A 144179-nucleotide genomic window follows, 5' to 3' on the forward strand; every position below is an offset into this window, starting at 1 on the left:
CTCTCACAGAGAATCTTTTGTTGCCTCATGGGGACTGTCTTCAAGTCATGTTGGCATAGCTCAACTTTAAAGTGCTTTCCATTCTGAGCTAAAAAAATAAAGCACAAGTTTTCGTAAAAGGCTAAGAACTTATACCATCTGAAGAGAAAATAGAGTGTTGTGGGGCGTAGGAGAAACCCTTGTTAGAACCTGTACTTCTTGTGGTGTATTCAGCAAGGCTCTGTGCATCCACACTAAAATAGAAGGACCTCTTTCACTGAAGTCCATATCAGAGAAAGAGTTTTCAAAATGATTTGGAGGAGCTACCAACATGCTACATCCTGCCCGTTGTCTAATTGCTTCCTCCACTCATTCTTCAGTGACATTTTTTTCTTTTATACTTCCCAGATGCTCTCTATTTTGTTTCTCCAGTAACAACAGTGTCTCGCCTACTGTGTGATTTCCCTAGCAGTGTCACCGTGTCTCAAAGAAAACCACTGAAAAAAAAATCCAAGCCTCCCTACTTCACTTTATGACTCTGTTCAGGGATCTCTCTGAGGAATTTTAAGCATCATCGTGAGAATAATCCTACAACTGTGTGCTGTAGATGAGAGAATGTGGTTGTGCCTAATGATATGTTGATGTTCGAGACGGAGAATAATGTTAAGTGTTTCACCAAGGTAACAAGGCATATGTTTTCATTGTGCTAGCCCATGTTTCCAACACAACACAGTACAAGACAAACGTTGGCATGTAGATGACTCCAAATATATATATGTGTATGTGCAAAGAATAATGAACCTGTTCTTTCTAAGGCAGCTAACATTCAGGAGGCAGCTGGTTTTATTGGCTTGTTATGTTAAATTACACAGCATTGAAGCTGACTCATATTAAATTATACTCTGTTGTTTTGTAAGCACATTCCACACAGTGTTTGAATGCCCATTACATTTTATTTTTATTTTGGTGAATTCTTTCTCTCTCTCTCTCTCCTGTCTATATGTATGCTTCTCTGTCTATGTCTCCTTCCCTCCATTCTACTTTCTTTTCTTTCCTACCTCATTCTCCTTTTTTTGTATACAAAGTACACTATCTATATGTGTATGTATGTATCAGAAAAAGAGAAAAGTGGGAGAGGAACAGAAAAAACACATACACAGGAGAGGGGGAGAGAGAGGGACTGAGGGAGGAAAGAGGGAAGGAGAGAGGGAGACAGGAAAATGTGTCAGGGAAGGAGAAGGGAGGAGAAATGGAGAAAAGGAGAGAGGGAGACAGGGAGAGGGAGAGGGCGCGCGAGAGAAAGAGGTAGAGATAGACAGAGAGCATAGATATATCAGTCTTTCAAGAAAATAAAGTGAAAATGAGGCATGGGGTATAGAGCCAGGAAAGGTTTTGATTTCTTTATTTTTAAATATTTTTTTAATTTATTCATATTACATCTCAATTGTTATCCCATCCGTTCTATCCTCCCATTCCTCCCTCCCTCCCATTTTCCCCTTACTCTCCTCCCCTATGACTGTGACTGGGGGGGACCTCCTCCCCCTGTATATGCTTATAGGGTATCAAGTCTTTTCTTGGTAGCCTGCTATCCTTCCTCTGAGTGCCACCAGGCCTCCCCATCCAGGGGACGTGGTCAAATATGGGGCACCAGGGTTCATGTGAAAGTCAGGCCCCACTCTCCACTCAACTGTAGAGAATGTCCTGTCCATTGGCTATAACTGGGTAGGGGTTTGCCGTTTATTGCATGTATTGTCCTTGGCCGGTACCATAGTTTGGGCAGGACCCCTGGGCCCAGATCCTCCTGTCATAATGGTCTTCTTGTAGGTTTCTAGGACCCTCTGGATCCTTCTATTTCCCCATTCTCCCATACTTCTCTCACCTAGAGTCCCAGTAGGAGGTCCTCCCCTCTGTCTCACTTTCCTGCTAAGTGAAGACTTTCATAGGACATGCCCCTTGGGCTAGTGGCCAGATATAAGTGAGTATATACCATTTGACTCTTTCTGCTTCTGGCTTAACTCACTCATTATGATCATTTCTAGTTCAATCCATTTGTCGGCAAATTTTGGGAATTCCTTATTTTTAATAGCTCAGTAGTATTCCATAGTGTAAATGTACCACAGTTTCTTTATCCATTCTTCTACTGAGGGACACTTAGACTGTTTCCATGTTCTGGCTATTATGAATAAGGCCACTATGAACATGGATGAGCATATGTCCTTGTTGTGTGGTAGAGCATCTTCTGGGTATATTCCAAGGACTGGAATAGCTGGGTCTTGAGGAAGCCTTATTCCCATTTTTCTGAGATAGCACCAGATAGCTTTCCAAAGTGTCTGTACTAGTTTGCATTCCCACCAGCAATGAAAGTGTGTTCCTCTTTCTTCACATCCTAACCAGCATGTGGTGTCACTTGAATTTTTGATCTTAGCCATTCTGATGCATGTAAGATGGAATCCATGAGTTGTTTTGATTTGCATTTCCCTGATGACTAAGGATGTTGAGCATTTTTTTAAGTGTTTCTCAGCCATTCGATATTCCTATGTTGAGAACTCTCTGTTTAGTTCTGAGTCCCTTTTCTCAGTTGGGTTCCTTAGTTTGGTGGTGTTTAATTTCTTGAGTTCTTTATGTATTTTGGTTATTAGACTTTTGTCAGATGAAGGATTGGTGAAGATCTTTTCCCAGTCTGTAGGCTGTTGTTTTGTTCTCTTGACAGTGTCTCCTGCCTTACAGAAGCTTCTCAGCCTCATGAGGTCCCATTTATTAACTGTTGACCTTAAGGCCTGAGCTGTTGGTGTTCTGTTCAGGAAGTTGTCTCCTGTGCCAATGTGTTCCAGGCTCTTCCCCCACTTTTTCTTCTAACCAATTTAGTGTCTTTGGTTTTATGTTGAAATCTTTGATCCACTTGGGCTTGAGTTTTGTGCATGGTGACAAATGTGGGCCTAATTGCATTTTTCTGCATGTAGACATCCAGTTAGACCAGCACCATTTTTTGAAGATGCTATCCTTTTTCCATTAAATAGATTTGGCTTCTTGTTCAAAAATCAAGTGACCAAATGTGTGTGGATTCATTTCAAGGTCTTCATTTTGATTCCACTGATCAACCAGCTTATTGCTGTGCCAGTACCATGCTGTTTTAATTACTGTTGCTCTTTAGTACAGCTTGAGATCAGGGATGGAGATTCCTCAGGAGGATCTTTTATTGTACAAGATTGTTTAGCTATTCTGGGTTTTCTGTTTTTCCATATGTGTTGAGAATTGAATTTTCAATGTCTTTAAGAAATAGCGTAGGTATTTTAATAGAGATTGCATTGAATCTGTAAGTTGCTTTTGATAAGATGGCCATTTTTACTATGTCAATTTTCTCGATCCATGAGCAAGGAAGATCATTCAATCTTCTCATGTCACCTTCAGTCTCTTTCTTCAGAGTTTTGAAATTTTTTTCAAACAAGTTCTTTACTTGCTTGGTTAGAGTAACTCCTAAATATTTTATATTGCTTGTGCTAACGTGAAGGGTGTAGTTTTTCTAATTTCTTCCTCTGCAAGCCTGTCATTTGTGTATAGGAAGGCTACTGACTTTTTTGAGTTAATTTTGTATCCAGCCAATTTGCTGAAGGTGTTTATCAGCTGTAGGAGTTCTCTAGTGGAATTTTGGGGGTCACTTATGTACACTATCATATCATCTGCAAATAGGGATAATTTGACTTCCTCCTTTCCCATTTGGATACCTTGATCTCCTTTTGTTGTCTTATTTATCTGGCTAGAACTTCCAGTACTACATTGAAAAGAAATGGAGAGAATGGGCAGCCTCGCCTTATTCCTGATTTTAGAGGGATTTCCTTGAGTATCTCTCCATTTAATTTATTTTGGCTATTGGCTTGCTGTCTATAGCCTTTATTATGTTGAGGTATGTGCCTTGTATCCCTGATCTCTCCAAAACTTTAAACATGAATGGGTGTTGGATTTTATCAAATGCTTTCTCTGCATCTAAGGAGATGATCATGTGGTTTTTTATTTTCAGTTTGCTTCTTGTGGATTATATTGATGGATTTCTGTATATTAAATCATCCCTGCATGCCTGGAATGAAGCCTACCTGGTCATGGTGAGTGATATCTTTGGTGTGCTCTTGTATTCATTTTGTGAGTTTTAATTTCTTATTGTAGTTCCTTCCTGTGTATGGGGGAGTGCTGAAACCATGCACCATGGTCAAAGTACAGCCTGCTAGACTTGGATATGTCCTTCTGCCATGTCATTTAAGCATCTCAGTGGCCCTAAAAAGAATATATTATTAACATTTTGTTTTATTTTATTTATGTATTTATGTATCTGTGTATACATGCATGCACATGTGGACAGGTGCCCATAGAGGCCAGAAGAATCTCCATGAAACTGGATCTAGAGGAAGTTTCAAGACTCCTGCCCTGGGTATTCTGAACCAAATTCAATCCCCTGCAAAAGCAGTATGTGCTTTTAACCTCTGGGTCATCTCTCCAGGTCCTGTGGAAATATCATGAATAGTGGCTTGATCATAGGATCTGATTAGTATTTTTCATCAAAAATCCAGCCAAGTGGGAAAATAGGGAAATGGGGGCAGTTTCTGGCAAGGAAATAAACTCGAGATTGAATAAAACAAGTCCCATAAAAGGGCTGCTGAAACTGGTTCTGGCTGCATTCCAGGTGATTTCATGCCACAGGATGAATAAATATTTATCAGCAAATAGTGCAAATGAGAAGGAAGCCCACAGGAAAACAGTAACCTATGCTATGGTTGTTGCTGCTCGGGACATCCTTGGCTTTGTCAGCCAATGGACACAGTGGTGTATACTGACATCGCACTTCTGTGTATGTCCGTCAAAAGGTAATGTTTCCACCCAGTCCACAGCATAGAAGATTGGAAAAGAAAGTGTGCTAAGGGTCATAACTTGGTAAGAGTTATAGAAGAACAACATTTACATAGGTTGAGAAATTGTGAGTTCTAGTTTAGTTCAAATATAACTCTTTCCAGTTGAAGCAGAATAGTTTCAGTCAGAGGAACCATTCGAATACACTAAACAATGCTAAGTAGCAAGTATGGTTTGAAGGTTAATAATCAAGATACAGTTGTAAATGAAATTTGAAAGTTTTAAAAAATATTACATATATATATATATATATATATATATATATATATATATATCACTACTTTTTTATAATGAAAATATGTGTATGTAGAACCAATGTGAACTCCATGCTTATTTATTCAATAAGGAGATATGCACTCTGACCAAAAAAAAAATTTTATAAGGTGAAAAGGCTCCATTTAATACGTTGGATATTCAATTTAAATATGAGTTTTCTAGGTTAATTTTGTTTAGAGAGTTCAATTTTAAGTGTTGATATTCTATAATGGTTCTAAGATGTAGAATGCACTACAAATACTTCCACATTTCATTTATTATGTCTATAATTTTAACTGTTTCTTACATGAAATAGAGAAACAGAATTTAGGCACCTCGTTTTAGTTTTAGAAAATTTTTCAAGGATTCTTTTTAATATGTTAGAGTTCATAAAAGAAGAGAGGGAAAAGGGCTGACAGGTGATAGGGAAGGATGCAGAAATTTATTTCTAACCTTTTTCTTTATGCCAAATGACACCAATCTCTATCAACAAACATACTGCTGATAAAGCGGAACATGTTGTCTTTAAACAAAGACAATGTTATGATTTTGAAATGTGATACTAACGTTTTTCCATTGTGGAGTTTTTCCAGTGTGACAGAGGTAAAAACAAACAAAAAAAAGTGGGTGCAAATACGAATACTTTAAAGCATTAGATGTTGAAAATATAATGGTAGTTCTCGGTTGGTTTTGTTTGTTTGTTCATTTCTTTGTTCCTTTGTTTTCTCCTGAGTTTATATCAGCAGGTTTGAACAAGATAGCTATCCAAGATTCATTTTGCCAATCCGTGGCCTGGGTGAGAAAGAGAACACAAGGCATATGAGGGAAGTCACGTGGTGCTGCACCTCAGTGGCAAGGGATTCCCACAGAGGAGTCAAGGTCAAATTCTTATTTCAGTATCTGTCTGGAATATCAGAATAAGAAGGGATGCAGTGGGGGGCTTCACAGAGAATCAAGCGTTTGAGACTGAATAGAGTTTCAAAAATAGGAGGCAAGAACTTTCAGGCACAGGGGGTAAGAATACAACAAATACAAGGATAGACAAAGTGCTATAGGTGATGTGTTGTTCCAAGAATGGCTATGGCAGATGAGCGCTGATTAAATAAAACTCATATATATGTGAATATATATACATATAAAATATAAACTCTATGTATATTTCATATAAACTCTGATTATATATATAAAATGTTTTTAAAAGTTATCCCTTTATCTCTTGATAGACACCTGAGTTGACTCCATTACTTGGTTACTGTGAAGCATGCCACAATATACATGAATGACCAGATATATATATACTAGACTTAGATTTCCTCAGTTACACCAGCTGTGTTTTAGATGGATCATATAACAGTGCTATTTTTAGTCTCCTGATGAGCCTCATGCTGATATCATTAATGGTCAGACCAGTCTATATTCCCACCAAAAATCTTCTCATAACCCCCTTTGCAGGAATACATGAATTAATAAAGATAATCATATGAGGCAAAGTAAGGAGGGCTCAGAAAGACAAATATCACATCACATCTCTCAGTATTTTATATTTGGAACACTGGCTGAAGCACACGCACAAATGTGCGTGTGCACACACACACACACACACACAAAGAAAACAGAAGACCCATTATTTGAGAAGAGGAAAAAAAAGCAGTGGGGCAGGGGCAAGACAAGCTAATGGGTTAAAGTAAGATACACAATTGAAAAAGAAAGACCTTACAAAACACAATGGATGGGCAACAACAAAAGTGATACAAATAGAAGAAGAACATTTCTCAAAAGACCTTTGCATCATTCCTACTACAGAGCTCCCATTTTAACTAATGGACTGCATTCTGTAACTCACCATCCAAAGAGACTGTGGAATCTGTTCGGTGTGATAAATTAAAATGTTAGGTTAATACAATCAATTCAAATGTAAAAGCTGAATTAATAATTATTTTTTGTTGAGTACAACTTTATTTAGGGTAGCATTTCATTTCACTTTAAATAATAAAAATTTAGCATCATAGGTAAGGAATATGAAGAAGTATTAAAAAAAAAAACCCATGCTGCGTGTTGAGGAATTTTTACTAAATTTCTAAAGTAAAACTTTTTTGACAGGTATATCTCATGTATCCTAGGTTGGCTTCAAAATCTCTATTTAGCCATGGCTCGACTGAGTCCTGATTCTCATAGCAGTGCCTCCCGAGCATTATTGTGGAAAAAAAATGAATTTTCCAACATAGGCATAACATAGTGAGGTCCGGTGAAGTATTGTATACAACATGGAGCTGTCTTAGAGCACAGGAAGGTTTCAAAAGAGGTGGGGAGGGAAAGGAATCAGGAATGGAAAAGTCTATGGAAAGCTGTACATTACAGATTGTTGACCAGTCTACTCTCTGGACATTTTCACTGTTTTGTTATTTCTTTCCTAAGCTATTAGTTCCCCACCCTCAGCCTGCAGCTCCAATAAAGCCATTGAATAGGTTTAACTAAGGCAATCCTAAAATTTCATGCAGAAGATGTAACGTGTAAAAATGTTATGTACATTTCCCCCTTATGGATAAAGTACCATAGCTTCTACTAATTCTAAAAAAAAACAAAAACAAAACAAAACAAAAAAAACTTGGTAGTGTCCCTATACATAAACAGAACTAAAATGACTATTTGTGACTTCATATAAGTTGAAAAGTAATAATTAAAGAGAGAAAAATAACACACAACTTTACAAAAGATGTATATTTATACAACCAAAGAGTAAAGTAAGCTAAATTTCCAAAGGAAAGTTAAAAGTGGAAGTCTTTTGCATTTTTTGTAAGATTTTTAACATTACTTGAAAAGAAACACTTGTATGAGTTTTCATTAGCTGGGATAAGTTCACGTTTGTGTAAATGGTTTCCATGAAGGAATTTTGTTTTTAGATGATGCTTTTGTTTGGCTATCTGAGACACAGTATCTACTAGGGCATCTGTATCTGGGAGTTAGATCTCTATTGGAAATACCATTTCCTGCCCTGCAGCTGGGAAGTGTCTGCTGGAACATCTGCAAGATAATCAGCTACTATTCACCAGCTATCTCCATGGCCCGGTGGCCTGGGATTTGGAGCTGGTCATGTCCAAACAATGCAGACACTGAGCTGTACCCCATGGGCAGCTGAGAATGTAAATGGATTTCAGGTGCAGAGGTAGTATCACTTACCGCCGAAAGCTCAAAACAGGAACAGGCTTCAGATCTGGGAAAATTCAAAATAACGCAACAGATCTGACCATGACAAGCCAAGCCACAGCCTTGGAACAGCAAGCCCAGAAAACATGTGGATCGGTGTAGATAGACACATACAGTCACCAGAAATGTGTTCATTGAATAACTAGTCTAGACCAAAGAGGAGAGAATACAAGATAGTTTTATTTAACATGAATTTTCCCCCAGTATACTTGTTCTATTTCAAGAATCTAAACAAGAGATGGGGGTTATAGCTCAGTGAGAGAATGTTTGCTAGTATAAGTTACATACAGCTGGGACTCAATCCTAACTATAGAAGAAAAAAGAAAGAAAGAAAGAAAGAAAGAAAGAAAGAAAGAAAGAAAGAAAGAAAGAGAAAGAAAGAAAGAAAAGGGAATACAGAAGATGTGCTCTGTTATTGTAATGAATGACAACAGAGTTGTTAAACTATGTTTCAAATTGTGGATGTTCACAGCAAGAACACCTGGTTATGAGAAAGAGAGTGAAAATTAGGAGTATGTCCTACATTCATCAGAGGTGTTCTTCCTCTTACATCTGCTTCTGTCCACTGCAAAGGTGTGAGTGTGTGTGCCGAATTCCATCCCTGTCCCTACCAAGGGAATCGATGCTAAGGTACCCATAAAAACAGAGAATGCAATGCGATGCATAGCTTTGGCCCTTATAACTAGCTTAAAGTAAATCATTGCACGCAAATCAGTTCCAGTCCAAGGATTAGAGATAGCTAAATGTTTTGTCATCAATCATAAAGGAGTTATTTTTATTCTGAACTTGTATCTAAAAATTGAAGTTCTCATTACTTATGCAAATCATATTAAGGAAGAAAAATAAATAAATGTGATCTTTTTGTAAATGCTTTAGCATCAGATAACCAAAAAACTTTAGTACAAATGGTTATTGTTTCCACATGTTCATATTTTATTTTCAAATATGATAGCACACATATACATACAGACACACATACATAAATACCTAAAGTTCACCTCTTGGTATTTGAGACAAGTTTTTTTTCCCTCCAACATGCTGACATTGAGAAATTATTTTATTTATATAATCTACGTCATAAAGTCCACAACTATTAGCAGTTATTATATTTTGTTATTATTCCCATCTACATGAAAAAACTATGCAAAGAAGTGCACTTATTATGTTTCATTTGTGTAGACTGTTTCTTTTATTTAACACATAAGAAAAGTTAAAGATAAGTATGTTATCGAAGGTTACACATCAGGTAATTCAAATAAACAGGGTTTGCACTAAGGCTTCTCTCTCTCTCCTTCCCCTCTCCCTTGCCCTCTCCATCTTAGAGATCCTCTTCAACTGTTGTGTTCACTACTAATTCCTTCAGTCACTGCACATGATCCGAGCTCTGCCTCCAGGGCATGAAGAGAAGGTCCCATCTTGGTCTCGGAATATGACTTTGCATATCTTTGCTGTATTAATTAAGGATTGATTTTGGCCTTGAGAGATATCTACATACATTTGAAACTTCTCACACTTTACATAATCAGAACAAGAAGGAGAGCACTGAAGCATGTCAAAGCCTGCTTAGCACGCGGTGACTAAAGATAGGTCAGCATCTCCTTGAGTCCTTTGTCTATGGGATTTATTTCTATCAACTAACATGGCTTATTATAATTAGATTCATCAGAAGTAATTAAAATCCAGTATATTTAAAAAGCAGGTACTCCTCAATATATAATGAGGTTGTGTCCCTCTACAGTTACCCCAAGTGGAAAATAGTATGAACTAAAATGGGTTTAATATACCAGCTAAGCGAGGGTAACATTAGCAATAGGTAGTGAAGATTGCTTCCTCTGAAGATCCTTGGCTGGCTAGGACGTAAGGCTGTTGTTGCTGCTGCCAACCATCTCAAAAGAATGTGATAAAAACATGCTGTATGAGAAAACGTTTAATAATAAAAAAATCTTGCAAACTCTAAGAAAATAGAACTGTGGTAAATCTTGCTAGCCTGAAGAAGATAAACTCTCAGAACTCAAGAAGCGGCTTTAACAGAAGCATATGGGCATTGCACCATGATGCGCTCGCTGCAGGTTGGTTTAAATTTCATCCCTTCCTTTGCCTTACCCACCCTTCTCATGGTTCCTGCTGCAAGATATGTGTCCTCTCTCAGTAAAGAGTAACGCTATCACCCATGGAATTCTCAAGAGAAACATGTCAGTCTTGATTTTTTTTCTCTTCTTTTTTTGATTTCTGGTTTTGGTTTTTGTTGTTGTTGTTGTTGTTGTTGTTATTGTTGTTGTTTTATTTTATTTTTTTTCCAGACAGGATTTCTCTGTGTAGCTTTGGTTGTCCTGGACTTGTTTTGTAGAGCAGGCTGGCCTCAAACTCACAGCGATCCACACTGTTCCACACAGATGGAGCAAGATGTCAAACATATTGAATGATAATAAAATATAAAAAAAACTCTGAAAGATTAAAAGAAAAAAATCAGATTCCACTTTTAATCATGAGATGAAATACACTAATAAATGTGATAATAATATATATTTTAGCTAACAATTATGACTAATTATTATACTAGGCTAAATGATATAAATATTATTAAAAAGAAATAATAAAAATATTCATATATATTGCTGGTGTGGTAAGTATTAAGTGGGCTACAGTTTCATGGTAGGATTTTTTTTTCTCATTGCAACCAAACTTACCATTCAACAAAAACCCTATCCTGGTCAATCAGTATTTGCACTGTGTGAAAATTTTTATCTTTTCCACCATATGCTAATAGAATTAACTGTAAGTTTCAGTGCCCTCCTAATATTGGTTTAATTGTAAAAATCACAGAAATCACCTGTAATCATCACTTCTTAGATAATTTAATTATTACCTTCCAAGCCATATATTTGACAGAAAATAAAGTAATCAAGAAATGTAAAACAGAACCACAAAATGAAGCATATAAAGTTCATCTCTCTGGAAAATTTTCAGCAAGTAATGGCGAATAAGAAGCTAAGTTCTTTGAGTGTCTATTACACAAGATAGGAACAGTAGTACTCCCAAGCTATAAATGCCTGAAATCTCCAATTTGGTTTTCATCAAGTTTCATCATTCATTATCTGAATTTAAATTAGCAACCAATTATTCTGAAGTTGTTTTCTACTAAATACATGCTTAAGTCAATTCATATGGGAAACATTTCTCTTAGATTTTCCGAACTAAACCTAAAAATTGACAAAATTCCATCAAGTGCAATTCTTTTGGCATTGTATTTTTCTTTCTTTCACAGAAATGCTTTCTTGAATCAATATCCCTTCTAATGGAAATAGCCAACTCTAGCCATAGTATTTTACAAGTATATTTTAATAGGACTTCCATAGGAAATAGAAATAATGGCACATCAATCTATTTTTTCTAGTGCCAATATCCTTCATTTCCTTCACTGCTGAAATCAGCACAATAAAAAGTGATGTAGTTTAAAACCTCAAGTTTAAAAACAATCATAGAAAAAAATCCACTCTTTGAAAATCAAATGTTTCCTCAAACCATCCTACTGTCCAAAAAGCATCCAAAGGTACCATTCAGACAACGTAGCTGATAGAGTTTGAAATGTAACATTCTATCCTGTGAAGTTTTTTCGAGAAGGCTGTCAGGAGAATTAAAATTGACTTTTCTGTCTTGCCCATGGATCAATGTCCTAAGAAGAAGTGGTCATGTCTGCATTTTGTTTCTTTATTTTCTATTGCATGGGTTAGTACAGAGTGTATGGACAGAGCTTGTTCTTTGTACTGCACAAAATGTCTGTCTGTATTTCAAATCATCACCCAGGGAGTGGCTCTGGAGATATTTAGCTATCAGCATCTTCCTTTCCGTGACAAAGTTAACTTGGACCCAATGTACAACTTTAGGAGAGAAATGCACAAAGCCTGGATAAAACGACTCGAAATTTGCTAGAACAAGGACAATGCAGGCTCCCTGCAATTTAAATATCAGTTCAAATTTTACTGTCAGTGCCTTGTGTACTGTATAGAAGCATCACCTCTCAATTAAAAGCTGATGGCCTGCTAGCTGAAGCAGGAAAGAAGAGGTGGGAGTTTAGGGAGAAGGAAGGAGAGATGAACTGTGGAATAGAGTCAGAGACAGGGAGATTCAAAACGACTCGGAGGAAGATGGACATGTGAAACTGCAGAGAAGTAACCAGCCATGTGGCACACATAGAAAAGAGTAAACATTTAAAATAAGTTATGAACTAGTTGGTGAATGTGCCAAAGCTTATGGCCTAGGCATTTATTCATAATCAATAAAGTCTCAGGGTCATTATTTAGGGATCTGGGTCATAGGTATAAAAATCTGCAGTTACATGTCAGCATATCATATGGTTTTGTTCTTTAAGTTTTTGTTCTCTAAATACTCTTGAGTTACCAGTTTATTAGCAAACTATACATAATATATAGCTGCTTCCTCAGCTGTTTAAAGACATTCCTAGATGTAGGAGAAGATTGCAGGAGAGTCAAAAAGATATGAAAACTTCAAACATTCCAAAGACCTCTCCTAGAATTTGAACAGGATGTAACCACTTATGATCAGATTGTTCAGGGAATTTCAGTGATGCAGTCTTGTTGAGTCCTTACCCAGGCTGGACAATGCTTTTAATTGTTGCAGCTCCCCAATAAATTTATTGATCTCAGACCCCATTTGGAAGTAGTCATTTATTTAATTAATTAATATTGTCCTATCTGGTAAATACATATTGTGAGTAGTAAGGGGGTTTGGGTCTATATGAAATTCTTATTCTTAAGAACATGGCTAGTGGAGAAATTCAGTCTTTAGTATCAGCAGAAGTTTCAGGATGCTGGCTGCTCACAAGATTGACTCAAGATAAATATGGCTAGAAATTTTAAATTAAGGACAGGACATTCTCCACAGTTGAGTGGAGAGGGGGGTATGACTTTCACACGTACTCTGGTGCCTCATATTTGACCACATCCCCTGGAGGGCGAGACCTGGTGGCACTCAGAGGAAGGATAGCAGGCTACCAAGAAGAGACTTGATACCCTATGAGCAGATAAAGGGGGAGGAAGTCTCCCTTAGTCACAGTCATAGGGGAGGGGAGTAAGGTGAAAATGGGAGGGAGGGATGAATGGGAGGATACAAGGGATGGGAAAACCATTGAGATGTAACAAGAATAAATTAATAAAAAATACAGAAAAAAAGAAACTTCTTAAAAATCTCTATGAAAACATCCCAATGATCTTGCACACATACCATATGGACATACTAATTGAAGAAAGTTTGTTACAAAAATAAAACTAAGAAATTAATTGCCTTTATAACACACACTACTTCTAGAAAACATAAATAACAGCTCATAGTGTCTGTGAACTAAGAATTATCTATTCCTTATTTCACATTACCTAAACACTAAATCTTAGCTTCAGAAGAAAACTTAAGACGGAAATAGAAATGCATGAGGATAGAAACACAAAATATATCAAAATACACCATCCATTCTGCATGTTCCACAACAGCACACTGTCTGTATGAAGCAAGTGTGAGAGGAACCACTGAAGTAGAACACACAATTTTAGGACTGAACGTTTACTATAGTGAAGTAGTGTTTGTATCCAGAAATGCCTGACATTTTATCACTGGAAAGTCACCAAAAAGTAACTGGGCGTGTTCTTAACTTTATTCAAATTTCTGAAAAAAACATTATCCCCACTGAGTAACTTGGAATATATCTTTACTTAGGGTAAAATTTTGTCTTTAAATGAGTATCTCCTTCTGTTTCTGTCCTGTAACAATAGCACTATTCATTGGGCTAGAAATACTCAAGAAAGAGAACTTATTGATGAAATAAATGAGAATTAATTTATCTGAAATATTTTTTAAAAAACATATAAAGGTTCAGAATTAAGATATAACCATTGGGAGAGAGCAAACCAGCAGAGCGGAGTCCCTCATGGGCCACAACGCACATTAGCTACCACCACAAGAAGGGCAGAGGGACAGCTTTGGGCTTGAATGTCTCTCTACTCACTGTGTAGCAAGCCTGACCCATCTGCACCAGCAGAGGTGAATCAGGTACCAGCCACAACCCACACTGTTCACCATACCAAGTAGGTTTGAAGGGAGCCAGATCAGCTTTGGGCTTAGAGCTCTCTTAGCCTGCTCCTTTCCTGTCTGACTCAACTGTGACACAGACAGCAAACCCAGTAGAGCTGAGCTAGGCAAAGGCATGGACACCCATTGTCCACCATCCTGAGGAGATCTATAAGAAGCCCTAACAAAACAACATTTTATTTGTTGCTTTCTTTGAGTTCTCCCAACCTGCCTTGCCCAGCTGGAACACAAATAACAACCCCATTGGAGGAAGCTCCAGGCCTGCTAACACCAGAGACAACCAGATGGCTAGAAGGACACAAACAACAAAACTCAGAGCCATATGATAGCATTCGAAACCAATGGTTCTACCTCAGCAAGCCCTGAATGAGCACCCACTAACCAACAACCATAAAGCACAAGAAGAAGATTTTAAATATGGAGTGGTGAAAATGATAGAAGCCATGAAGGTAAAAAAATCTGTCAAAGAAATACAGTAAAATGCATTCAAACAGATAAATACATTGAATACATTCTATAAATAATTCAGGCAAAACACAAGTGGGAGAAATAAACGAAAGAAATGAATAAAAATATTCAAGACCTAAAAGGAGAATTAGAAGCAACAAAGGAAACACAATCTGAGGCAATACTGGACTTTGAAAACATAAGGAAGGAAACAAGTGCTTCAGACACAAGCAATATCAACAGAAAACAAGAGATGGAAGAGAGAATCTCAAGTGTAACAGATATTGTTGAAGTTATCAATACATCAGTCAAAGAAACTGTTGAAATTAAAAACTTCTTGACACAAAACATTCAAGAAATCTAAAACACTAAAAGAAGAGCAAACATAAGAAAAACTGGAATAGAAGAAGATGACTTCAAGAGGAATATCAAATGGCTGAGAAACACTTACATAAATGTTCAATGTCCCTAGTCATCAGGGAAATCCAAATCAAAATGACTCTGAGATTCCATCTTACATGTGCCAGAATGGCTAAGATCAAAAATTCAAGTGATAACACACACTGGAAAGAATGTGGAGAAAAGGGAACCACACACCTCCATTACTGGTTGGAGTGCAAATTTGTCAACTACTTTGCAAATGAATCTGATGCTTTCTCGGAAAATATGGAATAATTAGTGCTACCTCAAGACCCAGCTATACCACTCCTGGGCATATACCTGAAAGATACTCTACCATCAAACAAGGACATTTGCTCAACTATGTTCATAGCAGCCTTATTTGTAATAGTCAGAATCTGGAAACATCTACATGTCCTTCAACCAAAGAATGGATAAAGAAACTGTGGTAATTTACACAGTAGAATACTACTCACCTATTTAAAAACAAGGAAATCTTGAAATTTGCAGGCAAATGGAGGGAACTAGAGATGATCATCGTGAGTGATGTACCCAGACCCAGAAAGGCAAGCTTGGTATACACTCACTTATAAGTGGATGTTAGCTGAAAATCACACCACATTAAAACACACGAACTTAAAGAAACTAAATACAACGAGGACCCTAGGGAGAATGCTTAATTCTAATTCAGAAGGAAAAATAGAATAGGCACCAGAAACAGTTGAAGAGAAGGAACAAAAAGGAACCTAACAAAGAAGTCCTCACCCAGCAGGAGATCAAAGCAGATGCTGAGACTCACATCTAGACTTCAAGATGGAGTATAAGGAGTATATGTAAGAATTGTGGATAGAAGGAGCTGGAGGAGAGAGGAGCTCCACAAGAAGACCAGTGGAGCCAACAAATCTTGGTGGAGGGGAGGGGGCTGCTGCTGAGACTGATGCTCCGACCAAGGACCATGCATGGTGAGGGCCTAGGCCCTCTGCTCAGATATAGTAGATAGGTATCACACTCTACTTTTTTGTTCCATAATGTGGGGAATAGAGACTATTTCTGATATGGACTCTGGTGCCCACACATTGATCCCTTCCCTAGTGGGATGACCTTGCCAGGCCACCGAAGAAGTGCATGCAGGCAGTCCAGATGAGACTTGGTAGGCTGAGGTTAAATAATAGGGAAAAAAGTCTCCCTCTCTCTGAGGACTAGTGGAGGGCGGGGGCATTGCGGAGGGAGTGTGGAGATGACTAGGGATGGGGCTACAATCTGGATGTAAAGTGAACAAATTATAATTGTTTTAAATGTACAAAAAAAAAGTTATAACCATTGGTATATTCAGACTAACCTCTATAGGCATACCTAAAAATTCAAGCTGGTATCACCAGAATGCTTTCATATGTAATTCTATTGTCCATTGCTCTTTATTTAATCAATATAAGCCATTTCCAAAAGGAATAAGTTCCTCATGGGTGTATTCTTTTATCCTGAGAAATTTAAATCCTCCTATGTCTAAGATAAGTCAATGATAAATAAGGAACATCAATGCTTTGTTCTTTACCTATGTCATTGTTACCTAAGTTGCTTGTAAGAAGTACCTTTATAAATAATTTTTATTATAATTTATTTAGATTACATCTTGATTGTTATCCCCTCACTTTTATCTTCCTGTTTTCCCCTCCCTCCCTGTTTTGCTCTACTCCCCTCCCCTGGACCTCTGACAGAAAGGGATCTGCTGTGCCACCATATGACCTCAGCCTATCAGGTCTCTTCTGGATAGCCTGTTTCCCCTTCCTCTGTGTGCCCACTGGCCCTCCCCACCAAGCAGAAGTGATCAAATCAGGGGCATCAGAGTTCATATCAGAGACAGTCTCTACTCTTCCCACAACCATGTAGAATAAGCTGTCCATTGGCTACTACCATTTAGAGAGAAAAGATTCAGGAAAGTTTCTTTTACTTGGCCCATAGATATTAATTCAGAGAGATCATATCTTTGCTTCTTGGCTAATAACTACCAAAATAAAAAATAGTGTGTTTAACTATGCTTAGATAATATTTGCTATGATTCTTTGTCATTGATTCTAGGACTATTTAACTGATCATTTATCTTTGTGTGGTTGGTAGACTTTATATTACTGACAGCATAGGAATTATTGGCACCGGAAGAATTAAAAGACATGCAAGTTCGTTATGTTTAGCATGGTCACTAAGAGGACTGCTCATTTGAACTGGACTAGAGGTGTTAGTTGAATATTATAAGAATTGTTGGAAATCTTGTTCTAATTATGTAACAATATCCAAGTTTTAAATGAAGTTAGCTGAAAACAGGCAACAAAATAATCTGTCAGAGCATTTGCCTGGTCTCATAATGTTACTTTACAATGAGAAAAATGGATGGTCATTTGGCATGTCCTGATTGCACTATTTTAATGAGATTCATAAGAACTAATACCAGCAGTTTGGAGGCCTAACCAAGGAAAACAGAAACAGAAAGGGGGGAGCAGGGGGCACGTTATCAGGACTTCTCAGTGATTAGTGTAGAAATACAGGAAGGAAATGGGATAAATTGTTTTGAACTGAAAATACATTGAGCTACTGGATTGAAACACAATGAGGTGAAAGAGTTTAATTTGGTAGACACTAGGAGCTTCAAGAATTGCCCATGGGATAAAGTTTAAACAAAATAAAAAATGATGTAGGAAATGACCTAATTAGAAAAACAAAAACAAAATGCAAGCCTCATTTGAAAGGAAAATGAGCTAACTAAACAGACAAAGCCAGTGAATTCTATCTTGAGTCTTACACTTTCTATAAATAGAACGTTAATAGGAGACAATGGCAGTATACTCCTGTTCTACACAGATGAAAGTAGACTGGCATGACAGAATGTGGCCAGAATGTAATTGTTTTATTTTCACATTTATATACTCTTGAATAATATTGAATTCAGCTTCATATATTGAAAAAAGTAAGAAGACAATTTAAATGTGTGTTTAGATTTTGTCCTGCTATTGCCCTGATAAGATACCATAACCCAAAGCAACTTAGAAAGAAAAAGTTTATTTGGCTTAGTCTTCCACATCACAGGTCATCACTGAAGGCAGTCAGAAGAGCTACTCAAACAAACAGGGCAGGAACCCAGAGGCAGGAGATGATGCAGAGGCCATGGAAGAGTGTTTTTAAACTGGCTTGCTCATGCTTCTTAGAGAACCCAGGACCAATAGCCCAGGGCTGGTACCCTTCTTAATTAAGAAAATGCCTTACAGACTTGCCTGCAGCCAACCTTATGTAGGCATTTTCTCTATTGAGGCTCTCTCTTCTCTAATGACTCTAGCCATTGTCAAGTTGATATTAAATTAGACAGCACATATTTGTATACAAAATGTTAGAACACACCAATTATCATTAAGTGCAATAGTTGTCATGACTATTCACAGTTTTTTTTTTCAAAAACCATAAATGTTTGTATCCTCTAGGCTTAAAGCCATACTTATCAGTGAGTTGAGTAGATAATTTTCAAGTTATATACTGGTGATAGTAATAGTAATGTTCTAGCTAGTGTTAATATTAGAGACTATAATTTATCTAACAAATTCCTTTTAAATTGAATGATATCAGAAAAGTCTTATTGAAGATGCGTTTATATTATGACCAAACTTCTTAGAACTCTTTTGATAGAAGATACTAATGGCACTCCAAACAATATCTATACTATCTAGTATTTAATGTGAACGTAATAAATGTTTGATTAAAAACCTAAATAAATATTTGTAGTATGAATAGTTCCTGAATTAATATTCCTGTCTATAGTCACAAGAGTTACCCTTTTAAAAACGTTTTAATTAAAAACGAGTATGCATGTGAATGTTTGCCTGAAAGCATGTATGTGTGGCATAGATACGCCTGCTATACCTTAGGGCTCAGTAGATAACCTCAGATCCCCTGGAACTGGAATAACAGATGGTTTCTATTATTATACCTGGTATAACAGATGGTGTAATAGATACCATCAGGGTATTCCGACCTAACCCAAGCCCTTTGTGAGAGCAACAAGTACTCTTATTTTCTGAGCCATCTTTCCCATCCCAGAAGTGACCTCTCTGTGAATAAAACAATTTTTTTCTCAAATAATGCCTAATCTTTAGCACATTAAGAAAGGACAGAGATTAGTCATGTCAGGTGTTAATATATACTATTTTCTTCATTTATAATAAGACAAATGGTGGTCATATTTTTCAAAATAATAAAATTACTGACATACTAAAACTAAACTCAGCCAAGTATTCCAACGCAGCCAACGCAAACACTGTAGTTAATTTCCTCACACATGTTTCTTTTCTATTGAGGAAAACTCTCATGCTGCCATCTTCACTCACTCACAGAAATGAGTTTAGTGGTAAAATTTGTGTGATCCATAACCAAAAATTGAAATGCAAGTAAAATGTGTCCTTGGAATAGTCCTACGGACACTTTGATTTCTACTTCCCTAGAAATTGTTCATCTTGAAAGAATTTTTTTCTGAAGTTATTTCTGAAGGATGTTGCCTCAGCCTCTCTGAGCCTGGTGGTTCTGGGGGGCGTGAGGTACCACAGAGGCACAGGCATCCTCCTATAGAATCCCTTATATATCACAAGCACTTGGGCAGCATCACTTTACAGGAACCTGAAACACCAGTACACTTTAAAAACATGGGAGTTCAAGGGAAGAAAAAGCGTTCTTGCATACCTTTTAGGTAGCAAAGGACAGAATTTGTTTAACTTTTTTTACTTCTACTTAGAATTGGAAGAATAAACTATTCTAAAACCAAGGTAATGACTTATTTAGCAATAATCTGTACTCTTCTCAACTGTCCCTTATCTGGAAAATTAAGCCCATTAGAGGAAGGATATTTAACCCAGGGATGTAGAATCTAGTAAAAATAATGCTAAGAGGAAGACAGCAGGAAAGGCAGCCTCAGGAGCTCCCTCTGGGGGTTTCCGAAGTACTTTTCATTCATTGCCTCACTTAATCCTGAAATAAGCCCTATGTGGCTGATGCTACTATTCTTGCCAGTATACAGTCAAGATAATTAAACTAGAGAAAATAAGAAGTCCAGACTCACACTACAAAAACTGGTGTTTGAAACTGCTGTAGAGAGAACAAAACCTGTACTTTTTATTGTTCTGCGGTAACCCAAGGTGGCATTGTTCTGCTCTGTTTATGTATTTATGCTGCTAACTACTGTTGCTCAGTTGTTCAGTTTCTAAAGTCAGAATCAAAGTTTGGTCATAGCAAACACTCCAATGACTTAGAAATCACTTTAGCATTTTCTCAGAAAATTGGGAATAGTGCAGTCTCAAGACCCAGCTATACCATTCCTGGGCATATACCTGAAAGACACTCCACCATACAACAAGGACATTTGTTCAACTGTGTTCAAAGAAGCTTTAGTCATAATAGTCAGAATCTCGAAACAACCCAGATGCCCCTCAACCAAAGAATGGATAAAGATATTAGGGCATATTTACACAATGCAATACTATTCAGCTACCAAAAAGAAGAAAATCTGGAAATTTGCAGGCAAAGTAAAGGGTGGATCAGGGCCCAGGGGTGTCTGTTCAAACTATTGCACTAACCAAGAACAATACAAGTAGTAAATACCGAACCCCTACTCTGATCTAGTCAATGGACAGGACATCCCCCACAGTTATGTGGAAAGCAGGGACTAGCTCTGACATGAGCTCTGGTGCCCCATATTTGATGACCTCCCCTTGGTGGGGAGCCCTGGGTCCACTCAAAGAAAGAATAGGAAGACTACCAAGATGAGACTTGTTAACCTGCGACCTTAAGTTGGGGGAGGAGATCCCCCTCTGACATGGACCTAATAGAGCATAATAGGGTGGGAGTGGGAGGGTAGGAGGAAAGGGAGGACAGTGGTGATGGGAGAACAATTGAGTTGTAATCCGAATAAACTAAATGTTAAAAAAAGAAAAGAAAAGATCATCCTGAGAGAGATAACCCAGACCCAGAAAGACATGCATGGTATACATTCACTTAGAAGTGGATATTAGCCCAACATAGATGTCCTCTGAGAGACTCCACCCAGCAGGAGGTTGGGAGAGATACTGTGACTCACAGTGGGATGCTGGGCAAAGTGCTGGGAGTTGTATGGAAGAGTTGGGGGAATGGGAGGACTGGGATGAGGGAGACTGTCAAGGCTTGTGGATCTGGTCTCAGGGGGGGTCCTGCACAAACTGATGCACCAACCAAGGACAATGCAAACAGAGAACCTAGCCCCCCTGCTTAGATGTAGCTGATGGACAAATCATTCTCCAAGTGGGATGGGAGGGAGCTGGGGACAGAGATTTAGCCACTGCCCTTTGGCAGAGAGTCCCTGTGGAAAAGCTGAGGAAGGGGATGCAGGCTATCCAGATGAGACCTGATAGGCTGTGGTCAGATGGTGAAGTAGGAGAATCCCACCTGTCTGAGGTCTAGGGGAGGAGAATAGGGTGGAAGAGGGAGGGAGGGTGGGAACAAGAAGATAAGTGAGGAAATTGCAATATGGATATAATGCGAATAATATATATATATATATATATATGTGTGTGTGTATATATACACATATATGTACACACACACATACACACACACATAACACACACACATACAAAAGCAAATACTCTACACTATCTATAAATTTTGCCGTCCCGGTGACCAAATATTTGATGCATGAGCCCTTGGGAAACATTTCAAATATAAATAGATAGATTATTAGAGGAAAAACTAATTGGTTTTGGAACCTATTAGTCTGTGATATGTTCAAATAATGATGACTACTCAATGTGGGGTTGCGGATGGGCTACTTGTGAGATATAGATATGAGATTGAAAGAATTTAACTACTAGGTACTAAGAGAACAGAGATAGGAGTAAAAGTCACTTAAAAATGAACCCTGGAAGAAGCGACTGCCGAAGAGAAATGATCCAATACAGTAAGGAATAAGAAATAGACATTGAACGCATCATAATATCATAGCTATTTGGGACCATATAAGTACATATGTGGGGAAGAAATTTGGAATCAAATTTATCTGGCGTTTCAGGAGTGGTGCTGGTAACAGTGAGCAGGGGTACAAATGTGGCTATATATATTTTTTTTCTAGCAAAGACGCACACATATCTGTTAGAAGTTAGAGCCTTTAAACTAGAAACTGTTCTAACAAGTCCAAGACCTACACTGGTAGGTTACCCTGCAACTGCATTAACATTTGACTTTCCTTTTATAGAGCAAGCCCAGGATAGTTTGCTCTTCACAGATCCTCACTTTCTGAAGACAGCTTGTCACAGCAGGCATGCTATGGTGGATTGATAAATGTCTATCAAAAGCTTTAGTCTGTGTGATTTAGTAGGCTGCTTCCTGAAGCATAAGGACAAATACTACTTCTAAATTTAAAAATATTCTACATATGATATTTATGCAAGTGTTCATAGTGCCACATTTCTCCCCATGAATAATGCATATCCTATACAAGCTAAGTCCGAAATAAAAAGCACTAAACATTCTCTAGTCCTAATTTAATATCAGAATAAAGCCAAGCTGCATGAACATATACCCTCAAAATAAAAGAAATTATATGGTAAATTCCACACAGAGAAAAGCAAGATAATTAATTATCTCTTTCCCCCTATATTAAATCTTGCCGTTCTCCTATGTAATTGTGACAGTGTGAAATCCTACCTTAAGACCATAGAGTAGGCTGAAAATGTAGCTCATTGGTCCCAGTAGCTGCCTAATATGTGCAGAACCAACCTTCAGAATCACCACACTTCAATACACTGAAAATATTACAAATCACATAGATAGAGTTAAATATTAAATGAGTGTTTCTAGCCTACGTCATATCGCAGAAAAGTTAAAAACTGTATACTTTTGAGTCATTAAATCCAATTGGTCTACATATGATTAATATTTTCTGACTTCAAGCAATTCTGGTGACCTCACTCTGACCTAAATCACAAGAACATTACCGTATTTAAAATTTAGATTTAAGAGGAAAATCTAATTCTGACTCTAGCAATGACTGATTACCTTAGTGAATTGACTCGTTGTCAATTAAAGGTCATTGGTGAATACCTCGCATTAATTAAGTAATTATTGACCCTATTATTTACAGAAGAGTGAATTCTGCATTACGCTCTCAGAGGAACTTGTGTTTGGGTTTTGGTTCTAGTATACTTCAATTGTGACATTTTGTAAGTGTTAGGAACTTGAAATATCCATATAGTTCCCATAGACAGCTTGTACTGCTGTTATTACACTATGGAGGGGCAGGAGAGGGTCAGAGGCAGAGGCAGGTGCAGGGACAGGGATGGAAGGTGACAAAGAAACGGATGGAGATGGCACATGCTCTAGTCTTTCTTCTGTGCCCTTCCTTGCTTACTTTACTCACTAATCGTTTTCTCTATTATTTTACTTCTTTTTTCCTGATCAAATTTCTTTAACCTCGATGGTTCCTTCTGCCATGCTTTCTTCCCTTCAGTTTTTTCTTCCTTCAGAATCAGTTTTGAAGAGTTGTCTGCCTAGTTATCTCTCTCTCTCTCTCTCTCTCTCTCTCTCTCTCTCTCTCTCTCTCTCTCTCTCTCTCTCTCTCTCTGTGTGTGTGTGTGTGTGTGTGTGTCTGTATGTCTACAGAACTGTTTCTTGACGTTCAGTCTTAATGAGAAGTAATTGTATTATTCTAAGACTTGTTTTTTCTTAGATTTTGGTGTGCCGGGTCTGTGACACACACAAGTATATGGTCTTCTTGGTATCATTAATTTCAGCACTGCCCTTTTCCCAGCCTACTGCAATGAGTATATCCTCACATGTTGATGGCTCTGTACTGTCAATCTTCTTCTCTCTCTCTGTGCTCTGTCACATCCAATTCCTCCTCAGCTATTTGAGGAGAAAAGTTATGTCTTTCCCTGGGCTCTTTGTAAATACTGCTGCCCATTGCTTTTAAATGGCATTTGATCACCTCTTCCTTTATTAAGACAACACAGTGACTCCCTCTTTACTATTTTCCGCTTCCTTAGGAAAGGATCTACACATCCTCAAGTTAAGTTTGACTTTTAAGTTCATTGTTGGTCTGGAGAGAGGTCATCTGTACACTCCTATCCTTTGCCCTCTTTCTCCTGTAAGATTTATATCAAAGGTTTTGAAACACCTGCCCATACACATCCACACAAACCATTATTGCATTTGCCATATCATCTATATACCATTTCCGTATTCAATTCTGCTCCTAAGTAGTCTTTCAGAATGCCACAATTAGAACAGTTAACTGCATCATGAAGACAGGGCAGGGTTTCTCTAACTACGGTACTTTCCACTCACTGGGCCATCACACTGTGGGTCCCATGGAATAATATCAGTTGAGAGTCAACTGAGTATCAAAGACTTTTCGGAGTGATTGACTCCTAGTACATGACAAATTTAAAAGTATGGTGAAAGTATTGTAAAAGCTTAATCATCATTGAAATAGTTTTATTAATAATGAAATTATAATAAAGCAATAACATAGAAAACATAAATACTGTGTAGCTGATTAGCTACAATGGAATTTATGTTTGCATTATATTTTAGGTAAGACAACTTCTTTCTTAATTTATGAATAGCAGTGACACAAAAAACTTCTCTTCCACTTTATTTCTAGGATTTATAGTTACATTATTATATTTACACATAATATATAACATATAAATACAAATTAAATATATTTTAATTTTACAAATATATATATGTAAGCTACACATTTGAAAGCACAAAAATACAATTTTTAGGTAAATCTAAAAATGAAAGTGTATCCTTGGTTAGTAACTGATAATCTAGTGGATATCTTCCACTGATTTTACTGAAAATCTGTTTCTTTAAGTCAGTATTATCACATATAAATAAAAAAGAGCCACAGGTTTAGGACTCCAAAGAAAAGTTAAATTTTTGAATTTTTTGCCAACACATGAGTCATAATTTTATTTTTGTTCTTTTCTTGTTTGGTTCATGATAAAGAACAAGCACAAAGATGATTGGCTACTTCATAAGTTTAAAATATATGACAAAATACATCATTTATTCAATTATTCCAAGCTTCTCCAAGCACCCCTAGAAGCTTATAAATGTTATAGATCTTAGTAAAAGTCCTTTCTTCTAAGAGAGCTATGTAGGCAGCACTCATTTAACTTACCTAGGAACTCCTCATCAGAATTTTAGAGATCACCAAGGCACTACAATGAATATTTATCAGACTATTGCCTCTTCCAATGATTTTTTTCTTCTGAAGCTTTCAAAAATACATATAAAACAAATGTTATGAATAAATAACCCAAGCGGTAGCATTTCTTCTTACTAATCTGAAGCTGAATGGCTTGCAATAACAATATATCAAGTCCCATGAGGGTTGACCTCATAGGGCTTAGTTGTAGATACTTTGACATGTGAAGCCCTACTGGGCTCTGCATTTCAAACTCAACTGTAGCCAGAATATCTAAGTCAACTGTACCCACATCACTCACTCACCTAGCCAAAGTTATTCCAGAACTCAGCCATAATGATCCTGGGTTATATTAAGCTTTTATTTTCTTTATACTTGTTGATATCCTTCAGGGCAAAATCAAATTACAGGATGAAGGTCAAAGTCATTGTAGAAAGGACTACAACGGCAAAGGCCTTGGTATTAGAAAGGCATGTTCTTCTGGTTGAGGGCAGTAACCAGTCTACAGTAACTCACTTTTGAAACTCATGTTGTCTGATCATTTACTAAAAGACAATCTCAGTGTGCTGGTTAATAGATGGTAACCCATTACTCCGAGGGCTGAGATAGGAAGACAACAGGAGTTTGAGGTTGCCCTGGACTACAGAGTAAGAACTTGTCTCAACTCAGCAAGCAATTCTGTCTGAGGTACTACCTCAGTGCAGCCACAGCTCCCCTGCTGTGATGCAGGCTGGGCCAAGTGCTCAGTTTCACCCTAGGCACCAGCTCAGCTCAGCGGCAGTGGGATATGACTTTCTCACGTACTATGGTGCCTCACATTTGACCATGTCCCCTGGAGGGGGAGACCTGGTGGCACTCAGAGGAAGGACAGCAGGTTACCAAGAAGAGACTTGATACCCTATGAGCATATACAGGGGGAGGTAATCCCCCTCAGGAACAGTCAAAGGGGAGGGGAATAAGTTGAAAATGGGAGGGAGGGAAGAATGGGAGGATACAAGGGATGGGATAACCATTGAGATGTAACAAGAATAAATTAATAAATAATAATAATAATAATAATAATAATAATAAATAAAAATGAAAAAAAGAACTTGTCTCAAACAATACTAAAGCGAAGAACAACAGCAAAAAATGAAGATCTGACTCTGCATCATCTTTGATAGAAATACAGCTTTGAACAGGAAAACTTGGAAACAGAGATCTTTCATAAATAAGAGACTTATCTTACAACTTAATATTATAAATTATAAACCTTTTTTTTTATTAGCAGGGCATTTATTTTTCCTGAAGGTCCTAAAGCATAATGTGATGTTGTATGTCCTTGAAGTTGACTTTTAAAATTTGAGTGTGAATTACTTTTATATTCATATTTGACACTTAAAATTGGGTGGTATTATTAGTAAGCCATTATGTGGCTCAAAGAAACTGAATTTTGACTTGTCTCCCTGAGTCACAGAATATAACCTCAACTAGGAAGACACCTACTATATGCAGACCCATGGCTTATTATGCAACTTTTCCAAGTTTCATAAAGCAATTAGACTGAGGCTGTATCAATTACACCAAGTTCCACTCAGGACTGTTAACACTTTGGAAATATAGAGTTGGAGGACTAGATACCTCTGTGGGCATGCTGATTCATTTGTGTCATTTTAACACTCCCTGGAGTTAGACATTTGTCTCCACTTAAGGGGAAACTGGAGTTACTTTCCTTTAAAACTAGTACTATGCGGTTGCTCTCTTAAGCTTTCTTGCTGCACTTATGTCATCCCCATTTTTAAAATGACTCAGAAAGTAATGAAACAAAATGGGAGAGAGTCTGAGAGTCACCAGCTTTGCTTGATTGTCCTTTGGCTCTTCGATTGCTATAACTCTTGGCTATACAGATTATCTTTTAGAATATGCTTCAACATGTAGAAGACGTTATATATCTCATAGTTTTTGTTCCTGGGATGATACAAAACAGAACCCTGGATACAATTGGTGCAAATTAATTGAAAATACAATCCTAGGGCTAAACAAAAGACATCCAATCTAGTGTTGAAAAGCTTCTGTGCTCATCTCTGTGACTCTACAAATTAGACTAGTAGATCATAGTATACAATAAGAGACGGAAAGAGAAAGCTCTAGCTGAGGAGAGGAAAGGAGAGATAGGTAGGGGAAGAGAAAGAGTGAACTAGTGGATGTTTGCAATTTGACAAACTATTTGTACAGTCTGGTAACTTCTCTATATTATCTCATGTAATGAAATATCAAATTTATTCTGTACTTTGTGTTTCCATCTCAATAAATGGCCGTTCAAACATTTCAGGTATTACATACCTATAGATTCACAAGTTGAAATCTTGTCCTCCAAACATCTTAGACTGTGATCTTAATTGAAGATGTCATTTAAAATGCTCTTTAAGTAAGGTCTGTAGGATCTTCCTAATGCTTCTAAAAATAGGAGCTGTAAACATGGACGTATATATGAAGGGAAGATGAGAAAAGACATAGGGAGAATTCCATATCAATTCTAAGGAAAAATCCCTGTCACAAATGTGTTATGCCCTATAAAGAAATCACTCCCTGATTTTATAAATCTAGCCCCTAGAACTGAGATAAGTTTCTGTGTAATTCAAATTGTCCTATGTTGTTACTGTAGCCCTTTAATATTAATAGATGTTGGTCTTTGCATTATCTTGGTCCACATCCTTAAAAATACTAACAATACTAAGTTTTCTACCATTTATTTGCTACAGCTGCTTTACAAATATTATTGCATAAGTGATTGCAATGGAGAAATAATTATTTTTACAAATAAAGATTTACAAATGACAGATTTGCTCAGTGGCCTACAAGAAAATAATAAAGCCAATATCTGCACCTACCCAATCCCAAAGCCACAACACTCAGTCTTGACTCTCTGCTACCAATTAATACATTTTATTTTTTTTAGATCACAAAAGTTAAAAATTAGCATAGCACTTTAAAAATTCACTTGTCCAGTAACTTAGTGAGGACCCAAACAGTCCATTTTCAAAGTTTTCTGTAGATCTCCTAAATAACGAATGCTGAGTATCACTATACCCTCACAGCACCCTTGCTCTTTTTCAGATTAATGTTTTGGGTTGTCTTGATTATAAGCATCCAGATGCTATTCATGGAGAATAACGTTCAGAAGCCTAGCTTGTTAGGTGAAGATGCTATTCTTCTTTGGATGGTCTGTGTTTGTGAGGTCCACTGTTTTCTTATCCAGTAAGATCTATATAGCAATCAAATGTCCACGAACCCACAGACTGTTATGCACACTTCTCTCTCTATCTTTTCTTCTTTCTTTCTGCCATTCCCTTCCTCGGTTTATTCTTTTCTCCATTTTCCACTTTCTCTGTGAAATTCTTTTCATGAGCAAAACCAAACAACCCATAAAGATGCAGAGAGAGAAGGTAGTGGAGGTGAGTTAAGGTGAAGGTGGAGTCCTGAGGGAATCCCTTGAAAACTGCTGTGGAGTTTGTTTCTTTTAGGATCTAAGTTTTCAGTGTTTCTTTATTTTGTTTGATTTATGAAACGTAATTATTATAATTATTTTTGTATTGTTAAGAAAACTAATCAATCAGAGTAGTTATTATTTCAAAAGAAGAGGTCAGAGAAACTGAGTCAGATTTGTTATTATATGTCAGAGGCCTTCACGATACATGCGAGACACCAGGGATTGACACATGCTGCCTCACTGGTATAAACGTTAGGTGAGGATGGGAGAAGCTTTTACTTACAGTACAATGTGCAGCTACTAGCTAGATGAGCAAAGCACTTATGAATATTGGTGAAATTTATTAATATTGTTCATCCAGTAATAAAATATAAGAAGTATTCTATTTCTAGAAATATTCTAATTTCTTCTCATTGCTTGGACATCAAAAGATGACTATTTTATTTCATAATTATGTATTTAAGTATGCAATCAAATACATGCTACTAGTTATAACTGAATGGGATTTACATGCATTTACCTTAGCGCTTGTATATATTTATCACATCTCAGTAGATTTCCTGAGGGTTTTTTATTATTAGATTATTTTTCTTACTATTTTATCTCCCATATTCAGTCACCAATAATATTCTGCCATCTCAGTGTGCACCAAGATGGTATCCGAGCTATCAGCCCTTGTTGGGTGTCGCCAACAAAGAACCATCCTAAACCACCTTTGCAATCACAAGGCATGCACTAAGCTTTTTATTTTCACCTAACAAATGTTCTTTCTGGGGTCTCCTGTGCTTCAGACATCTGCCTTTTTAATGTTCTTAGGCCCTGCAAGGTGAACCTTGGCTGGGAACACAGCCCTAACCATTGATTGGATCTCACTTACTGGAGACTACACTGGGACTCTGACAAATGTTTTTGCTGTGATTTCCTAGAATTTTCCAATGTTCTTTCCTCTGGGAGAGAATGCTACATAAAACCACATATTTATTTGCAACAAGTTATCAATAAACCCATGAGAGAATTCTGTTTTGATATTGCCATTAAAATGGCCAAACAATAGAGGACTTTCATGTTGATTATGTGATGTAGCCATATAAAATCAAGCTGCAAAAAAAAATAATTAAATTGTTGCAGCATCATTAAGAGGTGTTTGAAGCTGGATTGGAGCACCTCAGGAGGGGAAATAATAGTAGCACTAGTAATATTATTGTTTCTATATCTATAGAAAGATGTAATACAGTGTGAAAAAATGTAAGCAACTTTTCTAGAATATCCCTAGGACAAAAATCTATCTCTAATAGAGGCATACATCAATAACTACATCTAAATTTTAAAAGAAAAAGCAATTTGGATTTCCTTACTGACCTGTTCAGTTAGGTCCTAAATGTTCATAGGAGGAGACTTGCTATTTATAAAGCTGATAAGTTTGGCACCATTTACAAGCAGGAAGGGGCACTGATGCGATTGCTTTGCTTTAAAGGGTAATTAAACCGATTGATGTCGAAAGCTGAAATGATGCTACCCAGCCATACCTCTGTCAGATGAGAGTCAGTAAATGATGTAGTTAAGACAAGACACAGACCTATCACAATAATTAAGTTGGCTCACTATATTACTGACAAAGAAAACAGAGCATTTAATTTAACATAATTTGGGACAGTAAAAGACTTATTACTTTCCTAACATCTACAAATATTTCTTAAAATTTAAATCTATTTGTTTACAGATTGAGAAAGTGGCTATTGAGGCCGAATTGTACTGTAGCCAAGTAGAGACCACAGGAGGAATCAAAGTAAAGAGCAGTGAAGAGTATTTTGTTTTCATGCTTCTCAAGTACCACCAAATATTTTACATTGCAAGATACTTATTTTTAATAAACATTAAAAACACCTACACAAATTGTTTATTTTTTATTAATCAAGGATGCATGGATAATTATTTTAAGTTTTGTTTTTATCTGTGGTTTATGTGAATAAAGGGGTTGACTCATTGTTGAGAAAATTTCTGATTAACTAAAACTTTGGGATCATTTTGGTCGACATTTTTCACCGTGACAAAAGAAAAAAAAATATGTCTCAGTGTACAAGTAGGAAAAGGAGATACTGGTTATTTTTTTTATAATAATGAATGATAGCACTGGGCCAGAAATAATCAGAAAAAACCACTGGCAAGCGAGGAAGTCTTTTGAAAGAGGTATGTTGCAGTAAATCCGAGATTAGAGAAAGTCACACAAGAGCCAAGGCTACCCTGTACAATTCCATGAGTAACCCTGCACTAACGACTTATAAAGGTTAGCAAATTGGAAATATGAGTGCAACTGAAATACAGAGGATTCCATGCCACCCAATCTACTGCCTCAGCATCTGTTTGCTGTTGAGCTGTGCTTCCTCTCTGTTGTCAAGGCTGGCCTTGGACTTAGCATCCTCTCTCAGTCTCCCTAGTGGCTAAGGTTGCAGGTAAAATCCACTTTGCTTGCTTTTTATTTTCTTTTATTTGTTTAACTTACTGATCTTATTTGAACCTAAAAGACTGTACTATAATGATCAATGACATCCTTATCCCAAGTTTAAGGAACATCATAAATGAAGTGTAAAAAGGACGTAAGAGCTGAAGGATAAGGGAAAGTTCTGGAAAATGTTACACTCTACATATGACGTGACTGATATTCATATCAATTCATAGCTCCTGTGGTTACCTAAACAAGACTGGCATAATGTCAAGCCAGTTACAATTTCCGTTAGAGAGAACGGAAGGACTTCAAAGGCCACACTGCTAGCTGAGCAGTTACTGGCAATTGATGACTGCCAGGAGCTGAATGACTATTGACTTTTAAGGGTGTGGCCCCTGATAGATGGCCAAGGCCCCATTGAATGATGAGCATACTCCCATGCTTATATGAGCAGCACTTACTTGACTCAGTAGATTATAAGATACATAGATTATAAAACAAAAGAAATGTGTCTAAGAAGTGGCAAGTGAAGGGACAGAGGAAGAAGGCATATATATGAAAAAGATGCATGGTGTACATATATGATCTTTTCAAAGAATTAAAAAAAAATCAAGAAAAGATGGAGAAAATTCTTGCTGAGAAGTACTCACGGGATATTGTATACATTTGAAGACAGGTATTCTTTTTGTTTGAAGCAGGAAATGAGATCGTGCCTCCTCCTTTATGCCAAAAATCACCACTGACAAGGAGTAGAAATACTATAATCGCTCAAAGTCAAGAATCAATCTGCAGTCTTCTTATATGAAACATGCACACTTTATATAAAATGCTCATTTAATTGATCTTGCTGTGTTCCACTCCCAATAGGATAGTGCCATTTTAATTGGTCTCTGAAGAAAATGAACTTATCGTTGAATAGCTTGGTTTCCTCAGCAAACATCTGTGTGTTCGCACAGCTTGAAGTATGGGGATAATTTTTATGACAGGTAGAGTGAATTATTCCTTTCTATTGAAAAGTGAAAATTCATGTGGATAGAATTAGTTGAACGAGCTCTAGCTCTTGAAAGATAAAGGGAGTTTTCTACTGTGTTGGACCACTAGCTGAGTAAAATGGTTAACAAAAAAAAATAATAAATTACACCAAAACTTAAAAAATCATTCATAGATATACTCACTCTTGCAAACTGAGAATAAAAACTCACATACATTGAAAATTAATAACTTTTCCTCAATTTATCAAGGAACTGAGCTGGCAGGGTAAATTACCATTTTGGCATGTGTAAACAAGCTGGTTCAGAGAAATTTGGTGCTTCCTAAAACATCATTTGTTCAGATCACACAATGTTTTTTGCACCTCAGACTTGCTAATTGTATCCATAGAACTCCAACTAAAGCCACCATAGTACAACTCAAGAATCTTCAAGGCACAGGACCTACCATGTGAGGTAAAAAGGGAGCTTAACACAAGCAGACCCATTAAAGGAAGCATACCTAAGAGGTATCCATCCATATAGATGGCCCTACAACTATGTTGAAAGGCATTAATCTCACCTGAAACCAAAGCAGTGGCATGAAGCCTCACTCTAAATCGGCTTATCTCAATGTCTTTAATCCAGTACATGGTGTTGATCCCAAATGGCAAGGAATAGCAAAAGCAAGCAAACTTAGAGTTTGAAAAGAAAAAGGTGTCATTAGATCCTTACTCATCTGTTGTCTAAGTCTCAGAATGACTAGTTAGGAGTCAAAACCAGCTATGATTACTATACCTAGGAACAGAAGGGGGAAAGTAGACCCTCTGACAGAAGAAATGTATAAACAAGACAATGGGAGTAATAAAGAATCAGAGGGAATGTTGGGAGTCAGGCGGCCATTTAGAAGAAGCAAAGCATACCATACCTTCCACAGCTTAGCAGTCTACAGTAGATGTAAGATGGTCAGTGGGGCATGGCATACTTCTCACTAGGAATAAAGTGAATTAGAAGATAAGATGTAGGGGAAATTTTGACATCATGTAGGAGGAAAATATCTAACTTCAATACCTGACAAAATAGGCCCTTTGACAGCAGAAGAGTCATCATTTTCCTAGATGAACAAGAATTAAGTAAATTCATGTTAGCACATATTCTGCACACAATATTAAGGGAGCTTTTCGGGGCAAAGGATGATGACCAGCCATGTGTCTGTATCTACATGGAGTAAGGAAGAGCAGAAAGGATTAAATGAGCGCAAAAATGAAATCTGAGCGCTGGCAATCACAGACTAAAGACAAATAGCAACATAGTGAATGTGGTAGTGCACACTTGTCATCTCAGTATAAAGCATGCTGAGACAGGAGGATTAACATGAGCTTGAGGGCAATCTGGGCTGTGTAGTGCACTTAAGATCAAGATAACCTGTCTTACATAGGGAAAAACCTGTCACCCCATAAGAAAGAGAATAATTTTGCCACCAAGTTTGGGTAGGAGACCTGAGGAAGTAACTTTTTAATGGATAGAAAGTGTCAGTGTTTCAAGATCAAAGGAGTCAGGGAAGTGAAGGCCAATCGCGGCTGCACATGATTGGGAAACATTTAATACCACCAAACATTACCCTGCAAATACACTAAACAGTCACGCCCCAACATTGCCATTAAGCTAAACACAAGTCCTAGCTGTTGCCAACACAATCCCTGAACATATGGATTACGCTAGCTTTCTCTCTTTACTTATCTACATTCCTGTGAAATAGTGAGAAAGGAAAATTCCTAAGATCTACCACTTGCCACTTAAGTGTTAATCCCATGGACAATGAGGCTTCAAATCTGTCATGGCAAAGAGAATACTGTGGCTGGGAAAAGAACTCTACCGCCAAACTAATACAATTTGAATGCACTATGTACTTTCCTAATAATATAAATATTGGCATGTTAATTATGCTAGTTCAATACATATATGTAAGATGATAGCTATAGTGAAACTTTGTGTGTGAAATGTAATTTCTCAGTAAATCAAACACCACTTAATATAAAATACTTATGTAAATAATGTTATCTACAGCTAATGACAGTGGTATACATTGAGATGGCATTAAAAACAAATATTGTTTATTCACAACTCACAATCTCAGTGTAACCACAAGAATCGTAGTATAATCTACACTAGTATGTCCTTCAGGATATCTGGCATATATTCCTAAATATGGCCAAGGTCGCAGACAAGGGGATACTAAAATTTTCACAGACCAGCTCCCACTGCAGAGATATAACAATTAAATGTGGCATCATACTACATGCTGTACCAAATAGAATATGTTAACCAAAAGACTGGTTAGCAGAACATATAAAATTTGAAAATTTCTCTATCACAATGTTTCAAATCTTGGCTCCTAATGGACCATAGAAATATAAGCTGTGAACACTGGAGGAGGTAAGAGTGAGATAAACAAGCAATTTTCTGTAGTATATTTCATGGAATTTTCTATAAATCCATAATTATTCTAGAAGATCATTTTGATAAAAATGTTGTAACTGCTCTAGACCAGGAAGAAATTTGGAATACATTTTAAAATAAACTAGAAGACATTTTTTTCAGGTCATTTACCAAAAGCTGTGTCTTATAAGGAACATATCATAAGTAAGGGTCCTGTTCTAGATTTTAGGCTCTTGAAGCATAATTAGTTACAAGAGGACTTCCACATACCCTTTCCCACTGACAATCATAAATACTAATTTCTCTTAACTGCTACCCAAATATTCCAGTTAGGATATCTATAAAATTAAATCACTGTGCCAATATGATCTGCTTTAAATGTAAGCTATAGGGAAAGAGACAATAGGGAACTTAAATAAAAGAAAATTACACAATGCTTTCTAGATAATATAAAGGTCTTAGACCATCAACATTAAAGTAAATAAATTCCCAAATTATTTAATGAATACAACCCTGAAATTAGCTATGCTATAAGGAAGTAACATAAAATTAAAAGCAACCACAGAATATTCAGTACAGTAAAAACTCAGGTTACTACAGTAATAATATCAACATGTTAAAATATAAACTTGAAAATCTAACACAATTAAATATCAATGAGAATAAGTGTAGAGGCTGAGAAGATTGCTGAGCACTTAAGACCATTTGTTACACCTGCAGAGTACTGCATCTTGGCTGCTAGCATCCAAATGACATATCAAAGTTCTCTGTACATCCATTTCCAAGGCATCTGGCACTGGCTTGTGGCTTTTGCAGGTAACACATACATACACTGTACTTACGAATATAAGGAATATATATATATATATATATATATATATATATATATATATATTAACAATCTTACAATAAATAAAAGTCACATCTATACAAATGAAACTTTAACTTACAAACTCTGAATTTCATGATTTGATTTGACAAATAATGATTGCACTCCCTAGATACATATCAAGTAATGAATATTCAAACTATATCAGAAGGGCAGTGTGACTCATACATTTAATCCTTGCAACTCAGAGAGAGGTGCAAGTGGATCTCTAGTGAGTTCAAGGCCTGGTTGTTTTTAAACAACAAATGCTAGTTTAGTCTGGGCTTCTTAGTTCACACACATACACACACACACACACACACACACACACACACACACACACACCAATATGCCATGTCAAAGTGGTAAAATGAAAGATTTATAGCCTAAAAACAAAACAAATTGGCTTTCTTCATGAACTCAGATATAATAAAGTGATAACATATAACATAGGATAACATGTAAGAAAGTAATGGTCCACTTATAAGTGAGTATATACCATGTGTGTCTTTCTGGGTCTGGGTTACTTCACTTAGAATGATCATTTCTAGTTACATCTATTTGCCTGCAAATTTCAAGATCTATTTGCTTTTAATAGCTGAGTAGTATTCCGTTATGTAAATGTACCAAGTTTCTTTATCCATTCTTCAGTTGAGGGACATCTAAGTTGTTTCTAGATTCTAGTTATTAGAATAAAGCTGCTATGAACATAGTTGAGCAAATGTCCTTGTGTGTGCTGGAACATCTTTTGGGTATATGCCCAGGAGCAATATAGCTGGGTCTTGAGGTAGCACTATTCCTACTTTTCTGAGAAAGAGCCATCTTGATTTCCAAAGTGGTTTTTCAAATTTACAGTCCCACAGCAATGGAGGTGTGTTCCCCTTTCTCCATGTCCTCACCAGCATGTGCTATCACTTAAGGTTTTTTTTTTTTTTTTTTTTTTTTTGGTTTTTCGAGACAGGGTTTCTCTGTGTAGCCTTGGCCATCCTGGACTCACTTTGTAGACCAGGCTGGCCTCGAACTCACAGCGATCCACCTGCCTCTGCCTCCTGAGTGCTGGGATTAAAGGCGTGCGCCACCACACCCGGCATCACTTGAGTTTTTTATCTTACCCATTCTGATGGGTGTAAGATGGAATCTCAGAGTTGTTTTGATTTGCATTTCCCTGATAACTAAGGATGTTGAGCATTTCTTTATTTCTCATCCATTTGATATTCTTCTGTTAAGAATTCTATGTTTAACTCTGTGCCTCGTTTTTAATTAGGTTATTTGGTTTAGTGATGTTTAGTTCCTTGAGTTCTTTATATATTTTGAATATTAGCCCTTTGTTGGATGTAAGGTTGGTGAAGATCTTTTCCCAGTTGTAGGCTGTCATTTTGTTCAGTTGACAGTGTCCTTTGTCTTATAGAAGCTTTTCAGTGTCATGAGGTCCCATTTATTAATTGCTTATCTTAGAGCCTGAGCTATTGGTGTGCTCTTCAGTTAGTTGTCACCTGTGTCAATTAACCCAATATAGATGTCCTCCCAGAGAATCCTCCCAGCGGGAGTTCGAGAAAGAACTTCTGGACTCCAGGTGGAGCTTTGAGAGTGGTACAGAGGAATGGGGGTATGGAAGGAAACAGAAGGATGAGGAGACCCACAAGGAGACCCTGAAGGCGGGTGGATCTGGACCCAGAGACCGCTGTGCATCTAATGTGCCAACCAAGGACAATGCAGGCAGTAAACCTAGACCCCCTGTTCATATCTAGTCAATGGACAGCATATCCTCCACAGTTGTGGGGAGAGTGGACTCTGTTGCCCCTGATTTGATCATTTCCCTTTGGTGGGGAGGCCAGGCAGCACACAGAGGAAAGGGTAGCAGACTATCCAGATGAAACCTGATATCCTGTGGCCATATGGTGGGTGAGCAGGTCCTCTTCTGTCAGAGGTTTAGGGGAAGGGAATAGGGTAAAAGAGGGAGGGGGTGGAAATGGGAAGATAAGAGAGCAGGGATAACATTCAGGTTATAAGTTGAATAAATTATAATGAATTAAACTTTTAAAATTAATCGTCAGTTTAAAACTATTAAAGCCGAATTCACAAATTCTCAACCTGATGTGTGGGATCTTTTAAAGGTGATTAGGTCCTGAGTGAAAACCCTAAATAATGGCACTTGTGTCCTCATGAAATACAAGATTTGACTTCTTTTCTTTTTGAGAGAGACAGAGAGAGAGAGAGAGAGAGAGAGAGAGAGAGAGAGAGAGAGAGAGAGAGAGAGAGAGAGCTGCACGTGTCCCAGACTCATCTGGAACTCACTACGTATTTTATACAGTGAAGGACACCCTTGCCCTTCTGATCCTTCTGCCTTTATGACCTCTTTTGAAATCAACAGCCATCGCATAAAAAAGTAGAACATCAGTGAACAAATTATGACAAAACATAAATCAGGTCATAACACATGCATACAATAAAGCTAGAAAGATGGATCAAGCATCTATCATGAAAACAGTGAGGACAAGAGAGAAGGAACAATGGCAGTGATCCATGCAGGCTTTGTGTAAAAATACTATGATGGTATCCTAGTTAAGGTTACTGTGGCTGTGATGAAACCCCATGATGAACAGCAACTCAGAGAGGAAAGCTTATTTGGCTTAGACTTCCTTATTACTGTTCATTATCAAAGCAAGTCAGCGGAGGAACTCAAAACAGGTCAGGAATGTGGAGGCAGGAGCTGACCAGAGGCATCAAGGGGTGGTGGTTGCTGGCTTGATCACTGTGGCCTTCTTAGCCTGTTTTCTTATAGAATTGAAGACCACCAGCCCAGAGATGGCAACTGCCCTCAAAGGGCTGGATCTTCTGCCGTCAACAACAAGTTAAGAAAATGACCTACATTTGTAACTTACAGGGGCATTTTCTCAAGTGAGGTCACTCCTTTCAGGTTATTTTAGCTTGTTTCACTTTGACGTAAAACTATGCAGCACAGACGGAAACAAAGTACATTTAGTACTAATTAGAGAAAAAGTCAGAGTAAATTTGAATAAGTATGTAAAATAGTAAAATTTAAAAATAAGTCAACGCAAAGTACTATAAATGAATGAAGATGTAGATGGAATAGCAATTTTTGTGTGTGAGAATTTTTAATGCTATTTATAAATAAATAGTAGACCAAGTAAACTGGAAATGAGGGTGAATACAGAAGGCTAGCCATCAGTGTCACTCACCATCACACTGACATCTACAGCACAATGTGCTATAAAAAAATGAGAAAAAGTTTACATCAAATAATCTTAGAACATTCCATTTCTAAGATTACAGCCAGCTCTATCATCAAATCAAAGAAAATTATGAAATCACATGGACTACATATTTTGATTACATAGTATTATATCAAGAATTAACTTTACAAAGATTCCTGGAACATTTCCTCAAAAATTTCAAACCTCAGCAACATCATTTTCCAAAATCCTATCAGTTACTGGAGCAATTATGAGGGATATAAGAAGAAGGGGAGTAGGGGGGGGAAGTGGGAGGAAGGGAGGGATGGGAGGATACATGGGATGGGCTAACAACTGAGATGTAATATGTATAAATTAATAAAAATGTATTAAAAAAAAAAAGAAAAAAAAAAGAAGAAGATATGTGGAACTAAATGGAAACAGCAATACAGCATATTATTATCTATGGTATACAACTAAAATATTATGTAAGCAAGTAGAGAAAAGCTTAATTAGGATTGACTGAAAATGAATAGAAAACAAACAATAAATGAACTAAATGGAAGTTTTGGAGGTTTTTTCCCCCCCTTATAGATGACTTGCTTATATGTTATGGTTTTGACTTTGTGGTTTTGTAGGATCTCTCTCTCTCTCTCCCTCTCTCTCTCTCTCTCTCTCTCTCTCTCTCTCTCTCTCTCTCTCTCTTTCTCTCTCTCTCTGTGTATGTGTGTGAATGTTTATGTCACTGCACTATATGTATATCATATGCTATTTCTTTCACTCTTTTTTCTATTTGTTTTGTCTTATTTTGTCTTTTTCAATTTTATTTTATTACTCTTACCATTATTTTAGATGTTTGTTTATTTTCTAATATGAAATAAAAAAAAGTAAAACAAAGCTACCTGGTCTTAGCCAATACACTAAGAATGTAACATGTATATAATTCCTGATTGTGTCATGGTTCTTCTTGCTGTAGATAGTTTAGTATATATGTATATTAGTATAAATGTATATATAAATAAAAATGTTTAATTAATAAAAAAAAGTGAGAGAAAATGGTGTATATTTGAGTGGATGAGGAAGTGGGGAGAATGTGGGAGGAATTTGGGAAGAAGAAAACATAATCAGAATACATTGTATGAGAAGAAGTCTATTTTCAATTAAAAATAAATACTTATAAAAAGAGAAAAGAGAGATAAAGGTCAGTTATACTGGATAAGAAATAAAAGCAAGATATTTAATTTGCCAGTGTCAGAAATGACTTAGGCAGCGTCACCAAAGATTGTACTACCTTTTGGGAAAAGGTCGTCAAAGTATTCTGTTCTTTAACTTTTTCTTACGTTCATATCATGAATTTTAGTCATTTTCTTCCCTGTTCTCATTTCTCACCTTACTTCCTCTTCCAAAGGACTGTTCTCAATGATTCCTCCTCCTGAGTTCATGCCTTCATATGGTATATGCATGTTTTAGAGATTGTGTCTAACTGGTTTGTTCACAGTGAATTGCGTTTAATATGATCTTTAGCTCAATTCACTGTGAACAAACCAGTTAGACACAATCTCTAAAACATGCATGCATGCTATTATCCTGCAGAAGGAATGGTGCCTTTACATACTTCCACATTTAAACTTGTATTTGTAATTTAAAAGCTTGAAACAAAGCAATGTGATATGATAAGAGCTATTCTTCATTGGCAGCTGTACATGACCCAGAATCACCTACAGGGGATTCTCAATGAGGGATTGTCTAGATCAGTTGGCCTGTGGACATGCCTGTGAAGGGTTTTCTCAAGAGGAAGCAATGAGAACATTCAGCAGTATCGATCGACACACAGAAAAAAGGCATTGAAAAATGTCTCCCTTTAGGTAATGACTGCACCATTACAAAGGCCAGCACAGTCAACCAAAGGGGAGATGTGTTAAAATACAAAATGTATTTCAACAATGCTGGGATTGCCTTACAGTTGAAGAGATCTTTTACTACATAAAAAATCTATTTTGTTATATATTTTCAGACATGTGTGGTAATCGAAACACTTCACACAACTGAAGAGCTATTCTTCAGTGCTCTATAAAGTAGTTACAACCTCTTATATTTTTGGTTGTGAGCCTAGCTTCAAACTATGGCACCTGCCAAGGACAATACCTGCAGTAAACTTCAAACCCCTACCCAGATCTAGCAAATGGACAGGATATTCTCCACTGTTGAGTGGAGAGTGGGGACTGATGTTCACCCAAACTCTGGTGTCCCATGTTTGACCACGTCCCCTGCATGGGGAGGCCTGGTGACACTCAGAGGAAGGATAGCAGGCCACCAAGAAGAAATTTGATACCCTTTGAGCATATACAGAGGGAGGAGGTCCCCCTCAGTCACAGTCATAGGGGAGGGGAATAGGATGAAAGTGAGAGGGAAGGAGGAATGGGAGGATACAAGGGATGGGATAACAATTGAGATGTAATATGAATAAATTGATAAAATATATTTTAAAAAAGAAGTTACAAGTAAGGAAAGGCATTAGAAATATCAGTATAAACACATGTTTGTTAATTGTTTGTTTGTTTAAATTAAAATAGATTCTTCTCTCATTCAAGACATACCTGACCACAGTTTTACCATCCTCCACTCTTTCCTGTCCTTCCTTCTACATTTTGCCTTTCTACCTAGTACACACCCTACTAGTCTCCCTTCAGGACAGAGCAAGCTTATAAGAGACAACAATGAAAAACAACATGAAAAACAACAACAACAAAATGAAAAAAAAATAATGAGACAAAGCAAAAACCTTCATATTGATAATGGAAAACCCACAGAAAAACTCACAGGAGAAAAAGAGTCCTAAGAGCAGGAAAAAGAGTGAAAGACACACCTTCTCCCACAGTTAGGGGGTCCACAACACCAAGCTAATATCCACACTATATAAGCAGAAGGCCTGGTGCAGATCCCTGAAGGCCCTTTGCTTCCTGCTACAACTTCTGTTATCCCGTGTGACCCTGTTTACTTGATTCTTGTGATGTCCTTCATTCAGTCTGACTCCTAAAATATCTCTGCAACCTTTAGGATTTCTGTAGCCCCAAGGGGAGGGATCCAATGGAGACCTCCAATTTAGACTCTTTCCATAATGTGAAGCTATGGGTCCCTCTGCACTTTCTTTTCTCTGCTGCTGCGGAAGCATCTCTGATGATGACAGCAGAGCAAGGCTCCAATTTAGTCTATGGGTATAGCAGAATATCCTTAGGAGACATTTAATTAATTAATTAATTAATTAATTAACTTATTTGAGCCAATCATGTTTTCTATCTGGGCTATCCAGTCTCCCATTCCAAATGATGTTAGTATTATTGACCATGGGTGCCCTCTCCTGGGGTGGGTTTCAAGTGAATTCACACATTGTTTGGCCACTCCCATAAATTCTGTATCACCACTGCCCCAGTACATCTTTCAGTCAGGATAGACTATAGGTCAAAAGTTTTATGTCTCAGTTGGTATTCATGTTTCTCTTTTGGTAGCCTGCAGAATACCTTCCTGCACTAAGGAGACTATAACACAGGAGTGAAGGCTCCACTCAGGCACAAACTCTTGTAGCAACACAAGGCTTTTTGTTTCTGGACCTGTGGCATTTGATTGAGTTGTTTGCCAAGGGGGTCCTGTGGAGATCCCTATACAACCCAGGCTGATGCTACAACAGAGGTTTGCTCTCCACAAACTGACAGCACGGCCTCACTAGAGGGGAAATCTTGTGGTTTTTAATATATGTACTGATTGGAATAGAAACAGAAAGTGTGTGTGTGTGTGTGTGTGTGTGTGTGTGTGTGTGTGTGTGTGTGTGTACCTGCATGTGACGGACCATCTCATTTGGGAACAAGAGTTCTTGAAGCATTGGTGGACAAAGATCAACGAGTGACAGAGACAAACCAGGGGTAGTGTTTGAATCTGAGTGTATTTTGCAGACGAACAAGCCTGGTTTTTAATACACATTTTTTGGAAATGGGGAGTGTTTTTGCGGTTATATTATTTTTCATTCAAGGAAGTTAGTTAGGCATACACAATTCAAAACAGGATGCAGAGTAATACTGTTGTCATCAATCTGAAATCATCGTTCTTAAGTCATTAGCTTGGTATCACTACGCATGTGCCCTCTTTATCAAAGGTCAGTGTTCTCTCATTATGCCAAACATCTGTGAGTCAAGACAGTTTTTTCTTAGCTTTTCCGTCACTATCTGGAGCTTTCTTAAACACTTGATTTGTACATAATATAAACTATGATTAATCCTTAGCTATGTTTTTATTAACAAGTGGAGCAGAACTTGGTGATAATATTGCCTGAATGACCCTTGACTGCAGTCCCAAGTTAGGGGTCTCCTAGCAACACAGTTACATTTGGAAAGGTCTGATAAGCAAGTAAAAACAAAGGCAGAATATCTCAAAACAAATGAGAAAAAAGAGAAAAGGAGGGGAGCTGCAATTAGTTGCTCCTGGCAGGAATATCAGACCCATTCCAGGAGGCTCTCCATTGTGTAGGGGGGTTGTCACCTCGAGTTTATGTAGTGTTTGTCACACAGACTTCAGTGGAGGGGTCGTGACATGTGTGTGTGTATGTGTGTGTGTGTGTGTGTGTGTGTGTGTGTGTGTGTGTGTATGTGTGTGTGTGTGTGTATGGAGTTTGAATTTGAGAAGGAGTTGGGGGACCCTGGAAGAATGGTAAGGGAAGAAGGGACAGAAATGAAGTAATTCCAATAGTCATGTGTGAAACTCACAAAAATTTCAAAATTTCAATTTCAAAAATTAATAAAAAGTGTTAAAGAAGCCAGTGGGTCAGCTTAGATAATATACAATAAAAAAGTTTTTAAAAAGCTAAAATGAATAAATACATTAAAAGTATTAACATATTTTTATGGTTGTGAGCCTAGCCTTTAACGGCTGAGCCATCTCTGGTGGCACTCAGAGGAAGGACAGCAGGTTACCAAGAAGAGACTTGATACCCTATGAGCATATACAGGGGGAGGTAATCCCCCTCAGGAACAGTCATAGGGGAGGGGAATAAGAGGAAAATGGGAGGGAGGGAAGAGTGGGAGGATACAAGGGATGGGATAACCATTGAGATGTAACAAGAATAAATTAATAAAAAAAAGATGTATAAATTAAAAAAATATTAACATACAGTCTCACCAATAATTTTATATATTAATTACTTGTGTAGATAAAAATATTTATAAACTAATATGTTGATTAATTTTTGAGTGTAAATATGAGTAAATTATCTCACCTAAATAAATATACAAAATGCACTCACATTTCAGTGAGTTATGTAATCACATAGCCTACCTCCAAGTATATCATCCTAAATACAGACAAATGAAATTTCAATAAGCATTAAAGTAATTAAAGAAACAAAATGTTTTGCATTCTTTAATAATCCATTTTGATATTCTCCCATCAGCTCAAATTTACTTAGTAATTAAAAAAAATTCTTTTGTCTCATGGATTTAATCATACAAGTGAACTTATAAGTGATTTTCTTAGGTGAAAATACAAGTTGTATTTCTCAAGCACCCCCTTGGTGTGACACTCTTTCCTTCTGTGTCCATCTACTCATTCAAAATATTTCTATCATTTTAGGAATGTTTGGCTCCTGGAGGATACAAGTGTACATGGAGAGGAGAAAGGGTTTCTCTGTCTGACAGAATTTTAAAATAGAGTTCTCAGTTGTGAAGTATTTTGCTGATGGAGAAAGCTGGGCTCTTCCCCTTCTGGTCAGCAAAGCAAATTAGAATGGTGTTGAAATTATATCTGTCTTGTCATCCCCTGGCAGGATACCTCTTGAGACAGCCTTCTGTTCCTCCCCTTTCTTGGCAGCCTCTTCCTTTGGGATGTCTGGAAATAATGGAACTTTCAAGACTCAATAATGGAGCCTGGCAGAGCTTCCTTGGTTCTGATTTACAGATTTGAATCATATGTTTGCATCAGGTCATTTCAAGTAAACTTGAATCACTTGAAGCTTGAAATATAACTGCTTAGCCCTAGCCCTCAGTTTTGTCAGCTTTCTTTGTGACTGTAATTTTCATCTCGAAAATAGAGATTGCAGAGTGCTGTTAAATGCAACTGGTTGCTTTAAACATACACAGTGCTTCACACTCTAGGTAAGACACAACAAAATATACAGACACAAGATTCTATACCTATCACTGGAAACAGATGCATAATTTGAAATTGGGCATAGAAAGAGGGGCTGTATGTGATTTTATTCCATTTCTCAAAACTTGATGGAAAAAGGAGCTCTTGCCGACTTCAGTGGGAGCAGAATCCTTTTGACCCTCAGTGCCCTTTTCCTGTGGTGGTGAGGATCTAACCCAGAGACTCATACAAGCTGTGCAAATGGGCTACCACTGAGCTACAGCCTCAGGCAGAAGAGCTAATTTCCAATGCAGTTCCATTGGTCACAAAGCCAAACAGCACTCTCTCCCTGTCAGTGTGGCTCATGTGACATGTCTAAATACATGTGTCTGTATGTTCAATTTCTGGCAGAAACAATTTACATATCCCTGGTTGAGGCCTACACTCTATCACTAATGTTTTCCGGAAGCAGAAGATTTCAGTAAAGCTATTTTTATACTGAGTTCGTTAAAGGTTTGGTGGCAATGCCTTTTAGTTATGAAAATATATGGTTATATGAACTAACTGTGTTTAGAGTTGTGTTTTAAGCAATAGCGCATTTTATAGGGACAGGTATATGTGGTCTTAAAGGTGACAAAACCAAACTTTGGTTAAAGATATGTAGAGGTTTAATCAATTTTTTCCAATGTCTTTACTTGAGAATTAACCTATTGTATTATTTTATTGCAACACAATATATATATATATATATATATATATATATATATATATATATTATAAACTCTATCTCCCAGTCTTTTCTCTCTCCAAGAACTATTTCTGTGTTTTTCCCACTTGCTCCTTCATTGACTTCCTGGAAGTGGCTCCTATCTTGCCATTGGGACAGATAAGGAGATTCTGTGCTGTTCAAGATCTAGCCAATTGACAGGACATTCTCCACATGAACTCTGGTGCTCCATATTTGACCACGTCCCCTGGATAGGGAGACCTGGTGGCACTCAGAGGAAGGATAGCAGGTTACCAAGAAGAGACTTGATACCCTATGAGCATATACAGGCAGAAGAGGTCTCCCTCAGTCACAGTCATATGGGAGAGGAGTAAGGGGAAAGCATGAGGGAGGGAGGGAGGAATGGGAGGACACAAGGGACGGGATAACAACTGAGATGTAACATGAATGAATTAATAAAGAAAAGAATGTTGTACCTCATCCCTCCTTCCTCTTGTCTCTCTCTCGCTGCCTGGCTCCAGTGGTAGAACAGTAAGCAGAAAGCACACAGGCAGAGAGGAAGAAAGCAAGCACTCACAAGTGCTTATGGCTTAAGGCTAAGCTGTTTGTTCTCTAGTAGCACCCTTTCAAATAAAATAAGGAGAAAGACAATTAAGATCTAAGGTAAATTTGGTCATGCACTGGTGGCTATTTTTAAAAATAGCCTTCCTTTAGAAGGTAAATTACAGAAGCCCCGTGTTTCACAAGAAGTTTTCAGTTGACTTTGAAGGAAAGACTGAAATGTTTTGACAAATGATTTAGTGCCATCAGCAGAGGGAAGGAAATCAGGAACTTTTAATTCTATTCCTGTATACTGTGATTTCCTGTGTGGGTTTAGGCAAATCGTTTACTGTGTGCTGTGCTACATCTTGGGGTGCTCTTGTTTCTCAGAATGACTAAAACAGTTAAATCTTCTAAGTTCAAGTCATGTAAAGAAAATGCTTATTGCTGAACTTTATGTTATCAAGCATAATAACCTACTTTCTGAATGATTAATTGGCTCAGACTTTCCCAACATGACCTTTATGTGTGGTCACATTGACATCCTTGCAAATCATGTCTGAAGGAGCAGCCTTTGGCATACACTGATCATGGCTTTAACAAATAAGATTTTACAAGTGCCTTTTACTTGTGCCATAACAAATATGATTTTACAACATACAGGGACAACTCCCTCATCATCTCCACCTCTCTCTCCTCTCTCCACCTTTCCTCTTGCTCCCTCTTTCATTGCCCTTACACATACAAGTTTTTAGTTTTACCTTTCAAGTTCACTTGATAAGTTTTACAAAGTCTTCTCTCTATGTGTCTACCAATTATCATATTTTCTACTTATACATCGTAGTATCTAGTACGCAAAAGTCCTTATATAGAAATTTGACAATATATCGAATCATATTATTTCCTGTTGACTTGTAGCCTTATTTTTCATCCTATCATGTTTATTGCATATAAGTAGAAATTAGTTTAACATATTTTATTGTAAAATAGTTAGTAGAAGAAAAATTAGAAGTAACACAACATAATGGTCTACATATGACCACTAAAATCTCTGAGATGATCTTATAATTAAGAATATTATAAAACATATGTTAATTACTATAAAATAATCAAATTTTCTTATCATGAAATTATCATATAATTATTTAGTATCTAATATAGTCTCAGCAATTTTTATAAGAAGTGAAAATATAGAAAACATAGTTCTCCCTAGAAGCACACACACACACACACACACAAACAAAAAACCAAAACCAAAACCAACCAACAACCAAACAAACAAAAAAACTGACAAGGAATGTGGAAATACATCCTTATGAGAACTATAAAAAGGATAAGTAAAATGAGGAGGAAGGCAGAGAGAGCACCTCAGTGACACTTCAGTGTAGTGCTACACCTTTTTTTTCATTTGCATTGTTGACCCAAGGAGGTGGCACAGACTCTGCTACATACAATACAGAAAGGAACTTTAATTGTCACCCTGCCCCTAAGCCAGCTTCAGTAGCATACCAAGACTGAGGAACACAGACAGCATGGAACAGAAGAGTGTCTACACCGGCTTTCAGAGCTGGGCAAAGCTGGGAACTGCTGTTCATGTGGCATGTGAGACAATAGAAGATTTAGTCTTTGGAGTTCTCTAGGCACTAGCTTGAGGGTATTAGATATCTTGCTTTGGAACAGTGATCATGCAAGGCTGGGAGGAAGCACATGGAAGACAGCAGCAGAGACATTAAGGCAATGCCAATGAAGCAAATAGCCTTTAGCCCTCAAAGCATTTTTACCATAAAGATTTTACCTGAATGTGGATGAGAAGGGCAAAAAGCAAGAAAATGACCGACTCTGCCTTGTGATTTTTAAAAGCTCATTTTGTCTTCTTAAAGGAGAAAAAAAGGGGTGAAAGGCAAAGTTTAACCAGAAAGCAAATTAGAAGATGATTTACAGTAAATCAAAGAAAAATTGGGACTTTGGGATAAGATAATGGCCCCATAAGATTAGAAGACCTCAGATTCTCTATTTACTTAAGATATCATTCACACAGGATAGTATATGCAAAACAGGATAATTGTTAGTATATATAACAAAGAAGAAAGTTAAAACAAAACAAAACAAAACAATACAATGATTGCCAAGAACTGCATTTTGGCAATGCTAGTCCAGAGCTTTAGGAGAAGGGGCAAGAATTTGTTTACACTTTACCTTCCTTCTCCTATTTAATGCCCTTTCCCTTTCAACATTAGCATTCATACCTTTTAATACCCAATAATAAAGATGTTATAAAATGTGGTTCTCAAATATACTCTCCAAAACAAACATACAAAAACAAAGCAAATAATAGAAACAAAAGAAAAATACAGACTACAAGTTAGAATATGTAAAGGATGCATGGAAAGTCTCTGTGAGTTTCCTTATGGAAAAGAAAAACAGATGGATTGAAGTTATAAAAAATATATCAGGAATGACCAAATCAACTCTTCACAAACACACATATGAAATTTCTTCATTAAAACATTGATTTTGATTCATTTAAGATATTATTGGATATTTTGCTGTAGGCATTGAATTAAATTAGCGAATCAAAGGAAAATTAGATAAAAGAAATAAATGTACCAAACTCAGTGGAAGAACACACACACACAGCTGAAGACAGAACTGCTTTCACAAAATGAAAAAGGATATTACATTGAATGATATAAACAAGAGGAAAATTGTTTTACAAACTCACAGGCATTTTATTCACTATATTCATCATTTGGAATTCTTACTAGATTATAGTGTCCAAATTGAGGCTCCAAAACTTTAGACAGATAAGAAATCTTGAAGACTATTCATGGCAGAATCACAATGACTGAATATTAGATTCTGCTGCTTATGAGAAAGGCCACACAAAGGGAATTATTAGTGTAAAAAAGATGATGGGTTGGTGGTTTAATATTGACCTTTAAAATAACAAAGAAGTTCAAAGACCCTGTGACTGTTTTCTAACTCAACTGAGAAAATTAAGGAAATAATTTGAAGTTATCATGCCAAGCTAGACAGCAGTATAAAGTGAAGGCTGGTAGACACCCTGATGAAGTCATGGAGTTTCTTACTCAGGGGCCTTAGTCTTTAAAAAAGATCAATTTTCTTCTGCTTAAATGACTGACTAAATCCCCTTCATCCTTCTGATTCTCTCTCTGGAGAAACCGATTCCTTGACCTGGCTTAGCAATCCATTCCTAAGCCAAATAGCTTTCAAGGTCAGGACGAATTCTAGCATAATTCACCTAAATAGATCCGGCTTCAACTTAAACCCATTTCCTCTAGTTCTGTCCTGGGTGGAGAAAAAGGAACATTTGCTATGAAACTCCAGCGCATAGTAGCTTGGAAAAATTAAAGATAGCAAATCTGTGCGTTTTTATGCGAAACGACATGAAAATTATCCCTGCATCATATATTTTGCCCACCTTTTAATCAGGTTATTTTTTTAAATAGTATCAATTGCAATACTTCAGTGCACAGTGTGAACTGCAGTGCAACCCTTCTGAAAGTCCTCTTTTCTTCAGTGCAAAGGAACAAGTTTTGATTAAGGATCCATATCCTCAGATGTCTCTGATATTCCCACAGGGCCCACGTTTCCAAGCCTGGAGAGGTGAATCATCTATCTGTTCATTGAACAGTCAGCTGCAATCATCCGCATCACAGTTGGGTCTGGCCTTGGGTTGTTTCTTTTGCTTTCTAAAATTCAACTGTGTGTGGTTCCTGGGTCAATTAGTCAAAAACCATTTTGTTGCCAATGCCAAAATAGAAATTTGAGCTAGCTTTAAATAAAAAAAAAAAGGGGGGGGGTGAGTTCATGGAGCTAAGTCAGTAAGGGGTGTGCAGACGAGTATCGGCAACCAGAAGGCAAACTTAAACATGATCTTGACTCTGCCTCTCTCTGCACTTCAGATTCAATTTTTCCTCCCACTGAATGACTCAGGAGAATTTACTTCTTAAATATCTGCTTAATGTGCTTCTTTTTCTTCTTCTTCTTCTTCTTCTTCTTCTTCTTCTTCTTCTTCTTCTTCTTCTTCTTCTTCTTCTTCTTCTTCTTCTTCTTCTTCTTCTCTACTCTTAATTCAACAATCACAAGTCTGTTCTTAATTATCTTTTACCGAGACTGATACAAGTTCCTCATAAATGGGTCCTCTTCGTTCACCCTCATTCTTTCATCTGTTTAAAATGCAAATTGCCTCATGCATCCCCTCTGGTTATAAGCCTACAATAGTTCTTATCATTGGCATAAAGAAGACAAATCCAAGCCTCGAAGTTATTCAACCATTTTTAAGGATGTTGTAACTTCTTACAATTCTACTGCTCTGAGCTATTAGCATGTTTCTGTATTTTTAAATATTCAGGATTGGCCTGGTATGGTGATACATGCCTTTATTCCAAGAACTCAAGAGGGAAGTTAGAGGCAGGCCCGACCTCTGTGAGTTCTAGACCGGCCTTTTCTACATAGTGAGATCCAGGACCACCAGGGCTACATAGAGAGACCCAGCCTCAAGAACTTAATATTTAGCATTGTTCATACTACCAAATAGGTCTGGGATGAACTCTCTCACTTTATCAATTAGGTGCCTTTTCTTTCATCATTAGTTCTCATGATACAAATTAAATTATAAACTTCATTTTAACTACTATTTTCTGACTGAACCATTGTTGTGGCAGCAAGTATTAGCATAACAACATGCACTAACTATAAACAATAAAACGTACTTTGAATATCTTTTCTCTGAATATATGTTTTATGGTGTTGATTTTTTGTAGTGATATTTTTCTCTTTAATCTTTAAAAAAGTGTTATTGTTATAATGTATTCATGTTACATCCCGATTGTAATCCCTTTTGTTTTATCTTCTTGTTCCCATACTCCCTCCCTTTTCTGTTCTATTCCCCTCCAGTAGACCTCTGACAGCTGGGGTCCTCCTCCCCCACCATCTGACCACAGCCTATCAGGTCTCATCTAGATAGACTACATCCTCTTTCTCAGTGTTCCTACATGGTCTTTCTATTAAGGGGCAGTATCAAATTGAGGGACCCAGAGTTCTTGTCAAAGGCAGTCCCCTGCTCCTCACCACTTCCCATGTGGAGAATAAGCTATTAGCTACATCTGAACCAGGGGTCTAAGTCCCTACTTGCAATGTCCTTTGGTTGTTGCATCAGTTTTTGCAGGCCCCCTGGGTCCAGGTCTCTCAGCCTTGATAGTTTCCTTGTGGACCTCCTGGCAGCTCTCCTTCCGCCCTCTTCCATCTTCCATCCCCCAATTCTTTCATACAATTCGCAGCTCTTCAGTCAGAGTCTGGCTGCATGCCACAGCAGTATCTGTCCTGATCTGCTGTTGAGTGGAATCTCTCAGAGGACATCTATGCTGGGCTAATATCCACTTGTAAGTGAGTTTATACCATGCATAACTTTCTGTGTCTGGATTACCTCACTCAGAATGACCATTTCTTTTTTTTTTTTTAATTAATTTATTTTTTACATGTACATTTATTTTCTTACTCATGAATAAAACAAACTACATATGTCAGGAAGAGCCATGAGACAATCATGAGTTAATTAGATGTTACATTAACAGTGATTTGGCTATTTATATTTGTCATACTTGAAGTAAACATCTTTCCTATCTTTTGGGTCTAAATTTCTTAATGAAATTCATATCTATATTATCTCATCTCTATTAACTTAAATTCTTTATCTTGATCTAAAAAAGATCTTATCCCCTAACCAGCTAAACTTGATTGCAGAACTAAACTATCTGGTCTTCAACCCCCACCCCCACCCCCAAGAGACTTGAGAAGGAATAAAACTTAAATGCCTGAGTGAACTGGTAGTGTAGGTTGGCATCTTCCAAAATGACAAAATGACTGAGACAGTTTACTGCCTGAACAGTCACCCAAACACTCTCTATAATGTTGGTGTCTCATCTTTGGCCTTCTAGGGCAATATCTCTGCCAGACTTATTCATGAGGCAGGAACTATTGAGGACTTGATTACCCTGCCTTGGCAGAGTTCAGCCATCAACTCAGCCTGCATCTAAGCTTGCTCATTTTCAGGCAGAGTTCTGTCTGTGGCAGAAACAACGATATTTTGCCTAGTGGCTTGTTTGCCACATTTGGAGCAAACTCCATAAGGAGGTTCTTTGAGGTCGGGTGAGTGTTGTCAGGAGTTAACCTGTCTTGTTTTCAAAGAATCTTTAGAATAATAAAAACATCTTTACATTCCATATTCTGTAGGTCTCTGAGGCTTTTGAAGACCTTATTTAACTATTTTACCTTATATATCTATAGACACAGCTGTATCATTCTTTTTCTGACTGTTTTTGTTTGCTTGTGTTTTTGTTGTTTTATAATGTTAGGCAGAATATTTAGCTACATATTTTGCTGAGAATCATACATTATAATTTTTATTTCTTATGTTTTAAATTTAAAAAATTTGGTTCTTTCTTTTCTTATTTTTTTATAATGTAGATTTTATTTATTGTAACTTATTCACAGTATATCCCAATTGTTATCCTGTCCCTCTTATCTTCCCATTCCCACTCTCCCTCCCTAGTCTGTCTATTCCTCTCCCTGAGACCTCTGCGTAGGGGGGCTCTCCTACCCCAACCATCTGGCAACAGCCTATTAGGTCTCATGAGGATATCCAGCATCCTCTTCCTCTATGTGCCTGTTAGGCCGTCTTACCAAGGGGCAGTGATCACATCGTGGGCACCAGAATGCATGTCAAAGGTTCAGCAGCAGTCTCTCCTTCCTCCCCAGGTGGAGAACTACATCAGTTACATCTGAACAAGGGGTCTAGGTTTACTGCATGCATTTTCCTTGGTTGGTGCATCAGCTTGTATAGGCCCCCTGGGTCCAGATCTGCAAGCTTTGATGGTCTCCCTTTGGATCTCCTGCTCCCTCCCGGGGTTTTCCATTCCCCAACACTTTGCTAGACCTCGCAGCACCCCACCAAGAGCCCAGCTTTTCAGTATATATCTTATCTAAATTATTAACTCATTCCATCAAAATTTTAGTCATACATAAAATAATTCAACTGTATTTCTTCATTCCTATCTTGGTATTCTCAACAAATTTCCTCTTTTATGTTCACATCTTTTATTTATTTGTGTGTGTGTGTGTGTGTGTGTGTGTGTGTGTGTGTGTGTGTGTGTGCGCGTGTGTTTCCCATTGTATTTAATTAAGGTTGATTTGCATGAACATGTGTCTGGGGGGCATTCTTTACTTATGAAGTGAAAGCTAACGTGTGGCTCCACCACTGAGAAAGGTGACTCCTCCTCTGCTAGCCATAATCAAGATCCATTGCCTTTAATTTCTCAGGAGGTGATGGAGCCCCACGAACCTCTCTTCCCTCTGTGATAATGTATCTCATGCTGTTGACTACTGCTCCTGTGAGTTCATGTGTCGAGCCATCATATCATGTCTTAAAGACATTATACCTACTCATCTTGTGGTTCTTTCTTTCTGCTCCTTTTTCTACAATGTCGACTGAATATAAGATGAGGAAATAGATATGTTCCATTTAGAACGTAGCACTCAGAAGACAGTTATCCTCATAATTTTTACCCAGTTATGTATTTGTGCATTTACTGTTACCAACTAAATGAAGAAAGTTTTTGATTAAGGCTAAGTGCATTGCCATATGGATATACATACAAATATGTAGTTGGACAACACGTCCATTTAAGAAAAAATTCTAGTGCATTATTACCCTTGGGTCCTATGACCTCCTTAAGTCCTTCAGCCTACAAAACATTCTCCCCCACTATAGGAGCTACAGCTGCAGTCCAGGCTGGTTTTACTTCCTCTGTCCTGCATTTAGAGTGTAAGTTGTTTCCAGCAGTAGATTTTTCTGTTTTTCAATTCTCTACTATTGACTTAGTAGGATTTTATTTTTATTCAATTTATTGATTTCTTTAGCTTTACATCTGTGTTTCTTTAACATGTTTATCAAATCTATCATTAAAATCATATTTCTTCTTAATTGTATTAAATTGTTCACTTATATTAGTATCTTCTGAGGGAGGGAGTTGTTTCCAGATAAAGTTTCTCTGTGTAGCCTTGGCTGTCCTGGACTTGCTTTGTAGATCAGGTTGGCCTTGAACTTACAGCTATCTGCCTACCACTGCCTCCCAGAGTGCTGTGTGTTGCTGTATCTGGCTCTCTCATAGTACTATATAATTCATGATATTTTCTAGTAAGGGGAAAAAGGGCTATCTCAGTGTTGATATATCTTGATGTGTTGGGGTGGTTTGGTGGCAGGTGCTCCCCTTTTCTGAGGAGTATGGGAGGACGGACAGGAGGAAGTTGGAGGGAGTCTAGGACCAGGAGGAGAGAAGGAAGGGAGCTATGATTGAGATGTAAAGCAACACACACACACACACACACACACACACACACACACACACACACACACACACATATATACATACATACAATAAACTACCTACATCAGGAAGAACCATGACACAATCAACAATTATATAAATGTTACATTCTCAGTGTTTTGGCTACTTGTATTTTGCAGCCTTGAAGAAAACATCTTTCCTATCTTGGTGAGCCTAAAATTCTGAATGTAAATCAATACCTACCATTTCTCATCATTATCACCCTAAAACATCTATCTAGACCTAAAAAATTAAACCCTAAACACTTAAGCTTCATTGTAAAACTAGGCTATCTCGTCTTCAACCCCATCAGAGACATGAGAAGGAATTAAGCTAATTACCCGAGTATATAGAGGGTTCAGGTTAGCAGCTTCCCAAAAGAGAAGATGACAGAGGCAGTTTGCTACCTAAATAGTCACCCAAAACTCTCTATAATGTAGGAGCATCTTCTTCAATCTTCTGGCCCAGTATATCTGACAGACATATTTGTGAGGCAGGAACTATTGAGGATTTGCTTATGCTGCCTTGGCAGATTTTGGCAGTCGACTCTGCCTGCATCCAATCTTACCCATTTTTAGGCAGAACTCTGTGGTAGAAATGAGGAACTTTTGTCCAGTGTTTGGTTTGCCACATTTGAAGCCATCTCCGTCAGGAGGTTCTTTGATGCTCATCATCCTCCTTGGGGTTCACTAGTATATAAGCTTTAATGTAGACACAAAATAAGTTTAATTTTAGATACCTTGGTATAAAATTCAAATATAAAATTATTCTTCACACACACACATATAATTTCTACTCTAATATGTGATACACACCCATACAACTCATTTTTTTGTTTTTTATGTATTTATTGTTTTTTTATTTAATTAATTGATTCATATTACAGCTCAATTGTTATCCCATCACTCGTATCCTCCTGTGCCTCCCTCCCTTCCACTTTCACCCTATCCCCTCCCCTATGTCCAGCTTTATTTATTTATATAGCAATTATATAACTTCTCTTTGTTTTTACAGTTATTTGGTTGGGTTGGTTTTTTGAGATAATGTGTCATGCAGCCCAGGCTTTCCTAAAACTCACCATTTAGCTGAGGCTACCAATTTATTTTTCTTGGGAACATTTTCAAGAAAATAAATGTTTCTTTAAAGACCGCAAACTCTCTTAGCATTTTCAATGTCCCTGTCCTATATGTTGATATTTCTGTGCCTGGTAAACCAGTAGTCTGTACTATTGTGATATTGTAGCTTTCAAGACAAAGAGTTTCTCCTAGTTAATGTGTTCCAGCCTTATAGTCAGGCTATAATGGCCTGAGTTACAGTGATACACTCTTGTGAATTGAGTTGTAAGCTATGTTGGTGACACTGTAGAGGTCTCTACTTTCTAGAAATCTGGCAAGGAAAGATGGTGTATAACCATATGAGGTACAGCTCTCCTTGGTAAGACCTATTTATAAGCAAGTCTGGAAAGAGTACACAGGCATAGCTTGTCATCAGTATCTATTGGCCACACACAATAGTGGAGCCGTTCTGTCTCTGCAGGTATTGCAGCTACAATAAGGAAGATGAGATACACATCATTTCCTCATGGTTCTGCTGGGTGGCCAACTCTGGTGGGGCCAGATGGTTACATAGCATGGTTCCTAGTGTAGGGGGCATATTGGTCCTTAAGGACTACATAGGAGATGTCATATGGATTCTAGAGACTGAGATACTCAGACAAGGATACTAAGATGCTTTGTTGGGTCAGAGATGTTTGTCTATCTATTCCTTTCAGAGAGAAACATGTTAAAATCTTCCTGTGCTTTATCATGCCATGGGGCCTGATTCTATTTAATTACCTTCTTAGAATATGTTTCCTGAATCTTTCTATATAGGAAAGAAGGGGAAGGATGAAAGGGTATCTGTATGTTCACTGGGACTTCTACAGGCCACAGAACTCGGATTTGTCTTGCTGGCTATAATTTTCATAGACATGCTTTGATAAGCCACCTCACCGATTTCAAGGTACTGGGTTTATGTTGCTGCTAGAGGTAGCAACCTAGCTATTTGCTTCACAGGACCCAAGTTGTGTCCGACCAAAAAAAAGCACTGTACAAATTTCTTTGGATGCGGCCTCTAGGGTAATGTGTTGGTATAGAGTCCCAGCAGAGTCCTAATCTAGGTTCAGATACAATGAGAAATAAAGGCTTCTTCAATATCAACTACTTTGGCGAGTTTGGATTAAATCAAACTTGCTATGGCTATTTTCTAAATCTCTCTCCACTGACTTTAGTTCTTGACTCAAAATTAATCTGAAGATATGAGACAGCAGATGATCTGTGCAGTTCCATTCTCTACCAAGTCATCTGTATCACTGTGTTCAGCAGCATCTCTACCTCGTGGCTACAGCACTCAGCAAAAGAGATGTTGGTGTTTGTTTTTTGTTTGTTTGTTTGGGTTCTTTGTGATAGAAAATATTTCAGAAACATACAGTAAGCCTTCTTGCTCTTAATAATCTCTCTCTCACAAACACACTTCTAAGGCGATGGTAGTAACTGTGCCTCTTCCATAACATTGTTATCAGGATGAAATTATTAAAAATACACAGTGATTTAAATATGAGATGGCTGACATGGAAATCAGCCATCATTACATTTATGACACAATATTTTAACCTTAGTAGCTGGAAAGAAACAATCTTCAATAAATGCTGAGTAAATAAAGGGAAAGTTAAACCAATACATGGAGATCAAAGGAGCTGATATAGCTAGTGGCCTCCAAATCCTTATCAACGTGATACCATGCTTCAAAATCTAATCATATTTTCCTATTGAAGGTCAGTATTTGGTAGTATCCAAATTTTTAATGAATGGAGAGAATTAAATGATAGGCAAAATCAGAACCCATAATACCCTTTGGTTTTTACATTTGCTTAACAAGGAGTCCTTTAGTCACAATTCACCAGCTGCAAGGCTTTTCCAGAGCCTAGATGCAAAGTGCTGTGAAGGCTCTCTGACATACCTTCAGAGATTCTGTTCTCCGTTAAGGTCATGACTTTCTATAAAAGCAAAACCCATATTTCAATGATATAAGCTATGCAATAATATTCTTTTTATTTTCTCTTAATATTCTTTCTTTTACATTCATCAGCACTAAGAGGAAAAATAACAAGACAATAAAAAAAAAGACCCTATATCTTCTCTGCAGTACATACCAATTTTTCTGTTTGAAACAGAACAAATGGACAATATTACTGAACCTTTGAAACTATAGGTGATGCCTTGTTCTGAAATTACAAAGAAAAATACTACTTTACCCATACACAATTACAAAGGGAAATCACAACTTACACACTTATTATCTAATTGTGTGACTCCTCAATAATATTTTGACATAATAAAGGTATAAAAGAAAAGGATAACAATCACAAATAGCTTTGCTCTTGGAATAAGAGAGAGACTAAGAAAATACATAAAGTATCTTCAGAGAGAGAGAGAGAGAGAGAGAGAGAGAGAGAGAGAGAGAGAGAGAGAGAAAAGAAGAAGAAGGAGGAGGAGGAGGAAAGGAAGAAAGAAGAAAGATACAAGGATACTTAGTGATAGAATCGAGCACAGAGAAAGGAAGAAGAAAATATTACTCCCAAAAAAAAAAGAATCAAATATAGAGTAGAGATAATGATGGCATGTCTTTGACTTCTATCATCCTTTTTGAATTTGCACATCTTTATATTGACTCTACATTAATTAGAGTTGGGTCACACAAATACTTGTGTGAGCTTCCGTTCTCTTAGATCTAAAAGGAGTACTCAGATAGACAACTTCATGCTACTACAAAGACAGAAAAAGATAATTTACAGTATTCACACTATACAATTTTTAAAAAAGGAAGGCTTTGGTATGTGATGTGGGATAGACACATAGGGGTGAAGCTAGAGGACCAATGCCTCTCCCTCTCCCTCCCTTCCCCCCCCTCTATGTTTGTGTAAAAGAGACAAAAAATATTTTTTTTACTCACATCAAGTTTCAAGACCTATTCACTTCACCATCAAGGCCAAAGCAAATAATGATTATCTGTTATTGGGCTGTATATCTTGCAGTTGAGTAGTACCTCCAAGTTTGGTATCCACATTTCAGTATCCCAGCCCTTAGAACATTTATCTTCCTGATCTAAAGGTCTCTTTGTTTTGTTATCTCCCACTAAAAATAGTTACAAATTCTTTACTCTGTTTCAAATCAGGTTTAAGATTTGAAAGTGTCCTCTGTAGACTTTAGAGTTCTTTAATGTTAATGTTTAAAAGAGGGCAAAGCGGGAGGGAGGGAGAAATGGGAGGATACAAGTGATGGGATAACAATTGAGTTGTAATCTGAATAAATTAGTAAATTAAATAAAAAACATACCCACTGGCCTTACATAAGAACAAGCTGCCATCAGCTGAACAGAAGGTGAGAACATACCTACATGTCATAACTTCTCTCACAAAGGCGAGCTGCCAAAACTTGGAAGAAAGTCCTAATGACAGTTATAATTCTGAAAGAGCAGAGGAACAGGAACACAAGTTGTACCCTCTTTCTTCCAGTTCATGAACATTGGTCATTTAATTCCAATTGAGCTAGTGCTTGGCTCTCTGTGTCATGTGGACTCTTAGGCAGATGTTTTGTCCTGCAAACATTACATTCTGAGTCTGTAGCCTTTCTAATTTATACAACTGTATTGCCTCAGTTACTGAAGGAAAACAGCAGTCACAGTATAATGAAATTTAGAGCACTGTTCTGAAGTGACCATAGAAATAGTACAAATTTAGAGAAATTTCACCCAGATTTTTAAACCTTCTGTTCACTCCGAGAACCCTGACTGTGCTTCTGTAGGAAAGGGAAAATCTTGATGTTTGTCTCTACGTTTTTTTCTAAAGACTTAATTTACTTTGGTCATAGCATTTAAAAAGCAAGTTTTAACAGCACGATAAGTCCATTTCCTAATCTTTTATCGCTTTTCCTTTCAGAGACATCCTAGAAACAGCACTGACTTTGACATGAGCCACTATACCCTCAGACAACTCCACCTTCAGAAAGCATGTAATCATTTTGTCTATAAAATACAGATAATCCAATCAGATATCATCTGAATTTATCCCGTTGTAGGCATCCACTCTTATTACATTGTAATTCTCTTCTGAAGAAAAATTAAAATTCAGGTTTATCTTGAGTAACCTCATCATTCAGGAATCTTTTCCTATACCCTACATATATTCACAGAAAAAAATCTAAGTATGATTTACTTGGTTTAGACTCATTAATTCCAAAATAGCTCCTGTTGATATATAAGAAAGGCAAGGGTCTACAGAGTCAGCTCAGTAGGTAAGAGTGCCTGCTGTTCATTTGGAGGGCTGGTTACAGTTCTCAGCACCCATGACTGACAGCCCACAGCTACCTGTAACTCCAGTTCCAGAAAGATCTGATACTTCTGACTTGTGTAGCCACATGGACTCAATATACCATAACCCCACAGAAACACATACACATAGTTATAATTTACAATAAGAAAACAAAATAGTAAAAATAAAGGCATACATTTTCTCTTTTCTTTCAGAGGTGGCCAAAAATAAACAGAAAAGTTTTAAAAATTGTTATCGTCATTTTAACGTCCATACAAAAGATGTGACACTTCTTCATCAGAAGTGTGACAGCAATCTACAGATAACCCTTATCACAACGGTGTTCTGAGAGAACATGTCAGGTCCATCAAGAGGACAGAGGGAGGAAGTGACATCACAGCATGGGCAGGCTGTGCTTACTTTTGCACTGTTTTATTATTATAGGAGATGTAAAAGTCAGGCAGAGCCAAGAGAGCTCTGAAGCGCTGCTTGCCCTTGTCCCTGAGTTTGAGTTCACAGGACCTTTGACCTCTGCATACTGCTCTGGAGCATGGGGTTGTGTTGAGGATCAGAGAGACAAGGCTCGCCCAGGATGGGATGTTGCTTTGCTGGCTTTCCATCCTTCCATATAGGCCAGGACTGTTTCTTGGCTTTCTTTTGCTGTTCTGTTTTGTTTTCCATTACTTACCACCACAGAAAAGTCTTAAGATTTACTGCCTGTGACTGATCTATTTATTTTTCTCTTAGAAAATTCACTCTTTTCTCTGAACTTTTGTTTTATAACCCTCACCTCAGGTTCCCTTAATCTTTCAATAACTTTTCACTCACAACCACATAAACAAAACTGCATTTCGTTTTTTCATGCTCTCCTTATAAAAGACCAGACTGAAAGTTAGACCTGGGTTGAAATCTAGAAAGTAAGGGACTGCACTCCATTTTAATGTGCTGGGCCAAGGCCAGCCCAAACTCTGACTTTACAAAATATAGCATTTCCACCTAGGGAGATGTGGCTTTTCAGAGAGGGTGATGTTAGGTCCTGCTGCAGGGCGTGGCTAACATGTTCTCCCTTACTTAGGGGTTGTCTTCCCCTCCCCCAGAGACTCACTATATGAACCAGACATTTTGGTTCCACTCCTTTGTCTCTTGACCCCTTGACCCTTGTCCTTTTCCCACTTCTTTGACCTCTCTCCTTCGCTTTCCCCACCCCAGCCCGCCTTCTCCCTTCCCCTCCCCGCCCCTGCACCGTTTCCAATAAATCTGCCTTTATATACTATAGCTTTGTTGCCATTAGCTCACTCCAATTATTTAATCAATCAAGTGGTGTTAAATTCTGGCTATGTCCTGGCAGTGGTGAGATCAGGAAGACCAGCTATTGTACGTGAATCTTATTGTAATCCCCTCCATAAATAAAACTCTACTTTTGAAGATTGCTGTGGTCACTAAATCCAGCAACAGGGGAATAGTCTTAACACTGTAGGCTAAATACAGAAAAGGTTTACAATGTGACGTTTAATTTTTATGACCCTACTGCTGCATTTAATACAATTTATAAAGATAAAATGTATTAAACATAGATTTATCAGATGTCACAAAGAAAAAACACATGGTGTTAATGGTCCTTAAGTGACTTAAATGTTCGAAAAATCGTGTAGTGGTGTGTTGTAATTAAAATTGATAGTTAATATTGCTAGTGAGAAAGAGTGAATTGTATCTAATCAAAACACAATTTAGCAGCAGAGATAATGTGTAGAAGTTGTAAGTCCTCAATAAACATTGAATTAAGTGAACGATTATCTCTTTACGATATTTTCCCCAATCTATACAGACTAGGAGATTTCCAGCTGGCTGGCTTCTTTTTCAAGCCATATATCTAGACCAGAATCCAGAGACCTCAGCAGATATTCTGTCCAGTGCCTGCGTTCTCTTCCCTCTGTTTATTCTCATGTGCTCCTCCGTAACTGCTGAAAGTGCATCCTTCAAATAGATACCAATTATCTCCTGTGTCCATGCACTTTGGTCCCTTTCTGGAGACTGGTAAGATTAGGTGTCCTTGAAGTGCATCAGCCTGGTCATGAAATAACTAATGGAGTCGATATGCTGGACAAAATTGCCCATATTAGCACTCTCAAGTCCAATCATGGGTGCCCATTTTAAAAAGAGTATCAGGCAAAAAAAAAAAAAAGTCATAAGAGCAATGCCACCACTTGGAGAGGATTCTGAAATGAAAAAGGGATAATAATGAAAATTTTGATGAAAACCCAATGGTATATTCTAGTCAATGTTGTATCAATGTTAGTTTTTTAATATTGGAAAAATAGAGAACAGTATGTGTTATAATACATTGGAGGATCGTGGGTGAAGGACAAATACCAGTTCTTGATCTTTACAATATTTCTAAAGGTCTACAGTTATTCAAAAATACAAAGTGCAATGAGGCTTCGATATGGTGCCACATACCTCTAAGAATTCCTGTACTTGGGAGAGGGAGCCAAGGGGATCGGTAGTTCAAGGACAGGAGAAAAGTCACAAGAGGTTGGAAGCTAGCCCATAATATAGGAGACCCTGAAAAATGAACAAATACAATAAGTAAAAATGAAAATAAAAAGTGCAATGAAAAATACAAAGATGAAAATACAAGACACTTGCAAATTGGGATATAGTGCTAGCATGGAATGGCCCATACAGATGAGTCACCAGTACAGAAATGTAGGTGAGTGACTTTGTAGTTACAGTAGGCAAAACACTTTCTTCATATGAATTCATTCAATATTCACATTAATTTATAAAGTAGGGGTTATTTGTGTACCTTTAATAGACAATCATAATTACTAGAGCCATTCTCAAGCTCAATAAAGATGCCAACCCCTGAGCCAAAATCTGCCTATATAATGTTCTTCTTGTAGGTTTCTAGGATCCTCTGGATCCTTCAACTTTGCCATTCTCCAATGGTTCTCTCATCTAGAGTCCCAATAGGATGTCCTCCCCTCTTTCCCAGTTTCATGGTTACTGAAGACTTTCATGGGACATGCCCCTAGGGCTAGTATGCAGATATAAGTGAGTATATACCATTTGACTCTTTCTGTTTCTGGGTTAACTGACTCATTATGATCATTTCTAGTTCAATCCATTTGTCCACAAATTTCGGGAATTTCTTGTTTTTAGTAGCTGAGTAGTATTCCATAGTGTAAATGTACCACATTTTCCCGCTCAAACTGTGGCACCAGCCAAGGACAATACAGGCTGTAAACTTCAAACCCCTGCCCAGATCTAGCCAATGGACAGGACATTCTCTACAGTTGAGTGGAGAATGGGGTCTGACTTGCACACGTACTCTGGTGCCTCATATTTGACCAAGTGCCCTGAATGGGGAGATCTGGTGGCACTCAGAGGAAGGGTAGCAGGCTACCAAGAAGAGACTTGATACCCTGTGAGCATATACAGGCAGAGGAAGTCCCCCTCAGGAACAGTCAGAGGGGAGGGGAGTAAGGGGAAAATGGGAGGGAGCGAGGAATGGGAGGATACAAGGGAGGGGATAACCATTGAGATGTAATATGAATAAATAGATAAAATTTAAAAAATAAAGATGCCAACTCATCTTCATGACCTCAGTTTAGTTGCCAGTCATGTGTTGATAGCAGTAAACACTTTTCAACTAAGGTGAGATGGAGAAACAGTCAAAAGAGTCCAAAAGCATAAGCATGAATGATGAAGCTGAAGTAACAGTCTCAAAAGGAGCAGTGAACACACATTTAAACAGCCTGGGATGGAGACATGTTCTGTGGTTAAGAAACTTGCTGCTCTGGCAGAGAAGCCAGCATCAATTCATAGCAGTGGTACCCAGCAGTTCATAACTACCTGTAACTCCGGTTCCAGGGGATTTGATGCTGCCTTCCTGTGGCAACTGCACACATGTTTTCCACATGCAAATAATACACATAAATAAAGCAAATATTTTTTGTTGAATCAAAGAATTTTATTGGGCTTACTTACAGTAATATGGGGAAGGGGCTGCTTCCCACATCCAAAGGCATTCAAATACAGTTGCCATTATAAAAGCAAACCAGAATGAGAGATATTATGAAAACTGGACACCCAGAGCACACTGTATGCCTATAGGCATATCTATAGGCTAAAGACCATTTTATCTTAGTTTCTGAGTTTGTCAAGACTTCTTCTAAGTAGCATGGGTGTGTTCTGAGTGTCTTCATGGGAGTTAAGGACACAGTTTTAAAATTAGAAAGTGGCAGTAGCAATAAAACAAAGAAATGTGGTTTTTGATTCTTGCCTTTCCACTAACTGCCTAAAATAACTTAACCAATCATGTTATATTTTTAGGTCTAAGTTTTTCTATTTGCACAAAAGAAGGCTAAGATAAATACATTCCAAAACTACACTTGACCTTTAAGTAGTAGACAATTAGAAAATCCCAAAAAGAAATGGGAAAAGATGGTCTTTTTGTGGTGCCATAGTGGTTTGCAGTAGACCAGCAAGAACATGGGTATTCTGGCTTGTGTAGCCACATGGACTCAATATACCATAACCCCACTCAAAAAGCTGAATAATGTCATTTTTAACCAAAGCAAGCACAGTTCATATACTATGTTGTAGAGGAATGGAAATATAGCACTTATTTAAATTAGTTAATAAAATTATTACAAGAGTAATTAAATTGTAAAATTCAGCGTCTAAATGGGCTTGGAAGAGACTCACAGCCAGTGTAACAGCCTATGGATGGCGTCTTCCCTCTACTCAGAGGATTTTGAAAACATTTGCAGGTAGAATGGCAAAGACTTAACAATTATAAAAACAGGCAACGAATGAAACTGATCACATGCCAAACAGAAGTGGCCACCTAACTCAAATAAAGAAAAAAAGTGGAAAATATGACAGGTTTTTCTCTGTGTGAAGAAGTATAGAGTATTTGTGGAAAAAATGTGAAGTCATTATAAAATGGGGGGCCTTGGTATAAATTTAGCGTGATTGGTGAGGGCTAAGAATGGGCATCAAATGAGTACTGTCAGCAGGAAGCTATTTGATTAGACTTGATTTTGAAGAATGGCAATAAGTATGCTATTGTACACCGACCTAATCAGGTCACATCTGGAATATTAGGTTCAATTATAAGCGTCCCATTTTGAGAAGAGTGCTGACAAACAGAAGTCCACGCACAGAGGCTACTGAGATGGAAGATGAGCTGGAAATTCTCTGTAGTAAATAAAAGAGCATTTTAAACTAATTTCTACTAGTGAAGCCAACAGCTAGAACTTCCCCCCTTGACTACTAGTCTCTAACCCTTGATAGTTTCCTTTGGATTCAACATTAAGTTATATCAAGAATGCAAGCGTCTAGAAGATATGAAAATATGCGAGAAAAGGACACTGTCCAGAGGAGTGGAGAAGGGTAGACATAGTCTGAGTTCATGCAGTCCTGCTGTGGAAAAGGAGGATGGATCTGGCTCAACATCTGAAAGGACTTTATGAGTTAACAAAGAGCTAGTCCAAGAATCTAAAGATAATCTGCAACAGAAAACTGAGGATGATGTTGCTTGCCTTCCATTCATACAGGACAGGTGTCCTGTTTGTTTGCTTATTTGCTGAGAGTTAGGATTATAAATATTTATTGTATCTTGGGTGCAATCTTCACATCTCTTTGACTTCTTGAGGTGGAACAATAGTATGTCTGTCTGTTTGTATGTATGTATGTATGTATGTATGTATGTATGTATGTATGTATGTATATAAAGTAGGTGTCAAGGAGTTGAAACACATGGTATATACTAATTAAAAACTTGAAAACCCCTTAGGACATAGAGTCAAAGACAATATGAGGATGAAAATCAAAGACCTACTTCTTCCCAGATGGAAGGAATCAAGCTGATGGACACTGGGCTATCCTTTAAATATGGTTTATCCTAAAAGAGGCTAGAGTAAAAGAAAGTGATTAATTATTGTTATGGGTAATTACATACCAAAGAAATGGACTATGGACAATGAGTGAAGTTAGACAGTGACAGCTTTCACTGAACACCAAACAGAGACAAATTAGACCTTGATCTACATGGCATCTAAATTTGAAACTAGATATTTAATTAGGAAATTATCATTTCTAGAGGTATTGAAGGAAGTGTGTCTGCTCTCTTTGGTCCAGAATGTAACAAAGAAATATTTGTTCTTTGAGTAAGGCATGTGTGTGTGTATGTGTGTCAGTGTCTGTGTGAGTCTTCTGTGAGTGAATGCCATGTATGTGCCTGGGGAGGACAGAAGACTGTCTCTAACTAAAGTTAGAGACAGTTGTGACTTGTCCAGCATGGTTTTGAGTTTAGAACTGAGTTCAGACCCCCTAAAGAGCAGTAAGCTTCCTGTGTTGGAGCATCAAGAATCCTTAGCCAGTAGAGCTAGCTCATGTCTTTGTAGATATTTTTTTGGGTGACAATCCGTGATAAATGAGATCACAAGTGGGAGCCTTTAATCCAATAGAAGTGGCATTCATATAATAAGAAGAGCTAGGGATTTAGAGCTTCTTAAGAAGTTTTGTGAAACACAATTAAGTCCAGAGAAGCAAAGGGCTTTCTCTCTATCTTCAAATTTCAAAAGAACATCTCTTTTGATAAAAACCCTTCATTCTTATTTCCATGCCCCCACATATACTCTTGTGGTTCTTAATTCCTGTCTTCCCAACACCCAATGATCACAGGATTTTATTTCCCAGTCCTCAAGGGCCATTTACCCGAAGCTAGACAATGGTAAGATGTCCATGTGACACAAGATTCACTTGCAACTTCCCACAAAATCTCATCAAACTTGTTAGTCTTTTCAGAACACATTTCTCCTCTAATGGTGCTCAGAGTTTCACTAGAATACACTTTCTGCTTATTTTCTTTAGTTTTCTTGCCATTTAAAAAATTTAGCTAATTAAGAATCCAAATGGGTCTCATATATATTTTAGAGAACATGCATAGTATACTTCTTGTCTCCTTTTTAATTTTATTAATCTAATTTTTAAAAGACAATTTACTCTATCAATATATCCTGTTTCCAGTTCCTGCTCCATTTATTCCTCCCAAATCTTCTCCACCTCCCCTCCATTTCATATCAATTCCCTTTTTGTTTCTCTTTTTTTTTTCAAGGTTCTTTTTTTTTTTCCTCCTTTATTAATTTATTCTTGTTACATCTCAATGGTTATCCCATCCCTTGAATCCTCCCATTCTTCCCTCCCTCCCAATTTCCCCTTATTCCCCTCCCCTATGACTGTTCCTGAGGGGGATTACCTCCCCCTCTATATGCTCATAGGGTATCAAGTCTCTTCTTGGTAACTTGCTGTCCTTCCTCTGATTGCCACCAGGTCTCCCCGTCCAGGGGACATGGTCAAAGGTGAGGCACCAGAGTATGTGAGAAAGTCATATCCCACTCTCCACTCTACTATGGGGAGTGTTCTGTCCATTGGCTAGATCTGGGTAGGGGCTTAAGGTTTACTGCCTGTATTGTCCTTGGCTGGTGCCTTAGTTTGAGCGGGACCCCTGGGCCCAAATCTGCCTATTATAATATTCTACTTGTAGGCTTCTAGGACTCTCTGGGTCCTTCTACTTTGCCTTTCTCCCATGATTCTCTCATCTAGAGTCCCACTAGAATGTCCTCTCCTCTGTCTCAGTTTCCTGGTAAGTGAAGGCTTTCGTGGGACATGCCCCAAATGAAAAGGGAGACATAACAACAGACCCTTTTTGTTTCTCATTAGAAAAGAACAGGTTTCCAAAAGATACATCAGAAATACAATATATTAAAATAAACCAAAAACCATCAAATCGAGGTTGAACAAGACAACCCAACAAAACAAAGACAGCCCCAAGAGCAGGCACAAGAATCAGAGACCCACTTCTTCACACAATCATTAGTCCCACAAAAATATCAAGCTGAAAACTACAATATATGCAGAGGATCTGGTACACACCTGTGTCAGACCTGTGCTTGTGGCTTCAGACTAAGAGGGCCTTCTTCTCAAGATGCCCTCCTTTTTCTCTGGATCTTACACTCTTTCCATCTCTTCTGTGAGTTCCCTGAGCTCTGAGGGGGAAGGATTTAATAGAGACATACCACTAGAGCTGTGTGTTTCAAGAAATGTCCTTCTCTCCTCTTCTGTCCCCTCTGTGCAAAATGTCTAATGGTGTGTTTTTGCATCTGTTCCAATCTGCTTTAAGAGGAAGCTTCTCTGGTGATGACTGAATATACAAATATTCTCTCTCTCTCTCTCTCTCTCTCTCTCTCTCTCTCTCTCTCTCTCTCTTTTCTTCTTCTTCTTCTTCTTCTTCTTCTTCTTCTTCTTCTTCTTCTTCTTCTTCTTCTTCTCTTTCTCTCTTTCTTTATATTTTGACTAGTAGTGGCTGCCTTTATGCTGGGTCTCTGGGCTATCTATTTCTGTGTTCTTACTCCACCAAGTAGTGATTAGATTGGGGTCCATCTCATGGAGTGAGCCTTAAGTCAAATTATACAATGGTTAGTTACTCTCCTAAGTGCTGTGCCACCATTGATTGTCCTAGAATAGCTTATAGGCAGCACAGATTGTAGGTCAAAGGTTTTGAGGCTGGGTTGGTGTCTACATTTCTCTTTTGGCAGCATGCAGAATATTTTACTACACTAGTACATAGGAATGAAGAATTCATGAGGTCACCAATTCTACTTCTCCATGTTCAATGAGCTGTGTGAGTGTTGTCCTTAGCAATGGGTCCCACCTGTCAATTTGCAGAGAGCAACCGATTTTCTTGGCAACAGCCTGTGTTGTTTGGGATTTTCTTGGAAACCCTTCACCAACAACTAAATTGAATGCAATCCAGTACTGGTATTGGAAACTTCACTTGTTCACATGAAATGGCCAGTTGGGACTCCATATCTCCCATAATATGTCATTAAGATTGCGTTCACATATTTAGGAAGTTTCCACTTAATTAACGCAGAATCTCAAATGTCCGTCAATTCCAGCTATCTCTCCCAGTACTCTATCTCTCAACATTATCTCCCCTTCCACTCTCTACTGGTTCTTCTGGTTCTCATTCCCCGAGTCCACCCATAAAATCTATTCTATTTCCCACTCCCAGGGATATCCATGTGTTTCTCCAACACCTTCCCTCTGTAGGTAGCCTTTCTGGGTCTATGTATTGTAGCTTGGTCATCATTTATTTAGTGGCTAATATAGAATCTCACATATGCATTGATTAGTTAAAAAAAAACAACTCAAAGTGAGGAAAGTTCCTTACATGCCTGTAAACACTACACACTTATCATTGTTCGCTACTTGAAACCAGGTAAAGGAAATTGTATCTCCTAAAGCGAACTGGCCATTTTCAAATCTACTTGCCTATAATGCCTATAAAGGATGAATCATATCACATTTACTACAACTGTGGGGTTGTTCCCCACAATAAATTGTAACTGCTTTACTATAAATGTAGATAGTTTCTGGGATATATATTAAAGATATTAAGTATTTATGGGTTAGAGAGATTGTTCAGTGGTTAAAAGCTCTTGCTATGCAAGCATAGTATCATGTTTCAGGTTCTAGCATACATGTAAAATAATAGACAGATATACCTCTAGCCTTATCAAGGGACAGACAGAAAAATCACTGGAACTTTCTGGCTGTCATCTAGGTTCAGTGAGAAATCCTATTTCAAGAGAATAAGTAAGAGGATATCATGATAGTCGGTGTCATCCCTTGGCCTCCATGTATACAGAATCCATATTTGCACACACAATATGCTGAAATAATGCATATATATATATATATATATATATATATATATATATACATACATACATACACACACACACACACAACTAATTAACTTAAATTTTTACTGGTATTTAGTATTTAGTATTCTGAATCTCAAGTAATTTTTGGTTTATGCTGGTGGGTTTTATACCACCCGAGTTGAAGTACAATTGGTTTACAAGGTGGAAGAAATTGGAGTGCATACATGAGAACAGTTCCAAATTCCACTGTGTTTGAATTTTCAGGTTAATTCAACCAAGAGTGAAAACTAAAGAACTGTCGAGGCACAAAAATAGTCTAGCTAGTCTTAAACTAAATATTAATATGGAAAAGTAATTGGCTGTTATTACATCTTTGGGTGGCAGAAAGAACAAACTTTAAAAGTTTACAAGTTTAACAAATAGTAAAATGGTACATTGGTAAGTATCATTGAATTACCTCTTGATAAATTAACTCTCTCTCTCTCTCTCTCTCTCTCTCTCTCTCTCTCTCTGTGTGTGTGTGTGTGTGTGTGTGTGTGTGTGTGTGTGTGTGTGTGTGTTGAACATGTTTTACTACATGGTAAGGTAGCTAGGTTTCATCAATATTCACTCTTCTTCAGTAAGACAGCTTTCAAATGTTGGCTTACCCAAACATGAATAATTTGTTGATATTGCTGTTTGATTATTTTCCCTTTTGTAGTAGGCTATGTCCTAAGAATAATTTCTTGAAAATTTAAGGAAAACTTAAAGGATTAAAGGAGAAGTATTACATTTTACTTTCTTTATTTCTTGTATTTTTAGTCACTGAACAATATGATACTAAATAATCTTTCACTATGTAAGGAAGAGAAGCATCCTCACTATGCCGGAGTAAGATATTGTAACCATCCCAGAAATGCATTCCTGCTAAGCTGATATTCTAGTAGAATGGGTTTTGGAATTTAGCTTGCTCTTTGAGGAACAGAAAAAGAAGAATTATATTTATAAAATATTAACATTATTTCACAACACATTAGCTTCATTAGCTGCATTCTAGAGAACACAGCTCAAGAAGGTTCACTTTAAGCCAAGCTTGGTTGCACATAATTGGAATCCTAGTACAGAAAACTGAGGCAGAAAAATTCCAAGTCTGAGGCCAAACTGTGAATCATGGTAAGATTTCTCTGTCTCAAGAAAGTAAAGATGCTCAATTTTTTAAAAATAAAAAATAAAAGATGCATTTTTGGGCCATCGCAATATGATCTGAAATGATAAAGTCAAAGAGAACTTACATGAAGGGTGGATCTAGTGAACTGTGTGTGTGTGCTTCCCCTTTATTTTCTTAATATTTCATTTTCCCTTTAGTTTTTCTTCAAAACAAAACCCTAGCAATTTAATTTTTAAAACAAATATTTATATGTATAGGTTTTTCTTTTTTAAATTACATGGAGTTTTAATGAAATGACTACATTGTAAATAGTTAATTTCAAACAATGAATGTTCTTTTATTTGAAGAACAACCCATTTAATATTTGTCTTTATAACGTTTCTCCAGAGAAGAAGGAATCATTAGATTATAAAAAGATATAGAAGATTGGAGAGGAAATTTAATCCAATAATGTGGCTACTCTGGCAAGTGATCACATCCAAAGACCTAAGTCTATGTGATCCATCTTGAATATAGACACACAAATAGTACACATGTTTAATCTCTGTGGCTGGAATTATAGGTATGCCTTTAGTTCACACCTTTACAATTGAGGGGCAAACAAAGTGATAACTCAGAGAATGATTTGGCAGAATGAGTCAGAGATATGATTCACCCAACTCTCAATGGAATCTACAGAAAAGAGAGGCTACTTAAGAAGAGGAAGAGTGAAGAAAGTAGTGTTCAGTGTAGTTCCACTGATTGCAGCTGAGTTCAGTTGAGTTTTTGGCAAGAAGATGGTGAAGTTAATGGATCAATTAGTTGCCCAAATACAGAGATATACGAAAATCTTTATGTACATCAACTAGTGAGTAAAATAATTCAAAATACAACTAAAACAAGCAAAGAAAAATGAGTTCTGCGTTCACAGACAATGCTGTATCCAGAAGATTAAATGGCAATTTCAGGAAAAGGAATGGGATATCTCCTTAAGAGTTCTTGATCAGGATGTCATCAGAGGTCTCTAGAACAACATTTTGCCATTAAAACTATACAGCAAGACCCTATTGATGAAGATACTACTCATTTTGCATGTAGGATATATGTGAATTATTGGTATAGTTTTTTCTAAAAGCTCCAGATTACAAATTATCTCCTAAATATTTAGGATTATTCCCATAGACCTAGGTTACCCTTAAGCTTGCTAATTATCTCTTAAATATTTATGTTTATTCCCACAGACCTAGGCTACTCTTAAGCATGCTCAAAGAAGCTTCTTTGCAATCAGTGGAGAAATTTACAACTGGTTTAAGTATTGAGACTACGAGAGTAAGTGGTCAGGCATAAAAGGGCATTTGTATACAAAAGCCCTTAAGACCACTAAGGCACAGGAAACATTGCAGAGGATGTTACAGAAAGGATATAAGAAACGGAAGGTAAGGAAGAATCCTGTGAAATTCTGCCATCTAGACATGACGTGGCTATCTTACTCATAAGCTCATAGCATCTATGATTGTCTGTGCATGACATACACAGAATCAAGCCTGACAAAACCCTGACACAGATGAGTTGATCCTTTCCTAAACCCACATCTTACTGAGGAAAAATTGGCAGAGAATTGCTGCAGGGTCAGAAAGGATCATGTAAATCGTTATTTTTAAGTGTGCTGTCACTGTCAGTTTTTAATTATGTACGTGGGTATTCACTCATGCACATATGGGCATCACTAACTGTTTAGTGAGTTAGAAAAAAAAGACATGAATATAAGAGGGAAGATGTCTTGAAGAGGGTATTGGTGGAGTTGAAGAAAAGAATATGGAGTAAAGAGGATCATGCTTCAATACACACATGTACAAAATTCTAAAAAATAATATTAAAAATTAAAATAGCTAAGATAACACTTTGGAGGGTGCACGGTCATTTCAAATGCTATGTATGAATATTAGAGAGGAGGGAGAGAAGGAAGAAGAGGAGAAGACAAAGACAACATTGAAAATGAAGAAGAATACAGATACAGATTCTTACATCCCTAAGAAATGAATTTCTAAGAGTAGCTCTTCCTTTCTCAGATGTAATAGGGAAACGCACAGTTGCATATTCTGCAAAGAATATCTATGGCAGCAGAGTCACTAAACACAAATCATAGACTAGAACCACACCCCCACAATTCCTTTTCTTCAAGCTGAACTGGAAAGAATAAACATACAAGTTCAATAAATATGATCATATGTCCTTAGTGGCAAGTGAAACTCTAGGATATAAGGAGCAGGCAATGTGGTATAGGAGGAGGCAGAAATAAACATTGCCATAGATGTCAATGTGGACATGTGCCACATAAGACACACAAAACTGTTATTGTAATAAAAGAAATTGTAGGAAAATTAGTTATTGGCAGTTCATGAATGTTAGAGAAGTAAGAGTCATTTCTCTTTGGTAGTATGTCTACTGGTCTATAGACAATGATGCATTGGATGCACATAAGCCATTTGGTGTTAGCAGATTATAAAATAAATTATTAATGGCAGGACATGTTATGGAATGTTATAACTCCTCACAATCAGGAGGCAGAGGCAGAGTGTTCACTCTGAGTTTGAAGTCAGCCTAATTTACACAAAGAGTTCTAGGTCACCTAGAACTTACAAACATTATTCATCAGACAATGTTAATGAAACCTAGTCTCAAACATAAAATTACATACATATACATATGTATGCATATATGTGTATACATATATAATAAACATAATAAAAAACTTACAGTGGATATATGGGCATCTCTTAGAAAGGGGGATTTAAAAGGATGGTGAAAAGTAGACACGTCAAAATACAGTGGATCCCATAGAATAAAGAAAAAATTTTACTATGATTTTAAAGATAAGAAATTTAAGGTGAAACATATCCTCTTATGATCAAAGATTCTCTATTTCTTACTTACCTACCTCCCACTGAAATGATTTTGAAGTAGAGAACATAACTTCACCCTTAAGGGAATGCAGTGTTATACAGCTCTTTCTATTTATGAATAAAGGCATTGCAGTCTACACTGATGGACAGCAAGCACATCGTAGTACCTTTAAGTCTCATTCTCTGCATAGCCTCAGAAATCACATTCAATCTTCAAAGAAAAATATTCCATAAGACGAAGACCTCATGTGGGTCATGTCTTCCTAAGAAGAATGGAGATGAAACTGGGTTAAAAAAATGCTCATATTCAGCTGAATCCAGAAAGACCTTCTGACATATTCAAATGCACAGCTACTATCCCACATTTCCATGGCATCATATTGGGCACAGGATAAATCCATTCAGGAGAAAGCACACTGGTTATTCCATACACAGCTCTTAAAGCATTCTACCCAGTATAATTGCCATTCCAGTGGTAGTATATCACATATCCCTTGAAAGTCCATGTCCTGTATGTTTTACAGAATATGAAAGATTTTCCAGAGTTCAAGATCACAAAAGGTGGCACTCAGCAATTCTGGTTGGTAGGCAGAGAGAGGGAAGGAAAGAAGGAAAGAAAGAGGGAATGAGAGAGAGAGAGAGAGAGAGAGAGAGAGAGAGAGAGAGAGAGAGAGAGAGAGAGAGAGAAGAGAAAGAGAGAGAAGGTAAGTGAAGGGAGGAGATGAGACGAGATAAGAGGAGCAGGGAGGAAAGTTTGGCAGATTGGCCTGGGGAGTTGGTTCAGTGGATAAACCACTGCATCTCAAGCTTGAGTTCAGAGCTCCAAAACTCTCTTAGAGCTGGAATGTTGACTTGCGTTTGTAAAATCAGATCCTACAGTGCGCTATGAAATGGAGACAAGAGAATGGGATACCCTGAAGCTTTGGTACAACTAACGACAAGTATGTATATACAGGAGGGACAAATAAAAAGACCTTGCCTCAAGCAGTATGGAAGACAAGCACCGGCATCTGAGAATGCACTCTGGCCACAAGGACATAATACATAGAAACACACTATTGAATTATTGACAACTGATCTTTTAAAAATACCAGCAATGAAACATATGTAATGCACTTAAAAACAGGCCAGGAATTTGGGAGAGAACAAAGGTCTGTACCAGAGAGAGAAGAATAAAATGAGAAAATGATGCAATTATATTTTAATCTAAAACTATGAAAAAATTCAACAAAGTTTTAGAAAATTAGAATTTTTGTGAGAAGAAAATAAGCTTCACCATATCCTTTAGCACCGTAGAATATTCTTTAAAAAAGATTTCCCCTATTGTTTCTCATTTTCTGAGTTGTTTTCAGGCTCACCACTCAAATAATATAAATGCAGAAGTATAGCGCTTATATCTGCAGCATTTGAAACAATGGTCTCATGCATAGATATTAATAAATAGTGGCTGAATGCAGAAATGTTTGAGCCAAAGATCAATCTTTCCCATGTTCTATTTTTCCTTCCTGCTTCCTCCCAAATCTCATGAGAATGCCTCCCATTGGTAGATACTAAACAGGAACCATATGGAAAGAGGGCTTGGGAACACGCATCCTTGTTTCTCTTCGCCTAAGAATGTGATGGTGGTGAACATAATTTGAAACTAGGTAATCTGTCACGAGGAAGGTGTACTCAGGCTCTATGTCTCACTGCTACTTTTTGTTTTCTCACTAAAAGCCTGGTAACTTCTCCCATATATCCAAGGCACTAGTAAATATAAACACATGAGCCCTGTTGTGCAGTAGAAAAGGCCATGAAAGTCTAAGCAAACCGAGACCTCTAGGCAGGCATGGTTTAGTTGAAGTGGTACCAAATGGCACATTAGCAGAAACCAGAAGTAAAAGATAATAGGTAGAACAAAGGAGAGAGCCGTTGTGGTTGTTGTGATGGGTGCTGTTGTTGCTGCTGCTGTTGGTGTTCTCATGCCTACTGAGCAGTAGTACCCCTGGTAACAAAGCAGCCAGGAAAGAAGCCTGCTGGTAAGCTACATGCAGGTGTGGAAGCAGCTAGTGGAAGTGACAGTTTAGATGACATATAACCAGGGTGCTGAAAAATGAATTATCCATGTGGTTTAAATGAGCCAAATGATATATTGGAATACCACGGGGCTTAATACAAAGCATGGCATTCAAGATGGAAGATCTAAATGCTAAGTCTGGCGCTAACACAGACCACTTTCATGAGACTGAATGAGTCATTTAAACCACACCATACTGTGGTTTCTCCTCCAGTCAAATCAATTCAACAAGATGTCCTGGGCACTCACATCCCGGGATGTTGTAAGGAAACAAGGGAGGCAGCAGCCACTGCAGCATTTTCTGTGCAAGGCGAGGTATCTGCTTTATGTAAAACAATGGCCCTGTATATGAATGTCCAGCAGGGACACTTACAAAATCAATTTGTGTTTTAAGTTATGGTGGTTTCTAAAGTGGTATAGTGCATTAGAAATATTAAACATCACTGCCATGAGCCTACTCTCCCATTATGTTAATTTACATATCATGCAACATTTAGAATTAGACAACTCATTGTAGTTCTGCCAAGTGTTGCCAATCATTTGCAACATTTTGCCGTAGCCTACAAAATCTCCTCAGGCCTAAAATATGTGCCCTCATCCCTGCATTTACAATCATATATTTAGACTAAGCCAGCAGGCCCTTTAGGTTGCTCCAAATCAAATAAACTCTAAAGCCCACACAGTAAGTATTAGATCACTACTGAGCAGGAGGTGTACAGGCTAGAGGGAAAAAACAAAACTTGGGGCAAAAGAAATCACCAGGCATGAATTAGGCACAGAGGTTCTTACAGCATATTGGGGGAAAGAACAAGACAGGGAGTCAAAATTGCCTAAGTGAAATGCCAGCTCTGTCCCTTATGATGTAGCATAGATCCATCTTGCATAGGACTTTGCACCTCAGCTGGGAATACTAGATTACTTCAGATAGACAAAGTCAAGAAGGCATGCATTCATCAATTCACCATGCATGCAGCACATAGAACCTTTATGAGCCCAGCTGTAAGGCTACATTGCTTGTAGCGTACTAACAACACCGACTTTAACTCTGTTACTTTGGCCAGATAATTGTACTCTATGTCTCATATTTTTCTGTAAACCCAGAGCAATTGTAAAGTCATCCTTAAAGCAGTAGGTATACATCCATAGTCGGGATGGACTGAGACCTCTGTAAACCAATTAAAATAATCTCTGACAGATAGCAGCATTACGATGATGACAACAGTGTACTAGGCAGGAAGAAAAGAAAGTTAAATCCAAGCGATTAAAGAAGGACACAGACAGCATCAAAAAACCTCCCCGAATCTCTTGCCAAATCATGATGCTGTCAGTTTTACTTTGCTTACACATATCTTCGCTCACAGCGAAGGAGATTTCATGACACAGAATGTTTGTAAGATTTCATTCTCCTGAGACATCTTTATCAGGGTTGGCAGCATCAATCCGTATGCAGCAGCTGCTGTGTCACTGAACAAAACCACTGTGGAAGCCAGGAGCAAGAGCAGTGATAGCTAAGCAAGAATCAAAGAAGCCTTCACAACCTTAGAAATCAGACAAGAAGAGGCAAGTACAATGAAATTTCTTGAATCCATTTTCTGTTCAAGAGTCTCTTTGATGTAAAATAAGAAGCAATGTTACTGAACTTAAAAATAAAAACACTATGAAAATGGTATGGTAAATTTCTGCAATTTCTATAATAATGATTCTTCTTTTAGTCTGTTCTGGCCATGAACACAAAAATGCCACAAATAGGGTGGCTTATAAACTACAAACGCTTAGGGCTTGAAAGATGGGTCTGTGTGTAACGGTCCTTGCCATCATGCCTGACCACTTGAGTTCAGTCCTAGATTAAAGGAGATTACACTCATGACTAAATGAGATAACAACTATGGGTTATCCTACGACAACTGCAGACATTTGTCCCCCTGGCAAATATATAAAGAATGATTTTAAATGAAAGATAAACTGCAAACATTTATTTCTTATACTTCCTCTAGCTGGAAAACCCAAGATCTAGGTACAAGTAGATGTGAGGTCAGCTGAGGGTCCCGTTCCTCCTTGCTGGTGGAGCACTCATGACGTAGGATCTTGAAATGAAAATAGCAGTGATCATGCTTGTGTCATGATTGGATTTATGGGGGATGTTGCCCTCAGGACTTTACTATATCTCAAAGTCCCTACTTTTTAGTAGATACATCTTGAGGAATAGGTTCCAATGGAGAAACCCAAAGATATAAAAATATGTAGGTCAAAAGGATCTCTAAACCATGTAACCTTTCTTCAGTGCTAAGGCTTCCTGAGGTGTTTTCCTCAAGATTCTGTGTCTCCTGTGGAAAGCCCACTGCATACACACCCTGAAACCAAACCTACAAATCCCTACTCATTGCTTCCTCTTTGTAGCTTTATTTTCACAAGTCATTTTAACTTAAATAGAAGAAGATTTTCTCTTTCTCACTATAGCTAACTCTGGGTAGAAAATTTAGTATGTCTGATCCAGTCTTACCTATTCTACTTCCTTCAAAATTACTTATTCTGAACCATCATGGTATCTAATCTGTGCAGCTCACACTGGCTCTTACATTTCAGTATATGAATTTAATGAAGGGCATCGCCACCCTAAGAGTGACGAGACTCCAAGCACTACACCATCTTCTAGGCTATCTTTTCATCTTCCTAAATTTTACAACTCTCAAACTAGTTATCTGAGTTCATATCCTATGTATTCACATCCTTTTTCCCTTTAAGTCTTTCACAAAAGAGTTCTGTTCCACTAAAACAATTTCTCATGATGTTTTGGGGCATCTCCACCTATTTCTCCAAGTATAACTATTTCCTTAGTTTTTAACTTGTTTTACCTGAGCATGACACTTGACCCTGTCAATCACTTCCTTTTGAAACATTATGTGTGTGTGTGTGTGTGTGTGTGTGTGTGTGTGTGTGTGTGTGATCTCAATGCCAGAAAAACACCTTGATTTTCTACCTAAATCCCAGACAGGAGGCTATCATAGCTGTCCTTTGAGAGACCATACCCAGCCGCAGATTCAAAGAGATCTGGAGGTTCACAGTCAAACATGGATGAAGCATAGGGAGACTTTGTAAAAGAGGGGGAAAGGAGAAAAGGGTCTGGAGGTGACAGGACCTTCACAAGAAGACTAACAGAGCAACTAAGAAGCATCCAATGAGGCCTGCTGAGACTGAAGTACCAATAAAGGACCTTTCATGAAATAGACCTAGGCCCCTCACAAAGATGAAGCTGATTAGCAGGTCATGGATCATGTGGGCCCTCTACTAAGGGGACTGGGGCCTCTCTCTGACATGGACTCTGTTGCCAGCTTTCAATTACTTCCCCCTAGTGGGATTGCCTTGCCAGGCTACAGGGAAAGAGGACATGCTCAGTTCTGATACAGTTTGATAAGCTGGGGTAGATAGGAAGAGTTGCTCCCCTTTTCTGAGGAATAGTGAGGAGATGGATGGATGGAGGGTGGGACTGGTAAGGAGGAATGGGGCTGCCATCAGGATGTAAAGTGAATCAATCAATCAATCAATCAATAATGATCATATATATGGAGAAAGAGACAGAGACAAAATAGTCTTCCTTATATCTAGTTATATAATTAGTTTCATTCACTTCATCAACACTATATGGTCCCATAGGTTTCTTTTGTTCTCCAGTGTTCTTTATACAAATCCAGTTCATCATTTTCTCTGCTCACATTTTATACTCATCAGGATATACTTATTAAATCACTGTCCACCCCACCAAGCAATGTCAATAGACGAACTTTGACCTAAAAACATCTCAATGCCTAAACAACTAAGCTTAACTGTAAAACTAAACTATCTGGTCTTCTCCCATCAGAGACTTGAGAAGGAACAAAATTAATTATGAGTTGACAAGAAGTACAAGTTGGCAGCTTCCAAAATGAGAACATGACAGAGACAGTTTTCTGCCTGAATAGCCACCCACTGGATATATGTTTTAAGGTGATAAAGCTGAGATATAATAGATATTGGTTAACATTCAGAATTTCAGATGCACCAAGATAAGAAAGATGTTTTCTTCAAGGTTTCCAAATACATATAGTCAAAACACTATGAATGTAACATTTATATAATTCCTGATTGTTTCATGATTCTTCTTGCTGAAGGTAGTTTATTGCATACATCTGTAATAATATAAATATATATGTAGGAAGGAAAACTAATAAATATAAAAAATTAATAATTAGACTTGTGGGAAGGAGATAAAATGAGGTAGCTAAGGAGAGAGAGAGGCAAAAATAGTTAATAAAGATGTGAATTTTCAGAATAAATTTAAAAATGAAAAAAGAAAAGGTAAGTACATGAATAAAGTTGTAGTGAATACCCAAGCCCAGAACAGAAAAAAAAATAAGTGAATGGACCTCAGAAACATACAGAATATTAAACAACAGGGAAACAAAACAAGGAGTGAGGGGTATGGTCATAAACAAAGGTGTTTTTGAAAATTCCCAGAAAATTGTGGTTCTATGGATTAATCCACTGATTATTAACTTGATCTTAAAATAGTTCAGACTGATGAGGTGGCTTGCTGGGTCAAGCCCTGCCTGTGCAACTCCAAGAGTGGGAGTTTAGATTCTGGCACTTACATGAAAGCTATGTGCCATAGCTACTTGATTCTGTTCTCAGTTTGGAGACAGGGGGATGCCATGGGCAAGCTCTCTGCCTATAATATCCAGAATCTGCACTCTGTGCTATCAGAAGAAACTCTTCTCAAGTGAATAAAGTAGTGACTGAGTATGACACTAAGATTACTATCTGGCCTTCATACACCTCCACACTTACGTGTCCACAGACATAAAGACATACACATATGCATGTACACTACATACATATACACAAGCAGAAACGTTTCTCAATTCTCCTGAATCTCGGTCTCTGTATGTATGAAATGGGAAGCAATGATAACATAAACATCACAGAATAGGCTGTGATCATATGGGGTGGGGGAGGAGGTCCCCTTCTGTCACAAGCCTAGGAGAAGGGAATAGGGTGAAAAAGGGAGGGAGGGGAACAGGAAGATACATACAACACAGGGGATAACTATTAGGATGTAACCAGAATAAATTATTTAAATAAAAATGTTTAAATATTAAAAAATGAATTAAAGCAAGCTTCACTAGTAAAACCTAAACAAAACAGTGATAGTCACAACTGCTACTGTTGTAGAATTCACAAATAGCTACCCTCCCAAGGCTACTCAGCCCATCTGAACTACACTTTGTACATACTTCCTTCCTTAATTATATTTCTTCATTAATTATATCCAAAACTAGAGTATTTTGATCTCAATACACACACAAACAAACACATGTGCACATGCACTTGCAAACATGTACGCACACACACCATATATACTTTTCATAATTAGTGCCTTTGTGATTTTGTTCAATCTTGTCACTCAAGGGCAGAGTCAGTTTCTTCCGAAAAGTAAGATGTATGTGGTTGCTTTTTCCTGTTCTGATTCAACACATACACAACATATACACATGCCCATCATATCTATCTCTGGAATGAGATTTATCATAAAATATAATAAATTTCACAACATATAATGCAAAGATATACATAAATATATACAGATGTATACATACAGTATGCGTATATAAAAGTATTACAGAGTTCATGCAAGCTGTCTAGGTTTTCTATAGATTGGAGTACGTCCACCAACAGTGGGAAGCACAATTTGCTTTATTCAGTTCACCAGCAAAAAGCTAATTTCTTCTGTGTATACTTCCACAGCCATACAGAAAACAAAGATTAAACTAAATCTTTGGGCATCCCTTGGTCTTGTCAATCTGGCATACATTAACCATTACATCCTGGAGGGCTTTTGCTTCTAGTGTTGTTAGCAAATGAGTCACCTCCTCCATTTTCTATCCCAGAGATTCTCCCAGCATTCCTTACTCCTTAGAGATACTGAACTCCTATATCTCAGCTGCAATTGGTCACAAACTTAGTAAGTCTAACCTGCTAAAGCAATCTTATTTGTCTTTCCGTCATCATCCAGCCCAAAGTTGAATGCAGTGGTGCTAATTTATCAATTGTTAATTTGGATTTAGACACAAGAAAATGAGAAGCTACTTCTTTAGTCTACAAACTATAAAGGAAGGTTTGACTCTCTCTTTTAAAAAATTTAAAACGTCACTTAAATCTCAATGCAAAATTGAATGGACCAGGTATCATAATCCCTTAAGGAAAGGAGACTGTGTCTAATCCACTTGAAGAAGAAAGAAATTAATGATTAGAAATTAATGGTGACTAATGTGGGGGAAAAAAACCTAAACTTTTTACTTATAATTTAAAATGAAAAGAAAAAACCACAATCATTCCATCAGGCTTTGGTTAAAAATATGTAGTATCAAATATATAAGATAACTCGAGAAAAATCAGGGAACTATTGCCTTCATGCACAGTATTAACAGCCTAATAAGGCTGAGGAGAATTTATCATTATCGTGAAGTAATATGAGAGTACAAGGTCTGTCTTCTAGAGTGAGTCAGCGCTGCCAATAAGCCATCATACACCGAGTGTCCTTCTGTTTCCTTCTGGAAGGCATTGCAAAGCACTGCCAGCCTTTCTGAAGAAAGTTCTGTTGACACCGTGTTGGTTAAACTGCAAACATGTATTAGGTGACACTAGAACATATGTTAACCATAGAGAGAAAATATAAAGCAGTCCCTCTCCTCCAAGAATTTTCTATCTGATCAGGAAGATACATAAATAAATAAATAATTTCAATGGGCTTCATTCTATGAATAACAAAGAAATATAGGGTTAGAAACAGTGGCAGATACTAAAGATCAATATTTTATGAAAGTGCCATAAGAAAAATCACGAACCCTGAGCAAAATCTTGGTATAGATTTAAAGTTCCACTACTTTGTTTTTATGAAAGTGAGAATATTTTAATTATTGAAACATTTCAATGTACAAAATAAAATAATGCCTACAAATCTAATATCACCACCTAGAGTTGTACATGGTAACAATTTTTCCATTATTTTTCTATCTCCATGTTATTGAGCAACTATTGTTTTTAAGAAGTTTAGAAACTAAAATATTTTACTAAATATTAACTACTTTTCAAACAATTTTTATGCAATTAACACATTGGCTACCATCCCAAAATGCAGAGGCCCTTTCTAATCTACAGAGAGTATGCCCATGTCCTTTCATAGATGCCTTAAATAAATAGTACTGACACCCCCTTAGAAACAGTGTCCCTACCTCAATCATTTTCTGCTCTTTAAATGAGAGTTTGTATATAAATAAGAGAAGAATGTGTTTTTCTAATAGAAAAAATTTAATGAATAATCAATATCCTCCTGTCATGTCAGGGTAAATATTAGGCCCCTGAAAAAAACAAATTATGAATTCAGTGAATACTGTCATGCAATCATAGGCTTAAAATCCAGAAGCAAATAACCTTGCTATTCTACAAATGTAAGCTGAATGAGGAGGGATTTGGTGGGACAGGTGCCAAAGCTGAAAAAAAAAAAATCATGTATAAACCAGATCATAAATACACTGCCATGTCGTGATCTGTAACATATCTTTTATCCTGAAGGCAATGGAAATTTAATAACTGTTTGCTCAAGGTAATTGATTTACCCACTTAGGACGAGTTTGCTTCCTTAAATAAATAAGACTAGTAACAGAATATCTAACAAGGGCCCTCATCAAGATAGTCTGCTTTTTTTTTTTCCAGGAAGTGTAACTTATCTTCATAGATAAAATTAGATGAAGTCCACTGATCTAATTCATTCAGAATTTATAACTAGTTAATTAATCTAAAAACTTATAGCTACAAAATTTTATATGATGTTTATGTACTGAGTATTTATGCATGCTGAAATTCAGGAAAATGATTTAGATATAAGCTTTAGATAAGAATCATAGACTTTCCTGGGAATATGAACCCACCGATCATAGTTCAATCTGACATTTTTTCCAGCAACAGTGCGCATAATTCTCAATATATGTGTCCTATTTTATTTTCTTATGATGGAACTATATTCTTAAAATATACAACACAGTCCCAAATAGATTTTCATGAAATTTTAAAATTTCAAAACTTCTATGATAATAACATAGTAATAATATTTTTTCATAGTGACTTGTATAAATCCTTTCTTTTTTTCTATCTTCAATGTTTTCCTTTGATTGGAAATTGATTCTTTTCTCATAAAATATATACTGATTATAGTTTCTCTTTCTTCTACTCCTCTCAGTTCCTCCTCACCTTCCCTTTCCTCCAGATCCATCCCTGTTCTGTCATTGGAAAAGAACAGGCTTCTAAGAGATGACAACAAAATATAATATAATATAATAGTATGAAGCAAAAACTCTCATATCAACCTAACAGGAGGAAAACAGTCCCAAGAGCAGGCAAAAGAATCAGAGACCCACATATTCTCACATTCAGGAAACCCGCCAAATACTAAACTAATATCTACTATATATGTGTGCGCGCACACACACACACACACACACACACACACACACACACACACACACACACACACACAGAGGGGCGGGGGACCTGTTGCCGACCCAGGTAGACTCTGTGCTTATTGCATAGTGATACTCTTTGTGAGTACATATGCGTCTTTCATAGTTGTTCAGAGAGTGCTGTTCTCTTGGTATACTCAGTCCCCTCTGGCTCTTAGAATTTCCACTGGATTCCTTAAGCTCTGAGGGGAGGAATTTGGTAGAGACCTCCCATTTAATCTCTCTCTCTCTCTCTTTCTTTCTCTTTCTCTTTCTTTCTCTCTCTCTCCCTCTCTCTCTCTCTCTCTCTCTCTCTCTCTCTCTCTCTCTCTCTGCATAGTGTCTGGCTGTGGGTGTCTGCATCTGTTCCCTTCTGCTGTCAGAGCTAGAAGAATACTTCTTTCTTGCCATAACTAGATAAAACACTGTTCTATGAGTATAGAGGGATATCACTAAGACTCATTATACTGTTACCATGTTTTTAAACCAGTAGTTTTTGGTGTTACCCTAGATCTCTGGGCTATCTAGTCTCTGGTTCTTGGGTACCCTAATGGTGTCATGTACGAGTTCTTTCCCATGGATTGGGTCCTACATCAAAGCAGACATTGGTTGGCTACATCTACAAGGTCTGTGCCAACATTCCCCTAGCATATTTTAAGGCAGGACAGATTGTAATCAAAGGTTTTGTCCATGCCTCTCTCTAAGTAGCCAGCATAGTATCTTTCCACACCAAAGACCCTAGGATGTAGGGGTGAAGGCTCCATGTAGGCACCAGCTCCACTTCTCCATGTTCATTGAGGTGTGTGGTTATTGTCCTCAGCAATAGGGCTCTGCTGTCAGTCTTCAGAGAGGTACACTATGACACAGGAACAGCCTGGTGGTGGGGAGACTTTCATGAGAACCTCTTCACCAACAACTCAATTGAATGAAATTCAGTCAGTCCTGCCACTGAAAGCCTTGCCTGGCAATAAACGATGAACAGTTGGGACTCTCCACATCCCCCATTAGGATCACCTTCCTAGATCCAGGCAGCTTTCCCTGCAACTAGGTTTTCACACCCTTTCCCTCAAGCCTAGTTTTTCTAGCCAGCTCTTTTTCATTCTTTCCCACCACTTCATTTCTGCTATTACCTGATCTCCCCAATCCTATCCCAACCTTCTCCCAGTTTCGATAAAAATCTATGCTAGTTCTCCCTCTCATGGAGTTACGTTGGGTTGGCCCTAGACCTCTCCTCTTTACTTAACCTCCATGAGTCTGCAGGATGTAGCTTGGTTTTCCTTAACTAAATAGCTAATATCCATATTATAAGTGAGTACACATGATATTTTTTTCTGAGTCACTCAGAGCTAGCTTTTCTATTTCTAAACATCACCTTTAAATGTATATATATATATATATATATATATATATATATATATATATATATATATATTACCTTTAAATAAATATATATATCTTCAATGAAGATGGCTGAGCAAATATTTTTGTGGTAGGATGGGTATCTCTTGGGTTTATGCACACTGGAAGTATAGCTCAGTCTTGAAGTAGTTCTATTTCCAAAGCTCAGAGGAACCCCCTTGTTGATTTTCATAGTGACTGTACAAATTTGCACTCCCACCAGCAGTGGAGGAATGTTTCCCTTGTTCCACATCCTGGCCAGCATGAGTTGTGTTTATGTTCTTAGCTATTATAACAGGTGCAAAATGTAATTTTGATTTGTATTTTCTTGATGGGTAAGAATTTTGAGCATTTCTTTAAGTGTTTCTCTGCCATTTAACATTTTCTATTGAGAATTCTGTTTCAGTATTACCCAATTTTTATGTTGGATCATTTGGTTTTTGGATATCTAGTTTCTAGAGTTCTTTTTAATATTTTGGATATTAGTCCTCTATTGGATATGAAGTTTAAAAAAATATTTTCCTATACTATAGACTGCTGTGTTGTTCAATTATTGTCATTGTTTGCCTTAGAGAAGATTTTCAGTTTCATAAATTCCAATTTATTAATTGTTAATCTTAGTGTTAGTGCTACCAGTGTTTTTTGTTTCGATTTGTTTTCAAATGGTCATCTCCTGTGTCAATGGATTAAAGGCTTTCCCTTACTTGCTATTCTCTCCGGTTCAATGTATCTGTTTCTATATTGAAGTTTTTGATCCTTTCTTAACTCTAAACTCAGCTTAGATTTTATATTAAAATAAATTTCACCATAATAGCCATTATTTAATTGAATGCTTAATGATTTGGAGAATCGTTTTATTAGTGAAATTGGCTTAATTGGGATTTCAAACTACTACAACCAACTCTTATTATAAATCACATAAGTATTAAGAACAGAGTGGAAAGCTGGCTTGGGGTTTCAGTTGGTCTATTTTACAGAGAAAAAGGAACGACATTCAATGATCAGATTGGCAAGATGCCATCAAAGCTCACTCAAGAAAATTATCAACAGGAATTCTGAATTCTTCAAGGTGTTGAATATTTTTATCCTTATCTATTCAAATTCAAATCTTAGGTGTTACACATCTTTGTGACAATGACATACACTCTTTCACTACATGTTTTAAAATCTTACTGTTGATAATGCTAAAAAGTTTAGGCAACTCCATAAGTGCTTTAAAATATATAAATATTGTTCTAATGGTGACTTTAATATGTGTCTTATTACTATCATGTGGGGACTCTTCCTCCTGTACTCTAGTCATTTAAACTCTCCTATATAATTATAGTTTGCAAACTACATACTTTTATCATTCAATGGCTTAATATTATTTTTAGGAGAATATAAAATGATCCTTAAAGAAAGAATGAAAAAAGATGGTTTTAGGCAATGGAGTCCAGGCTGCTTCAGTCCACTCTCCTGCTTTGATCTCAGGAACCATTTCAGCAAATCTGTCTGTTAATGACTGCTCTTTCTTGTTAAGATGACAGGACCACCTATCACACAAACATCAGTTGTAGATGTGAGGTTTTGTCCAGAGGCTTGAAGGCAATGTGGGAAGACCCATTGTGAGTGTGGCTGGCGCCATTCCATAGGCTAGTGTCCAAACTGAATACAATGGAAAGTGTGAGCGGAACAACAATATTTGTCCTCACTCTACCCCCATTTCTATCTTTCTTCTCTCTCCTTCCATCTCTCTTGCTTTCCTTGACTATGGATTCAAAATGACTAGATACTTCATGTTCCAGCCACCATGCCTCCCCTAAGATGATTGGCTGTTCCCTGACTCTATGATCCAAAATAATCCCTTCCATCTTTAAATTGTTTTTTATTTTCAGTTGATTTTGACACATAATCAACAAAAGTAACTAATGTGCACATTCCAAATCTGGAAGTCAGCTAGCTTTGCCTAATGGGAAGCATCACCACATAGCATGAAAAGGCACAATGACGAAGAAATCTTAATCTCTATGCCAACTCTACCTCAGACAGCGAAATTTTCATAGTGGTCATGCTCCTTAACTGCCATACCCCTTGTGAGCTGGCCTAATCTAGGTGTTAGACACCACAAGTCCCAGAAGAACCATGTTTTTTCCATCCTATCATATTTGAATTACTAATGTATTCTTTAGGAACCTCTGTAACTCTCGATGGTTTTGTGAAACTCATCCACACTTCCTTAAATAGAATTTAAAACAATTTTATTTAATATCTCAGGTGAATTCAATTTCTGTTTCCCACCAAAATCCACACTGAGAAGCTATCAATCTCTGAGGCTTTGCAATACATTATTCTGATTTAAAAATACATTTTTCTCACTTTTGTTCCATCCCCACATTACTTATGTTCCATTTCAGTCAATTAGAGAGGTCAGGGGCATTCTGTGAAGGTAATTTATGAATGAAATAATTTCACATAATTTCATAACTAACAAGATCCTATTTTTGGACCAGAAATTCTACTACTTGAACCTAAGTGTTTAATGACACTTCTTAGGGAATACAAAAAGGAGCTAAGATGACAAAAAAAAAGTTATTATAAACCGAGAAGGCTAGCCAAGTGCCTCACAAATGGGAGAGAGGAAGGAGTAAGTCAAATGGAAGCACATCTCTGTGATGCTGAGGGTCCGCACTGTCAGAGTGATGTACTGAAGTTCCAAAACAGAACTGGAAATTATTTACTTAATTTATTTATTTGAAAAATCCAAACCACAGAGATTAATCGAAGTGATCTTGATGATAAAATATAGATTCATATGCTTGCTTATTTTTTTCAATGATATGGATTCCAAATGTTCAGCTTTTCGTCTTTTGTTTTTTCTTCAATTTTAAGTGAAATATCTAAAATATTATAAAATAAAGCCAGTGCCTGCCTTGACTGAGCAGTCTCCCATTCTATTTCTATCTTTGAAGAATAATTTAACATATTTTCCTCAGAGAGAGGACACATTAGATATTAAACTGATAAAATCAATTGTTACATTTCATGTTAGCCCAAAGGCTGAACAATGTTGAACCTAGAGATTAGATGTGGCCATAAAGAACCAATTTTAGTCTTTGATCAATGTATGAGGCTATTATTGTTGCCCTGCTTGAAATAGAAAATATTTAGAGAAAGATTTAATAACACTCATAAAATAAGCTTAATATCCTCATTAATATCATTTTGCCAAAGGCACTGGGCTAGAGAAATGCGTTGTAGCGTAACCAGACTCGGGTGTATGGAGGACCTGAGTTCAGTTCTCAGCATTTACTTCCGAATGCCTACATCTGTGTATGTCAGGGAATCCAGTGCCCTCATCTGGATTCTGCAGATACCTGCCTTCTTGTGTCTATGTAACTGTACGCAGACAACATGGCATACTTTAGACTCATATGCAAGGAGAAATCGTCAATGAAGAATATGTCTCACCATATTGCCCGTAAAAAATCCTGTGGGCGGGCCGGTCGGTGGTGGCGCACGCCTTTAATCCCAGCACTTGGGAGGCAGAGGCAGGTGGATCGCTGTGAGTTCGAGGCCAGCCTGGTGTACAAAGTGAGTTCAGGACACCCAAGGCTACACAGAGAAACCTTGTCTCGAAAAACCAAAAAAAAAAAAAAAAAATTCTGTGGGCATTTTCTTGATTAATAACTGATAAGGGGAGACTAAGCACAGAAGGGAAACTCCACCCCTGGGCAGTTGGCTTTACTTTGTATAAAAATGCAATCTGAGAAACTTATGGGGAGCTAGCCAGTCAGCAATGTCCATGGTTCTGCTTAAATTCCTTCACCTAGGGTTCTACTTTGACTTGCCTTGACAACAATGTGTTCAGGCCATGTAAGACAAACTCACTTTCCTTTCTCCACGTTGTTTTTGGTCATGGTGTTTTGTCACAGCAATAGGAAGCAAACTAAAGCAACACATAATTGGAAAAAAATTACATTTATAAAGTAAGTAAAAGGCATATGCATATGGATAAATTAAAAATGTTATGCCATTTACATCCATTTGGGTTATTTTTTAAAGTTTCAAAAATAAAAAAATTGCCTATTTAATATGTCACTATATTTGTGTGGCATAAATTGTGTTTACCTGATCGAAAACAGCTTGGAGTAAACCCTAGCAAAAATAGTGCTTATAGTTTAAAACAAGAAAAACAAAGATTCATTTATGAGTCTGCTTTTTCTCAGAAGTATCTTTTCACAATGTTACTATATACTAAAATACAAAATAAAATGTAGTTAAACTTTCTTGACATTTGGGCTAGCAAGATTGCTCTGCGAGTAAAAGTGCTAACCTTGTAAGCAGGACAATCAGAAATGAATCAACAAGATCCATTGTGGCAGGAGAGTATTGAATCCTATAAATTATCCTGTGACCATCCTGTCGCATGTACACACACACAGACATAGACACAGACACAGACACACACACACACACACACACACACACACACACACACACACACACACTATAATAAAGTTTAAAGTTTCTGAAACATTAGCTTTCACTGACCAGCTTCTGAAACCTTTATTATGTCATAAACTATAGGAAACAAATTGTCAACTGTCAACCTGATTCTGGAAAGTACATGTACTTATTCAGGTAAGGATCACTGTATGCTTTATTTTGGAGATAGTTTTACTATCTTTACCATTTAAATATTGTAAAAATAAGACATACAAGCAGTTTAGTAATTTGCACAAAATTATGTAGCTAAGAAGTTGTAGAACTTGGTATCCAAACTGCTAACTTCAAGGCCCCATATACTGCAAATGAACAATCTTGTCTATATATTGTCCATGAAGTGTCTGTTGTTCAAAAATGATTCAACATTAACAGAAGTAAAAGGCATTAAGCTCATAATCATAAATCTTGAGGAATATTTGATTTTTGGCACAAATGGCTCTGTTGTTGGGAAGCAAACAAACCACAAGGAATTTTCCACATCTTTTTATGTGAGGTTCTAACAGGACTTAGGAATTTATAGATTTACCTCTATTCAAGCTAAAACAGCCAGTAGCTGTTTCATAAATATTCAGCCAAAGAAGCAGTGCAGTTTCTAAGCTTTCTTGTGGTAGGTGCCAAAGCTGTGAGTCAAAGAAAGGCTGAAGTCATTTGATTTTCTGTGGAAGAAAGAAAAATTGGTTGCATGAATTTAGAAAACAATAAAGGACTTCAAAACATCTGGAGACACACATCACAATGCCAAATGTTTTTCAAGAATAAACGCAGTAACCCTTCTATGAATAATCACGTTGTTAGGCCACTGCCTTTGCTACCTCTGAAGCAATATGTCAGAACATGCTTGCTTTAGAAGTTTCCACCACACTTCCTCCTCTTCACATCACCTCACTCAGCATTAATCAAGGTGGACTAGGTCTTGACAAGAAATGGATGCTCATTTTGCTACTAGTACTTTCCAGATGATCATATGATTATGGAAAAGGAGATCTCTGTGCTCTGAGGCTAAAACAGTATGTAAATTGCAAATATACATCAAGTGTGAACAAAAACATACTTTCCTTCTGTCTTCAGGTATAAGCATTCATAATTCTTATCCTAATTCATTCAATCAGACATAGGAGTTTAACTGCAGGGCATTTTCACAACATCAAAGCAAATTCCTCTTTGTTCTTCCTTTTGCTTTTGTTTTTGTTTGCTAACAAGTATAACTCAATACATTACATGTTGCTTTATCTGGGAAATTCCTAAAGTTGTTAAAACCGATTTTCAACAAGCCTTAAACACAGCATTATAAGCACATTTAAAACTATGACTCATTACCAAATTATCATCTGAATACATTTCAAATAAGGGAAGAAAGAGAATACTTGGTCATTGAATTCTATTGAATGAACAGGACTCAGTAAAGAAATGTTGAGGTTTCAAGATGTAACTGAGAAAAGCAACAGCAAAAGAAACACATACGCGGAAAATGACTCATTTGATGAAGCAGTTTCTATGCAAGTGTGAGAACTTGAGTTGGATAACCAGACCTCAGCACAGGTTATGGCTGATGCAAAGCACCAGTTTAAGAAACCCTGCAAAACACATTACAATTCCCAACTGACTGCTGAAGTCCACTCAAAACCTTTTCCTGATTGGATCTACTGCACTGCAAAAGCAAATCGATGAGAAAGAAAAGGAGGAAGAAGAGGAGGAGAAGGGTTGAGAATAGAGGAAGAAAAAGGAGAAAAGAAGAGATGAGGGAGAGAGGAGGAGGAGGGAGCTTACTTTTATAAACTGCATCCTAACCAGGAATTACTTTAAAGTCTGTGATGGTGACTCCTGTTTTAAAGCCTAGCACCTCCTTAGACTCCGGCTTTTAGATATTCCCATACCATAAATTGTCTAGACTCCCATGGAAGGTGGTCCGAAAGATTTCTTGAATCACAAGCATATGACTAGCAGTCATCATGATTCTTTATAATATTTATGTCTATGTCCTTCAGTTATGATGATGTTGGCATTTTTGTATAAGGAAAGCATTTGGTACCACATCTTTCGGGAAAAGCTTATGGGAAAGAAATTTTCCACTGTCATCACCGCCGTAATTAGCACAGTATTAACAGTAATGATCATGACAATAATATTAGTATCCATTTTATATTAACCAAATAGGCCTCTTCAATTCCCCAAATCCAATAGTCCTTTGTTTTACTTTGGTAAAAGGAAGCATAAACACTGATTTCTCTAAATAAAAGATGTCACACTCATCAATCCTTTCATCCTACCAACATTGTTCTTATCGAGATAAGAACATTCACTGTGTTTTATTTACATGCATGTCTGTATTTAAACTACTCTTTCTCTCTGAAATATTTTTTTGCTAACTTTAGTTTGCTGATAAGCGCCTACTCTATTAAAAAGTCTACAAAGACTATGTAAGATGAGGAGATGACTGAGTGGAGAAAAGGCTTGCTACAAAGGCATGAAGCTTTGAGTTCAAGTCCCTAATACCCACATAAAAACAAGACACGGATTGAGTAGATGGATCAAAAAGAAAGACACTTACCACAAAAGTTTATAAGTCTGAGTTTGATTCCTGGAACACACATAAAGTATCAGAAAATCATTACTTGCATATTTTGTCCTCTGAACACTACATACACACTATGGCACACACACATTCTAATAATGAGTACATCATACTAAATTGAAAAATACAAATATTAAAAAGAAATTATTATGACATCTACATCACCAAATAAACCAAAATTATTTATTTATCTCTATGTTCTTTCCTGCCTTCAATGTGATAACTGCCAGGTTTTGTTATAATAGTTATGGTTTGTGTCCATCCCTCTAATGAATTATTAGGGCTACAACTTAAAGACCTCAGTGAGCCTATAACACATAAACTACCAAAAATAAATGCAGATGACACATTGAGAGGATGGTTTCTATGTCTTTTAATTCCTCAACATTCTTACTTATTGTAAGATGTGTTTGTACTCTCCTACTTACCGCCAGAGGTTTTCCAACTTCCACAGTTTCTGATTCACAAATACCACATTAACATGTGCATTTTATAAAATTAGACTCTTATGTGAGCATTGCTTCAGTACTTTACACATGCTGACGTAATGTGCCTAAATATACATCATACATTTCCATCAATTTACAGACAAAAATACATAAAATGTCTCAAAAGAAATGTCTTATAATACATCTCTAACTTGTTGGCATTTGACAAAATTAAGTTACAGAGTTTAACCAAAGGGGGAAAATATTTCTAAATTGAATCTATTTGTGATATACTGGTTTAAAATTCAAAATTGCCAACATATTCTGTTTACTCTCTTGGCATCTGCTGCATCTGCCAACTGGTGGCCAGAAATTAGAGCAGACTTAGCTAATTAGAAGGGTCCCCATCTGGTAGCTGAACCTCTTGTTTATGCTTCCTTTACATTCTTAGCACAGAGATTCGAACCAGAACTTCTGTGGTTTTCAGAAAAGGAGGCTCTGTCTGGCTAGATTCCTCGCTATTGTCCCGTGGAGATGAACTGGCCCAGATGGAAGTGTTTCTGACTTTTATAGCTCCCTTCCAATGTTCCCCTTGGGATGACTCATCTTTGCCACAGGAGTTTCCATTGTCTCTCAAAACACTCTTTCATTCATTTTTTTATCTCTGCAGGCCTAGATCTAGGACTGTAAATAGTTTATTGAGAAACAAAAGCTTCCCGAAAGAATCCATAATCAGGTAAAATCAATACTTCTTCCTCTGAACAAAAGCAGAGGAAAGGATTAAGGGAAGATATCCTGGTGTACTTTATTTCCTTGTGGTTTTTATTTAGTCATTTAAGTGTCATTTTACCACAGAGTCTATCCCTGGCAGAATCCCGCCGTGGTTACAATCACAGATTTTGGATAAAAACTCACATTAAGATTCTGGCGCTGCTCTCTATTAGCTGTGTATCCCCCAGCAAGTTGCCTCCACCTCGCCAGTGTCCTCGTATGCAAGACTAAAACTACAGTCTAATTGCTTTTCTATAGAATTATGATTAAATATGCAGCTTTATGAAAAATGCTTAGCCCAGTTACCTGGCAGAAAGAAAACTAGAACAAGAAAGGAAACAAACAATCTAGTATTGGCTATAGATGCCTATAGTTGCTTAAAATATTTTAAAGGACTAAAAATGTATTTCAGTTGTAGAGTGCTTACCTACATTCATCAAGCTCCAAATTTGATCTACAACACAACTAAAAGCTAGGTATAGTATAATATACTTCTTTGTCTCTGTCTGTCTGTCTGTCTGTCTGTCTGTCTCTGTCTCTGTCTCTGTCTCTGTCTCTGCCTCTCTCTCTCTCTCTCTCTCTCTCTCTCTCTCTCTCTCTCTCTCTCTCTTTGTGTGTGTGTGTGTGAAGGATTCTGACATATACAGTTTAACATTGATCAAACAAAAATTGAACATATAACATATTGTATACACAGTGTTTTCCATTTTCACCTATTTAATGCTTTGGAGCACAAGTACATTGATATATTTCTTAATGTTCAATTAGAGAATTTGTTTTCTCTGTATATACTTCAGTCAGTTTGAGAGAAAAGTTATTAACATGGGATATGGCTGAAGAAAGCAAACATGGTATCACTATATTAATAAGGACCATAGAGTAATTCTACTAATATTACCATTATTTTATCTTTTTTTATTGTTAATAGTTATCCCACCTAGCCAAGCCAAAAACAATTGATAGGAAATTTGAAAGCAAAAATACATGGTTGATGCCACAGACTGATTCACACAATCTATTAAATGTCTATTAGCTACTCATATTTTAAGGCCTCAGAATACAAAGTTAAGTTAGACACAAGCTGTCCCTTCAGGTTGTTCATCATACTTTTGGGGAACCAGGCATATAACAAACAGGTGACTTACAAAACCCAAACATTATGATATAGAGCCTGGAGAACGTTCCAGGAGAAGAGACACATCAGGAGCATGAACAGTTAGTAGAGATGAGTGTAATAGAAGAAAGCATTAGCCTGGAAAAAAGCATTGCAGGCTCAGTTATAGGTTGTATATAATGAGAAGTAAATCTTCTGAGAAAAGCAGCTCAGAATATTAGAGACCTGATGTGCATAAGAAGTAACATAGAAGGTCAGATGGCAGAGCCATGAGCATCAAATTTCTAGTGAAGGGACTCCTGGCATCAAAAGCTAGGGAGTGCTGTGTAGCCTCACAAGTCGCATTTCCAATGATTCAGAACCACGAAGGATGATGGGCGTTAAGCAGTTGTCAAGGAGAATCTGCTTCAACTTCAGCAAAATAAGGAAAAGACAGCTTCAAATAGGACTACAATGGTTTGTAGAGAATAACCAAGCCAGTTTCTCCAAAACTGAATAAAATAAGGAGGCCTTGATATATGAAAAAATGTTAATGGTCACTGAGCATGGGACATGTGTAATCCCAACAAGCAAGAGACTAAGACAAGAAGAATAAGAACGTTCACCTTGAAGCTGGCCTTGGCCTTAATTGTATGGGTAACCTATTGCATAAAGCACAAGTGAGCAGGGAGAGTAAGTGTTGGGTAATATACAGTGAATTAGGAGCAAACAGGTAACCAGTGAGTATGAGGACTGCAGAATAATATATATTATACACAAAGATCACACAGAGAGTATACGCTCAGCACAGACATTACTTTGGAAGGACCTGTTTTCCATTAGGATGAAAATGGCCATGTCCAGGCGAGACCTTTCATGATAGCCTTTAATGAAAGGATCCAGAAAATACAAGGTAAGGTAAGATTATCATTGAAGAATTATCAGGAACAGCATGGCTCTAACATTGGTGGGCATCATCTGCTGCCTGGTCCTGGACTGAAGAGTAATAAGGAGGGCTATAGCACTTATAATTTAGGCTGTAACACTCATAATTGAGAAAAGAATCTCAAAAAAGGCTCACCGACTCCCAGTCTTTTGAGGGAGTAGGATTCTAACTTAAATCCACACCCTGCTCCCTTAGCAAACATAGATGGCTTCTGGATGAACAAAACTGCCTTCCTACTTTTGTTATTTTCCACTTTCTTACTAGCTCTCAGTTCCCCCCTCATTCCTCTCTTTTATTTCTCCTTTTTAATTTAAATTGCAGCTCCCTTAAAAAAAAAAAACTAAAGTTCAGTTTGGTTTACAGTGGATTTTCTTCCCTACTAGAAAGTTATGCATGTAGTTAAATCTGTCCTTGTTAAGTTATAGGGTCTTGATTTTCATTTCAAAAAAAAAATCTGACATTGGCACCAGAAAGGAATATATCACCCCAAACATCAAGATTTGTAAAAATCTTCCAAATCATCAAGAAAACAGAAAACAAATGTACATATATAATTCAGCACATAACTAAGCGTGTGTAGGGTAACGCAGTGGATTTATGGAAGAGAGTGATGACGGCTGACAACTGCAAAGCCACACATAGAACAAGAGGAAAGAGGAGCAACCTGTAACAAAAATATAGAGAACCAGGGCCATGAGACAGAATCAACTATCAATATGTCATTTGTAAGATATGTCAGTGGCTCACAGTTTCTATGTCTTAATACAGGTTATTTGAGATTCTAAAGTTGAAAATTAATTATAAGCATATAATTCAATATGTTTACCACTGATTTTTCAAAATTAAGTGAACAATGTAAGTAAGGCCCCTGGGATAGTGTTATCTTACTACACTCTCTCAGTAAGAGGGTTATTATAGTGATTTTCCCCTAAAATGGTATAAAGCAGTCCAAGTTACTCATTTAACATGTTAAGAGCACCATGTAGTTACCAGTCTCAAATCATCTGGTGTCTACATGCATATATATATTGGCAAATAAGGGAAATGCATACGAGAAAATGTATTACTATTTGTGTCATATGATTAAAAATACCTGACATGAATAACTTATAAAGAAAGGCTATTTGGCTCTATGGTGTCAGTCCACAGTCTCCTGGATCCATTGCTATGGGCTTAGGATGAATCAGAGCTTCATGGGAGAAAGAACCTGTGGCAGTTGAGACTGCTCACCTGGTCCCAATCAGAAAACAACAAACTCAACGTCAAGATACATATTTCAAAAAACACCTCAAAGGCATCCCTCCTCCCACTGAGTCCCATCATGTAATAAACCATTCTACCATGAACTCATCAGTGGATTAATTCATTCGTACAGTTACTGACCTCATGACCCAGTCACTTCTCAAAAGTAGCACCAAACTGAGGACAGAGCTTCAACACAAGAAGCTTTTAGAGGAACAATTTTATATTCAAAGCTCAACAGGAAATTCTGAATCAACCGATCTACCCACAGGCCTGCTGCTTTATCAACTTAGACAATATCTTTGGCTCAGATAGAAGCTGAAGGATTACAATCATGCTTTGATGGATTTTTGATGGGGGACTTATGTTTCATGTAGTACAATTTAGACTTTTGGAAGAATTTGGCTCTGAAGTAAAAGCAATTGTTCCCCTACCTTCCCAAATACTCTATTTTCTTGTCTATAAATTTTCACACACAAAATACATGTCAGACTTGCTCTCAGAAAAAAAAAGCCAAGCATAAAGAACGAAAATACACAAGAACCAAATGGAGTCACAGTGTACAATACAGCCTCAAATAAAATGGGTGTTGTAGGTCAAACACGCTATATAGTAGATGTCTCCAAAAAATACTGCCCTAAAGAGATAGACTCTTTAACAGCAGGATTGTGAACTATCAAAATACCAAGAGCTAACATAAGCGTTAGTCCTCTGGTAAAGGGCTTGTGGAGATTCAATTAAAGTTAAGTGTTAAACAGAGAGGAATCTTGAGGTGAGTAGATTCACTTAGTGATAAGTGCATGTTTGGGAATCTTGGATAATTTTCTAGGCCAAAGACATAGTACCCACAAAAATAAAATGTGTTTGTCAGGGGTGCTCAGTGCCTAGTCTGTGATGTTTTCATTAAGCCTATTATAGGGAAAGGAAACATTCTATGCCAAGACCCAAGACAGCCCATCAAATTATGAGGCAATAGTTTGCAAGAAGGAATCAAGCCTTTTCAATATAATACTTTTATTTTTTCCCACAGTAAAAATCTACCTCATTTGATATCACTGCACTTAATGTAATCCACAATGCTCATTCTAATTCATTGTCATCACCTTTTATACAATTTGTCAAAACAACAACAACAGCAACAAAATTAGAAGGGTCACTCACTATCTGATTCCTGTAATATTTTTGGCATTCCTAGGATTGTTTATTTTTTATTTCCATGGTACGCAAGTTTAACAAAGAAAGTTTAAAAAGACAAGAATAGTAAACATCTTAACAGAAAAACGTTGGTGGACAGATACCACATCCTATGGAAGATTGTGGATTTTTTCCTAGTGTGCTGCCACTGATGACTGGTATCTAGAAAGGTAGACACTAATTCTGTCATGCCATCTCATGAATTTTCTTTGGGGTAGGAGAAAAGTTGGTATAAATGCTGAAATACCCAAACCCACGGTAAACCAAATATAACACAATATCCTTACTGGGCTTGCCAAGTATCTGCTTCAACAACACTTTCAACATAATTCTTGTGCTTTTACTTTTGTATAACAGTAATATACTGTTATAAAAATTATACATAGAACCACTGAGAATGCTCAGAGTTAAAAGCCCTTGCTATCAAGCCTGACAACCTGAGTTGAATGCTCAAGGACAAAAGGAGGAAGGAGATACTTTACTTCCAACTGCCAAATGTTGTCCTCTGACTTTTACAAGAGGATCAGAGCATATAAGTCCAACACACACACACACACACACACACACACACATTTAAGAATATGTTATAAAATATTGTTTCATTCAAATCAAAAATTGATTTTGTATAAAAATTGATGATTTAGTATTTTCAGTTTATTATACATTTTTATTAATATTATGAACAATATTATTAATATACTATAGGATGTAAATAACAATGTAGTGTAAAATAAACATTTCCATTTCCAGCTTTCAGATAAAAAAAATGAAACTTACAAATGAGTTACCATCTTAACTAACGCAAGAGTCCTCCTGGTAAACCTATCTGCATGTCCTTTCCAGTTTTCATCCCCAGGCCTGTGCCATGGTAGCATGCCAATGAGGTTAGCTTTGAGCATGAATTCTTTTTTTTTTTTTTAATGCTTTCTTGTTTTTTAAGATTTATTTGTTATGTATAACAGTGCTCTACTTACATGTAGACCAGAAAAGGACATTTGATTACATTATAGATGGTTGTGAGCCACCATGTGGTTGCTGGGGATTTAGCTCAGGACCTCTGGAAGAGCAGACAGTGCTCTTAACCACTGAGCCATCTCTCCAGCCCTGAGCATAAATTCTTTACAAGCAATTCCTCATGTTTCACTCATGAAGCCCCACAGTGACATCCTTATATATGTGTCCCACACCTTGCAATAGATGGCCAACCAAAATGAACTCAATAATATTTGGGGATATTATTTCTTGCATGATATTGCTTTTTGGGGGCATTTTTAAAATGATACTTGTTTTTTCCTTATTTATTATGATTTCTAATTTTGTATTTCTGTAGGTTTTGTGTGTGCCTGTGTGTGTTTCTGCCTATATAGGTGATTCCCTGCTTTTTCTGTTTGTTGGTTTTGTTTCCTACAAGACTTAGAGTTAGATGAGTGGGAGGTGGGGAGGAGATGTGGGGTAATGAGGGAGAGGTTAGAATGTACTGTATGGAAAAATCATATTTTCAATAACAAAATAATTCAGAAAAATATCCATCATAGCATACCATTGAGGTGCTGAAAGTCTCATTATATACTGGAAAGTACAACTGAGTAAGACCTAGTCTACAAATTAAAGTGACCATAAAATACAATTTTGCTTTGGGAAGTTAAATAATCTTTAATATATCAAAAGAGTGTTCTAATACAAGGCAAATACCCCAAGCAAAGTAATCAAAATCTATCTTTAAAAGATATTTCCTGACCATATGCATCAGTTCTTTTAAGATAATCTCGAGTGTGGCCTTGCTGATCTTGTACAGCTGTTCTGCTTCTGGACATTGTCTGTTATTCTCTGCTTTATCTGTTCTACTCTCACCAGTGGTTCAAAAATGCTAGGGACCCACTTCTGCACCAGAGCATCGTATCCAACAGTTTGTGATACTTCCATTCTGAAGGATGGAAAATATTCCTTTTAATATTATAGCTTAAATCTAGCTTTCCTATTACCAGTAAATTTTTTGTTTGCATTAAAACTACATGGTGCCATTTCTAGACTCAGTCCTATATTATATTTACTCTAATTTTATGAATTACATGGACATGTCTAGAGGGCAAACAAAAAGCAGTTGCTTGAAGTCTACTTGATTTGATGATCCAGGATTCTGTCTGAAGATAGGGAACCCCCATTATGTAAACAGATTGGGGACACCTGAGCCATAACTAAGGAGATAAATGATTTAGGATGGTTTTTACAATAAAAGTGTTTGGAGTCTACCACGGATGCCCATGGGTCTGTCTCAGGAACCCATGAATGTTTTAAAGACAGAGAATAGGAATAAAAAGGTTTTTAAAAGAAAAATATTTTCCTTTGTCCAAATTTCAAAGATACAGAAAACTGAAGGCTGTGTTGTTTCTTTAAGTTTCTGTAAGTAGTTATTGCATTACACTGGCATTCCTACCGTTAGTGTCATGCTCCCCTCCCGTCCCACTCAGCAGTTAGCCAGATTATAGAGGACTTTGTCCCTGGAACCCTATGGGCATGTAGCTTTTGAGGGAACAAACTGCCAGCCTCCCCCTAACTCTACAAGCAGGGTTCTTAAAATTCCTCATCTGTTCCAGATGTCAGACAAGCTTCTTCTTGGAGGAATACCCTCTGCTTCAACCTTCTCTATTCTATTACTTCCAGCCATTAAAAACGAAATAAACTCTTTGTCAAAGTTCTACACTATGTCTTATTAACACAGACAATTTTTTTTTGGTACTTGCGCATCATTTTAAAAGTAAATTTTAAAAAGAAGTATGAAAATGTTATTCTCTATATACATACGGTATACACATGGGAGAGGAAATACTTAGCCTAATGTTCCCATAATTTGGTGTTATATTTGAATTAGGTACTTAAAATAGGAAAAGGAGCAATTAGATACCCTTCATTTTCATGGTCAACTTGAAGAGATTAAAAAAATCATAGAAATTAGAGAAATGGTAGATGTTACCATTTCAGTCCTGTCCAATTTTGCAGCTAAGCCTATGTTCCCAAGCAAACAACCATCTCTTTCAGTGTTGGTAACATATTGTGTTTCTAGTGTTCATTGTACCTTGAAGAGTGGCTGCAAAAGTCGCACACAAGTATTTTTAAAGAGTAACATCAATATATATTTTATGAGACAGGAACTGTAAATGAACCTTCAGCTAAGTCTGATTGCTATTAAATACAAGAAGTAATCCAAGTTATTAACTTAATTTTCTTTGGAGGAAAGGCTAGACAACTTCAAGAGAATAGGAACATTACTGTTTTTTTTTTTAATTAAAACATGAAAAAATTGAACTATTGAAATAGTTTGAAGAAATATTAATATACAATGTTTTGAGAGGTGAGTGCAAGCCATAATCATATCTTTGTGTCTATATATGGATCAAGTACTTATTGTTTTTTCCATCTTTTTTAAAATTAATTTATTCATATTACATCTCAATGGCTATCCCTCCCTTGTATCCTCCCATTCCTCCCTGCCTCCCATTTCCCCCTAACTCCCCTCCCCTATGACTGTGACTGAGGGGGACCTCCTGCCCCTCTATATGCCCATAGGGTATCAAGTTTCTTCTTGGTAGCCTGCTATTCTTTAATTGTACCTATACTCATATTTTTTTGTATATATTCTGTGATGTTGGGACTAAGATTGTGGGAAATATCTCTCTGTTTCTATCTTTAAGTATGGAGTGGTTATCTGACAAGATATCATAAGAAAGTACAATTAAGATATGCATGCATGTGCAGGCATGCGTGTGTGTGTGTGTGTGTGTGTGTGTGTGTGTGTGTGTGCGCGCGCGCGCACGCTTGTGTGTGTGTGTGTGTGTGTGTGTTGCTCTAGAAGATAACAGATTTTTTTTTGTCCTCTCCTTTGCCACAGTGGCTTCTCCATAATTTCAGCTGTATTCAAACTGTGCTATTTTATTTTTCTTTTTATACCCTGCTCTAATAGCATTTTCTCTGTTTATTACCTCACTTTTCCTTTACTTCCTTGGCACTTTCATCATTTGTTTATTAATTTCATATATTAATCTCTACATTCAAAATATAATGTGTTCTATGTCTTCTTACATGACCTTGGTTAGGTGCTTTTCTGAGAATCAGTCTTCCCATTCCTTATTATTAACAACATCCCTCTATATAAGAATGTAAAAATTTTCTACTTATGCATGTATGTATATTACAACTAAACAAACTCATACACACAGACTATGTCATAGAATTATTCTTTTTATAGAAGATGTCATATGCATGTACATGCATAGAGATGTTTATGTGTATTAGTTGTCCACTGACAACTATTATATCATGGTGAGAAATAATAATAGGTTTACTCTCATTTTTTTACACAAAACTTACCACTTTGATTATTTGATATAGACATTTTTATTTTGAAAATATTATTCTAACATTTTCAGTGCACATAAATATTTTAAAATATTTCATATTAATTACTTACTGTATTAATCAGGCATAATATGTAAGTAGCAGCAGGTACAATTCCAGTCATCCTGAAAAATTACATAAATTCTTTAACTTATAGGCTTAATAAGTACTTATTATGTTAATATTATTTTTAGTATATAAGTTAAATTTACTTTATTACCATGTTGCCAATTCTCCCATTGAAGTTTAAAGCCTAACTATGGTTATTCTAATATGAAGCACCCTGCCATCTATAAATATGTTAGTACTTGGAGTTAGAAGATAAATTTAAAAAAGTCTCTGAGATGACGGCCCAAACAAACCATCAGTAACTGCATCTCCCAGGCACCTGTTTTCACTGTAGCGCAACAGCACAATGCTCTGTGATTCCAAGGAATGTCTAAAAGGAATAAAGTAATTTCCATAGAACATGTGAAACACTCAGCAATTCCATTTTGTTGGTTAGTTCTACAAACCTAATGCTATTTAAATGTATTTTTTACAGTGTGTTAATAACAGTAATAAAAAAAAGAGGAAAAAATGACAACATGTAACTGTGTTATAACAAGCAGATGGCGGCTGGAAATGGGCTGTCTTCAAGTATTCCCGTTTTCTTCAATTCATGATCAGTAACAAGAGCGAACACTTGTGTTCCTCACTCCACCATAATATCCCAGCCACAAGCTACAGCCTCACGGTGCCTTACCAGGTAAAGATTTTTTACAACAGTTATTTATTGTTCTGAATTCAATATTGATATTTCAAGTCCACAAATGGTGATTTAGAAGGTTCAGAAATATCATTGCTTCTTGCTAACATTTTGGCTAAAGTTAGAATATCTTTGTTTAAAAAAAAGATTGTCAACAATACTTAATAGGCACACTTTAAAAAAATGATATGCCAGATTCCTCCCAGACTTATTTGGCAGAGTCTTATTTTAAGTAATTATTGTGATGAGATATGCCAGTCCTAATTATCAGTCAACATATTTGTAATCCCATGTATGGGTAGGTGGCATGAGTCAGCATTAGTTTTTGTTTTGTTTTGTTTTGTTTTGTTTTAATCTACATCTGTCAGGAAACACTCTATATCAAACAGTCATAAGTCGCAATCCAGTTAGCTGTAGTCTGTGCCTACCTCTGGCTTTAATGCCACAAAATTTAACATCTGCTCTAATTATTTCCACAATACCATTTATTACTCTTGGCATCTTATTTCATTAAGTGATTCCAAGAAAAACTGACATAGAATTTGTTTTCCCTGTCATATATTGTCATGTCTGAAAGCATATCTGAATTATCTGCACCATGATTTATCACAGACAATTGAATTCTTATGCTCCCTCTTCATTTTCCCTAAAAAAAAAAAAAAAAAACTACTCTATGTGGTGTGACACACATTCACAATGAAGTGTAAGTGTCATGTACATGAAAACAATAGCGTAAGTGCAGTTTGTGTCTAAATGTGAAGCCATCCTCTCCTCCTGACTCTGCGACAGCCTCAGCTCAGGAGCTGACAAGTTCCAGTTTCCATTTCTACAACAGCCCCTGGAATAACCTCAATGCATTCATAGCCTGGTGCTCCTTAAATCAATAACATTATATAGTCTTGGATTTTTCAAATAGAGTTCCCGTTCTGTTGCTTCAATGTTCCAAAACAGAAACAGAAACAAACAAACAAACAAATAACAGGCGAGGATGTGGGGAGAGAGGACCCAGTACTGCTGGTGGAAGGCTAATGAAGTACAGACATTACAGAAATCATTATGGATGCCATTCGAGAAATGTAAAATATATGGACATATGACCCACCTAATCCACTGCTATGTATCTTTTCCAGAGGATGCTACATCCTATCACAGATAATGTTTTTATATCCATACTTATTGCTGTATTATTGACAGTACCAAGAACATGGAATCAATCTAGGTGTCCAGCAACAGATAAAGAAAAGTAAAATTTCAGGAAAATAGATGGGACTGGATAGTATTATATTAAATGAGGTAACGCAGACTCATAAAGACAAATATTACAAGCACTCTATCCTGTGGAGATAATAGTTTAAAATACCTATATCTATTCAGATAGAAGGCTATCAGTGAAAAAATGTGATGAGAAAGTAGGGGAGGGTAATACGACATATGTGATATAGATGCAGAAATGAGGCTATAGACATGGTGAGTGGAAGGGTACAAGGTTGGGTCAGATGGAGAAGGAAAAAAAAAGAATCAACAGAAATCTATTTTGAGTGTGTTAAGGTCTGAACTCAGGGCCTGGAGAAAGCAAGGCAAATCCTTTGCTATTTTCCCTGTGCCCGTCAATTATTTTAGACACAATAATTAAATCTAATATTGTATATTCTAAAAGAAAAGTCTATAGTTGATAAAAAAAAACCTATAAATGATTTTTCTGTAATCTTCTGGCTTCATCTATTCCTATATCAGTCTTTCACTTTAACTTTTGTCCTTCTTTAATTTTCACAATCTTTGTGCAAGTTTGTTTATTTGAGTCTTTTTGATACCAGACTCTAAATCTGCTGGTGTGAGAGACTATTTGTTTTATTTTAATTAATTTTTTATTTATTCACTTTGCATCTTGATCATAGTCTCTGCCTTCTTCCCTCCGTCTTCCTCCATCCTTCCTACCCTATGCCTCAGAAAAGAGGACCCCACCCCCACCCCATTTCATTAAATAGCATTAGGACAGAGCTCTTCCTCTTCCCCACTGGCCTGGTGAGGAAGCCCTACCAGGGAGAAATAACCAAAAAGCAGACAACTGAGCCCATGTCAGAGTCATCCCACATTCCACTTACTAGGGTACCCCCATGAAGCCTGAGCTACCCATCTGCTATATCTTTGTAGGGGACGTAGGTCCAGTTTATCAGTGGTTCTTGGTTGATGCTTCAGTCTCCTTAATACCCACTGGGCACTGGTGAGTTGGCTCTACCTGTATCTTTTTATTGGAGAGTTGAGTCCATTGATGTTGAGAGATATTAATAACCAATGCTTGTTAGTTCTTTTTATTATGATGTTGGTGGTGAGAGTGTGCTTGTGTGTTTGTACTGTTTTGCCTTTGCTGTTGTGAAGTTATTTATATCCTGTGCTTTCTTGGGTGATGTTGACCTCCCTGGGTTTGGGTTTTCCTTCCAGAATCTTCCGTAGGGCTGGAATTGTGAATAGATATTGTTTAAATTTGGTTTATTCATGGAATAGCTTCTTTTTTCCATCTATGGTGATTGAAAGCTTAGCTGGGTATAGTAATCTGAGCTAACATCTTTGGTCTCTTAGTATCTGCGTGACATCTGCCCAGGCCTTTCAGGCTTTCATAGTCTCTGTAGAGAAATCAGGTTTGATTCTTACAGGTCTGCCTTTAAAACTTATTTGGCTCTGTCTGTTACAGCTTTGTATATTTTCCCTTATTTCTGTATATTTAGTGTTTGATTAATATGTGGTGGGAGGAATTTCTTTTCTAGTCTAATCTATTTGGTGTTCTGCAAGCCTCTTGTATGTTTAAAAGAATCTCTCCCTTTAGGTTGGAGAAATTTTATTCTATGATTTTTCTCAAAACTATTTTTCTGGTCTTTGGACCCAGGAATCTTCTCTTTCTTCTATTCCACATATTCTTAGGTTTTGTCTTTTCATGGTATCCTTGATGCTTTGGATGTTTCATTTCAGAATTTTTTTTTGATTTAATATTTCCTTTGACCAATGTGTAAATTTCTTCAACTGTATCTTCTCTGCCTGAGATTCTCTCCTCGATCTGTGATTTCTACTGGTGATGCTTACTTCTGTGGTTCCTGGTATGTTCCATAAGTATTTCAGTTCAAGAACTTCCTCTGTTTATGTTTTCTCTATTGATTCTATTTCTTTTTTCATGTTCTGAACTATTTTATTCATTTCTTTCACCTGTTTGTGTTTTCTTCTAATTCTTTAAGTGATTTAGTCACTTCCGTTTTAAAGGTCTCTATTTTTGGGTTATATTTTCCTGCATTACTTTTAGGGATTTATTCTTTTCTTCTTTAAAAGTCTCTACCATCTTTATAAGGATAATTTTAGGGTCCTTTTCTGTGTTTCATCTTATCCCTGACATTGGCTTGTGTTTATTGAACTTGCTAGGTTTTTTGGGGCATGCAGAAGGATCCCTAGGTTGTGGCCTGGGGGATGAATCCTTCCCAGCCTAAAGCTCTGCTCTGCTGGTTGTGTCCCAGTTAGGACTACAGACAGGCAATTAGGATGTGGATTTATAATCTGTGTGATCCAGGGAGGTCCTGCAGGTCTCTTCAAGACAACTAGTGGAGGCATGAACTGTAGGCTGGGTCTGCACCTCTCTGGAATCTGGAGTCTCCTTGAGCGTGGTACCCTGTGTGTCTGGGCGCTAGAGCCCTCTCCTCTCTCTGTCTGGAACACAAATGGGCATTGTTATTTTGGAGTCAGCAGCACAGTGGCTGGCTTGCCTAGAAGACCTGCACTCCTGGTATTCAAAGTTGCTGGATGCTGCCACCTTGGAAAGGAGATGCTGTATGCTCCTATCATCCATTTGGTCTCGAGATGGAGATCAGAGGCTGTAGACCAGAGGCTGGGGCCATGTCCATGGTATCTAGGAATTGTCCTAAGGGAGGGGAAGTTGTCTGGGGTCCAGATGCTAGAGCCCTGTGTTTCTGGAACTCTGGAGTCACATCACACCTAGATCCTTTTATATTAATTCCTTAGGATTTATTTATTTTATATATGAAGATTTTGTTTGCATATATTATATATATTATATATATATACATATATATATAATGTATGTGTATGCTCACTTACCATGGAGATCAAAAGAGGGCATCAGATCATCTAGAACTGGATTTACCAATAGTGATGAGCCTTGTTGTGGGTGCTGGGAACCAAACCAAGTCCTTCTGTGAACATAGAAAATTTTCTCATAAAAGATTCTAGTCCCCCACCCACTGTATTAGGTGTAACACATATAATAAACCAGACTATTTAAAAATTATGAAAATCAGTTCTTCACGATTTAATAGAGAAAGAATTTACTTACTTATGGATATATAAGTGTAAGGACAGAGCTATAACCCAGGGAGTAATGATAAGCATTGTGTGGTACTGAGAAAACAACCGTTTTTTGGAGTAAAGCTGACCTTGGGAAATGAACATCCTTTTTCAGAAAGCTTGAGCTCTAGTAGTTTATAGGAGCATTATCAAGCTTCTCTTGGGATGCTTCTTATAGTCCAAGCAATTGTTTTAGTTGATTTTAGAATACTTAAATATTTGTAGTGGTACTAGAGTGATAGAAAATATAGTGAGTTTCCCTATATTTCCTTCCTCTAGCATACATTTTATTTTCCTTGGATCCACTAAATTTTTTCTTTGAATTCTTTGATTATTTCAAGTGTGTGTGTGTGTGTCTGTGTGTGGGTGTGTGTGGGTGTGGGTGCATGCACACTCACTCACATGTGTATATATGTGTTTTTCTAACTTTTAGCATAACACAAGTTTCACAAATAACCATTTTTTTCTTATGGGATATTAATGAGCTCAAGGATTTGATTTGTCTCTTACAATTTAGCTTAAACAAAACAAACAAACAAAGCAACAAAAGCAGTCTACACATTAGTGCTTAGTTGTATTGCTACCTCTAGTTGGAAAAAACAAATGAAGGTAAGGTGATACTTAGGTACAGTGCTGTGAATTTGATTTGCTCTATGTGTTCCCAGAAGGAGTCATAGTACTCCATGTCAATATTTTCTGTTCAACTATCCTGAGGCCTAAGTGTTTGCCTTTACACCAATTGTTTAGCCTTTAAGAGAGATCCTCATTAAAACTGTTGTTTTGTTCTCTCATAATGTTCTTTTATATTTTCATACTTTTTTCATGCCAATTTTATGATAAATGTAGGTAACTAAAAATGTTTTGATGTGTATTTGAGTTGCTCCTTATACTGAGGGAAGCATGACAGACAAATCAAATCAAAGTGCTAATATAGTTCAAGTAGATGTTTTTGCTAAATATATTATAGGAAGTACTGAAAAACAAAAAAGAGTAAGTTTAAGATTTTTAGAAATGGGAAATCATGATGAAGATGCAATTACATGAGCTCTAGGGTTAAATAGAGCTCATTAGTTTCCTAAGAAAAAGTTCACAAAAGAAAGTCAGAGGTTTTGAGAGATATTCTTCTTTTGGTTTTTATTAATTTCTGTTAATAAAAGTTTTATTTATGAAAATATATTAACAATTAAATCATAAATATCTACAATAGTAATTATGACAAAAGAAAGACATGTAATTCAGTGCTCTGTGGAAATGTGTACAGGGTTCACATCCCTTTAACTAATAAATGTGTTGAAACATACAAACAAATCATGGCTATCCAATAAGCAACAGAAAAGTCGTCATCATTAAACAAGTTATCAGACAGGGCTCAGTCCACTAATTCAGGAAGCTTATAGCCAAATAAAATATGATAGATAGATAGATATATCTCAACAACACATTTTTAATCAAAATGTAACCAGTAAATTAGACATCATATTAAGAACAGCATGAGGTGGGTGAGATGGCATAGTGGGTAAAGGTGCTCACTAGACAAATCTGCGCAAACTTGTCCCAATCTTCAGGACTTAAATAACAGCAAGTAGAGAAGACTGGTTTAATAAACTTGTTCTTTATTCTCACACCCATGCCCTGGTGCATGTTCGCATGTGCATGCATGTACATGCACAGAAACTTAAATAAAAAACATTTTAAGTGAACAGAATGAATTTAATAAAAGATATACTAAGGTGAGAAAGGGAAATTATAAAGAAAACAAAGAATATATAAGTATTCTAAATATTAACAACAGGAAGTTTTGTCATCATTGCAAGACAAAGGTGCCAGAACCATTTAGAACCCTGCAAGATGAAATGTTAGTCTGTTCGCAGTATCTACTTAGGACAAAATGCCCATATTCATTCATGAGGAACCAACACTGCTCTCGCTTCACCTTCACTAAAAGGAGAATTTCCCCCCCCCCCCCCCGTTTCTGGGAGCACATCCCTCATTAAATATTTTCCTCTCAAAGGTCCCACGCTGTGATACTTCCAAAATGGCTTTTCATTTTCCACATATGTTGCTGTGAGAGCATCCAAACCACAGCACCAGGTAATCAAGAGCTGCAGGCATGGATAAGCAGACCACCTACAGAAATAAGCAATGTGCTTTAGAAAAGGGAAATATCCCTGCCCTTTTTATCTTCTCATTTTCTCTTTCAAATGCTTAGCTAGTTAGTATATGCCATTAGCATATTCATTAGATCCAACTAGGTGCCAGCTAAAATGAAAGTGTATCATGTAGTCAAAGTCTCCGCACTATGAGAAAAGCAGACAAATATCAAAACCGAGGGCGAACAGTTCTCCAAAGGTCATGTAGGTTATGATTACCACTAAATGAGTTTGAGCAGGATGGTATAATTAGTACTTATGAAACAATAACAAAAAGTATCAGTAAATTCTTCATACTACAACTTTAAAATTAAATAATTTAGGAAGAAAGGGAGAAAGTAAGGAAAGGGGGGACAGGAGATAGTGAAGGAAGGAACAGACGAAAAGAGTAAGTGAGACAAGCACGGTGGTGCACACAATTAATCCAAGCATTTGGGGAGCAGAGGCAGGTGGATCTCTGAGTTTGGGACCAACCTGGTCTACACAGAGCAACCATATCTTGAAAAAGAGAGGAACAGAAGAGAGAGAGAGACCAAAAATAAAGACCATTTAAGTGCCAAACTTATTTAAAACAAGAGCCTGTATGGGAAACATACTATATCATATGTTAGTCAAAAGAAATATTGGCTACTAAGATATAAATTAGTGAAAGTAACTTTTCCTCCAAAATGGAAGTTTAGGAAATATCAGTAGTAATTAGAATACTTTCTTCTGATCCAACTTTTGTGCAGGAGCACAAAATAATGATTGAAGAAGGAAATTTTAAGATTTTTTTTCTTTTAGTCTCTTGGTAGCTAGAAGAATAGTAAAGATTTAAGATGTACAAAGAAATCTTTCATTGTGAACATTATTTATATTCTATATTAACCTCTCAAAAACTGAATTAGAAATAATTTACATAGTATAATTTATTGTCTGTTGCAATCCTGGAATGAATCAACAAAGGTGAGAAAGTGTTGGGGTCATGAATGCTCATGGATTGGTTGAAAATAAACTAGCCATGGCTCAAAAACTTATGAATCCACAAAGCATCAAATGTAAATGTGATTCTATACAGCACAAAGCACAATAATAAAAGCTAAAACCAGCTACAAGTCAATAACCTTACATTCTGAAGGTGCCTGAGCAGTTTGAGCATTGAAATCCATCTCTTCTTTGCAGCACAGTGTACACCAGGGTGTTGGCATCACAGGAGGGACAAAGTGTAGGAAGCCTTACCTTTCTGAATGCCTTCACAAATCTCATTTTCCCTCATGTCCAAAACTTAGCCATGACCATATCAAGTCTCTGAGTGTAAGAAACATGACTCCAGAAAGGCACAAAAACTCCACATTGTAATTCTTAGTGTTCTTTGATTTCACTTATGTTCCAATTTTTATGCTTATTAGAAAGAGAAGAAAATACAAATCAGTACTTTTGTCTTCCATTTATACTGTTTATGTCTTCCTCCATGTTTGCCTCTTATAAAAATTAAAAAAAAAAAAACTAAAGTTACCAAAAGACTAATGAATTCACATCATAAAAAATATGGTGTATTTGAGGCCAGCAGAACATTCAATAAGAATAAATCCCACCCCATGATTTAAATTCAAGTCTCTGTTTATTATTTTTTTTTATTAATTTATTCTTGTTACATCTCAATGGTTATCCCATCCCTTGTATCCTCCCATTCTTCCCTCCCTCCCATTTTCCCCTTATTCCCCTTATTCCCCTCCCCTATGACTGTTCCTGAGGGGGATTACCTCCCCCTGTATATGCTCATAGGGTATCATCAAGTCTCTCCTTGGTAACCTACTGTCCTTCCTCTGAGTGCCACCAGGTCTCCCCCTCCTCTGTTTTTATTATTATCTTTCATCGCAAAACTGTTAAGAAACCAAGTCTCTGTTCTATTCCCAAATGTCTTTTTATAAGACATTTCCCCAGTCAACATACAAGAAAAAACACAACCACCAACACATGAATGGTATTACTGTATGTAAAGGGTATAATTCCAGGGTTGTCTTTGGAGAACCAGATAGTATGTTGGTGAGATATCTGCCTCAGTGAGAACTGATCTTATTCTGTATTTATTGGAGAAAATGAGAGGTTGTGAAGAGACCTCTTCTGGTTTGAGTTTAAGATATCCTCCATAGGCTAAGGCACTTGAACAATTGTTCCCCAACAGGTGGTGCTTCTTTGGGTTCTTGAAGATGCTTTAGAAGACAGATCTGGGTGAGTTCATCCTAAGAGTGATGCTTGAGCTTTAACAGTCCTGCCACACATCCTGACTCATCTTTGTCCTCTGGTGCAGGAATACATGATCATACAATTACAGTACTCTCTTGCCATCACTGAGCAGGATACTCCTACTTCCCTGACATACTCTGCCATGATGCCCTTAAACCATGAGCCAAGATAATTATTGCTACCCTTTACTTGCTTCTTGTAAGGCATTTAAGCACAGCAATGAAAAGGAAAACTAACAAAACCATTGTGCATAGCCCACAGTATATAAAACAAACAATGCACAACAAGTATAAGGAAATTTTGTCATAAGAATCCTGTTTCTCTGAAGTTATTGGAGTAAATATCACTATAGAGAAGTGTGTGCTTCACAAGACATGATAATAGCAGTTTCCCAAGAGTGGAGTCATGTAACCACTTAGTTGACTGCTCATCCCAATCTGCTTTACTTCAGTATATCCATTCACTAATTTTCTACAAGCCTCAGACAAGGAAAAGACAGGAAAGAGAAACAATTAATATTTGTAATCTTAATATTTGCTTTTTCCCTGGTACTAAATTATAACACCTTTACATTAAAAATTCCCTACATTATAACTAAAATTTTCTACTTTAATATATTTTCCCATTGTCATAGCAAAATACCACACCTATGAGATACTTTTTAAAAAGATTATATTCAGAAAAAAGATACTGCCCATTATTGAAACAACTATCAGACCCAGAGCCAAAAATTAAAGAACAATTGTCAATTGCTGAGGATTTTGGGGAATATGAGGGAGGAGAAACCATGATCAGAATATATTGCATGTAAAATATTTATTCATAATAAAAAGAAAAAAATCAATGAAGGCATTTTGCTGCTCTATTATCCTTCTCCAGAATTTCAAGCCAGGAATGGATACTTCCCACACAAGTAGCCTAATCAAGACCATCCCCAACAGGCATGGTGGTACCAAGTTCTGTTAAGTTGACAGTTAACACAAACCATCACACTTTTCTATAATCTTTTACATTCCTACTGCTCAGAAACATGACAAGTATTCATCAAACCTGTTTTCTCTATTTGTAAAGATGGAATATATAAGAACAGCATCCCTTCAACTTTCCTGAAATTATAAACCAGTTCCAGAAACCATCCTGTATATGCTATTTCACTTCTAATTATCTTGCATTTTTTAATTTTAAACACACTTGGTAAATATGGGAAAGTACATTGAAGTTCAAATACTGCTTGGTAGCCCTTTATGTGTTGCAATCTTTTCTCTTTAGCCCAGCTCAAACAGGCTTATTTCCACAATGGAACTATATTATGACTAATTTAGTCTATTCTGTCAGTCACAGATCCTTTCTGTTTCTATTCTTGGGCACAGACAGGCCTTCCTCAAACCATTTGCAGTGTTTACACTTAGTCTCTAAGTAACTGAACAAACATATTGCAGTGATAGCCTGGGGATGTAAGAAACTGAGACAACAGGTTTTCGACAATTACAATGAGAACTACGGTAGCTAATTCAAGCATCAAACTTTCTTTATTGTAAATTATATAATTACTCTACAAAATGATAGGCTTCTTTATAACATTTTCACACAAATATATTATGTTCAATGACCATATGCATCCCTCATTGCCTCTCTCGTTCATATGTACCGCCTCCTGCTGTTTTATCTCATCTTTCCAAATAACTTCCTTTTGCTTTCATATTTTGTATACTTTTAAATATAATCTTGATTCAATGTATGAGACAAAGCATGCAATATTTGTCTGAGCACAGCTTATTTCACTTAATAAGATCCTCTCTAACTCTATCCATCTTAGGGCAAATTATAAATCTTTATTCATGGGTGTTTCAAGTCCATTATAACACAAAGCTTTCAGAGTAAGTTTCAAAAATCGCAATCATATTTGATAATTATTTCATATATTTCTTTTTTAAACCTACAGTTTATTTGCTATTTTATTTTCTTCAGCAAATTATAACATCAAATCTTAAATTTTGATCAGTCCTCATGGAACAATTATCATTTCCCCAAGTGTAAGTGGTCTTCAGCATAGACTGCTTCAACCTACCATTTTTTTCAACTTTATGAGGATGCAAGTGTAACAGGAATCCAATGGAAACTGCCCTTGAAACTTTGTGGGTTGTTCTGTGGCATATATTTCTTATTAGCACATCATTAATAAATTCCTTAGAAGAGATTCAATGCATAGATGGGATTACACAGTGTGGGTTTAAAAAATAGATGCACATTTTTTAAAGCACGTGAACAAAATTTAATCACAAAACCATAAAATGTGCATCTGGTGTAAATGTGGATATTTGAATGCAAACAATGTCAACAATAAGTCAAATCTAGAAAGCCAACTCAGTTTAGATTATGGGTAGCACCTCTGTGAGAATATGGTGATATGTCAATGTATAGGAAGGATGTTGTATCACACTTGGTATACTATTCTGAATTCTACCTATTACATGCAAGTTTCATGTTTTCATTATTCTTTATAGCTAGAGTCCACAAATAAAAGAGAAAAAACTGTCAATTTAAAACTCTTTCTACAAGCCAGTGTTCCTTTATGAACCAAACTGGAAGAACACACACACATACAAAAGGAAGAACAGAAAATAAAACTACAAGCCAGTATCCATTGTGCCACCCATAAATGAAGAAATACAGGTAGTTAACAGTTGCTAAGAGGGTGTCATTATTCTTTTGGGAAAATTTCCCTGATGGATTATTCAATCCCAAATGTTTAACCTTCAATTCATATACATATGAACAATGGACTCCGACTCCTGTGTGTGTGTGTATGCTTTTGTGTGTGTGTGCATGTTTTTGTGTGTGTGTGCATGCTTTTGTGTGTGTGTGTGTGTGTGTGTGTGTGTGTGTGTGTGTGTGTGTGTGTGTAAAAACTTGTGGGATACGGTTATCCCTTTTGATCACGTTGGTTTTGAGAAGCCAATTTAGGTCATTATGCTAGGCATCAATTGCGTTTTCTTGCTAAGGCATCACCCTTGGCCCAAATATTTATTTTACAACTTCAGCTTTTCATAGTCTGTTTAACGTCTCTTTTATTCAGGCCAAGTTACAGAGAGAACATTAAAATTCTCAGACTTTATAGAAAAATGAAGAAAAGTGCACAAAAATCGTCAGTACATGTGCAACAAAACTTATCCTTAGTAAAGAATGTGTCTAAGCAATGTCATAATTGGTATGTTTGAGTTTACAAAGGAGCAATTTGAGTCTGTAGTTAATATTGGATTATAATGTTTTCTTCCCTCCTACTGCATGTCAACCACTTCCCACCAAATAGTACAATGCCATCGGAATACACAGTAATATTTTTCAATTTGCAAAACTTTCTCCTCACTGGTCCACTTAATGATTGCTTACCTGTGTCTACTACAAGTTTCTTGGTAGTTAACATTTTAGAACATTTTTCAATAGGCAGAACACTGACCTCCCAGGTCTAGCACAAGGTTGTAATTTCAATTCTGAGTGCACACCCACTCAATCCTTTTGTCAGTAATCCTTGCCAAAGTTTTAATACAAAAGGTGAAGTCTCCCAAGGCTTGACTCCATATTGGCAGAGAAACATCAAGGAGCTGGAAAAATGCTTTGAAAGAGAACCTAGTTTTTTTTTTCTTCAATTTTTACTCATTAAAAGCTTTAGCTTTGCCAAGTGTGTCTTCAGGGTTTGGCCTGCTATGTCTAAATGATAGACTGTTAGTCTCCTCTGAGACTTTTGCTACAGTGGTTCTCATTAAAGATCAACAAGTAAGTTACCCCTTCTGATATCTTCCTGGGATTTCACACTCACACTCCTAACCTGCTTCTACTTCCTGGTTCATTTTTCCCTTTGGCTGAGAATTTAGGTAAAATATACAAGGCTATAATATTTTCCCTTACTTTTTTCTTTCTAATCTTAGTTACCATCTATGATTATTTTACTTTATACCTAAAAATTATTATACTTTTAATCCTGTTATTTTCTTCATTTCCTTAAAAGGACTCTTTTAATATTGTGAGAAAAATATATGTACATTGTATATGTTCATATATATTCACACAATCAGATTCTTGTAGCTGTATTGTTTTGCCATATGAAACCTTTGTGAGGTCTCAAGTAATTTCTCTTGGACAACCCAGGGCTCCTTTTTTTTTCTATTCTAGCCTTTATTTTCTTATTCGTGACTTTCTAATAATATTTCACTATCTTACACCTCATGAAAAGGGCTGTAGAGATGGATCAGCAGTTAAAGCCACCCTATATTCTTCCAGGGGACCTAGATTCAATTCTCAGCACCCACATGGTATTTCAAAACCAAATGTAATTCCAGTTCAGCAGGATTGGCTGCAGCCATCTGGCCTCCATGAACACTACACACCTGTGGTGCCCAGTCATACAGACAAGCATAACACCCATAAACACAAAATTTTTAAAAATATTTTTTCCATTATCATTATCAAACTGGCAATTTGGTAGTTTTACCAAAAGTGACTTAGATGAAAAGGAATAATGAGGATGTAAAATAGTGGCTTTCAAAGGTAGCTTGTTGGTTGTTTTGAAGGTATGTCATCAGTAGCACAAATAATAAGATGTTTGTTTCATTTAAACATTGTCATGTCTCTGTCTCTAACATAGTTATCTTGAAACTCTCGGAAGCTTCAAAGGCCTAAGGACCATTTAAAGACACTGGAAACCTGATAAGTTCTAAATAGCATTGCAACAAGTAGAGCCCAAGGATAGCCTATTCTACTACTTGAAGCCTTTTTTAATTTAAGTTATGTGAATACATTGTATAAAGCAAAATGGGAGCAAAAGCAAAAAGGTAGAATTTCATAAACTGATATATGAACAGTCAACTTCAGAGCAATTTTTATTTACGAAGCCTCACATAACATCAACAAACAAGAAAGAAAATAATGATACGTTTGTGTTTATGAAGCCTCACATAACATCAACAAACAAGAAAGAAAATAATGATACGTTTGTGTTTATGAAGCCTCACATAACATCAACAAACAAGAAAGAAAATAACGGTAAGTCTCAAGAAGACTTAGCTTCAGACAAAAGATGACCGAAATGCAGGCAGAGGCATGACTGACTGTGATAATGAAACATGGAATCAGAATCTTTGAAGAGAAAAGGCAAATACAATGCAGGAACAAAGTGCGTTTTCATTTCCTATTCAAGTCCAGAGAAATTTGCAGGATGAAATGAAGATTCACTTAAAAGGACTCTTATCCAGATTGACATCACTAAATAAAAAAAACAAAACAAAACAGAACAAAAAAACAACTAAAACTGTGAGTACATCATTTAAAATAGCGGTGATCGATGCGATGTTTTGGGTAAAGCAATGACCAAAATATTGGTGCAGTGAATCAAATCTGAGCAGTTTCAGATCAATGCCACATGACTGGATAAAGGTGTACAAGGTCTCTATAGAAGCTTATAAGCCCTCCCTTCATTTTCCCACTGAAGAGGATCACCGGAGATAAGTAGCTGCTAGGCACATACTCTACAGCTGAGCTACACAACCCAGTGATGGTAAATCTTTATCACCAATTCAACTGGGCTCAGCACCACCTAGTCCTTGAAGGCCGTGGGTACTTATACCGAGACGTACCCAAGGAGAGGATGCCACCCTAAATGTGGGCTGAGATTCCAACTGGGACTCTTCTCCTGAGTTACATCTTGTCAGGTATCTGGTTACAGTGACAAGAAAATTAACTACTAACACTCTTATATAAACTACAGTATCTTTGAAATAGACATCAACTGTTCACATGAAACTCTTAAAGACCCCATGACCAGAACAGAAGCAACGACAAATAGAGCTGCTAACACGGAAGGGGAAACTTTTTAGGGGGACCCCCATCCGTAGACAAGCAACTTCAGGCAGCTAATGATGAGAAAAAGATAAATAGTCTTCCACAGGGATTGAACTCCTTAGCTAGTTATTGGTTGTCCAATATTCAGTCATTATCCCTGAAATCACATACATAAAAATAACACTGAACAGACAGAGCAAGTTGTGTGTGTGGTATGAATATATATGTGTGTGTGTGTGTGTGTGTGTGTGTGTGTGTGTGTGTGTGTGTGTAAAGTAACAACGATTAAAGAAAAATAGACTACAAATAGGAACAGAGCAAGGGGAATAAGCAATGCAAAAGTACCTGGGAGAGGAGGGAATGGAGGGACAAGAGAGAAGAGAAAACACTTTGTACTTTAATTTTTATTTTTTTTTAAAAATGTTGGTCTCTGAAAAAACAAAAGAAAGAACTTTACCTTCTTTGCTTGCATAATTTCTACTTACCAAGCTGTAAGAAATAGAAGGATCCAGAGGGTCCTAGAAACCTACAAGAACATTATGATGGGCAGATTTGGGCCCAGGGGTCCTGCTCAAACTATAGCACCAGCCAAGGACAATACGTGCAGTAAACTTTGAACCCCTACCCAGATCTAGCCAATGGACAGGACATTCTCCACAGTTGAGTGGAGAGTGGGGTCTGACTTTCACACGAACTCTTGTGCCCCATCTTCGACCACGTCCCCTGGATGGGGAGGCCTGTTGGCACTCAGAGGAAGGATAGCAGGCTACCAAGAAGAGACTTGATACTCTATGAGCGTATACAGGGGGAGGAGGTCCTCTCAGTCACAGTCATAGGGGAGGGGAGTAGGGGGAAAGTGGGAGGAAAGGAGGAATGGGACAAAGGGCATTTTCATTTCCTATTCAAGTCCAGAGAAATTTGCATGATGAAATGGATACAAGGGATGGGATAACAATTGAGATGTAATATGAATAAATTAATAAAATATATTAAAATGAAAGTATTTCATTCTATAAGAAACAAATTTTTATTTTGAAAACATTTTGATGGATCTCTAGTTTCTTTGTATCTTTAAATTTAATTGTTAAAAACCAATGGAGTTTGTGTTTCTTATTTTATAATTTAAATGTTTCTCAGTAAGCATTAATTTCAGAATTTGCTACAAAAAATGTAAATTTTTATCATTACTGAAACTAAGATTTTCTTATTTTTTCACTGATATAAAAACAAAAATGTGTTTTAGTTTCTTAGCATATTAATAAGTGAAGACATTGCTTCCTTCGCCAAAAATGAAAAAAAAATATTAATGTCAAAGAAATGATTATAGAAAATGGAATAGAGCTAAGATCTTGAGTATTTGTCTTCACCATCACTATATGCCTCAGCATGTATTTTTTTTTTGCCTAAAACTCTGTGGTGTTAAAACAAATATAGGTCATCCCTTTAGAAATTTTATTGAAAGTTTATTCACCTGGACAGGAACTTTTGAATTTACAAAAATAATTGGCTTTATAGACTTTTGAAGTGAAGATTAATTTTTTTATTTTCATTGTATCAATTTTAAACTCTGCCTTTGCCATGATTTTGCACAGGTCTCAGGCTCTGCTCCCCTCCCCCAGGTTTTGGGCTGTTCAAAGGTTCCCCGTCCCCTCCTTTACCTACAGCTTTGTGGTGAAACAGGCACAATTTGGTGGGGCTATTCATTCGCATGAGGCTATAATTTTTGTTCCAGTAACTAACACTTCATTAAATCGAAATAGTTTCATTATGAAAGGAAGTATTCACAGAGAACTTAACCAGCGAGTGGAAAATTACTGTTCGTAAGCAGTTTGATTCAGAAGAAATCAGACTATATGTTAAAGCCTCTAAATCAATTTTACTTAAGCTTTGAATTTTCAAAATATTTTAATCATAAAACAATGAAGATACATTTCTCTACATTTTTAAGTTTACTACAAAGAAGCAAGATGTATTTAATTACTCTTTAAAATGTATCATTTTATTACATATAAATACTTAAATATTCATTAAAATGCAGCTTTTTTAAGTTCATCTGAATTGAAAATTACTTTTAAGCTGTATTTTTTAAAATTATGTGTATGTGTGCATGTCTGTGTGTAGGTATGTGATGTGAGTGAGGAGGATACTTACCAAAGCCAAAGTTATTGGATATAACAGTACAGGATGCTGTGAGGATCGTACTGTGGGTACTGGGGATATAACATGATCCTTTGGAGAAGTAATATGCATCCCAAAGCACTGAGGAATTTTCCAGCCCCCTGTTTTCTTTAAAGGCATCATATCTTAAATTTTTCAGTTTTAGCTATGCACACAAATTGACTTTTCTTCATTTTATTAATTTATCCATTTACTCATCCAATAACTACATAAGGATGATATACTTGGTCAAAGAAATGAACAGGAAATATCTGGAGATAAACATGAAATGGCATGCATTGTTTCCTAGAGAACTGACATTTCAGGAATATTGCAGAAACTGCAGGACCAAAGTCACAATTCTTACACTGAGACATTTACAGGAGGTTGAAGGTGAAGAACAGTGTAGGAGAGCATTTAAAAATCAAGCCAGGCACAGACACATCTCTAATGCCAGCAGGTAGGCAGATCTCTGTGAGTTGGAGGCTATCTTGGTTTGCAAAGCTACATCAGGACAGTCAGGACTACACAGATAGAAATCTCAGTTGGAAAAAACAAACTAACTAACTTACGAAATCCAAAAGAAAACAAAAAAGAGAAAAGAAATATGAACAAGAAAAGGAAAGAGGAAAACCAGATATCCAGAGATGAGGTACAACATAATCCATATGAGAAAAGTGTATTGAAAACAAAATTAAACAGAAACCATCTGAAGGTCAAACAGAAAGAACTAAATGGAAAATAGAAACAGACCATGCAGATCCAACTAGGGATTAACCATAATGTCTAGAGCCCATGATCATGAGAGACGTTAGCTTCTTGAGCATTGCACAGGCCACGGTTAGTAAGAATTAAGAAGATAATGTCCTATGAGCATATATAGGAGGAGGAGGTCCACCTCAGTCACAGTCATAGGGGAGGGGAGTAAGGGGAAAATGGGAGGGAGGGAGGAATAGGAGGACACAAGGAATGGGATAACAATTGAGATGTAATATGAATAAATTAATAAAATAGATTTTAAAATATGTAAAAAAAAAAAGATAAGGTCCTTTTGCTTCTGAGTTAACTCATTCATTATTATCATTTCTAATTCCATCCATTTTTCCAAAATTTTGGGATTTCCTTGTTTTTAATAGCTGAATAGTATCCCATAGTGTAAATGTACTACAGTTTTTTTTTATCCATTCTTCAACTGAGGAACATTTATGCTGTTTCCAGCTTCTGGTTATTATGAATAAGGCTGCTATGAACATGGTTGAGCATATGTCCTTGTTGTGTGGTGGAGCATTTTCTGGGTATACTCCAAGGAGTGTAATAGCTGGGTCTTGAAGAAGCTTTATCCCCAGTTTTCTGAGAAAGCGCCAGATAGATTTCCAAAGTGGTTATACAAGTTTGCATTTCCATCAGCAATGAAGGAATGTTCCTCTTTTTCCACATCCTTGCCAGCATCACTTATAATTGGGCACTAGCCCAAAAGGCATGTCCTATGAAAGTCTTCACTTACCAGGAGAATGGGATAAATATGAGGACATCCTACTGAGACTCTGGGTAAGAGAAATTAGGAATTGGGGAAGTAGAAGGACCAGAGGATCCTAGAAACCTATAAGAAGAGCATCTTGACAGGTGGATCAGGGTCCGGGGGGGGGGGATTGCTCAAACTATTGCACTAACCAAGGACAATATATGTAGTAAACATCAAACCCAAACTGTGATCTACCCAATGGACAGGACAGTCTCCACAATTATGTGGAGAGCAGGGACTAACTCTGACATGAACTCTGGTGCCCGATATTTGTCTACCTCCCCTTAGTGGGGAGGCCTGGTGGCACTCAAAGAAAGAATAAACAGGCTACTAAGATGAGACTTGATAGCCTATGACCATATAATGGGGGAGGAAGTTCCCCTTGGTCTTAGACCTAGGGGAAGGGAATAGGGTGAAAGAGGGAGGGAGGGAGAAATGGAAGTATACAAGTGATTGGATAACAATTGAGTTGTAATCTGAATAAATTAATAAAATTAAAATTAAAAAAGAAGATAAGGTCCATTTGGTATTAGATTACAAATTGGTCTACTCTTGCCTATGACAGATTATGTTTTCTATCCTCAGTATTTTTCAGCTATCAAGATTTCTTTGTGTAGAGTTGAGATCTGCTGGCATTTCCCCAATCTAATATTAGTGTGTTTATTGTCTTGTCTTACTGAGCAGTAATATTTCCATATTTAGGAATGTGTTTGTGTGTGTGTTTTTTATAAATCAACATATATGTATGAAAAAACTAAATAAAAAAGAAAAAAATTAAAATGAGGCCATGTATTTAAAAGAGAGAAAGGACTGGTATGGGGTGGGCTTAAAGGAGGAAAGGAAAGGAGGAATAATGTCATTTTACATTATAATCTCAAAAACTAAAAGGAGTGTTTGAAATAAAAGGTTTAACAACCTGGAAAGTTGGAGGACTGTTCGTTGCATATAGGAAGTGCTACAGAAACGTCACTCTTATCATAAGGTTAGCTGTGGTGAGACCTAAACGTGTGTTATCTACTTAAAATAGAACACCGGTCAGAACTATATGAGGTCAATGGTTGTGGTATCTACACACTTAGTGCTGAATACAGAGAAGCAAACAGGCAAAGTCCGCTCAAAGCACAATGACAGTATGCTCAGGGTTCAGTGGTAATGATCATCTCACAATCATTTGTTTTCATTTTGACTAGAACTGGGAAAGCTTTCTTTTTCCTAGCCACCAACTACAGCATTAAGGTTTCTTGTTATGGACAAACTATTATGATTATAGTCACATTAAGCAAAAAGTATAGTACTGACCGGCCATGCTTGCCAGACGACCAGGTAGCCTGCACACAGACCTTCTCTGCTCTCTCTGTTACCCCAGACCCAGTCACTCAAACATCTATCTAAAACTGCAACAGAACATCAGCTGCAGCCTCTGCTTCCCTTGTCCACAACACCTGTGGATGCTATAGACCATCTCCTCCTAACTGCCCTCCCCCAACTTGTCACTCAACTCCAGCTGCTGACACCATCAGGCATTCCCTGTGAACATGCAAGCCAAAGCACGCAAGTAAAAGATAGCTGTGTTGCCATTACATTTCTGAACATACAGAGAGGAAGTAGAAACCAAGTAACAAAATACCCACCCAGCAAAGACAAACCCAGACATCAGCACCTAGACCTATATTCACCCCAAGCCCAGATGCCTACAAGACAGCATAAGAGCACAATCAATAATATTCAGGAAAATTGGTTACAATGTGAGTCCTGCAGTCCTACCACAGCAGGCCCTGAATATTCTAACATAGCTTAGGCAGAAGAAAATGAACTTAAAACCAAGCTGAAGATGAGAGAGATAAAGAAATCCCTTAAAGAAATCCAGGAGAGCACAGACAAATAATTGAAGTAAATAAATAAATTCCTAAAAGAAATCCTCTAAAAGAAACCAAACAAACAATTTAAGGAAACAAATAAATTGTTCAGCCCAGAAAATAGAAATAGAAGCAATAAAAAAAACAAAACAAAACGGAATTATAGAAATGGTCAACTTGGCATCGAACAGAAACAGCAGAGGCAAGATTCACTAGCAGAATATAAGAGATAGAAGAGAAATCTGAGGCATGGAAGAACAACAGAAGAAAAGGCTATATCAGTAACAGAAAATGCTAAATCTTAAAAAAATCTGACATAAAACACCCAGGAAATCTGGAGCACTATGAAAAGACCAAGCCTATTTATAGTAGGAATAGAGGAAGGAAGATTTGAGATGCCTGGAAAGGTGCAAGAGGCACACAGATCATCAAATAGATTGTACCAGACAAGAAATTCTCACCAAACAATAGCCAAAACACTAAACCTGCATAATTCATAAAGCATACTAAAAACTGCAATGGAAAAAGACCAAGTGAAATATAATAACAGACCCATAACACCTGACTTCTCAGTGAAAACTCTGAAAATCTGAAGGGCCTGGACAGATGTACTGCAGATTTTAAAAGATTCTAGGTACTAACTAGTCCAGACTATTGTACCCACCAACATTTTCAATCACCAAAGATGGAGAAAATAAGATAGTCTATGAAAAGTCAAATTTAAACACTATCTGTCTGCAAAACCCTATTATAAACTTTAAGGCTGATTCACAAAGGCTTGTGTTCTTTCCTTTTTGTCTGTCTATGTTTACATTCTACTTAATATCATGTGGATTTAGTTTCATGTCTTATTGTATAACTTACATAAGCTCTACTCTTCATGTTTTGCTCTTGCTTGATTTGATTTTGCTATTGCATGCTGGTTGGTTGGTATTGCTGTTGTTTTCTTGAGTATTGTTCACTTGAATACAACTGGCCACTTTCTGCATTAGCCAGGTTTTTTTTTTCTTCAGTTTGGTGTTAAAGACATTTAAGTTCTTTCAACTTTAGGAGGATATACAAAACCTATTGTTTTCATACTACCTGTTAGTATCAGGAGATGAGGCTAGACCTGTTCCCTGATCTCATAAATGCACAATGTACTACCTAAAGATTAACTAATAGTGATGTCTTCTACCAAAGTATTTATCTGAGAATCTTAAGAGCAAAGGAAATACAGATTCTAGCTAAATCCTTCTGTGATCCTTAGGAAAGAGTTCCAACTTCATTGATGCTCACTTGGGAAGAGATTCAGGACTTTTCACAATTTATATAAAATGTAACTCCTCTAGGAATAACAGTAATTCATTTACAGTACGGCTCTGTATGAGTATCCGTGCTGAAGTGTGTCTATGTTTTTCAAAGACTAAAAGTATTTGCCCATGAAGCCCAGATTTATCCTTGCCTCATTTGCTTTCCAAACTCTGTTAAAATTATCAGATGTTCCTTAAAATTGTTCCAAATATGTATGGTTCCACAGTTATCTTCATTTTCAAATAGGAGAATATTTTTTAATTGTTAGAAACTTAAGAACTATCTCTTTCTTGATTTTTTTAGTTCTATATTTTATAGTTGTTCAAATTAATAGCAGATCATCATGAGAATTTTAGAAGGAAGAATAATAAGTACCTATCATCACCACCCATATTTGTAATATGATTAATTATGGATATTTAAATTTTTCTCATATATTTAAATTCTATTTATGCATTGGAAAACAATTTTTATCTTCCTATTCTCCCAAATAGACCACATCAAATTTTCTAACATATTTGCTAAATTAATAAGGTAGAATATATATTTCAAAGGTGCTATAATTTCTAAGCAAATGTGTTCCCTGAGTTACTATGAAACATTATAATGAGAAAGTTCCAGATTAAACTATTAACCATCTTTACACAATAATAAAAAAGAGATGAGCTGTGCTGAACAAAGAAAGAAGTCATTATTTTTCCAAGATATTTTGTGTTTAGAGAAAAGTAAGTACTACTTCACTCTGAGACTTAATTTAGCCAAGAAAATTTACAATCTTGGTTAAATTATATTTCATAATTATGGGATTTTTAAAGTAACATCACACAGTAAGTAATTGTGGTTGAATGCAGGTCCATTTATTCAGGGACTTTTTATAAACATGTACAAATACATAAAGTAAATTAGCCATGACTGTGTTTGTTCAAAGAAGAAACAGCACTTCTATATGTCACATATGAAAATATACAGATGAATTTAATATTGTTATCTGGTTTCTGAAATGCAAAAATGGTTTCACCACAAAAAGTCATGACTATAAAAAGCATATTTAAATAAAGAAGTTGGAAAATTACTTTGTGGTCATTCAGTAAGTTGTACACTTTACTGTTATTCATGGGAAGAGAAAACATTATATACAGTCAATGTTAAGAAATTCTCTTGTATTTCCATTAATATTCTTCTAAAATTTGACCAAAGGAAGAAATAGATTCATCTTTCAAGATGTATATGAATTATGAAATAGATACAGAATGTCACCAAAGGAAAGCCTTAATATTACTGCCCAAAGTAAATCAAACCAAATAACTTTCAATATTGGCATATACAACTAGTTTTAAGGCCTCGATTTACATATGCTATTTCTCTGTTTGGAATATGAGACATTTAGCCAAAAAAATTATAGTATCATTATGTATGCAAGAGGTTATACTAAAATGCTGATTGTCCCAGCCAAACTCTAAAATTACAAACTGAAGAGCTGGGGTAGACATGAGAATTTAATATTGGTTGGTGGAGAGGAAAACCCAGGTTAACAGCGGAAACCCCATTTTATAGTTTGTGTTGCTTTTCCTATACAACTGATACTTGGCTTAATGATACGATGTATATAATATGTTCTTGGTTTCTTCTCCTCTTCACTAGAGTATGATTTCCATCTTTTCTTCATCTAAATGAATGTTCTATAAAGTATGTTGCATGACATAAAAACACATGAGAGAAAAGGAAGAAAGTAATAATACACACACACACACACACACACACGTGTGTGTGTGTGTGTGTGTGTGTGTGTGTGTGTGTGGTCTATACGGCAGAGCAATGGACTAGGATACATGATTTGTCTTGAGATCATGCCTCAAGTAATCTAAAATGTTCCCTAGGTCCCTTCCTAAAGATTCCACTATCTCTTAGCCATACTAAGCTCTAAAAAAAAAACCTTAACATTTGGGTCTTTAAAAAATACTCTATATATTCTAAATATAAACTAGAGTAAATTGGTACTCAAATATTTTTACTATGAAGAAACAAAATTTTTTAAAAGTCCCCTTAAACCATCCTTATTTGTGTCTACCAAAGTGGAGGGCCTATGTCTGACAGCTTGTTTATAAGAAAATATTGTGTGCCTTAGTGGAGACTTTCAAGCTAGGGTAGATTCTGTAAGAGGTATATATATTTTTGAACATGAGCCTTCCCTTGGGACTCATGTGTTTGTGATGTCCCCTTCTGTGTGAGATGCAGCTGACCTGTACAAACCGCATCATATAGAACAAATAACTGTGGGCAAATTCCAAAGTTAGACTATAAAACACATTGTGACTTCTACTTTGCTGTCTTGGATCATCTTCTCTATGATCAGCTCCTGTGTCGTGCATATACCAAAGCAGTCATACAATTAGGAGCTAATGCTTCCTAGAACATCATGGAAAGGATGAGGACTGACGGCAACAACTCTGTGAGTAAGCCATCTTGGAAGCAAACAGACCAACCACAGGCAAGTCTTCAGTTGATGCTGGACCAACATTGTAACTGAAATCTCGGGGAAGAACACACTCCAGACCTTCTGGCATAGCTACTTTTGAATCACTGATGCTATGAAATTTTGTGCAAATAAAATTTTATTGTTTTTTACTGATAAATATTGGGGTCATTTGTTGCTGAGCAATAAATAATTAGCACTGATTCAGTCAGTTATGACTATTCTACCACTGCACTTGAAATGATGTGCAAACTCTGGATATGTCATATGGTAAGAATCGCAACTCTAACTTTTCTCTTCTCATAGTTTATATTGTAATTTGCTTTGAAAGTTAAGAAAGGAAACTGATTATCTTAATGGAAGGAATTGAATTTCTTCTAGAATCTTAAAGAATCAAAGTCAAGACATCATAGTAGGTTTAGTATGTTTCACTGTCTCTAATTTTACCAATTTTCAAATTAATAAATGTATTTCTGACTTCAGAATGTGTTAAAATAGCACAGAGATTTGTATTTTTATTAACAATGAGAGTAAAATTTGGATCCTACTTCTCTGAGAGCCATTTGCTTCATCAGTTTTCTATATGTTAATCTTTTTGAAGGTTTAAGAAAAAACACTCTAATTGTGTGACAACAGCTGTCTCCTAATTTCAGAGTTTATATGTATTGTTTAGAATGTACTGATCTCATGCCATATAAGAAAAATACCATATTTAAACTTTCATAACTATACTTTCAATCAGTCTCTAAAATAAAAAAAATATTTTTGATGGAAGGATGATTGGTCTTATTTTTCTCTTGTTGTTCTGCCTAGTGATAGGAGACATGCTTTGCACTCATTAAAAAATGTGGTTAAGTAATAAAGCAAAACTATAGTAAAGTTTATAAAAGAATTGGAGATTTATCTGATAGAGTTGAATGAAACATATTTGCACAACCACAATCATGCTGGGGTAAATGATTAACAGAGCAGCAAAGTGATCCATCTTTGTGATGTCCAGTTTAGTACTGTGTTTACACAGCCCATGTGTCAATCTCCATCACATTAAGGGCTACAATCTGACTTTTTAGCCATGAAAAACAGACATTTCATTTTTTTTTAATGAGAACCAATTCAACATTAAAATTTAGTTCTCTTAGTGTGATTAAACGTTTTAAATATTTAGGATTAGTGGTTTGTGTATGTCTTACTGGATGAAGCTTTTGTCCCCAAATTTGTGTTTTTTATATTGTCCACATAAGGCTTTCAAACTCAAGTACACATTTGACCTATAAGTACTTATAATGGAAGATGTGCAGTGGCCCAATTTTTCTGGCCTGGGACCAGTGTTGTGGTAAGAACAGATATACTGGGCCAGTCCCTTGTGGTTTTATAACATTAATTTTTTTGAACAATAGAATTTTACATGCCAGTTAATGCTGTGATTATCACCAGACTCCCTGGAAAACCATGGGAAGGATAGCAAGATGGCTGATAAGGATATCAAACACTATAGCCTGTAGAAAAGGAGAGAATTGTAGAGACCCAGGATGACCATCATTTTTGGTCTTGTTCATGTGTGAAATTGCCTGCACTTCAATAACTACTCATCTGTTTATGATATTCAGTAACCCCTATTTCTTATGTCCTTTGCAACACTGAGTAGATTTTTGTTCTTTCAGTAACAACAAAGTCAGTTGTAAATCTCTTTAGGTTAATTGTGGAGGAGAACGGGTATAACAAAGGCATGAAGTAATATCAATAAAAATGAACATCAAGGCACTTGAGAAGAAAATAATGAAACTAACTTCTCTTTTCTAAGGGGACTTTTCAATAGTTATTTCACGTTTTATCATAGGTCCAACATTTTTATTTTAATAGGTGATTTCTAAATTTAGTCTTTCACACAGATATCTTGTGTCTCCGTCCCATCTATTTAAATATCAAATGACAATTTTTATTTCACAATAATAAAGATGATGTCATCCTGCAATAGTTCAGGTCCAGTATTTTCTCTTTCTGGTAATTTTGTTCCTTTATCTATGCTGAAATCTAAAATTCACATTGGGAGAATTTTATTTTCCTAATATTCATCAATGTATATATTTTCTCTTCTATTTCTATATTATATAAGTACATTACTCATATATTAATTACTTATATATTTACTTATATATTCACTAACATATATTTATTTAATTATATAGTATACTTACACATATATGTGTGTATATAGTTATATAGAACTTGGTTATATATTCATTATATGTATGTATGTATATATATTTATATATAAAGCAGTATATATTCACTCTCCCATTTTAATCTTTCCAAAACAGACTAACTGGTGCCTTCAGTTTTTATCCAGTAGGCATACCCTTCATTTCTAGCCTTACCACCTTGATTAATCTTCCTGTCTCTTGTGGGTGTACTCAGTGCAAGCGGTAACCTTGTTCACTTACCTAGCCTCTGTTGTAGGTAAGATTAGCAAACCAGCCACTGTCACAGGAACTTTCTATCCACTATTGCTAGAAGTGAGTAGAAGCATCCTGCATTGTTTTCCTCCCTGATGCCTTCAAGCCAGGGTTCTGCCTTTCATAACCTGCTGATTTCACCATCATGAATCTGTTGAGTCCTTCTACCTTCTTCCACTCCTCACTTATTGCTATCCATTAGTTTACACCATTTTCCCTTTAATTCTCATTGAATTCTAAAGTTTTGTTAATTAACAAGTCACAGATTCTATCTCACTCCTCAGTGGTCTTAACATTCACATTCAAAATCTTCTTACACCATGATATTAATTCCCATTGGCATATTTGTCTCACCCTCTGCCAAACCTCATTCTCACATTGTCCAAATCGACATGCCCCTCAGCATCTCAGTTTTTAAATATCTGACCATTGATTCCTTTATTTTTCATCCACTACCTTAAAAAATTCAATTTTGAAGATATTTTTTATCCAAATTAGGTCTCTACTGATCCTGGTTATATTATTTGCACATTATACAAATTTGTAATTACTTCCTGCACATGATGAGCATTTGTTGCTACTGTTTTCCCACCATTTCACTAGCTTCACCAAACTCACAATCATTCAAAAATACATTTTTAAAGATTTTTTCACTATAAAAACTACATTTCCTTAAAAAATGTATTCTATAAGGGTGAAATGTTTTTTACCAACTCTGCTTCCAGTTTCTGGGAATGTAGGATTAGAAGTGTGCATCCATGAAACTGAAGGGAGTCCCTAGAACTACCTAAAAATTTGTTTTTACCTCATTCAAATCCATTCTGTCTCCCACTCTCCCAGATAACTTTTTGATACTTGTGTTTTCACAAATCTTAATTATAAGACCCTTTATGTGTCATTTCCTGCTATGAAAACAAAAACAATTGAAAAAGCTTCATGCACAGAGCTTCTAATACATTTATGTGTAAATCCACACAATTTATTTGATTTTTATCTAGAATAAAAAAAAATGTAAGCATTGGACAGCTTACAATCCATCCCTCTATCTGTACACTGAAATTCTCACTCTGTCCCTTCAAATTATCATGTCAACAATGCTCTCATCCTAGACTGCTCTTTCAACTTGCTCTTCTTTTTAGGAAATCCCATCAGTAGGCTAGCATTCTTTGACATCCTTCATCCTACAGAACTAATTCTCCTATGTACACCTTTGTCTGCAGCTCTGTTTCTTCCCACTCCCCATATCTCCATGATGAACGTCTTCCATTTTTATCACCTTGTCTTCCTATTTTATCTTCAATGCACTTCAGTAAGGCTTCATCATGACAAGCCACTGAAGCCTGTACAAGACAAGCTATCTATGGAATATCACTTTGTTTTTTTTACCTTATTTGACTTACTTTCAGTGTTTACATGCTTGCTTTGAAGATTTCTCTTCATTTGTATTGAGAGTCCATTCTATCTTATTTTCTCCTTCTATGTTTTCAGACTACACTACTGACTCCCAATTATGCTTTAATAATTGACACTTGGCACTTTACTTTACCAGTTTCCAAACTTCAATGTTTACATTACCAATTATTAAGCATTGAGAATCCCCTAACACACACACCAAATATCAGTCTTCTAATAATTTATCTATGTATAATCACGCTGTAGATGAAATCTCGTCCATATATAAAACTTTCCTTTTTGCATGAGTCCCTAATTCTTCTCTCCAGGGATGACCTAAATTTTTTAACTATAACTAAATATCACCAATATTCTTATATATTCACTAATTTATATATTGAAATGTCAAAATCAACACATGAAAAATAAATACCCTTCAATCATACTAATCTCTTCAAAAATATTAATTCAAATTGATACTAAATAAATTTTATCTCTACCATTTTTAAACAAACGTTAGTAAAAAAAATAATTCATCAAATTCTTCCATTATGCATCTAAGTTTCCTTCAAATTCTACTAGCAAATAATAACAAAATGTATAAAATATAAACATTATGTCATAAATGTTCTTTGCTTCTTCCTTTGCTACACAATTTATTCTCTAGTGAAAAACTTGGAAAAATATTTGGAAAAAAAAAAGTCAACGAAGGAAGTACAAGACGGTAATCTCAGCTACGCAGGATACTGAACTGGAAAGACCATAAGCTCAGTATTTATTTGGAGATAACAGACAGATTTAAGGCAGGCCTGAATAACTTTGTGAGACCCTGTCTCAAAATAAAACTTTAAATAAACAGCTGGGGACACAGCTCAGTAAGAGAGTGCAGACTTAAGACATCTGGGTAAGGGTCTAGCTTCTAACCTTAAAGAAAGATAAGACAGGAAGGGAATGAGAAAGAAAGATGTAGGGAGGAAAAGAAAAGAAGGGAAGAGAGAGAGAGAGAGAGAGAGAGAGAGAGAGAGAGAGAGAGAGAGAGAGAGAGAGAGAATTAAGAAAAATGAGAACACTAACTTGTTTACTCCAAAGCCTCTAGAGGAATAGAAGACTTCCTATTTTGCCATTTCACTGGCAGGGAGTTGGGAAAGGGCGGCTCTCGGACAGTGGGAACTCCAAAGTTCCCAGGCTTGACAGGATTAACACCCCTCCAGATACTGTACACTCAGAAACCTCACTGCCTTCTGAGTGTGCCAAACCTACTCCCACCTCAGAGCTTTGGCACTTGTTGTTTCCTTTTCTCATAAAGTTCTTTCCTGCAGACATCTGCACTGGTAACGCATCCTCTCTTAAAGGAGCTTATGTTCACTCAAATGCTAGCAAAGGGACCATCTCAGACTGATATACAGAATAGGTAAAAATGCACGAGGAATATCTCATTCTATTTCTTCTTAGAACTGATTGTAATCTGTCTGCTATGTCATATTATTTTGTTGTTGTTGTCATGTTTTGTTGTTATACTCTTAATTGTTTTTGCTCCTAACATCAAATTTCAACAGAATGAGAATACTATTAAGTAGTATACTATAAACCTTCACTGAATATTGCATTAAATATCCATCCAGTGAAAAATACAATAAGTTATTTTTCTAACCAGTTTTGACTCATAGTAATAACAGGGCAAAGCTAATGCTTGTCAGAAAACTATTGTGGATCTACTTTAATTAAAGTAAATTATACTGTCCTTGAAATTTTACATAATGAAAATCCAGAAGAGATTAACCTGAACAAGTTTAAACTAATGTCAATATTGCAGAATGAAAATAAACAAAACATCCACCGTTTTACTCAATAATAAATGTTTGCAAATGAGAATAGATGGCCTTTACTAACATTGCAATTCTTGTTCTTCATTATCTACTTAAATTTAGAATCACCATGGAAATCCAGCCCTGGCATGTCTGTGAGAATATTTTCAGAACAGTTTAACTAAAGAGATAAGGCACATTTTGCATGTGTAGGGGCACTACTGATGATGTAGGATCCTAGACAGGATAAAACTGAGAAATCAAGAACTCACCTTTCTGCTTCCTGAGTAGACTGAGTGCGACCAGTTGCCTTATGCTCATGACATCATGCCATTCTGGCCATCATGCACTGTCCTTCTTAATGCCATAATTTAAGGCAAACCCTTGGCTTCCTGAAGCTAACCTTTGTTGGGCATTTTGTCACATTAATGAGAAACGTAAATATCAAGTACTATGGTTTAGGTATGGTTGGTAAATTATAATTTCTAATAGATTTATTTATTTGTTGATGTCACCTTTTGTTACCAAAATAAACTGTTTTATGTATGTGTGTGTGCATGTGTGTGTGTGTGTGTGTGTGTGTGTGTGTGTGGTGCATGCACATGTGCACATGCATGCTTGTATCAATGTGCCATAGTATGTATGTAGAGATGAAAGTATACTGTGTGGCTTCTAGGAATGGAACTCAAATTGTCAGTGTTGGCCACAAGCACCTTACCTGCTGCCTTGACCACTGTTCTATTGCTGTGAAGATATACCGTGAAGATATATCATCATGGCAAAAGGCATGGTGGCATGTAGGCTGACTTAGTGCTGGAGAAATAGCTGAGAGTTTTACATCTGGAACCACAGGTAACAGGAAGAACGAGACACTGCACTGATTTGGACTTTTGAAACTTAAAAGCATTCCCTAGTACACCATTGACACACTTACTCAAACCGGCCACACCTATAACAACAAGGCCATATCTCATAATCCTCCTCACATAGCATCTCTTCCTGAACACTAAACATCAAATATATAAGCCTATGGGGGCCAATCTTATTTAAACCACCACTTCTTGATCTCAATAGACTTGTAGCCATATCATAATGCAAAAAATTCACTCAGTCCAACTTTCAAAGTCCCTATAGTCCATGACAGTCTCAACATTGTCTAAAGTCCAAACTTCAATGTCTCTTCTGAGATTCAAGGCAATTGCTCAATTGTAACCCCCAGTTTAATTTTAAATAAATTTTAAATAAATTAAATATATATATATATTACCACTCTAAAAGAGAAGAAACAGAACATATTGAAGCCCTATGTGGTGGTGCACACCTTTATTCCCAGCACTCGGAAGGTAGCTGTGAGTTCCAGGAAAGCTTGGTCTATAAAGAGAGTTCCAGGACAGGAAGGTCTAAAACACAGAGAAACCCTGATTCGAAAAACATGAGAAGAACGAGGAGGAGGAGGAGGAGGAGGAGGAGGAGGAGGAGGAGAAAGGAAGAAGGAAAGGAAAGAAAAGAAGAAATATTTCACCAAAACAAGAATGAAAATCAACAGTGCAAACTTTCAATTCTGTGAATCTATGTCTTCTGCCAAAGAAGTCTTCTAACCACCAATTCCCTTCAGCTTTGTTGGCTGCTGCACACTTTTCTTAGCCTCGTCGCATCCCTGACTAGCAGCTCTCGGCTGATGTCTCATAACTCTGGCATCTCCAACATCTTGGGGTCTCCAAGGCAATTCAGGCTTTATCCTCACAAGTTCCCAACCATCTCTGAGCCTCCATGAAGGAACATCCTGACACATGCTTGACCTCAGTGGCCTTTATTAGTCAAAGAAGGATATTTCACTACCCCTTGCTTGTATCCTTAATGTTAAAGCCAGAGCCACGTGGCTAAAGTGGCCAAGTTTTCTGCTTTGAATAATTTCCTTCACTAAAGGTTTTCTTTAATTCCTTTTCACAAGTTGAAAGCTTAGATGGTAGAGTCTTGGCCTGAGGTCACCGCTCCTTTTATTCCGTTTAGCATCTGTTTTTTCTTTAAATTTTTTATTTCCTTGAACACTGGTCTTAGCTCTGCTGCAATTCCTGGAGCTCCCTTTCTCCTCAAACAGTACATTTAAAAAAATTTTTACTTGCTCCTTTTCATGATACATCTGCATAAGAGTAACTACTAATAACCACATGGCCTAGTCAATACTGGCCTCCATTGAAGTCCTTAAACATGACCATTCATCCAAAAGAAAATTTAGCCCCAGGAAATTTTTTGGAACAAGGGCAGGAAAGAGCCACATTCTTCACCCAAATATCACAAAATGGTCTCTAGACCACTTACTAATATTTTCCTCTGAAAACTCTTGAGCAAGCCCATAATAATCGACATTGCTATCAGCACCACTGGATTCATCCAGCTGCTGATGGAAACAGATTCAAAGACCCACAGCCAAACAGTAGGTCAAGCTCAGAGAGTTTTGTGGAAGAGTGGGAGGAAGGATTGAGGAAGCTGACGGGTCAAGGACACCACAGGAAGACCTACATAGTCACTAGCCTTGGCTCATGGCTCACAGAGACTGAACCACCAACCAATGAGCTTGCATGGATGGGACCTAGACCCCCTACACATACGTAACATATTGCAGCAGGGTCATCTTGTAAGTCCTCTAATAACAAAGGTAGAAGCTATCTCTGACTCTGTAGCCTGTCTCTGGGTCCCGGCTGGGCTGCTTTATCTGGCTTCAGTGGGAGAAGATGCATTTAGATTTGCTGTGACTTAGGTCAAAGTGGGTTGACACCCCTTAGGGATTTCTCCTTCTCTGAGAAGGAGAAAAAGGAATGAGGGGAAGAGAGGGCATGAGGAGAGGAGGGAGGGGCTGGCATCAGGCTGTAAAGTGATTAAATAAATAAAAAAATTTAAAAATACTGTGTTGAATTTGATGTCAGATTTGGGAAAAGACTCTCTTCCCTAAAAATGTCCTATCGTTTTATAATTTCTGTAGATTTTGTTTTGCATGTTCTTAGAACAACAAGGTAATGATAAGAAAATAAATTGAACAGTTTGAAAACAATGAGGGTAGTTAGTGAACTGAAATGGATCTCTAAAAGAGATAAAATGTACAAAACTATAAAACAATGAAAATAAGACCAATAAAATAGTATATTATGTCAATGATTCAGTTCTGTTCACTGTTGATCAGGATGTATATCATTCTGAAATATGAACAAGAAGCCCAATATTACTTGTGAGCATTTTCCTAACCAGTTAGATAATGTACTGTTAAGGAGCAGGGTGGAGCTCAGTTGAAAACACAAAATCCTTGACGAATATGACCTCTTATAACTCATTAATTTTTCACTACAATCTCTTCATACAGGAGATAACCTGACAATAGCAGGGTAGCACAAACAAGGAAACTGTCCATCTCTTGAAACATTTGTGCTTAAAAGTGCTGATGACACAGCAGGAATAGAGCCTCTGTCCGTGAAGCTGTGTCTGGTTAATATTTCATGGAGACCCATCTCTGCAGAAGTTACTAAATCAATTCAGTAGCTCTGCTGAGATCTGAAAGCAGGCAACTTTCTCACATGCACACAGTAGTGAGGTCTAGCTTCACAAAGGCTCTTGGAGTTCTGTTGACACAGAAGAGTCACCAGTTGAAGAGCTTGTCATGTCACAGTAGAAGTAAACAAAGGCAGAGGACATATTTTGTAGAACAGCCCCAGGTAACAAGTACATCCCTTGCACAATCCCCAGTCTCATGGAAGGATAGCTGAAGTTTTTATTCTTTCTTTCTTTCCTTCTTTTGTCCTTTTGTTCCCTTCCTACCTCCCTGCCTTTACCACTCTTTCCTTCTTAGATATTTTTCTTCTTCTCCTTTTTATCTTTCAAAAGCATGTCCCTTTTACACATTATTTATGTTTGTAAATCCAACATGGAACATAGAAAAAGCTAGAGCTAATATGACAGACATAGGCTGGAGAGGGTGTAGCTCTGTTTATTTGATTCAATGTCATTTGAACTCAAAGGACTTTACAGAATGCAATTTGAAAATAATCGTGTCAACAGTGTCTATTAAAGTTTAAAAACATTTTTAGAAGAAATACAGTAACTTTCTTGCAAATTAAGTCAAGGCTAAATATTAAATGTCATAATTTTTAACAATTATCCTTGACTGTATGAAGCCAAACTAGAGAAATTAGAAGACAAACAAATAAATAAACAAGTAAATCAAGAAAAATATTTGTTTAAAAGTAGTCAAGAAATATTTGAATGGCATCTGTGATCTTCTAGGAAGGATAAATCATGGGGAGTATTTAGATTACTTCCAGAGTTCAAAGTTCATAAAATTTTGTTATAAAATGAGATAATATTCATTTAATATCTCACAAATATCAACATTTTTCTACTCACCAGCTTCATTAGAAGTTCTAATTTTTTTTTCTTCCTCTTCTTCTATGACCCCCTCACAAATATTTCTAAAAAGTTCCTGGTATATGCAACATCCATTAAGTATCCTCATTCCTATCTTTCTGCCAGTGAATTAGGAAATCTACATTTCTGCTAAGAACTTCAAATCACAGAATTAAAGACTCCTAAACCTCTAGAAATGATGGCCTTAACATACCTACACCCAGCCACTCAAACCCACACACACTGCCTGTGACACTACTGGAGAAAAGACAAAACACGTGTTGCAGTTGTCAGAGCATAGACACTTGATAGTCATATATATTCTCTCGCTGACCTTATGCAATGCTGCCTCACCGCAAAAGTGATGATGCATCCCAAGGGTAAGAGCTGGAGTGCAAAACTCCTGTTTTATATTGAACCAGAGGGTTCAGCTGTAGCCTTGCAGCTTGACTCATCAAAGGGTCAAGGACTTTCAAGTGGAATGGTAACACCCTCTCGCTCTCTTGCTTTTCCCAGGCTTCAACTCATCTGCACCTGTATGAAACACACAAAAAGTGTGTGTGTGTGTGTGTGTGTGTGTGTGTGTGTATGTGTGTCCGTGTCTGTGTGAAAGAAGAAAGAGGAGACAACGGACGAGAAATAAGTATGAATTACAAGGAAATTAAAACTACATAAAGAGAAGGCATTTCAGCTTTCCAGTAATTTAGCTGAGGAACGATGGAAGTATAAATTAAGAAGGGGAAGGAATTGCAACTATTGGTAGGATAAAAGCATGAGAGATCAAAATTTCAACTGAAAAGAACATAGAAGCTTGTCAGAAAGAGAGCTTGTCAGTGTGGGTACATGTTTTGAGTCATGCTATGCATCCAAGACATATACAGGGCAGGAAGGTTTTCTCTTTAAAAAGCAGTTGCTTACTGCTTTTATGAATTGAAGAAGTTCATTTCTGGAAAGAAATTGTGGTCAGTTCATTCACTGGCATTTATTGATTTTTGTGGCTAGGATCTCAATGGTTAACTTTATGGTGCCTGGCTACTCAGAAACTGAGCTCCTGACCAATATTCAGTGGAAACTTTAAAAAAAATGCTGGCCTTCAGGCCCCTCCTCGTACCTTTGTAACTGGGCATTTTACGTGCACTTTAAAGGGTGAGAAACACAGCCACAGAGAACTAAGAGGGAAGTCCAAAGAGTATTAAAGCAGAAAGCTCAGGTCAGTGTGTCTCACTGAGAAATCCAATAGGAAAAACTAAAGTGATGGTAGTTTTACCTATAATATATGTACTATTATATATATATATATATATATATATAATACTTAATATTTGCATACAGTAATATATTCAAAACTTAACTAGAGAGCATTGTATGGCATTTAGTACAATAATTTAAAATGTATACACGTAAAATCTGATAGATATATGTGCCATGAGCTAGAAATGGAAGTATATTTAGAAAAATTCAGAAAAGGAGTACTTAACCTGTGGGATCATTTTAAGAAAATGTTTGACATGCCCTTGCAAACTCAGAACTATAAGAGAGGAAAAAAAATTCACCCCCAAATATCTCGATTGGAGCTGCAGTGGTGGTGATGGTGCAGAGTTCAGTAATGCTTGGTGAACTTGCAGAGTACCCTAGTTCAAGTCCCAGTACCCATCAAATGCATCTCACCACCTCTTGTAACTGTAGCTCCAGGGAGACCCGAGGCCGTGGACTCACCTGTGGCCTGCACATGCCCACAGAAACACATGTGTTTGCATCATTAATAATAATGAGACTAAATCTTGCCAAGAAAGGACCAAAATCTGAACACAGCCTTTGATCACTGGCCTGTTAATTCCTCCTGAAACCAGCCCGGTGATTTCAAACTCACATCTGTATGAGAAATGATATAATTAGTTATAGATACATGTAAATAAACTTAAATAAATACACATATAACTCTCCTTCTAAAGTTCCTTTGAGTTCTATTATTTTTTTTTCTTCTCAGGGGAAGATCCCAATTCATGTGTAGAATTTGGCTAAGTCTCTTATTTATTGCTCCTAAAGCAGTGTTTCTTAACCCATGGTCCCCAGACAGATCACCTGCAGAAATGTATGAGAGCTCTTTTTAACAACCAGTTTACTGGATTCAGCTCCAGATAATGATTCATAATCCTTGGGGAATGAGCCTAATAATATACTTAATAAAATGTAGGCAATCTTCATTCATGCACTCATTTTTATAAAGACCCTGAGTCTGGAATTTCACAATGTAGCATGCAAATGCTTAAAATTAGATGTAGGAAAGATGTTGGAAAGGGCTCTCTGGGAAGACGGCTGGAGCAGTAGGAACCAGGGCCAGATTCAGAGAGAGAGAGAGAGCTTGTTTCAGTAGTAACATCTGCCCAGTCCCAAATGTACAGATGTTGCCTTTGTGGAGCCCCAGAAGCTGTGGAGACTCACTTGGTGATACAGAAGTTAGGTCTGGACATTGTCAGGATTAGGAAACATCAGAGCCAAGCATCTGGACTGAGAAGAGGGAAATCATGTAGGCTAGACACCATCTGAGATGACTAATGAGGGCTCTCTAACGTGTACCAGATTGGAGTCCTTAAGAGTATTTCAGAGAAACAGAACTCAAGTGGAGAGGGCAAGAGGACTAGGGTTAGAAATTGTACATGGTGCTGCCCTTTAGATCCCGCCCCGCCTCTTCACTCTGTCTCCGAATACTCTTCCCTCTCAGTATACCCTAATGATAATATTAATCTTACAATCTTGTAATAAACATGAAAATGGCTTCTGTGGATGGAAACATACAGAGAGACAGAGATATGAACAAAGACAAAGTGAAGGAGAGAGAGTTGCCTTCGTCTGGCTGTGTGGCATGTGAGTAAGTAGGTGTGTTTGCAGGGGTGGGTGGAGGTCACACTATAAGTGCCTCCTGTCTTTTACATAGGTCATATGGAGCAAAACTCAGCTCCTAAGGGTGTACCTCAGGCACCTTGCCCATGGGACCAGCAGTCATTCCTTGAAAATAGATTATTAAGGTCACATAGTTTATGGGAAGGAGACATGAAAGGAGTCTGGGGAGATTTCTGTGTACATGAATGAGCATTAAGTTTGTAAACTTCTATATGCTTTAGCTATGCATTTTTTTAAAATACAGTTTTTAGCTATAGAACATCCACCTTTCCTTATAGTGTGAATGAAATCCATATGAAAATTCTAATAGTGAAGATTGGAAAAGGATCCTAATGATATGCACACTATAAATTTTCATAACTCAGAGGTGTAAAATGGTCATGTAATTATACCCAATCCTAGAACAACTTGAGAAGTGTCAAAATACATACCAGAACTCTGAAAAGTCAGTTTCTTTACTAAAAAAAAAACCCTACAGGTTTATTCAATTTTTAATACAATAAAGATGAATATTTTCGATGTTATTTTCTTCTATAAAAGCATTTACTTGCCTGACGCTTTCATTCATGGGGCCATATGATTAACATAAATTGTTAGGAAAAAGAGGAGTCACAGTTACTAGCCACGCCTGCTCAAAGATCTAGACATTGCACAGGAAGACAAAAGGTCAGTGCATGCGTATAGGGAGTAAATAACACAAAACAATCAGTCCTGTTTCCCTAGTGTAACTGATGTAAGTTTAGATGGCAATGGGGAGAGAATGTGGGTTTGGTTTTGTGGAATTTTTAAGAAAAGGCAATGAGAGAAGATGAAAGAGTCCAGTGATGCTTAAAATGTTTTAGGATAATTTTTAAGGAGCCTTGAGAAGCTAAAGATGTTGCTCTAACTGCAAAGAACTGAAAAAAAAATATAAAATGCATTAGAAACAAATAAAGAGCTCAGGTAGTCAGAGGATTTGCACCTGAATGAAGCATAGTCCTACTGAGCTCCAAGTCAGCTACATTTTATATAACCTATACTTCACTGTGAAAATGCTAAACAATCACCAAAAGACTAAGAAAGAATATTCCTCTTAAACTAAAACTACTGAGATTATTTGTCATAGTATTTCATAGAGTAGCAAAAATTTTAATGGTCAACCTGAAAATACGAAGGGCAAAAGAGCTGAATTGTTAAAAAAAAAACACTTAAGAAAATATATTTGAAATGTTGGGCATTAAAGAAATGATATGGATTAAACAGATGAAACAAGGAAATGTTATTTCAGAAAACAAGCAGCTGGCGTAAAATTGAATTTTATTGGGAAATGTCACTGGTAGGTGAATACCTGAATAATGTAGTGAACTGTGCACACACACGTACATAACACAAATATGTGTACATCCAAAGAGAAAGACAGTCTCAATGGAGAAAAACTCCACAGTTTTAATTACACTAGGTTGAGGAGCTGGGTGTGGCAGTCTGCAGGACATAATGGACCTAATTGCCTGTATTTGCAATGGCGAGTCTACGTGCTTCTTTCATTTCTAGATGTATACTGCCAGTGTCTCAGATGTAGTTAATTTGTGAGATTTAAAATATGAAGATAAAACATATTACCAATGTTTTCCATACATGTATGTATAAATATATAGGGGCAGAGAGAATAAGCACATGAATGTGAGTGACAATGGAGACAGTAAAAAGCATTAAAAAATAAAAAAAAAAACCTGTGATTCTAGAGATCAAGAATATGAAGGAGCTCTATCAACATTTTCAGTTTGAAATTGTATCAAAATTTAAGATTATTTTAAAAGGTCAAGAATATCGTGTAACAAGATCCCTTTAATTATACCTATCTTCTTCAATGAAGGCCATATACATCCTTAATGAGAAAACTGGCTATTATGAATAAGGCTGCTATGAACATGGTTGAGCAAATTTTCTTGCTGTGTGCTGGAGCATCTTCTGGGTATATTCCAAGGAGTGGAATAGCTGGGTCTTGAGGAAGCCCTATTCCCATTTTTCTGAGATAGCACCAGATAGATTTCCAAAGTGGTTGTACTAGTTTGCATTCCCACCATCAATGAAGGAGTGTTCCTCTCTCCCCACATCCTCGCCAGCATGTGGTGTCGCTTGAATTTTTGATCTTAGCCATCCTGATGGGTGTAAGGTGGAATCTCAGCATTGTTTTGATTTGCATTTCCCTGATGATTAAGGAGGTTGAGCATTTCTTTAAGTGTTTCTCAGCCATTTGATATTCCTCTGTTGAGAATTCTCTGTTTAGTTCCATGCCCCATTTCTCGATTGGGTTATTTGGTTTGGTGGTATTTAATTTCTTGAGTTCTTTATATATTTTGGATATTAGACATTTCCCCTGGACTGGGAGACCTGGTGGCAATCAGAGGAAGGACAGCAAGTTACCAAGAAGAGACTTGATACCCTATGACCATATAGAGGGGGAGGTAATCGCCCTCAGGAACAGTCATAGGGGAGGGGAATAAGGGGAAATTGGGAGGGAAGGAAGAATGGGAGGATACAAGGGATGGGATAACCATTGAGATGTAACAAGAATAAATTAATAAAGGAGAAAAAAATGTAAAAAAAAGAAAAAAAGAAAACTGAATGTAAGTGTAATAGTTCCTTCAAGAGTGTAATCTGGCTGTAACACTACTACGATGCACTCTATGTTCTACTGACTTGAATATAAATTATCTCTACACCCTGTAACATGTGCAGATGGCATGAGCCTTCCAGTTCTGGTAAGGAAGAAGTTGAAAGACCACTTTCAAATAAATTGAGTTTTTGGCTTCAAAAAAAATATGAAGTGGAAAATTTTTTTACTAAGTAGATACTGGAAAGGAATAAATTAAAATATAAGGAGCAAGCTTCCAGCAGCAACAGTTTACTAAACCTTAGACTGGGGCAAAGGGTAAATGCTTCTGAGGTAACAATTTTTAAAAATGCATCCTGGAGTCATTTATGGCAAAGAAATAATGACTGCCACAGTAGCGGGGAATCCAAACACTGTAGTAAGGATCACTTACATCGAGCAGAGGGCAGTGTGGGGGATGTTCACATAACATCCGAGAATCTGATCCTTCAGTGATGGTGCCCAGATTAAGTTTGATGATCTGGAAAAGAGATCACTATGGATCTCTCATTTGCCACACTACTGCCCAGTTAACATTTCAGCCCCCAGTGTGTTGCTACGGTTAACCCAGAGTGCATAAGGACTCCAAGAATGGAATATAAACTCCTTGCTAAAGAGGATGCATGAAAGGACAGTCTTTTAAAGGATTGCCTTTTTATTATTAATCTAACACATAGAGAAGAGGTTGAGATGCAATTATGTTCAATAAATATTTGAGCCTATAATGCATCAACACAGAAAAAAAATCACTGTTGGCATTTGTTTAGTTAGTTTTAAATGTTTAGTGTAAGATGGTGTCACTGTCTCACAGGGAGTCTGGCACACAAGTTCTCTATACAACATTTGTTTTTTTTGTTTGTTTGTTTGTTTGTTTGTTTTTGTTTTCTATACAACATTTGTGTAAGGAATGGTGATATTTCAGAATGCTCAGTAATAAAATAAAAAACCCACAGATGGGAGATCATCAGAAATCAGAAATAGCACACATTTTCTAAACACCCCTGGAGTATCCTTCAATTTCTCTTCTGACTTTCTGTGTAGCCCCAACCCTACTCTTGCTAGGCATGTGCAACTCCTACTTTCCTCTCAGTGGCTGGAGGTCACTCTTTCCCAA

At 36.9% G+C, this 144179-nt stretch overlaps 1 long non-coding RNA gene across 1 annotated transcript; it reads right to left on the reverse strand.

The window, feature by feature from the left end:
- Positions 1-9340: 9340 nt before the first annotated feature.
- On the reverse strand, positions 9341-111567 carry LOC311578968. The gene is made up of 12 exons (XR_014773016.1): positions 111347-111567; positions 107733-107827; positions 102963-103014; positions 92800-92829; positions 90778-90907; positions 73949-74044; positions 62470-62574; positions 55234-55366; positions 27821-27947; positions 25472-25567; positions 22987-23084; positions 9341-10778 (listed from the first exon to the last, which is right to left on the reverse strand). It is a non-coding gene; the product is annotated as an uncharacterized lncRNA (long non-coding RNA).
- Positions 111568-144179: the final 32612 nt, after the last annotated feature.

The sequence above is a fragment of the Acomys minous genome, assembly GCF_964271855.1.
Source record: "Acomys minous genome assembly, chromosome: 12".
NCBI lineage: Eukaryota > Metazoa > Chordata > Mammalia > Rodentia > Muridae > Acomys > Acomys minous.